At 36.7% G+C, this 104,905-nt stretch overlaps 3 protein-coding genes, 1 long non-coding RNA gene and 1 pseudogene across 7 annotated transcripts; 2 read left to right on the top strand and 3 right to left on the bottom strand.

Annotated features, from left to right (window-relative positions):
- Positions 1-14,133: 14,133 nt before the first annotated feature.
- LOC137739128 (uncharacterized) lies at positions 14,134-15,666 on the bottom strand. Its single transcript, XM_068478629.1, has one exon. It carries the CDS (start codon positions 15,337-15,339, stop codon positions 14,392-14,394), a length of 948 nt encoding a protein of 315 aa, XP_068334730.1. The 5' UTR covers positions 15,340-15,666; the 3' UTR covers positions 14,134-14,391.
- An 18,344-nt stretch (positions 15,667-34,010) lies between these two features.
- Positions 34,011-54,096, bottom strand: LOC137708252 (MADS-box protein AGL24-like). Of its 2 annotated transcripts, none has more exons than XM_068447293.1 (9): positions 53,946-54,096; positions 53,436-53,628; positions 43,318-43,396; positions 42,634-42,695; positions 42,435-42,534; positions 41,420-41,461; positions 41,207-41,248; positions 40,908-41,083; positions 34,011-34,277 (listed from the first exon to the last, which is right to left on the bottom strand). In XM_068447293.1, exons 1-9 carry the CDS (start codon positions 54,079-54,081, stop codon positions 34,268-34,270), a joined length of 840 nt encoding a protein of 279 aa, XP_068303394.1. In that variant the 5' UTR covers positions 54,082-54,096; the 3' UTR covers positions 34,011-34,267. The 2 variants fall into 2 exon arrangements, with proteins under 2 accessions (XP_068303394.1, XP_068303402.1); XM_068447301.1 differs by having other exon boundaries at positions 53,927-54,073.
- Positions 54,097-64,245: 10,149 nt separating this feature from the next.
- On the bottom strand, positions 64,246-85,816 carry LOC137707940 (MADS-box protein SVP-like). Of its 2 annotated transcripts, XM_068446888.1 has the most exons (6): positions 85,710-85,816; positions 85,511-85,610; positions 84,896-84,937; positions 84,687-84,728; positions 84,311-84,486; positions 64,246-64,429 (listed from the first exon to the last, which is right to left on the bottom strand). In XM_068446888.1, the coding sequence occupies exons 2-6, from the start codon at positions 85,604-85,606 to the stop codon at positions 64,420-64,422; spliced, it is 366 nt and encodes a 121-aa protein (XP_068302989.1). In that variant the 5' UTR covers positions 85,607-85,610; positions 85,710-85,816; the 3' UTR covers positions 64,246-64,419. The 2 variants fall into 2 exon arrangements, with proteins under 2 accessions (XP_068302989.1, XP_068302996.1); XM_068446895.1 differs by lacking the exon at positions 64,246-64,429 and having other exon boundaries at positions 84,307-84,486.
- LOC137730717 (L10-interacting MYB domain-containing protein-like) lies at positions 79,673-80,657 on the top strand (annotated as a pseudogene).
- LOC137718316 (uncharacterized) lies at positions 81,140-83,666 on the top strand. Of its 2 annotated transcripts, XR_011065867.1 has the most exons (5): positions 81,140-81,542; positions 81,972-82,088; positions 82,549-82,657; positions 82,989-83,203; positions 83,349-83,666. It is a non-coding gene; the product is annotated as an uncharacterized lncRNA (long non-coding RNA). The 2 variants fall into 2 exon arrangements; XR_011065866.1 differs by lacking the exon at positions 81,140-81,542 and having other exon boundaries at positions 81,727-82,088.
- Positions 85,817-104,905: the final 19,089 nt, after the last annotated feature.

Here is a 104,905-nt window from a genome sequence, read left to right on the forward strand (position 1 = left end):
AACAATGACACAAAGTATGAAGCCTTACTAGCAGGTTTTTGATTGGCAAAAGACCAAGTGGTGAAAAAGCTCGCAATTTATTCCAATTCCCAGCTGATCACCAACTAAACCTTAGGGGAGTACGCAGCAAAGTAACCAAACCTCAAAAAGGTACAAGAGCAGTTAGCGACGTTCCAGGCATACACACTTACTCAGGTTCCACGTAGATGCATTAGCAGGCTTAGCCTCTGTTTTAGACCATTAGCTCAAGCGCTCCATCCCAGTCGAGTATCTGGAAAAGCTGAGTATAGATGAGGAAACAGTAGTCGAGGTGATGCAGATCAACATAACTCTGAGTTGGCAAGATCCCATCAACGACTACATAATCAACGGAACGCTCCCCACAAACAAACTTGAGTCCAAAAAGCTACAAATGAAAGCAGTACGTTACTACATGTGGAACGGCATGCTTATTCGAAGATCATTTTCAAGACCACATCTTTACTACATATCATCTCCCGACGACCTGAAGATTTTTAGCTCCACCCACGAAGGCGTCTGTGGAAACCATTCTCGAGGTCGTTCCCTATCGCAAAAAAAAGCTCTTAACGCTGGCTACTATTGGCCAACCATGTATAAAGACGTTAAGAAGTATGTACAAAAGTGCGATAGCTTCCAGCGCTTCAAGCCCATTCCCGCACTACCTGTTAGCACACTCCACCCGCAAATAAGCCATTGGCCATTCATGCAATGGGCGATTGACTTGGTAAGACCAATGTCGTCTACCATTAAGGTCGGAGGCATAATGACTGTAACAACTGACTACTTTACAAAATGGGTCGAAGCTGAACCCATGATTACAACTACCCAAACGAATATAAAGTGCTTCATATGGAAGAACATCATATGTTGCTTAAGCATTGCGCACTTCATCGTCATTGACAATGGTCTGCAGTTCGTGGGCAAAGACTTAGCGAAGTTCTTCGAAAAATATTGCATCAAGCAACACATGTCCACGCCCAAGTATCTGTAGGGCAATGGGCAAGCCGAGGTGTCCAATAAAACCATTCTTAACTGCCTGAAGAAGTCTCTTTCAGACAAGAAGGCCAAGTGGCCAGACGAGCTATCCGATGTTCTATAGGCATATAACACCAGAATGTCCAAATGTGGATGGGTGGTACGACTACTCAGTTTCCCCTAAATGCAGAGACTACTTGAGCTGGATGACTCCCATAATTGGCCAAGATAGTCATTCCCCTGGAATAGACTTAGCCGACTGAAAGATTTAATTCTGCAGAATCCCGGGTTTCTAACCAGAAAAGACGCTAAGTGCAGGATACCTGCCCATGAAAGAGTTCGTGTGATAAGATGATCTGTCTTCGATGTGCAAGTCTTCATGAACATAGCTTGGTTTTAAAGTGTTGCAATACTAGTTAACCAACCTATGGAATCAAGTTACAACTCTAAAGAATATGACCTCTAAGGCACGATTCTGCCTATAACTCACGCCTAAAACGCCTTCGAGAGCCAAAGACGACGCCTGAAGTGGTCACGCGAGTTGTCTGTTTTTGTAAGTAAGATGCCCAGCCCACGACTCAATAATTGGTAGCCTAAGGTAATCTGTAAGCTGAGACTTAGCAACACTTTTGGTCGACAATCTACGATTTAAGTTTTGCATGGACAAAGATGAGGTACAACTATAGCAGCTATGCGTACCTTCTCTATTTTCTATAAGAAGTATGAGTTCGGCTAACAGCTCTGTAAGTTAAAATCTTCGCAATACACCTTGGGATGGCCAAAGCTTAAGAAGCCACAAAAGTTCAAGAAGCCATTCAAAGATGAAATACAACCATAGTAGCTACATGGACTCCTCTGCTTTCTACGAGAAGCACGTGTCCGACCGCTGGCTCTATAGGTTAAAAATTTCCAATACGCCCCGGGAGGGCTAAAGCTTGTGAAGCCATTCGAAGCCGAGATTCATAATAATAGTAGTTATGCGAACTTGCCTGCTTCCTATGGAGGCAACGAGTTCGGCCGCTGGCTCTGTAAGTTGAAATCTCACATTTTTTTCCTCTTGTAGGTAAAGTTCTTGAAGCCCCGAAGATGAAACTAAACCCTAAGTGATGATGTGAGATCAACTGCTTCATTGAGGCAGCTCACCCAGCCGACCGTCTTAGGATAAAATTTTGCAAAAAACATGGCTAAAGAGAAGGATGAAGCGAAACAAGGAAAACTATTTTTTAAATTTCTAGCAAATTGATAAACCAGCTCGAATGCCAACAAAGTTCAAATAAAGCAGAACAAAAAGGAAAAGAAAAAAATTCCTAAGTCTAAGCAAAAGACTACTCATCGGTAGCCTGCGCAACCGTTGGTTCCTCGATTATCATGCCTTCAGCAACCACATCACTCTTAACAACCAAAGCTTCCATCAGCTCATCCTTAGCTGCCCTTGGCTGGACTGCTTGACCCTCAGCCACTCCATTAAAGGCAGCCTTAAACGAGAAATCAAGCAGATCAACTAGAAAAATGGAAAAAGTCTCAAAGTTCTTAGAAAACTCATAATCCGACGGCTTACCCTAAAAATGGTCTACATAGCCAAGCTTGTTGAAATCGATCCGATAAGAAGCAACAGTTCGTGATCGACTTTCTTATTCTTCAGCTACACATTCTCCTCAACAAGCCCAGTGTGAGCACCTTGCAGTTTATCCAGTTCCTTTCTTAGGTTTTCACTAGTAGACAACGTACCTTGCAGAACTACTTCCTTGGACTTAAGCTTACTAAAAACCTTTTTGAGATGAGACACTTCAGCATGCATGAAGACAAGCTCCTCGTCCTTAGCACAGATCATAGCTCCGAATTAACACGCTCAAGGTCCTCGACCACCGGAGAAACACATCTGACTTCCTTCTCTATGGCCTTCAACATCGCCTGAGTTGCACTAAGCTTAGTCTTCAAATGGGCAACCTTTTGATGAACGATCTCTAGTTGCATAGAAGTGGGGGCAGAGACACCAGACTCTTTCTAAACGGCCAGTTCAGATTTAAGTTTCTCGATCTTTTCAGCAGTCGAGCGAAGTTGAACCACCAATGCCACTTCGGCCTCCTTAACACACTTGCCAACATCCTGATCAACGCGCATAGACTCAGCTGCTAGGATCAAGGTCTTTTGCATTATAGCAATCAGGGAGGACCTCATTGAGTAGGCATGACGCTTCACAAAAGAGTCTGAGCGGATGACAACCTTCCCAACACTGTCAACGAACTTGGCATATGCATCAACGTCCTCATTGGCTTTTTCTCGATCAAAGGCTCACAAGAAAGTGATGAAGATCTCTTCTTTCCACCCTTGTTGGGAGCAGGCTTTACAGTAGCAATTGGACGAGCAAGTGCCTCATCCTTTATCCGCTTTATCTCTTCCTTCGGAAACAACCCACCTTTCTTCGGATGAACAAGACTGAGCAGCCAGTGCCACTTATGGTACTCAGTAGAAATACCCAAGGTGATGTGCACTTTCTTCATATATATTAAAGATCAAAGAACCTGCTCAAGTTTAAGAATCCCACAATCGCACGAACTGCATTTGGGGAACATTGAGCAGGCGCGCATTTCATGGAGTAGATCACCTCCTAGAAAAGACTCGGCATGGGAAAAGTAAATCCCATCACAAAGTAGTACGAATGGAATTTGATAGCTCTCTTTCTAGCAGTGGCACCCTCATCACAAGGCTCATGGCTGATAGGATTAAAAACACACCACAAAGTAGCACACAAATGTCCTATTAATTTTCCTTATTAACAATAATATTTGTCAATTGTAGCATATGAAAATAAGGGTCTTTCCCGCAGAAGATTTTTTTATCTAACTACTTAAAATGTCACAAAAACTGGGCTGTTGTCCCTACTGACCAGCCACCAAAAAATAATTATTAGACCGACTTACACTTATCTAAAGTCGACGAAATTTTATATGCAGGTACTAGACACACAGAGCTACACTCACACAAATATTTGGGATTTTTGGAGTTGATTTGCTATTTAAATTAAATCAAATAAAAACAGAACAAAAACAGATTTTAAGTAGTTCGCAAATTAAGAAAAACGAGTTAGGGGAATTGCTATCCACCACCAAATAATCATGCAAACATGTTATGTTTCATTCAAATTCCTTCTATTTCCGGATGAAGATGCTCAAGTTGGCTCAATATTAGAACTCAACCTATTACTCTTTCTTATGTAGTATGTTAAGAGAATGGCGTTTTCAACTTAACTTAGTCCCTAACATGCAATCTAGAATGATGTGTTCATAGATTTAACAAGTAGAAATCATTAAGAACGAAAAGAGTTTGAGTCATCACAAGGCATCGTAAGTACTGGCGTTGTCTTACTTATCCTAGAAATTGGTTCACATGTTAATCGCAATTAACAAGTACTACTCTAGAACATATGTAGGTCCTCATTTGACAAGGGCAGGCACACACATATTCATAGCATTAGAATCCTAGATATGCTTACTAAGTATGCATCCGTAGAAAACACATAAAGAATTCATCAATGAGACAAGTAGTGAACCAATTTTCATCCATTATAAAAGTAATTCAAATGAAATGTCATAACAAACTTGCAATCATATTAGGGGTTTCAAAGCCCCTAACTACTAAAAATTTAGTTACACAATCCTAAAGTTAAAACAAAAGATAGACATGAGTTTGAGAAAATAGAACTGAAAGAAATTGCCTAAGGCTTTTTTTTCCTTCCTTCCCCAATGCTACTTTTAAACCAATTCTTGCTGCATCATTTTCTTCTCCTTAACTCACCCACTAATAGCCATTTAGTGATGACAATAAGTGAGAGGAAATGTAAAACAATTGTAACTCCTTGGTTAGCCTTTATGCCAATTACTCCCTCTTAATCCTCATCTTTAATTCCATTTCCTCTGATATTTGAATAGGTGTCAGCTGGTTTGTTCTTGATTGCATCAGTTTTGGCTACTAGATTTATTGGATTTATTGCTTTCAATGCTTTCTTGTCAGTTACAAACTGCTCAGCCTCTTGGGAACCTTTCAGTGTTGAAACAGCCATAACTTCTTCTAGAAAAATGATATTAACAATCCGTGAAATGCTCCAGAAAATAGACATCCGTAGCTTTCCAAGAATATAAGGCTCATTCTCTAATTCATTCTGAGCTGTCCGCAACTCGCTTCCAAAGTCAGCTGACCTGCACAGGCAGTTTTGACGAATTTGTTACTTAAAATTCCACTTGTGTTATTTTTCTTTTCTTTACTTGACAAATCCTACAAAACACAAAAACAAAGTAAATAACTCAAAAATATAAGGAACTAACTAAGAAAAGACAAGTGAATTTGATATAAAATTTATATAAATATGAACTTATCAATGGCCACTATCATCTTTCACCCGTTTGAAGCGAACCCTTGACGAAATCACGTGCTTGTACGCTTCAAGAAAATCCTAAAACAACTCATCGAAATTGACGTTGACATGCGCAGCCTTGAAGTAGCCCACCTTGCCGGAAGAGCAACCTTGATGGTACAAAGGTGGAGGATATTCGTCACTTTTTCTAGCCACGGTGCACAGTAGCCATGTGGCTCCCTTGCCATGTGTCACCCACATCCTCAACCCCAGCCGAGCCAATTTTTCAAGTCCCAAAACTACCAAAAAATTCAATAAGAAGAAAATTTAATTTTTTCCTTACCTTGGTGTGGCACGAAGAAGAAGAACAACAACTAGAGACGACTCTTTGCAAGGGCAAGAGAAGAAGAAAGCTAGGGGAGGGGGAAGAAAAATTTCCTCTGGCTTCTCTTTCTTGTTAGAATGATGATTGTTCTCCAAATATATTTAATCCCGCGCTTAAACCATTGTTCTAAAAATCTTCGTCTAGCACCGCCTAGGCCTTACTTAGGCACTCTGCCACCGTTCTGATTGCGTTTGAAAATTAAGAATTGGCGCCTAAATCTGCCTAGGCGCCCACCTCACCTACCTAGAGCCATCTAGGCACTCCGCCTTGGTCTTGACTCTCACTTAGACAGAAAATAGATAACTTTCATTTTGCATTTTGTTTTTTTTTAATAAATTGTAAGAAACTCGTTAAGTAGTTGGATGGACACTCATTATATGCTTATTTCCTATGTTTTCAAAATTTCTATTACTTTATAATCTATGTGTTATTTTATTTTACAATTTATGTATCTTGATATAATTATGTATTTCTTAAAGTATAAATAAACATTTATATTTATATACTATATCAAAATTAAAAATCCGTCTAGTCCGCTTAAACTCCCTATCTAAATGTCTAGGTGCGAAGCCTCAACCGACCTCCCCACTAACTTTTACCCTATTTTAGAATATTGCCTTAACCAAATTGGTCTAAAGCACCTCTGCAATTATTTTGTTTTGTCTAGGCCCTTTCTTACCCAAAGAACAAAACCCGACTGTCACCGCCACTTTGATGGTTCATCAATGGATCAAAATTACCAATTAATTAGTACTATTCTATGATGGGTGATTCCCTTTACATCTCATTTTTGCCTCTAAACACTTTTTTAATTATTAATATTAAAATGACCCTCACCCAAATATAAAAGGGAAATACCCCAAAATGATCAATTTAACAATTAGTGTTCTATAAACCTATCTAACTAGTTCATCACTGAAATCCTCCCCCAACCACTCAGGAGAAGAAAACTGCTTGATTTGTTGCGTCTTTGCTTAAAGAAATTATTACTGACACTTTAAAAATATGTGTGATACTCACTTGCAAATTGTTTTCTATGTTTTTATAGTAAAGAAGTTCATGATAACTAGGATTGTCATAACAACTCCTTTTGGTTAATTATTTATTAACGTTACGCATATGAGAAAGTATAATATTTTTCAGGTTAACTACATTGTACGCTCTCCAATGTTTGGGGTGATTTTCAAAAAGGTAATGCTAGAGAGATAAAATTTCTAAACCAAATTTTGCAAACCAAATTTTGTAAACCAAATGATGTAGATGTAGGTGATTAGATTATTGTGTAAGTCTTGATTAACATGTTTATTACCTACCACATCTTTTGGTTTACAAATTTGGTCTCCCTAACATTATCCTTTTTCAAAATGGACCACGAGGTTTCAATTTTCTGACATTACTAAGGTTGTGAAATTGTATCAATTTGCACCTTTTGTCTAAGAATTATTTGAATTTTCATTAAATGATAATTTGGTGCGCTTGAAACCCGCTATTGTGATGATATATAAGCCACACTTGCACTACATTGACTAAAAAAACTCATCAACTTAATTGATATTTAGACATTCAAATATCCAAAAGGTAAATTGATACAATTTCAAAACCTTAGGGGGCAATGTAAGAAAATTGAAACCTCGTGGTCTATTTTAAAAATAACCTCAAACCTTGAGGGTCTAAAATGTAGTTAACCCTTTTTCCTTCGTATTTTAAAAATCATCTCAAACCTTGAGAGTCTGAAATGTAGTTAACCCATTTTCTTTTGTACATAAAACTCCTTCAAGAGAGAAAAGTAACTCTTTTATGGCAAATTGACCCTGCATACATAAAAAGAAGCGAATCTGATTGTTGCAATCTTAGTTTCGTTTGGTACAAACTTCGATGTCAACATGCTATTATTAGCAGACATGCAGGAGCGGGGAGGTCTTTTTTAGTGTTGGGTTTGTTATCAAGGCAAGGGCAATGGGCTTTTGCAAGTGTCATAACACAAGTGGTTGAAATTTTTTATATTAACAACGTGGCAATCACACTCGGGACTTGATGCAAAGGATGAAATAAACTCTTAGCGCTTCAATTTCACACACTGGTTTCAAACTTGGTATGTACAAAAAAGAAACTTGAGCACAATCCACTAGATTTTTGCAACCACCCCACAAAACCCCCCAAAAACAAAAAGAGATCAAAAAACCAATTAGCCAAGAGCAATTAGGCTTACTTTGTCAGGCGGCCTTATGGCAGAAGCCTATGCATCAACAATGGAATTCTTACATCAAAAGCTAGCAGCTAGCATCTATCTGCCCCCAACGGGAAAAACAGGTTGAGTCCGAATGATTCATGTTCCGAATTTGAAGTCTCTTTATGGTACAATATTATCATACAGCTGCAAAGGACCAAGAAAAAAATCTTAGCATTTTTAACAGATAATGGACACCATGACAAGCAAAAACGTAATACCTCAAGCAAAAGACTCAAATTAGTCCATTTTTTGTGGAATGAAGATCCCAAAGGAGCAATCAGGCCAAGCTGTTGCATCACTCTCAATCTCCGAGAACTCACTTCTTTGGACATTGATAACACTTCTGCCCCACCTCGCTTGGAAGCTTTCCCATTTGCATTTTCAACCCTTCGTGCAACTAGATTCTTCTGCTCCACCATACTTTTGTAGTATCATGACATTTCGCTTTCTTGGAGATACCCTTACCTAACAGCAGATTTATATGGATAATGCCAAGAATTATGACAATGCAGTATCTGAAGATAAATATGTAACCATAGACCAGCTAAAGAAACTCCCAGAAAATTCCGTTCTCTGAGCATCGGCATTCTACAACCAACGGGGTTTGAACTCATGCCGTCTTGCAAAGGCTCAACACCTTCCCACCACTGTCAAGGCTGGTCCTGAGATTTTAGAGGCCATGTGCAAGACCTAAACAGGAGCCCTTACATGGTCTAAAATTTTGGTTGCTATATTTTCTGTAACATCCCACATCGACCGACGGAGAGGGGGTGATGTGCCATATATGTACATGGCCACCTCCCTATAGCACGAGACCTTTTGGGAACTCACTGGCTTCGGATTCATTGGAACTCCGAAGTTAAGCAAGTTCGGGTGAGAGCAATCCTAGGATGGGTGACCCATTAGGAAGTTCTCGTCTGAGTTCCCAGAAACAAAATCATGAGGGCGTGGCCAAGGCCGAAAGCGGACAATATCGTGCTACGGCGGAGTTGGTCTGGGATGTGACAGAATAGTATCAGAGCCATTCCGCTGTGTGGTGCGAGTGTGCCGACGAGGATGTCGGACCCCTAAGGGGGGTGGATTGTAACATCCCACATCGACCGACGGAGAGGGGGTGACGTGCCTTATATGTACATGCCCACCTCCCTATAGCACGAGGCCTTTTGGGAACTCACTGGCTTCGGATTCCATCGAAACTCTGAAGTTAAGCAAATTCGGGTAAGAGCAATCCTTGGATGGGTGACCCACTGGGAAGTTCTCGTCTAAGTTCCCAAAAACAAAACCGTAAGGGCGTGGCCAATGCCCAAAGTGGATAATATCGTGCTACGGCAGAGCTGGTCTGGGATGTGACATTTTCTTTTATATTTTTCATTTTTTATGTGTACAAATTGATATAACGCACAAGAAACTAAATAAAAATGAAACATTGTGTGTTGGGTTTGTGTATCTATCTGCATCCCTTATGTTTTTGGGTTCGAAACTCTTTGCTTTTTAATAGAAAAAGCATCGTATGGTGGATATGTACTTATCATATCACCGTTCAAATAGTATAATTAGAATCATTCTTGCTCTTTATTATCATCCATAGTTAATCTCAAGAAAAATTTATGTGTTAAACAAATCATTGATATATGGATGACAAAATGATTTTCAAATAAAATGAAAATTAGATGACCATCAAATAGTGACTAGAAAATAAATGGTTAAATGACATCATATAAGAAAAGAAAATGAGGCTTTTAAAGATTATATCTTCAAATTTTTAAAATTTTAATTTATTATTATATTCCTAATTATAGATTTATTAGCAAAAGTTAACTTTTATAATGAAAGAAAATGACTACATATATTTAAAACAAGCAAACAATAGTGTAGCTAAAAAAGCCCAAGGAAGATAATCTTGCGGCACACTCTGTGGCGTCTTTTGCATTCAAAAATGGAGGGAAGTATATTTGGGCCTGTATTGGTCCTCAATTCTTGTTTAATACTCCTACTGAGGATGTAAATGTATCCATTTGTATCTAATAATATCTATCTACCTTTGGAGAAAAAAAAAAAAAAAAAAAAAAAACTTCAAAACATGCCCAATATGAAATAAACGCAGTTGAAAAAAATTCATAATTAAAAATAAATGTATCCGTTCGTATTTAATAATACTTATCTAACTTTGGAGAAGAAAAAAATGCCCCATATGAAATAAACACAACTGAAAAAATTCCTCAAAACATGCCCAATATGAAATAAACACAATTGAAAAAAAAATTCATAATTAAAAATAAATATATTCATTCGTATTTAATAATACTTATCTAGCTTTGGAGGAAGAAAAAAAAAAAAAAAAACCCAGAAAATGGCCATTATGAAATAAACACAGCTGGAAAAATTCATAATTAAAAATATAGGCATGCACAGACTCAAACTCGCGCACAGGTAGATAGCAAAAGCAGTGCTTGCCAAATCAGCTACGGCAACTTTGTTTAACAAGCTCGCGTATAGTATATATGTAGTATATTACAAAGGTTATTAAATTTAGGGGCCTCGAAAAAAGGGGCTTTTGTGCAGTCGCACTTCTCACACCCCCTCTCAAGGCGGGCCCTGACCACTATAATAAAGGGCCATTTGCAGATCCTACAAGTTTGAAGAATCTGTTTGCTGTTTTTTCCTTGAGTGATTACAACTAGAGTTACGCCTAGTATCAACTGCTACATTTTCTGCCCGACACCATAAACATTTTGACCAGTATAAGAGTCTCAATTTGTAATAAACAATAGAGAGCTTTCCATATATTTTGATGTTTTTTCAAAGGCATTTAGAGCATCTTCAATCAAGCTCTTTAGTTAAAATAATTAAAAAATTATTTTAAAAGCTCTCTAAAAGAATTGTACTTCGATCATACTCTTTATTTTAGAGAGTTATAATGACTATGAGTCAATAAGAATTAATTATTTATTTAAAACAATTTTTAAACCGTTTGCATTAATTATAGAGAGCCGCTAGGGCTCCTTTCTCCCTCCCTATGTTAGGATTTAGGGGTTCCTAGGTATCGTTTGGTATGCAGACGGGACGGGACGGAACGGAATGGGACGGGACGGGACGGGACAGGATGGGACGAAACGGATCGGGAGCAAAAATGCCCTCGGATGGAAATAAGGAGGAAGAAGCAGGAGACGGAGAGGTTATACCTTTGTGTTCCACGGATGTGGAACAAGTCGTTCCAGGGGGGGGTAAGGTGGAACGAAAATTCACCCAAAACTCGTCCCGTGGAACAACTCGTTCCACCCGTTTTAGGCGCACTAAACGTGGGACGGAACGCCTTGTCCCACTCTGTTCCGTCCCATCTCACGTACCAAACAGTACCTGATGGATCCCTATCTTAGGATGTGGATGGGGAGCATAATTGAAGTCGAATATTTTAAATCCTCTTTCAATTGTAATTAGGAACTCATTTAGAGATATACACTTAAGACTTTTAAACCTCTAGTTTGGTTCAATTTGTAAGATTCTAAACATGGGGCAAAAATTCAATAAGGGGAGTTGAATACGGATAATTTTCAGGAGTTTATTTTCACACACCATTTTTTATCTCTCACACCCTTCTTTGCCATTGAAATTAAACGTAAACAACAAAAAAAAAAAAAAAAAAAAAAAAGGGTGTGCAGGAGAAAGAGAAAAATGCACGTTTATCATTTCTTATATTCTGAATCAGAGACGAGAGAGCAATTTACATTAACGGATTCACTACCATATACTATCTTGATCTATAAAATAAAAACAATTTTATTAGAATGAGAAGGTACGATAACGGTGAATTCATTCCATTTACGTCTTTACGTCTTTCTCTAAAGGCATTAAGATTTTTAACCTCTAGTTTGGTTAAATTTGTAAAATTCTTAGAACGGGCCTAAAATTCATTATGGAGACTTGGATATATCATATATGGCTAATTTTATAGGAAGTTTGATAAATCATTTCTCTCTTCCAAATATTCCCATGTGAGTTTCCAAAAGACAAAAAAAAAAAAAAAAAGAAAAAAAAAAAACAATATTCCCATGTGCGTATATGATTCATCATTCAAATCACATTCGAAATGAGATGAAAGAATCCGGTTGAAATTGGAAACCTGGATTTTTATCTGGAATTGGATAAGGGTAACTAAATTCAAATTCTTGGGCTTGACTAGCCAGTGGCCACTCCGTCTACGATTTGACTATGCATATTTCTTTTACCTTACGAAGGCTCAAGGCTGGAACAAGTCCTGATGGAAGAACCGAGTTCGAGGAGTGTATGTATGTACTTGGTAATAACTATTACATGCAACTGCGATGCTAAGGTGACAATATTCTCAACCAATCATGCAATGTCATGCAAGCAAGTTAAAGCATATGGGTGGCGGTGCCTGATAGGTTTGAGATATAGCCACCTTGGCTTAGAGGTGTCTCAATTAGCAGTTGCTGGAACCTCACACCTTCCTGCTTACCCAGTGACATACAAAAGGGCCAACAAATCCAGACCCCAAAAACGAAGAAGAAACCGAAAAGAAGAAGACAAGTCACACACTTATTCTAGCAAAACGTTCGAAGTTTTCCGTACTATGCATATAGAAATCTTATCAAACCATATGTGCGTACTTTTGGCAATGTTCTACTTTATAAAATCACAGGAATTGATCTGATAAGAAGAGAATTAATACGGATATGCACAACGCTCAGAATGGCAAAGAAATAACGACAATGATGTTACTATCAAAATACTGTCTCAATCTAGGAAAGGTGAAACCAGTAAAGTTTATGCAACTGTATGAGTTACGAATCACCGCAATGGCTTGTAGTCTTACCTGCACCAAGTAGATATTATTCCTTTAACCTTACACCTCCCTCTAGAGTCTGTAACCAACTAATATGTCTTCCACATTCAGTAGGATTTGTAGCGGTCAACCCTTTATAGCCTACGGGTTTCCGGTTAAACCTATTAGATGTTCAAAATCAAACTGAACTTACAAAATCACTTTACACAATATTACCACATACCAGTATGAAGCATAGCTAACTAGTATACTTCAGCAGCTGCAGCAAAATCAGTCGCTCAGCTCATTCATAACAGAGGATGCAGTAGCTGCTATCACGCAGCCGCTGCAACTATAGAAGTAATTATACAAGTATGAAATGAAGATTATTCATAGAAGTACATCAACACGGAAGATGTGGAAATGGAAATGGATAAATAATCACTCGGTTATTGACTGGTTGGACTGGTTAGAATTGTAAGCCTCACTGAAAGGGAATTTAAGCAGTACTTGCAATTCAACAGCTCTTCGCTACGCACTTTAGCCTCTATTCATTTATTTGGGTAGACACAATTTTGGTGACTGCGTTTTGAAACAAAATCACAACTGTCATTGTTTTAGTTTTCCAGTATCGGTCAAGGGGGTTCTCAGTTAGCAATTACGTCCAATTTGTAACTTCCATTAATTGAATAAACAGTTTAGGGGATTAGATATCATTTTACCTAATGGGTTGAATACTCATTGACATATGATCTGATGCGAAGCAACACTTGGAAATTCTCTATCTGTATCTTCAATTAAAAGTTATAATTCTAACTTTCTTTCCTTTCTAATCGAATGTTTTAATTTGGTAAATTCATATTCTAGGTTCAATTCAATTGACATAAGTGACATAAGTTCAATGGTGGACTTAAATTGCTACCGGAGTCAATTACCACGACAAAATTGGTAACAACAAAATGACAATGATCAAGCATGATTCCCAGTCATAACAATGTGACCAAAATTGTGTTTTACCCTATTTAATTTAAGTCTTCTTGTTTGTCTGTCAACTTCTACATTCTGTTACCTATTGAATATCACACAATAACTACCTTGGCAAAAGAACAATTACAAACATTATCGTCAACAGAAAATCATACAACTCAAAGTGTTAAAAAAACAAGGCCTCAGTTCTGTTGGTAGAAGTGAACCGAGAAACTCGTACAAACTACAACACCTAAGATGGTTCAGCTAATCAGCTAACTTGATCAGACATGTCCCAACAGAATGTACATGTGCATTCATTCAATACCACCGAACATGCCAACAATATATATCCGAACACGACAACAAGAACAAGAGGCTCAATAGACAGGTTGAAAACGCTTAATGAAACGACGTTGGGCTAAATACAGAATAAGGATATTACTGATTACACATCAACTACAAAATCTACAAATGCAGTCAGTTTCATAACTTAAGAAGAGAACATCCGAACATCTACAGCCAACAATTACATTCTAAAGAAAAATCAACAACAGCAAAAGTAAAGACTGTAAAGAGTTACCTTCCGAGTTTTCGAAACTCAGCAGCTTCAAAAAACCAACCTAAAAATTTCTCTCTGCCAGTCCTAAAGCATTCCATTACAACGAGTCTTCTTCTGCTTATGCATACTTCTTGGGTCGTCCTCTCTTCTTCGGAACCGGATTAGTCCCCAATTGCCGGGTCCCATCCGAAACATCCACCACTCCACCTGAATTCGGCACCACGGGCACCGCCGGGGGCACTGACGCTGCAGTCACCGAAGTTTTACTCTGCGGGGTTGTAAAGACAGGTGGCATCCAATTGGGAAAGGCCGCAGTGGCTGCGGCGGTGGACTTACCCTTCGCCCCGCTCCCGCCAACAAATCCCATCGGAAAAAACCCCCAACAGCAGTAGTAAGCCTCCTGTCCCTGCACCATTGGCGGCAAATTCGGCACAACCACCGCCTCAAAACCTCTCTTACAATTCTGACACCTCAAACAGCAGCTCTCGTAAACCCTAGGGTACTCGTACAGCACGTAACAGTACGGGCAAGTCGTCCAGAAAGTCGACAATCTCGACCTCGGCTGCTGCTGGCTGTCGTTTCCCACCCCGGCGTCGGTTCGGGCCCGGTTGTCCCGCCGCACCGGCAATTTGTTCGAAATCGAAGAGCCGAGATCGATCCGGCTGAACGGCCCCAGCTCGTTGTCGTAAATCTGCTTCTTGGCCGGATCGGACAGAACCGCCCATGCATCGGCTACGAGCTTGAACGCGTGCTCGGCGTAGGCGTACTTGTTCTTGTCCGGGTGGAGGAGTAACGCCAGCCGTCGGTAAGATTTCTTGATGTGATCGAGGTCGTCGGATCGGCGATCGGACAGGAGAACGGCGTACCAGTCGGGGTGGTTGTTGATGCGTTTGTCGGCGGCTAAGAGCACATCGACGACGGCCAAGATCTGATCTGAGCCCTCCAGCAGCGGCTCCGTCTCCTGAGCTAGAATTGCGAAGTCGCGGCAGCTGCTCAGATCCCGGCTGTGTAGAAGCTTCTCGGCGATTCCGAGCAATCGCTCGGCTTCTACCCTGTTTGGATCCATGGAATCCCTGGCTTCGGAATTCTGGGAAAGCAAATGCCAAATACCGAAATGGGGAAATTGGAAACGGAGGTGTTTCTACTTCCACTTGCAGAGTGTTATTGATTGGGTCTAGATTTTGCCTTCAATGGCAGGGAATTTTAGAGCTCGACCTGCTTTTTGTACGGGCTGTTTTCGTCATTTAATAAATAATAAAATATGGCATGATCGTCTCTCCCTTCGCTGACGCACTGTTTTCGAATCGGAATCGGGAGCATGGAAATGGTGGTGGCGTAAAACAAAGCGCGCACGGAAGCGTGAGAGTTGTCTAGTTCATGTGGTTTCACGGTATTTTTTCTATTTCATACGCTTCTATTTATTCTCACATTGTGATTATAAAAATTCAAAAATAAATAAATCATGCAAATTTATATTTTGAAGAATAATGTTAGAGAGATTAAATTTTTAAATCAAATTTTATAAACCAAATGATGTAGATGTTGATGCTGATGATTAGATTATTACTTAAGCATTGATTAATATGTATATTTCTTATTGGTGACACATCATCTGGTTTGCAAATTTGGTATAACAATTTGGTCTTCTTATCATTACCCTATTTTGAAATACCATGACCCAGTATCATTCCTCTATTTAATACTACTTTCTTTGGATCAAGAAATTGGGGACGTAACAACACCGCACTTCTTAAGGGACATAGTTTAGAACTAGTTTAAATCAACTCTCATCTAGGTTAGGCTTAAAAGGATGTAGCTTGATCATGCTTACAATGGATGACTTGGGGAACATGAATTTTCCTGAGTCGGAGTAAGACCGATCGGAATACAAGTGCATACTAACTCTAGTCATGGGCTACCTAGTTTCGATTGGGTTGGGCTGTACAAAAACGGTGAGATACAAGATCTATTTCGATTGACTAGTTTCTTATAATTTTGGATAATCTTATAGTCTAGGGTTTGACTTAAGACTCAAGTAATCACAATCCTACAAAAAAATAAATATTTATTACTAGATATCTGCTAGGATTCTTCCAGATTTATGAAGATTCACTATCCTAAAAGGTCTCTCTCAACTAGTATAAATATACCCTCAAATGTATCAACATGGTAACACATATTTTGCTTTCATATTCGCTCTATTGCCTACTGCTTAAGTTTTAAAACCTTTACCCAAACTTAACCGTTGAAGAACCTTTGGATAGTAACTCACCAGTGCCTAATGAATTCACGGTTTCTTTCTATTTCTTACACGAAGCATTTCTGATTTGGTCAAAGACGGTCTTTCGACTCTAGAGCAGCCCATGGCGATTTTAACCAAAGTTAAGCAAGTTGTTGACAACCTTCAGAAGACCTCCAAAGCAAGTCAGGCAGAAAGTCGCACCGACTTCATCGACATAGAGAGATAGACGATGGCCTTGGCTAATGCTTTCGGAGCTAACCCATAGATCTAAATTTCAATCTCGGAATTCAGGTTCTGAGTACATCAACTCTAGAAGGACACCCGCTTGAAACTTCTTCTCCAGTCTTAACGAAAAATCATGCTCTTGATTAGTGCCCAGAGCAGCATAAAGATCGAATTGTCACTCACACGACCAAGGACAGGGTTCGTATTCAACAGTACCTCGGACCTTCAGGCACTACAATAGCTTATCTTGTAGAGCACAGACACCCTAACTTTGATGAACTGGAGTCCTCTAAGGACCACGAGCTCGCAGACCTCTAAATCGCAATAACGTTAGGGACGCTCTGAGAGATGCTCAAAACCAAGTCTCTAGCAGGGTTTTTGCAAAGGTCAAAAGTCATATTTCCTCCGCCATAAAGGCCATTCTTCCTCGCAAAAAAATTCACTTTGCCCTAATTCAAGAGTTATCCTGGAAATTCTGATATGGACAATCACATCATGCATTATCGGATCGCTATGTATAGCAACATTGTGTGGATATGCAAGATTTTTCCTTCCTGTTGACGTTTTGATGTATAATTTTTTTTATATGAATAAAACAGTTACAAGATGCAGCATATATGGAAGAAGAAACAAGAAGAAGAGAGGAGGGAAGATGGTAGCTAATGCCAACATCATGATGACCTGCAATCCCTCTAAACTTAATCTATTATCCAGCTTTGGCTTTTATAGTAAGAAGAGCCGAAAGCAATGGATGAAAACAGTAGGTGAGAGGGAGGACCGAAGATAACAGCTAGCAATGACACAAGCTGAGCTGTTTCTCCATCACCACTAGACACCACTTATTATTCTTCTAATATTTAACCCTACTTTTAATAATGACACCCAATACTCCCCCTCAAGCTGGATCCAGTAGGTTGATGGATCCAAGCTTGGAGAGGAGTCTTTGAAACTGATGAGAAGCCAGAGGTTTGGTGAATATATCAGCCAGCTGATCGAAGCTTTTTACATAATGTGTATGAATCACCTGCGACTGTACTTGTTCACGGACATAGTGACAGTCGACTTCAATATGCTTCGTCGTGAAAGACGGGTTTGATGCTATGTGCATGGCAGCCTGGTTGTCACAAAATAAGGTCATTGGTTGAGCTGTGAACACACCTAAGTCACATAAAAGTCTTTTTAGCCATATCAGCTCACACGCGGTTGAGGCCATTGCACGATATTCAGCTTCGGCACTTGATCTTGCGATGACAGTTTGTTTCTTGCTCTTCCACGTGACCAAGTTTCCACCAACAAAGGTACAATAACCAGTGGTGGACTTGCGATCGATTGCGTTTCCTGCCCAATCAGCATCACAGTACCCCATGATTTGAGTGTTGTCATTATTTGCCATGAGGATGCCACGACCAACAGACCCTTTTAAGTAACGTAAGATTCTTTTGACAAGGTTCAGATGCTCGATGGTGGGAGAGTGCATGAACTGACTGGCAATACTTACTGAATGTGAGATGTCTGGTCTGGTGATCGTTGGGTAGATCAGCTTGCCGACAAGCCTTTGATATAAGCTGATATCCGAGAGTGGCGTGCCTCCCAAGTAAAGCTTGAGCTTGCTATCAAGAGAGGTAAGTGCAGGCTTGGCATCACTCATATTGGCATCTTTAAGTAGGTCCATGACGTACTTTCGTTGATTAAGAAATAGTCCCTTGTAAGAAGATGCCATTTCGATTCCAAGAAAATACTTCAACACCCCAAGATCTTTAACCGCAAATTGTTGTTGAAGTGACTGTTTGAGTGTGGTGATTTCAGCAGCATTATCACCTGTAATTATTAAGTCATCCACATATATCAACACAACTAATTTGCTTGCAGCTCTTGTGCGAACAAATAATGATGAATCTGCATTACTCCTTTTGAAACCAATGCTATGAAGAACTGTACTTAGTTTTGCATACCAAGCACGTGGTGATTGCTTCAGTCCATAAATTGACTTATGTAACTTACACACCAAATTAGGCTCTTGGCTTTGAGGGTGTCCTGGTGGCAATCTCATATAGACTTCTTCTTCAAGATCACCATGTAGAAAGGCGTTCTTCACGTCCATTTGATACATAGACCAACCATTATTGATGGCAACAGACAATAAAACCTTTACTGAGTTCATTTTTGCAACAGGAGCAAATGTTTCCTTGTAATCCACCTCAAATGTTTGAGTGAATCCTCGAGCCACCAGCCTGGCTTTATGCCTCTCAATCGAACCATCAGAATTAAACTTGATCTTATAGATCCACTTACAGCCCACTGCCTTTTTTTCTTGTGGAAGTTTGGTGATGCTCCAGGTTTTGTGTTGGTCTAATGCTTTGAGTTCATCTCTCATTGCTTCTTTCCACACAACTTGATTATTAGCCTCATAAAAGTTTTGAGGCTCACTGTGACTTGAAATGTTGTTAAGAAAGGCAGCATGAGATGAAGTTACCTTTTGATACGACACGCAATTTGAAATTGGATGCCTCGGTTTATATGTGACAAAATCTTGAAACCTTGTGGGAGGTTGTCTATCACGCCGAGGATTGTGTCGAGGTACTGGGAGGTTTGTCTCATCCTCGTTCAAATTGTCATCCACACCTTGAGGATTTTCTATGTTGCCGTTATCATCATCATGCACCGAGTCATCATCATGCACAGAATTATCAGGATGAGTACCTTCATTATTAACTTCAATGGGAAGTGTAGAAGTACAGATTCTTGGTAGAGGAATTAGGTCTAAGATGCACTCCCCCTGACTTGTGGCTTCATGTGATTTGCTGAAAAAAAAGGTTAGCTTCATGGAATCGTACATCTTTAGATACAATTATTTTTCTTAGTTGAGGATCATAGCACTTATATCCTTTTTGTGTTGATGAATAACCAAGAAAAATACATTTGAGAGCTCTAGGGTCCAACTTATCTCGATGGTGTGATTGTATATGAACAAAACAGACACAGCCAAAGACTCTAAGATGTGAAAGGTCGATTTTTCTTCCTTTCATGACTTCAAGTGGAGATTTGAACCCCAAGACTCGGCTAGGAAGTCTATTGATGATGTACATAGCCGTCATGACTCCTTGTGACCAAAATCTCTTTGGTACGTTCATTTGTAACATTAATGCTCTTGTTTTTTCCAGAATGTCACGATTTTTCCTTTCAGCTACACCATTTTGTTGAGGTGTTCCGACACAACTTGTTTGATGCATGATACCATCCTTGCTCAAATATAATGACATGATATGGGACATATATTCGGTGCCATTGTCAGATCTTAAGGTTTGAATTTGAGAGGAAAAATGGTTCTTAACAAGATTGTGAAAATCCTTAAAAACTTCAATCACTTCACTCTTAGACTTTAAAAGGTACAACCATGTGGCTCTAGAGAAATCCTCGACAAAAGTTACATAATACTTATAACCATCAAAAGATTCAAACGTTGGTCCCCATACATCTGAGTGAACTAGTTCGAAAACTTTACTAGTCCTAGATAAGGATGAGGTAAAAGACAATCTGGTGGCTTTAGACAAATGACATGTTTCACACGAAATTAAATCATTCCCTAAGTTTGGAAACAAGGAAGACAAAACAGGTTGGGAAGGATGAGCTAAACGTTGATGCCACAATTGACTATCTTGGGATGGACTGGACTTGGCTTGAAATCCTCTTGGACTGCTTTTTGATATGTAATAGAGGCCATCTAGGTAAAACCCTTCACCAATCGTCTTCTTGGTGAGGCAATCCTGAAAAATGACATTGTGAGGAGAGAAAATGGCCAAACAATTTAAGGTATTGGTGATTTTTCCCACAGATAGAAGTTGAAATGGAAAAGAAGGAACAAATAAGGCTACTGACTCAATTTTGTCCGATATTAAGTTTATATTTCCCTTCCCTAAAACCTTAGAACTCTCACCATTGGCAGTTGAGACTTGAGACGGTTTTGAAAATTTTTCAAACTTGTGAAACTTAGAAACATGGTTGGTCATATGATCTGTGGCACCCGAATCAACAATCCACAAATCATGCATCATATTTACATTAAGAGCAGTTTTAAAAGCAGTCATGATACCTTGCATGTCATCTTGGGCCATGTGTTGTGTTTCTGTCAGAAATCCAGCAAACTTGCCTAGCAAAGCTATTGAATTTCCATCTTCAAAGCCGACCGTTTGGTCACTCTTAATCCTTTCTTTCTTGCTTTGAAGATACACTGCAAACTCATTTATGAATGCAGCTGGATTTGCAGTGAAGCTCTTGAGTGCATCAGACCTATGAGAGGTTGAGGTAGTTGCATTGTTGGCTCTATGTGGTGCACGGTTCAGTCTTTGTGAGCCATTTTTTTCCTTCATGAACTTTGGCTTTAATTCTGGATGTAAAATCCAGCATGTCTCCTTAACGTGACCAGTATAGTTGCAGTGTTGGCCCTTTAAGTGTGGATTCTTCACTTTGTATTTTCTTTCGTTGGCTAGATAAGCCCTTGCTTCAGTTACACTGGTCTTTGTGCCAGTGTTCATGACTTTCCTTCGTACTTCTTTACGTTGGATTGTTGCACATACGCTGGTGAAGGAAGGTAGTTCAGGGTTCATGAGTATGTGGCTTCGTAGGTCTTCATATCCTGAATCGAGACTTGACAAGAGTTGGAATATCTTGTCTTCTTCTGCCCTTTTCAGTAGTAAAGACGCCTCAGTTGTGTGAGGCCGATACATTTCCAGCTCATTCCACATGCTCTTCATGCTGCCTAGAAGTTGAACAAAGGGCTTTCCTTCTTGTTGTATGTTGGAAATGTTCTTCTTCAATTGAAACACACGTGCAGCATTGTTCTGGCTGCCATACATCTCCTTGACTGTCTCTCATAGTTTGAATGATGATTCAGAATAACTGAATATTTCAGCTAGTTTACGTTCCATGGAATTTAGGAGCCATGACATAACTAGCTGATCCTTGCAAAGCCAGATTTCATAAGTTGGTGAAGAAACATCAGGAACTTCGATGCTTCCATTTATGAACCCTAGCTTGGACCTTCCACCTAGGGCAAGACTCACTGCTCTCGACCAAGGTAAGTAATTAAACTCATTTAACAAGACCAAGCTTAATCTTTGATTTGGATTGACATCCACCTCAGACACGGTTGAGGAGGAAGGTATCTGGGAATTTTCATCTCCAAACGAATAAGAATTCTCTTCCGCCATGTCGGAGATGGAATACGATCAGCTGGAAGAAATGCAGAAGCAGGTTATTTTTCCTGCTCTGATACCATGTTGACATTTTGATGTATAATTTTTTTTATATGAATAAAACAGTTACAAGATGCAGCATATATGGAAGAAGAAACAAGAAGAAGAGAGGAGGGAAGATGGCAGCTAATGCCAACATCATGATGACATGCAATCCCTCTAAACTTAATCTATTATCCAGCTTTGGCTTTTACAGCAAGAAGAACCGAAAGCAATGGATGAAAACAGTAGGTGAAAGGGAGGACCGAAGATAACAGTTAGGCAATGACACAAGCTGAGCTGTTTCTCCATCACCACTAGAAACCACCTGTTATTCTTCTAATATTTAACCCTACTTTTAATAATGACATCCAATACTTCCATTATTGAAGAATGCTACGAGGCTGTGTTTAGCATGAAGCCCCAATCTAAACACGAAAGTGTAAGAAACTAGCTTGAATGATTTTGAGCAAATTTAGCTGAAGTAGAAAGGCTCGGTGAGAACTTGTTGTCATGGCTTTCGAGCGAGGACTTTATGTCTACTCTCACTTGTGCCAGAAGCTTAAGAAGAAGTACAACTATGCAACGCTCGAGGAGTTTGACGATGAGACAAGCAGGGACATTGAGGCCCAAAATAAGGATCCAGTTTGACCAGGACAAGAAGTCTAAACGGCACAAAAATATGCGGGATACTCTGCCACCTCTTCCTCTCTGTCAGAATGACAGGAGAAGACAGAAATATAAGCCAACTTTGTCCAAACCTAAGCAATATACTACTTTGGAAACTTTAATTAACAATAGCCTTCATACCATCAAGGATAAGCTTAACCTAAAAAGCCAAAACCTTTTCTTAGTTACTTGGCGAATAGGAGTCCAAATGGTTATTTCTCCTTTCACTAAAGCACCTGACATACTAGTCGTATGCTCCAGGATCACATTGAAAGGCTGATTGACCAGGGTTACTGTTAGAACAAAATTTGCTCAGATCCGCAGATGGAGACGAGATCCATTCGGATTTGCTTATGATCTCAGAAAATGAGAGAATATGGTTGATTAGGGTAAGGGTATGGTTGAAAACATATTAGATTACCTACTTATCATTAAGAGACAGAATCAAACTATACGTGTAGTTTTAAGAAAGAATAGTGTGATGTGTAATACATCGTGAACCATCCTCGACGAATAGCCTATGGCATGCGGTAATGAGATGAGTTTTCCATGGGCGTGTTTATATGTAGATGGTGGCATGGATTTAAGATGAGTTCATGTTAGGTATAGAGAGAACATATGCGTAGTAGTCTTTTAGAGGAGATGATGAATCTAGAGAAAGTCCCTTCAGTTATGATTGATTGATTAATTGATCTCCTTCGATAAATGACCAAGCTAAGGTATTTATATAGATCTTTAGAGTCCTTGTAAGGAGAGTTATCTCAATGAAATTCGGAGCCTATCTATGAGAGATTCTAGGATAAAATATCAAATTCTCTTAGGATTACAATTACATTGCCTATTCTCTAAGATATCCTACTTTGACTTAAAGTAGGGTTTCCTTACTTGAGAGACAAGAAATGCATATTGCGGAATGGTTGTCTGACTACATCTTTGACTAATCAGCCCATTGGAATAGCTTACTTTGATTTTGACTAGAAAACCTGACTAGTCCGACTGTTTGAACTTCATGAGCTATGGGCATTCTAGTTTTTCTTGCCACCCAAGGTGCTATGTGTCATTGGCCCATAAAAACATGGTCCCACAATTGTGGGTGACATAGTCTCCCTTGACCTGGTTAACAATTAGGGTTGAGTTGTAGTAGATTAAAAATTCTTTCACTTGAAATTCCGCTTAAGGTTGAGTCGCAATGGATTGAAAGTTCTGTAGCATAGTCCTAGTGGATTCCATCCATTAACCACTGTACCACGTGGTTTACAAAATATGATTTAAGAAGATGGTCCATTTAACATCACCTAACATTTAATACTATTAGTGAATATTGAATGCTATTAGGATTCTATAAAATATGTAATCTAGGTTTTGTTTTTTGCCAAAATGAATGGCACTATGCCACGTATAAATAGTAAACCAAACTAAGAGGTAGTTCTCTAAAACGATTAGGTTTTTATGGTAAAAAGATACGGTTTCAATTTTTCACATTCTTCTCCTTTACAAGGTGGCTTTGCAAGACCAGGTTCTGCGAATATGAGCTTGACAAGTCACACTATAAATCAATGACATATTGCAAAAATCCATCAGAAAGTTCTTAGGACAAATTTATGATTCAAATCTTCAACACAAAAACACAACCCAATATCTAATACCAAGAGCTTGAGGCAGTTGAGTTCGACGTGATCCGAGAGCTGTCTTCAAAATCGAGACTAACGAGCTGCCTAGGCCTCTCAAGCAGCCGCCTAATCCCTTTGTAGATGTTTGTTCTTATTTTAGCTTAATCGTAATGACTGGTCACTGTCAAGGCTGATTTTTAAAACACTGGTCGTAAGTACTATATACATCAACATATATATTTCACAAAGGATTTTTGAATGTATGGAAGATGAAATTTCTCCGAACTATTTTCATGGATGATAGTTAGATAGAATAAGTTTTATTTATTTTTGTATATATTTTTATCACATAAACAATGTATTTTATCAGCCTGTGACATAGGTATCATATGCAACGAAGGCCTACTGACGCTCCGGTTAGAAGAGGCGACTACGGGACAGAAGTCTAGGGCTGAATGGGTAAAGGAAGACCTAGGAAGACTTTGGAAGAGACTCTAAGAAAAGACTTAGAGTACTTGGATCTAACGGAAGACATGATACAAAACCAAGTATAATGGTGTTCTAGGATTCATATAGCCGACCCAACTTAATGGGAAAAAGTTTTGTTGTTGTTGTTGTTGTGACATAAGTATCATGTAGAATGACATAAACTTTCTTAATTATTATCCATGGAAGTGGCTATATTTCATATTTAAATATGCAAGTTAAAAATACGAGCACAGATGCATAAATCAAGAAATTTAATTTAAAATTTTAATAAAATATAAAAATAGGAAAAATGTGCTAAATCCAATAACAGTTCAAATTTTTGAACCTAATCAAAGTCGCCCATTTGAAATCACACCAAAAAGTTGGGAGTTTTAGGTACTTAATGTTGTAGGCCTATTTGATTGAACGATCTAGGGTTTAGAGAGAGGGGGGCCGGCCACAATTAGAGAGAAGAGAGAGTGATTTAGTTGTGAGGTGTGTTTGATTCACCCCATTGTACCTTTATTTATAGTAATATGATAGATAAAACCTTACCCTTTAGGATTACAACATTTAATAAGTAATCTACTCCTAAGAGGAATATAAGATACATTACCAGATTCCCTAGGATTTACTCAATCACATTCCTATTCTAAATACGACTACAACACTCCCCCTTGAGTGTGTAAATACTCAACAAACCATCACATCAGATCTTCAACAGATAATGTTGAATAGTTGATGAAGTCATCGGCATAATGGGTGATCGCGAGTCTCAAATTTAAGGAAGTATGCAATTGTAGTAAAACTCACAAAACCTCGCTATGGTAAAACCCAAGGCATGGGGAAAACCCATAGACTAAGGAGAAAGGTGAGAAGTATGCATAATGTCTAAAATAAACGTCAAACAGGATGAAAGTAATGAACTTAACGGAGTATGATTATCCCAAGATGGGTGTCTTGTTAAAACCTTGTTAGGTAGCAAAAACCTAGTGAGAAAAATGCTCCTAATCGTAGGAAAAATAATACATTAAGATCATGTGAGTATGCTTCTAGATATTCTCCTTAAGTTAGACATAACTTCTGAATAAGAGAACTACGAGTGATTCAACTTAGATAATTTACACATACCGATTCCTTGGACGAGCTTCTGAAATGTAGACTTGGGCAATGACTTGGTGAAGAGATTAGCTAGGTTATCTTAGGAGCAAATTTGCTTGACTTCAATGTTATGATGTTGCTGCTGGTGTGAGTAAAAGAACTTTGGCGTTATGTGCCTAGTGTTCTCTCCCTTGATGTATCCTTTCTTTAATTGTTCGATACATGCTATATTTTCTTCAAAGATCGTCAAATGACCACTAGTGCTTTGAATATGTTCCATGACTTCTCTTTGCCAAAAGCACTTACACGATGCTTCATGCAGGGTGAAAATCTCAGCATGGTTTGACAAAGTCACAACTAGTGTTTGCTTAGTAAACTTCCAAGATATAGCGGTGTCTCCAACGATAAAGACATAACCCGTTTGAGAATGTGCCCTATGCAAGTTAGACAGATATCCAGCATCTGCATAACCAACAAGGCGAGAATCAATCCGAGTACCATAAGAGGTGGAAACACTCGAAAATTCGTGGTTATAAAACAAGCGCAAATCCGTAGTACCCTTGAGGTAGCAGAAAATGTCTTTAACACCATTCCAGTGCCTGTGTGTAGGCGCATTGCTATATCTTGCCAAAAGATTAACAACAAATGAGATGTTGGGTCTAGTGAATTGAGCCAAGTACAATAAAGCCCCAATTACACTTAAGTAAGGAACTTCAGGTTCCAAAATCTCTTACTCATCCTTCTTTGAACGGAAGGGATCTCGTTTAGCATCTAGAGTCCGAACGACCATAGGTGTACTCGAAGTCTTCGATTTATCCTCATTAAAACGATGCAACACATTTTGGGTGTAGTTCGATTGATGTACTAGGATTTCATTCGAACAATTCTCGATCTCCAAGCCGAGACAGTATTGAGTTTTCCCAAAATCTTTCATCTCAAATTTTGATTTCAAGTGTATTGCAATTTCCTCAAGCTGTGTGAGAGTTCCAATAAGGTTCATGTCATCGACATAAACTGCAACGATTGCAAATCTAGAATCTGACTTCTTTATGAATACGCATGGGCATAATTCATTGTTCACATAACCCTGACTTGTCAAATATTCACTCAGATGGTTATACCACATCCACCTGGATTGTTTTAATTCATAGAGTGACCTCCTCAACCTAATTGAGAAAGTATTCCGTGGTCTAGAACTATTTGATCCAGTCAATGAAGTCCGTTTGGAACTTTCATGTAAATTTCCATATCTAGATCCCTATAGAGATACGCGGTTACCACATCCATAAGCTGCATATTTAGTTTTTCAGAAACTACCAAACTGATTAGGTAGCAGAACGTTATAACGTCCATTACGGGGAATACGTCTCCTCGTAATCAATCCTAGGGCACTGAGAGAAACATTGCGCTATGAGGCGTGCTTTGTATTGCACTATTTCATTTTTCTCATTATGCTTCCTCACGAAAACCTATTTGTAGCCAACGGGCTTCACGCGTAGTGGTGTAAGAATGATAAGTCCAAACACTTTACGTTTTGCAAGAGAATTGAGTTCGACTTGGATTACTTGTTTCCAGTTTGACCAATCGGTTCTACGTAAGCATTCATCGATAAAACGTGGTTCAATGTCATCACTAAGCATGATGTCAGTAGCTACTGAGTACGCGAAGGTAGCGTCGATGATCACCTTATTCCTACTCCAAACCTCATCCAATACTACGTAGTGGACCGAAATCTCGCAATTCTCGGGACACCCGCATGTTTCGTCTGAAGCATCATTATAATCTAGAAAAACCACATGCGTTAGAATAAATGATTGAGCAATGGTCGAATTCAAACTAGGGTCACTGGTTGGTGGTATTTTCCTCTTCCAGGGTTGTGGATCCTTTGAACCAAGGGGACTGTCACGCTTCAGAGTCAAAGTAAGTGATTGGCTAGCCACCAATGTACCTTACCGCGTGCAGGGTGCGGTATCCCCACCTTCGGAGATGGTCCAACCTTCCCAGGTGAGTTGTTGACGTATACGAAGTACATTTATCCTTACAAGTGTGTTTGAAGCAGGTATATGTGATCTTGTTATCTTTGCTAGATCATTCAAAGCATTCGACATGCTTTAAGCAATGCTCTGAAGATCTATAATTCGACGTACCTTAATTTCAGACTAGGCAATGCAAGGATTTAAATGAGACATAGTGGGAGCATACGACGACTATTCACAGCATTCTACGGGAATGTTAGAATGTTTTTCTCCCCCAAATGACGGGAAGACTGTCTCATCAAAGTGACAATCCGCAAAACATGCGATAAAGAGATCTCCTATCAAGGGTTGTAAATAGCTAACAATTGATGGCGAATCATAACCGACATAGATTACCATTTTTCTCTGACGACCCATTTTGGTTCGTAATGGTGGTACTTTTTGCACATAAATGGCGCACCCAAACACCCATAACTGTGAGACGTCAGGCTCATATCCAATAAGTAATTGTAACGGTGAATGTGGTTGGGTAGCGGTGGAGCTCAGGCAGACCAACATAACAGCGTGCAATATTCCATAGCCCTAGGCAGATACTGGCAGTTTGGTTCTCATAACCAAAGTTCGAGTTATCAATTAAGGCACTTTATGAAAGCTTCTGCCAGGCCGTTTTAGGTGTGAATATGGGGTACAGGATGTTCCACATTAATCCCTAATAACATGCAATAATCATCAAAAGTCTGTGACGTAAACTTTCCAGCATTATCCAATCGAATCGACTTAATCGGATAATTAGGGTGGTGAGCCCTTAGCTTAATGATTTGAGCTAAGAGTTTAGCAAATGCAACATTGTGTATAGACAACAGGAAAACATGTGACCATCGTGTCGATGCATCAACCAACACCATAAAGTATTTAAATGGTCTGCAGGTTGGTTGGATAGGTCCACAAATGTCCCCTTGAATCCTCTGAAGAAATTTAGAGGGGTCATGAATAATCTTTGTATATAAGGATTGAGTATTCAACTTCCCTAAAGAACACACTTTGCATGACAGAACTCTAACTTAGGGATGTAACTTATACCCGTGTGAAGATTTGAGGATATGGCGCATCATGTCACGTCCAGGATGTCCCAAACGATCATGCCAAAGCAACAAAGTGTCCTGGAACTCAGGCATAGGGTCGGCCATACTGTGGGCATCTATGCCGTGAATGGTTGTCATGTACTACCCACTCGGCAAACGTTCCAACTTCTTGTGAATACGTTTCTGGCCATATTCGTACGAAGTGATATAAAGAAATCTAGAACCATTATCTTCAGTGGTTTCAATATGATATTGATTATCTCGAATATCTCTAAAACTCATCAACGTTTTTCCGGAACGTGGAGAATAAAATGCCTCCTTAATGGTTAAGATAGTACCGTTGGACAACATGATACGTGCCTTTCTGTATCCTTCAATCAGGTTAGATGGCCCTAAGAGAGTTGTCAAATGAACTTTCTTGAGTATTAAGTTAGTAAAATAACGTCGTTCACGCAAGAAGGTGTGCATGGCTGCACTATCTACCAGACAACTAACTTCCCCACTAGACATACATGTAAATAAATTGATTGAATTGGTCACATGCATAAATATAAGTCCGTCCATTCAATTAAGCAATTCGAGAAAATAATATCCATTCAAATAAGAATCCATAATTCAAAACAAACCAAAACCAAACAAATTATTCCAAATACTTACAAAAATTGTTCAAACTTAAACCATAAACTTAGAAAAATAGGGGGGGGTAGGGTCGGCCACTCCTAGTGGGTTCGGCCACTAAGGGTAAACACCCTAAATACATGTCTAATTTATTCATCCATAAGAGATGATGCCTCCTGAAAATCCGATATCTCCATTGATGTAGTTGATTCTTTTGGATGTTCCACATGTGCAAATTTAGACTCGCTACATGAATGATACTTAGCAATAGCCTTAGGGGAAGCTCGGCATATGCATGACCAGTGATCCTTTGATCCACAGCGATAGCACATGTCCAATTTAGTATAAGCGGGCCAAACGAGAGCTTTGCCCTTGTTCTTGAAGTTTGGGGCCTTAGGGGCGAGTGATGGACATTGCTGGGTCACATTTTTTCCTTTGGTGCGACACTTTGTTGACCTTGGTCCCATGGTGGGGCTTGCTGGCAATGATGATTCTTTTGTCATTTATGGCTACTAGAATTGGTCGCATACGCTTCAGGCACGGCGTTCAAGCTAGTGGGTCGAGATTAATGATTCTTCATCAAAAGTTAGTTCTGCTTTTCAGCGCGATTGATGATTCTTCATCAAAAGCCAATGGGTCAAGATTAATGATTCTTCATCAAATCTGAAAACTTGGTGAATTTCTGTGCCTTATATTGTTACTGCAGGACAATATTGGTGGCATGGAAGGTCGAATGGGTCTTCTCCAAGAAATCTGATTTGGTTAGTTCCAACTTTGCAGAATTTCAACAATGAAAAAATTCTACAAACTTTAGAGTTGTTCATTCATGCACTTAAAGTCCTGGAAGCGAAGATGTTGCCAGTCGTGTCTTGCTTGAGGCAAGTATATGTCATTTTGGTGATCGAAACAGTAAGCCAAAGCAAGCCAAATGGTGCGTGGGTCCTCCTCAATGAGATACTCAGTTTGCAGTGCATCATGGATGTGTCTTCGAATGAAGATCATTGAAGTAGCCTTCTGAGCTTGGTCGACGATAGGTGTCTTAATGGTGGCTCTAATACCCTTTGCAGTCAAATAGAGCTTCATGTCTTAAACCCACTTCCGATAGTTTCTTCTAGAGACTTCTAGAGCAGAGAAATCAAGCTTGTTCAAGTTTGACATGTCCCTAAAACAGAGGGAAAAACGTGATTAGTCATATGGTAAGCCATAGACATATATCGTAGAACATACAGGTTCTATAGGCATGTATAATTTATGCTTAAAAACTACAGGTTTCATGTGGTATGTTTTGAAAGAAAACTTCAGGTTTCATAGCTACAAGTTCAATTTAGTTTTATGAACAATTAGTTCATAAGGAGAGGTTCCTGCAAGAAACACATAATGCAATATATTGATTTTAAATATAGTGGATTTGAGGTTCTTCGGGAACTCAACTGTGAGAGCTTCGTTACTATGAAAGTATGTCAATGGGTCAAACTATAAAAATAAATTATTGAATCGTTAATGTCCAAAAGTGATCTTCATGTCAATAATCTTGGATTCATTATCAGATTAATGGACTACAGGTCACTTTTAATTAATTCAATAAATCGGGCCATACGTGGTCGATTGTAAAAGACAAAATAATATTAATATACGGGTTAAAATGATTTAGAATGCTAAAATAATAGCATTTAGGTCGAAAATATTGCCCCAAAAATAATTAGGCTCGGGTTGGGTGCCTTGAGTAAAAGGCAGGGCCCTAAATGGCCGCGAGAGTAGGCTGCATGCCATGGGGTGTGGGAGAAACCCTAGCCGCAGTTGGGTTTCAATTTTGGGCCGAAGGGGAGGGGGCACGGATTCAAGCTTAGCATGTTTGCTGGCTTGTGGGTTAGCATAGGAAGCCCAACCGTAAAGGGCTGGCTGTATATGATGTGGGTCGGGGCAAGAAAAAAAAAAAAAAAAACCCTAGCCAACTGGGCTGGTGGGATAAAGGTTGCGGGCCAGGGCAACAATAATACCCAGCAAGCACAAAAGGCTCGATGATAATTGGGCCATGATAGTGTGGTGGGCTCAGGGCTGCAGGCCTTGTTGAGATAGACCCTAGGCCGAGGTCTGGTTGCTGTGAAGGTTAGATGGGCTTTAGGCCAGCAACCTTGCCAACTGTAGTGCACAGTTGTGGTACGGTGAGTGTGCTGCACCATGTCTAATTTCCCTTTTTTTTTCTCTTTTTTTATTTTCAAAATCCCCTAGGGTTTAGGAAACCCTAAATATGCTTCTAATTTATTTTGTTATACATTGACTCACATATCCCACATAACAGTTTAATTGTGCAATGCATGAAACAAATATATATATATTGTGACAAATATATGAACATATACAATATGTATATCGTAAGGAAAATTTAGACATAAAGAGGTTCATGCATCATGGGAAATGTTTTCATGCTTCATGGACGTTTCAAATATCTTCTTTTAATTTAAGCGTACCTGATTAGCAGAAAACAAAAATAAGCCTTTGAATTTTGTGGATGATAGCCTCCTCCTACGATGCGCCAATTCCTCAGCTTATGGCAAAAGCGTGTTGATAACGTGTTGTAGGCCTATTTGAACATAGAGGGGTTCATGCATCATGGAGAAGATTTTCATGCTTCGTGGACGTTTCAAATATCTTATTTTATTTTAAGTGTACATGATTAGTAGAAAACAAAAATAAGCCTTTGAATTTTGTGGATGATAGCTTCCTCCTACGATGCGCCCATTCCTCAGTTTCTGGCAATAGCGTGTTGATAACGTGTTGTAGGCCTATTTGATTGAATAATCTAGGGTTTAGAGAGAGAGGGGGCCGGCCACAATTAGAGAGAAGAGAGAGTCATTTAATTGTGAGGTGTGTTTGATTCATCCTATTGTGTCTTTATTTATAGTTTAATAAGTAATCTACTTTTAATACGAATATAAGATACATTCCCAGATGCCCTAGTATTTGCATAATCACATTCATATTCTAAATATGACTACAACACTTAATTATTTTTATTTTAATTTAAAAAGAACAAATAATGTGAAGAAAACAGCATCCATGTTTACTCACTGTGGTCTCTCTATACATACAATACGAGTAAACATGCTATTTTGGAGAATCAAGAAATTGCAATCATTTGCAACCTTGATCAAACGTCTAATGGAAGAGCAACAAAGATTTTACGCACGTCTGCAAGCCAAAAAAAGGCATATACCTGGTAATGGGCTGTGTATTTTTTCTTTGGCTTTGTGTCCTTATTTATATACATACAAATTTTTATTCAACTCTACTTTAAGTTTATATATAAAAGGAAAATTAGAATTCCCTACAGTTTTTCTATATCATTTAAATAAAACATTTGTGTTTTTTTTAAATTTGATTAAAGTGTTTTGACCAATAATCATCTATATTTTTTAAAATTAAAATAATTTTTAAATTTATCATTTTATCTGCATGATGTATTTTTTCTTATTTAGTGGAGATATTAGTAATTAAACTATATTTTCTCTTCTTCCAAACAAGTTTTTTCGATCATAGATTTTTTTTTTTTTTTGTTATGTAAACATTTAATATTATTTCTTTTTCCAAATGTTTTTTTCTTTTTCAAATAGTTGGTGATCAACATAAAAGTTCCGTGTAAATTTTTCAATTTTTTTGTGATTTCTTTTTTTTTTTTTTTTTTTTTTTTTGCTGTTTTTTTAAGTATAGTTGTTGACAAATTATCATTAGGTACAATACATTACACATATATTATTTGCAGGTACGCTTGAATTTACAAAAATCATTAATTGGTACGTTTATTTGTAATTTTAGTACGTTTGATTTGATACATATTGTTAATATTGGTACATTATTTTTATTTTGGTACATTTTATTTTGTACACATTGTGTATTAGTATGTTTATATTATTCTCAATCCTATTTTCTTTTAACGTACTAAAAGAAAAACTTATTTCAATACACTTGATTTTGGGGGATTTAAAAATATTTAAAAATATTTTGGAAAGTAAATATCTTAAATCGTAGATAATTATTACTAAATTGTAGCATTATTGGGAAAATAAATTGAATCCAACCAACTTCTTTTTTTTTTTTTTTTTTTTTACACAATTATCTCTAACGGAGAAGAGTGTAATCAAAAGGTTAGATCAAAGGAAATTTGTTACAATATAATGTGCATATAGAACCAAAATTATGACAAAAAAAAAAAAGTTTAATGAAATTACTAAAAGGCATGGATGTGTAATCTAGAAAATTCAATTGTTTATAAAATCACATTCCTAAAATAATTCTATTCGCAAAATGGATGGCATGTACTCATTATTTCATGTGCGGCCATAATGATGTTGAAGAAAACAAGGCAAAATGAAACACAAATGTAAGTTTCGGAGGTTAAATATCAACTATTCAGGTGCACAAATGAGGCTCGAGTTTTGTTTTAGGGGACAAATGATTATTTACGCCTAATTAGAAAGATTCATAATTTAGCTTGTCATGCCCAACCCAAAACTGGACTAGTCTGAATTAGTAGGCATGCATTTAACACACAGATTTAGATACAATACAACTTAATATACAGCAATGTCTGGCTGCATGGAATACACAAATATAGTTTTACATAAAACACACAGTCACACTCACACAGAAATGCCTTCCGATTTGTTTTCGAGTTAAAACACACAAGTCAGTCAAATCTTACAATAACTCGACTTTATTTAGTAGTTATAAGGAAGTACAACTTTCCATCTGTCTCCACTTTTTAACCAGGGAAACTACGGAAGCCTGAAAATACAGAATACGAAACTGATTAGCAATTTCATTGAAGATGTTGAAGAATAAAAGCATACTAGCTGTACAATAATACTTACGAACATCATGAATTTGTGATCTCGTACGAAATCATGCAAGTGATTTTATGCCATATGCTTGAGAACTCGAGAATATGGAATGAATTTTATCGCATATTTTCGATTGAATAACGGTGATCGTCACTCTTTAACAACCTATTAGACTACTAGTTGACATGACATCATGCAGATGATTTACATAAGATAAAATAAATATTTGCAAGTGATGAAGAATTAGTTGTATAATCTTTTACAATATGATGAATTTTTAGACCATCATTAACGCAGTAGGTTGGACGATTCAGATAATAATACTTTCAGAAAAATAAACAATTCTAGTATCGATGGTAATACCACATAATCTGTGCTATCCCCTACCATTTCCCCTGGGTTTTCTCCAAATTTTTTTGCTTTTGGGCGAGGTAAGGAGCCAAACGGACCAAAGAAACATGAGGTGCAGAAAAAAAGGAAATAACAGCAAAAGCCCAGATGAGCACTAGAGCTAATCTATGCACTTACACACCAAAAAAACTGTGCTCATTTTTCCTTCAACGGGAGTATAGCATGATGAACCCCGAGTTACAGCAGCTCCGGATGAAAGGACAGTAAGGGATATTAAGAAAAAGGATTTTCCCGAGGACCAGACTTTGAAACTATTCTTAATTTGGTAAGGGCTTTGACTGACGCGGTAAAAAAACATATTCATGTAAAAATATAATATATAGAAAAAATTGGAATTCAATTATCAGTTTGCAACTAGTCGGTTTTTATTTATTTTGGTACAAACTAGTCAATCCTCCCAAATATTAATTTTCACTTATTAAGTAATCACGGGCTAAAACAAAACAAAAAATCTACAATATCAAATCTATTACGGTCTAGAAGTATTCATCTTCACTTGTAAGTGAGAGATTTTAGGTTCGATTCTCGCCAATGGAGAATTTGAATCATATTATCATGGCTCGCCCCTTATGAAGATTAACCTACTCTCCTATCCCTTTAGTGTAGATAATATCACTAGTTCAAAAAAAAAAAAAAAAAAAAAAAAAAAAAAAGGGCATCGCAATATCATTAGTATATATGAACACAAGCTTCCGCCACAAAGGAGATGGACTATGCTCGATTCAACATTTATTAAGACCTTCCCTAAATGGCTTTTTTTTTTTCTTTTTTTTTTTTCTCTTAAAAGAAAAGGAAATAAAGCTTAAAATTGGTGATGTATAAAATTCGGCCTGATCATGCTGTGAAATGAATCAAGCTTAAGAGAACAAACCATGATAAGTTAACAAACCCTTCGCACTACGGCAGCAAAATATATATATTTATCTCTTCCTAGATGTAAACACGAACTTCTTGCAATAAATGAAAAAAAAAATATACAAAGTAATAATTTATATTAATGTAAGTTTAGGTTACAATCTTTGATACAAAATTTTGATCCTCTAATTCGATCTCCCAAATGCAAATTATATGTGTAGGGTTGTTGATCCGAGGATCGTAGAGAATTGATCTCGAATCCAAGAATGTCATAAGGAGTTGCCTTGTGGCGATGGACAAACTGACACATGTAGTGTTGCTTGATAGTTCTTCACAAGTGTGGCGAAGACTGCAGGGAGCTTTCTGAATCTTTTAAGTGTGTAGAGTTTGTGAGAATTTGAGCATCTAAGTGTGAGGATGCATGTGTGAGAGACACTTTTTCTATCCTGGAGCCTCGTATTTATAGGCTCTCCAAGTCTTGATCTAGTCTTGATTGTGGACTTGATTAGTTGGCAAAAGAATCGAGACTTGATTTGGGTTTGGTTCGTGATTTGACTTCAACAAATAATCTTTGATTTGATCAATAAATCAATCACAATTCATCCTCAATTTGGCATTTTCAGTTGATCTAAATATAAATCAGTTAATTTGTTTGATTTAAATTTAAATTAATTAAAGAATTAATAAAGATAATTCCTTAATTACACTCCACCAAATGTCGACGCGTGACACCTTTGGTGACTCGTTCAGTTTTGATGAGTTCCTTCAAGTCATCAAAAGTTTTTTGCCCCTCGTCCTTGAATTGTGATGGAGCTTCTTTAATGTCTTCTTCGGATACTTCTTCCTTGTCAACGTCTTCGACCGTGACATGGTAGACATCCTATACCACTTCTTCTTCGTCATCCCTTTCGACTCGTTGGTTCGAAGATGGACCAGTATGTGATTGTTGATCATTTCACCTTCAGTTCACCATCTGAACTCAAATATAATGTCAAATGACGTTTCATGCGTGAAGGGATTGCACTACGAATTTCATCGTCTCTGGCTGCTCTTTCCTATAAGGTTATTTTACGACTTCAAGTCTATCCAAGGCTGACCTCCGTGGAGGATAACTAACCACACTTTCATATCAATGAGGGCTAGTCAACCTGTTAAGCACATAAGCTTGGTGGGGTCCAACACAAAAGCTCGAGACTTTGGACCGATCAAGCGATCAAATACCAAAGTTTGTGCAATGGACTTCAACTCTTTATTTTCTTTTCTTTTTATTTAATTGAGATTTTGACAAGTGTGACAAGTGTGAAGCCAAGACTTGCTTTTGTGGGCTTGACTCCGTAATGATGCTCTTTCAACTTCTTCTGGGTTTCGTTGAGGTCGTGTTTCCTTTCTCTAGTGATACTCGTGCTATTCTTTCCAAGTGTCGAAGATGAGGCAAAGTCATATTTAGCCCTTGGATGAGCTTATAAGCGTTGGGGTCGAATCCTTCCTCGGTTCTTGATTGGAAGAAATTTGTGATCCATAACATTTTGCATTGGTCAGACAAAATTCTGTAACTATGGCCTTGAAACACTTGAGTTGTCTAGCTTAGGTACATGTAGGACTGCATCTGCTTTCAAGATCTTTACGTCTTCTTTTTGCAGCTTTCTCGAACTTCCTTGTTTATCTCTTTCTCAGATGAGGATTGCCCATTCCTTCTTCGTGGCATTAGAATTTATCGAAGGATTGGTGCATTTGATCCCATTGAGAATCATCAGCTCTTCTCAGACATTGTGTGCTCTGGCTACTTGTTGCTAGTTTTCTTGAGATCAGACATTGCTTATTTTTCTACCCAGGCATGGCTTTGCCTGTTGATTGAATCTTCATGGGGATAGCCTCATATACCATTTCCCCATCCATGTAAACCTTGGCATCGGGAAAATGTGACTGCTTCGATGAATGACTTACTAAAAGCATGTATCTTCGTCGCTCCACTTCTATTGAACTTTAGACATTGATGCAGGGTTGACGGTACAACTTCATTCTTATGAATCCAAGGTTTCCCTAAGAGTAGATGAAAGATTGATCATGTGAAACAACGTATTCAACTTTAGTTATCCTATTACTATCTTAATCCTGATTATGCCTATTGCCCGCCTTGGTTAAACCTTAGATTGGAAAGCAACTTCAAGATAGTTCGTCCATTGTGATTCCCTGATTTGTTATCGTCGATTTTGGCAGGATGATTATAAATGAACCTCTGTTAATGAGCATGCGGCCTATGTTTTGTTCTCTTACGTACCCTAAAACGAAGAGTGGACAATTGTGTGGTCTCAACCCCCAACAATAGATATTTATCGGTGAAGTTGATGGCAGCACATATAGCTTAACATATATCGCACTCATGAGATCGAAGCTCTAGACGTCCAACCTTGCATGTCTTCAAAGATAAGTGCCGAGATTCATCAAAACTTCCAATAATTCCCTTCGTTCTGCTTCAGGGAGCTACAACACCTCTTCCACACTAAGGTGCAGAGATAAGTCTTCTATTTGTGCAGAAATTTGCTCTTGCTTGTTGGTGGAATGCCATTTGAATATATTTTTCTCCCTCGGTCATGTAACGAATGGTTGTGGTTGAGCTTTGTTGAAAGAACTTTTGGAAAAATATTCATCCAAGACTACGAGAGTTCGTGGCATCTAAACCTTTGGCTCTTCTATACAAGCTAGTTTTCTTGTCCTTGGTGCTACTCTAGTGCAGGTTTTCTCAGTGTTTCGGTGAGAACTTCCCTATCACCATTCTTTCTTTGGTTGAATAGCTTGTAGTTGCATTTTATGCACCTTCCTCACCTTTGGTGAGGTCCATGTCATTGAGATAAGTTGCTTTGTCCATGGTGCCTTTTTTTCATGCGTTAACCACTTTAAGACTTACCTTTGACGACTGCCGCTAGGGCTTGCTTAGCGATATGTAGAAAAGCATATAATCAAAGAACTCGAACACAATGCTTGTAGTGTTTGCCTTTGCCGCTTCCTTAATGTCTGGCTCAATCCCTTCTTCTTAGGTGAGCTTCAAGGATTAATTCCTTAAGGATAAAGCACTTGTTCACCAAATGACTGACGATGTGATGGTACTTAGAGTACTTCGGGTCATTCACTCTCAATTCATTTCTTCCGGTCGTTTATGCTTAGGCAATTCAATCACCTTTTTGTCGAGCAGATCATCCAGCATGGTGACCGACCATAGCTAGGAACAAGTATGTCTTTTCCTTCAGCTCCTTCAAAGTGCAGTTATGTCTCTGTTGGTCACGAAAAGTTTTACTCTGCTTTACTTTTTTTTTCTTGTCTCAAGTAGAGATTTTGAAAGAAATTATGTTGACCGTCATTGCTTCTTTGGTAGGTATCTTTCGAGATTTGTCTATTTTCTGCCCAAAGAATTTGGCTTTACTATAGTCAACGATTGAGTCTTTCCTTCCATGATTAGCGATGCTTAACTCCATGTCATAGGCACGGGAAGCTAGCTCTTGAAGCTCTTGAACATCTTGGGCTTGATGCCTTGGACAATGTAGCGTGATCCCCAATGCGTAACCTTGTACACACATCTTAGGTATCTCTAAAAGCTTGTCCCTGCAATTGAGACTTGGTGAGCACCATCGAATGATGTAATCAACAACCGGCTCTTCATTCCATTGCTTCATATTTGTAAGCTCCATCATGCTGATGAAGAGTGATGTAAAAACAATTCAATCATCTGATCCCAACTATTTATGGTTCAAGCTCTAGGTTTTTGTACCAATCAAATGCATTGCCCTTCAAGGAACAAACACATGTTTCATGTGGTAGTCACCTTCCGTCCCAACGTTGTTGCAAGTTTCGTCAAAATGACCAACGAATTACTTCAGGTTTTTCTTTTCGTCAAACTGCATAGACTTAGGAGGTTGGCAGCATATCGGCATTCACAAGCTATCAATTCGCTTGGTGTATGGTTTGGAATATATTAGTGTATCCCGAGAAGCACCTCCGTATTGTGCTCCGATGGTGTTTGCCATCATGTACTGAAATTGTTGGATGAAAATAGAGCCTATCGATGAAGCCTCGTCATCACGAAATGCCTCATTCTCGCTGGCTTCCTGGTCATGTTGATTCTTCTTTGGGTCAAGGTCAACTGCTTTATCATGCTGCAACTCCAACTTGTTCATGAGCGTAGCAATCTGCATATCCTTCTCTTCGATGGTCCTTGTCAGCTTTGTAATCGCCTCGTTCATCTGTGCAAGCTTTTCTTCACTAAAGGCTATGACGGTAGTCATAACTTGCATAGCCAAAGTATAAAGACTCTCATGCCGATGTCAAGGGTGTCAGCAAAGTCTCATGGCGATCATCGTTGCTTGGCAATCCATAGTACGATCTCGTGCTTGAGTCCGCATCTGAAATCATTGACAACGAACGCACACCTGAATTCTTCAACACCGAAGAACCCCATTCATCGCTTCGGGAAGTCATCTCGTGTGCAAGAGAAGTGAGTGTAGGGTTGTTGATCCGAGAGTCGCAGTGGCTTGATCTCAAACTAAGAATGTCATAAGAATTTGGCTTGTAGTGATGGAGGAACTGGCACATGTGGTAGTGTTTGATGATTCTTCACAAGTGTGGCGAAGACTGCAGAGAGCTTTCTAAATCTTCTAAATGTGTAGAGTATTTGGGAATTTGAGAATCTAAGTGCGAGGATGTATGTGTGAGAGAGATTTTTTTTTTTTTTTTTTCTTTTTGGCCTTGTAGCCCCTTATTTATAAGCTCTCCAAGTCTTTGATTTGGTGTTGATTTTGAACTTCATTAATTGACGAAAGACCGAGACTTGATCCAGATTTGATTCGTGATTTGACTTCATCAAATAGTCTTTTGATTTAATCAAACAATCTTTGATTTAAATCATATAAATCAATCACATTTCATCCTTAATTTGGTATTTTTTTTCTTTTTAAAAAAAATTTTAATTAATTAATTTTTTTTATTTAAATTAAAACTAATTAAAGAATTAATAAAGATAATTTTGTAATCACACTCCGACAAAGATCGATGCGTGACACTTTTGATGACTCATTTGGTTTTGATGAGTCATTTATCATGTGTACTATTTGTGCCACACATGGCGCAAGTCATGTAATCCTTGACATGTTGAAATCTTAATGTGTTTATGAGTATTTATTTCACCGATATAATGTCTACACTAGTATTTTACTAACTCTATTCTTCGCAATCGTATCAACAAATACGCAAAACGCAAAAGCCAAAAGCAGAAGCCAAAATCAAATAGCATATATATTAGCAAGTAAAAGGGCCTCACCCCAGTTTGAGAGACAAGGTGTCGGAGCAGTCATCTTCAAGCGAAAGAGAACCGTTGGAGAAGGTGGTGACATTTGTGGCTGATTCAGATGTCACGCTTTCTTCTCCAATATTATTCAGGTTTTCCAACTCCAGGATGGCCTCCGGTCCGCTATCTCCTCCGGGTAACATCACCATCTGCCATATGCGAAAACAACAAAGAAAACAATCGCCCAGATTTAATTTACTAATTAAGATATCGTTTTTCGTTAAATAAAAAAATATATTGGAGAAATATACTTCTTGGTGGTAGTTGCTTACCTTCTGGCTTAGCTGGTTGTTAGTTTCTATCAGCTCAGCTCCCTGCATATATATTCAATACATGGAAGAGGACAACAAATAAAAAATTCATTGATAATAATTAAATTTAATATATGTTTATTATTTTCTTTTCTGGAAATTCTTGACTATTGTATATATTTGTGATTATTCCATATATAGACACAGACCACAATCATCTATTTAACTACGAACCTTTTTCTCAAGTGCCATAACCTCACCCGTAATCTTTTCTTCCTGAAATGAATGGAAAATTTGGAATTAGATCGATGTTTCTGGATAGACATATATTCCAAAATATGTACGAAAAATAATTACGTTGAGTCCTTACAACCAAAAAAGAGAAAAGGTCAAGTCTTTATTCAAATTGACCAAAGTCTAAAGTTAAAGATATGCACGCAAAAGTAAAGTTCTAAAAAACGAGCTAGTCAGGCTATGTTGGGGGATGGTTAGGCGAGGTTTAGGTAGATTTAAGTATATTTATTATGTATCGTATAAATAAGTACCTATTTATACTTACAAAAACACATAATTATAAATTGCACAATAAAAAGACAGATGAAAATATTGTAACATATTGAAAATATAAAGAACAAGCATATAATGAGTATTTATCCAAATATTCAACAACTCCCTCACAATTTATTAAACAAAAAAAAAATCCAAAATGAAAGTTATTAATTTTCTATCTAAGTAAGAGTTGCGACCTAGACGGGCTAAGCAGGGGGCTTAGGGGGGACGCCTAAGAATTAATCAGGCAGTGGCCAACCGCTAGCGCCTAAGCGGAGATTTTAAGAATAGTGTGCAAAAGAATAGCCAAATTGGAAATTTGTTAACCTTTTGATTAAACACTGATTAAAACAGATATTTACGTGCACAATGTGTTGATCTATTTAAAACAGGTGTTCTCACTCATCGTTGTGAAAAAAAAGTAAATAAATAAATAAAATTTAGAGGAAGAACTGTAGTGTTACTTTTATAGAGTACCAATAACAAATTTCCTATTTAAACAGAATTAAGACATTTGTCTTAAATTCATTGCAACAACCATATTTGAACAAAGACTAATTAAAAAAAAGATCCTCCGAATTATTGCATAATAATACACATTAAACCTCACAATTTGCCCCTCTATCTGAGGGATACCTAGTTTTTAGAAGCCATGACCTGTATTCACTTGTAACAAAATAAATTTGTAGTTAGCACATACCTTAGTTTGAATCACACGGCCAAGGCTTGCTTCCACCAATTTTTCTAACTTCTGTAGTTCATCCAGATCCAAGTCTTCAAGGTCCACACCCTTCATCTGCCTGTTGCATGCCAAACCATTTCAGCACTCTCATCAAATGATCGTACCAGCTTAATTAACCACCATATATCTTACAAGCATATCAATAAATTATAATTACCTCAGCTTGCAACTCTTATCCTCGAGTTCCTTACTCAGCCTGATATTGTTTTCTTTCTCCAACTAATGAAATGGGAAACATATTTACACCGAACCGTCATTACATAATTTAATCTGTCACATGAAAAGCTTATAAACATCAGGCCCAAAAATAAAAAAGAGAAAGGAAAAAAATTGGATGTTTCCGGTTTCTTATGGCAAAAGATGTTTCCTTCATACATTTTCTGAATGTCAAAGTGGAGGAAAGAAAGAAAAAAGGGCGAAAGATGGATTACTGAAACATACTAGAGCATGGATTTACAATATGTAGCAATCTCCAGGTCATTACCAGGCAACCATATTTTGGGACGATTGATTCTTCAGCCAATATATATATGAAACTTTTTTCCGTGAGAAAACCTCAATGATTCGAATTAATACCAACTAATAACACAGCTTAGAACTTGGAAGTCATTACTCAACCCTGCTGCATGCATCTATACAAGTCTAACGCCTATTCATTTTTATTATGTTAAACCAATGATATCTTTCAGATGTCGTAAAAATACATTCCGAAGCTCCAAGTGCAGATAAAATATGTTACATAATTTACATTCACTTGACACAATTACTTGTTATACCATTAAAAATGGAAATTAAAGAGCAATTAGGATGGGAAAAAGAAAACCAATTTGAACTCAATTACCAGTAGCTGATGAAGCGTGGGTTGATCCGATTTTTCCCCACCGACATGTGAATTGTACCTTGCAATCACATCCTTGGTGCTTCACAACATAAAAGGATAAATATAATTAGCATGTTTCATTATTATTTATAAATTTTTAGACAGAGAAAACTCAATTCAACAAAAGAAAATAGACAAAAAGATAAATTAATACACGTGACTAAGCATAGATAAAATAACAATAGAAGAAGAAAAAAATGCAACACAATTTCCATATTTTCTGGTTTCCAATAAGCCCAATAAATTCGTACATGCATGCTATATTAGGCTTTGTACGAAATTGTTACTTAATCTGTTTTTTTCTGGTTTTTTTATTTTTTTTTCAAATAGAAAAAGTAATTTAAAAAATGATACTGAAATCAACCACTTTGAACATGCATGCAAACATAATAACTTCTAAAATAAAATACGGCAAAAATAACTTGTAAAATAAAATAGCCAAAACATCATGCACAGTGACATGCAGAACTAATTTATCACGCAGAAAACAAAAAAAATCAGAAGAACCAATTGTTGAGAATGAGTCTCACATTAATGAGAGGAAGGACCTTGTTTAGGCTTATAAGTAAGTTGGGCTACTTCTCATATAGTCAATTGGTTTAATGGTGGAATCTCAACTTTCTTCATGGTATCAAAGCAGGTTGTTCCACGTGTGAAGCCAAACGGCCACACGCGCTCTACACCACCCCATTGTGTTGTCCACATATTAGGCTTGAAAATTCACCGCATGTGAGGGGTGTGTTGAGAATGAGTCTTACATTGATGGGAGGAGGAACCTTGCATGGACTTATAAGTAAGTTAGGCTACTTCCTATATAGCCGATTGGTTTTATAGTGAATCCTCAACTTTGTTCACCAATTAATCCAAATTAGGAGTATCAAGATTAACCAGCCTCAACAACTATCACTTTGGAGATATTTGGTTCTAGTCTGTTGCAAACCAACCAGCCAAAAGGCCCAAAACATTAGCGCACCTTCAGTATAGGAAGACCTCCCTGGGCAATAGACAACTCAATCCCCTTAAATTAACAATAACTACCTGCAATGAACCACAATTGCACAAGTTCATCTTCATTCCTAAATTAAATAGCTCAAACAATTCGTATTAAAATATTAGTATTTTTATTTTATAAAATAATACAAATAACTTTATTGTTAATCTCAAATAATTATAAAAAATTAGTTGAATGTATTTGAAAATATTGAAATGTAGTGTAAAATGAAAGAAATGGTTACGTGTATTGTAATTTTATAAAAAAAAAATATATATATATATTTATATATAATTTTTTATATTTTTAAATAGTTTTTTTACAATTTTCAATCATTTTTATAATTTTTTAATAATTTAAATTATAGCTGACGTCAACCTTACGACACATAGGCAGGGCACTGGGCTAGGTGATTATTGCTTAACTTCTCCATCAGGCTCGCCTTGGGTTCAATTGCTTAAGTGGCTGAAGTGTTTTGGGAAGGCAAGGAGAGAGGATTGGGTTGTCAATCCCCAAGTTAATAAACAACAGTGGAGTTGCTCTTTAGAGCAAGTCCAATAAGGCATGGGACACCTAGGCATTTGGGTTGAATTGCTGTAACCCAAGAAATTCAATTCCACGAGTCCCCAAAGGGGAGGGCAATTAGACCGAGGCCTTTTCTTCGTTAAACTGCTTAGAATTGTCCGAAGCGCATCCTGAATAAGCTTGGGCATGTTTTTTGCCAACTCATACAAAAGAGAGGCGAAATAGCTACTGCCTTGCCCCTGAGGCTGCCTGAGGCACATTTTTAAAACACTAATTAAAATTAATTATGTTTGTTAAAATGCTATGCTTTTTCCTTGTATTTGAAATAAAGGGTTATTATACAAAATGGTCCCTAAAATTTGCATGAACAATAAAAATGGTCCCTGAGATTGTCCACCATCCATGATTTTGGTCTTTCCGTTAAAAACTCATTGGGCAATTTTCAAAGCTTTGTAACTTAATCAATTATTAACCAAATTTGACTCACAATATATCAAAATGAAAATAAGAAAGTGTAGAATACGATTATATCTATTTGGAAGCCCAATGATTGCCGGAGATGGCTGGAAAATAGCCTGAAAGGTGACTGGTCCGCGGGAAAACTGGAAAACTCGCCTGAAACTGGGTAGACTTTAAACGTTCATAACTTCTTCAATACTCAACGAAATCCAGTGATTCAAAAACAAAAATCATACTTCTCGACGAGACAAAGAGAATGGTATCTTTTTTTTTATTGCTAACTTGACGTGGTTTGCCTGGAAAACTGCTCGAAAGTGGCTAACTCGATAATGGTTAGCCACTTTTGAGCCGTTGTCCGACCAAACCACGTCAAGTTAGCCTTCGAAAAATGTACCATTCTCTTCATCTCGTCGAGAAGTATTATTTTTGTTCTTGAATCACTCGATTTCGTTGAGTATTGAATAAGTTATGAACGTTTAAAGTTTACCTAGTTTCCAGCGAGTTTTCCAGTTTTCCCGCGACCAGTCACCTTTCAAACTATTGTCCGGCCATCTCCGGCAACCATTGGGCTTCCAAATAGGTATAATTTTATTCTACACTTTCCTATCTTCATTTTGATATATTATGGGTCGAATTTGGTTAAGAAATAATTGAGTTACAAAGCTTTGAAAATTGCCCAAAATCGTTTTTAACAGAATGACTAAAACCATGGATGGTGGACAATCTCAGGAACCATTTCTATTGATTTTCAATCTCAAGGACCAGTTCTATTGATCATGCAAATCTCAGAGACCATTTTGTATAATAACTCGGAAATAAATTATTGGAATTAGACTTTATTTGAGAAATAATGAGGTATAGAGGATAAGGCCAATAAAACATAAAGAAAAAAAATACAAAATTACGCAAAGTCAATTACTATTTATGGTGGATAATTAAAGTAATTTCATTGCCCTTACTCGACCGTTGCCTTCCTAAAACGGGTGAACTAACTCTTATACCAAAAGTTTTTGGAGGCCCTTTTGCTTGGTCTGGATGCCCATTTCAAAATGTCACGTCGAAATATTATATATGAAATCATGAAAAGGCAAAACCAACGTTGGGGATAGAGGCAAATTATCTGCCCTCCTGTTTGGATGCCCTTCCTATCCCCTCCTATTTTGTGCGGTCACAGTTAAGCCACGTCAACATTTTATATTAATTTTTTTTATAGAAAGAATAAGACAAAAAGCAATAGGAATAAAAAATATTGACGTGGCTTAACCGTGACAACACAAATAGAAGGGGATGGGAAGGGTACCCAAACAAGAGGGCAGACAATCTGCCTCTATTGGGGACTATCAAGTTAAACAAAAAGTTGGCCTAAAAAGACTAGAAGTACCTAAGATCAACTTGGACATCGTTGCAAATATGCGTTAATTATTATATTTGCTATAGGCACTTTTTGGTGGGTTGCTTAGGCATCTTCAACCAAAGGATCCAGAGGGCCAGAGAGTCAAAAATAACCTTAAAATCATCTCCAACCGAGAGTTAGGCCAAAGGGCTCGTGGACCCTACTGGACAAAAAAGGGCCAAAGGGCCAACCAGACGGCCCCGGACCGGGCTAAAAAATTTAAATCTCAACGGCGAGCAAATCTTTTATTTATTTATTTATTTTTTTTACTTTTTTTTTTTTTGGGCCAAAAATTTAAAAATAATATTTAATTAAGGCCCAAAAATGTGATTGGTTCTATGTGGGGATGTTTTTATAAGCATGTTTGATTGCTCAAACCTTTCCCACAGCCGATGTGGGACAAATATAATGGGTGCCACATATGCAAGCTTTTGCTTGCTCAATTCTCTCTAGATGTGGGACAAATATAATGGGTGCCCTAAATATAAGCTTCCTATTAGAGATGGTAAATTTGCATTTAATTGAAGTTGTAGTTTCTAAATTTAAATAATATGAACCTATGACCTTTTGGCCCTCGGTTGAAGATAGTTTTTTGTGACAGGATTAAAACAAGTCCTATAGCCCTTTGGTCCTTAGTTGGAGATGGTAAGAAATATGACCTTGCATTATTCATTAAAATATTAATTTCTTGGAGAGCCAGAGGACTAAAATGAACCCTCTGGGCAACCTTCGGTTAGAGATGGCCTTAATTACCCATCTTTTTTTTTTTTTTTTTTTTTTTTTTTTTTTTTTTTTGAGGTGAAGTTTACCTATCTTGAATTTGTCAATGAAATGTACACCTTTTTTTTTTAATGGGAATTGTTATTAGCACTCCAAAAATCTCATTTGGCACTCCAAACTTTCTATAATTAGAAAGAAAAATAAACTTATGAGGAATATAGAAATATTTTTAGAGTGTTAATAAAAATTCCCTTTTAAAAAAAAAAAAAAAATTTCTGTATGTCTTAAATTACATGAATTTTTTAAAATTTTGAGATACAATACACTTACCGTGCATACTTTTAATATTTAGTACTCATTATCTACACATTTTTAATAATACATATAACATTCACATATCCTATACATATACAGAATAATTAATATTAAAAAAAATAACTAAATTTAAAGATTTAGAAAAATAGCCAAAGTTGTCAAAATATTTTTATGCTCGCAAATGGTTATGAAAAGATTAACGAAGATACACATTTGACATCAAAACTTAGGAACCTTGAACAATGTTTAAAACCTACACTTATAAACCTTTAATATTGTAATATTTTGTATTTAAATGAAAAAGAATGCAAGCCTCAATCGCTTAGTATTTCTTTTTTTTTTTTTTAGGTGAAGTAAATTTATGCTTATTATTGTTTTTTATCAAGGGTGCTTCTTATTTGGAGTATATAGTAGTTTCATAACTTTTTTATTTTGCTCTAACATAACAAGAGTTACAAGAGTGGATACAAAAATGGTGGAGAGTTGATAAGTAACCAACAACATTTAGGGAGGATTTTAGGCTATAGGTCACAAGTATTAGCCATATAAATGTTCTTATTTATCAAACTAAAAGCTTTAGAAACTTTTTCTTCTTTAAAACTTCATCTTTATGTTTTAGTATGAACAAGGAAAGTAGTCAAGCATAAAAAACCACTTAAACAATACCCCATGCATGATCAATGTGAGATAAGTTTCAAACAATTGCTTACTTTATCCACAGTTGTTTTTTGGTTGCAGTTCTTACACCAAATAAGGCAAGAAGTTTCATTTCACTAGGTAACATTCTTGTTTGACACTCTAAATTCTTATGAATATATTTGTTACAACAATAACAACAAAACCTTTTCCCCACTAAGTGGGGTCGGCTATGTGAATCCTAGAACGTCATTACTCTCGGTTATGTGTCGCGTCTTCCGTTAGATCCAAGTACTCTAAGTATTTTCTTAGAGTCTCTTTCAAAGTCCTTCTAGGTCTTCTTCTACCCCTTCGACCCTGAACCTCTGTCCCGTAATTGCATCTTCTAACAGGAGCGTCAATAAGCCTTCGTTTCACATGTCCAAACCACCAAAACCGATTTTCTCTCATCTTTCCTTCAATTTCGGCTACTCCTTTACCTCGGATATCCTCATTCCTAATATTATCATTTCTCGTGCGCCCATACATCCAACGAAGCATTCTCATCTCCGCTACACCTATTTTATGTACGTGTTGATGCTTCACCGCCCAACATTCCATGCCATAAAGCATTGCCGGTCTTATTGCCGTCCTATAAAAAATTTCCTTGAGCTTCAGTGGCATACGACGGTCACACAACACGCCGGATGCACTCTTCCACTTCATCCATCGAACTTGTATTCTATGTTTGAGGTCTCCATTCAATTCTCCGTTCTTTTGCAAGATAGATCCTAGGTAGCAAAAGTGGTCGCTCTTTGGTACTTCCTAATCTCCAATCTTCACCCCTAACTCATTTAAGCCTCCGTTTGCACTGAACTTGCACTCCATATACTATGTCTTTGGCCGACTTAGACGAAGACCTTTAGATTCCAACACTTCTCTCCAAAGGTTAAGCTTCGCATTTACTCATTCCTGAGTATCATCTATCAACACTATATTGTCTGTGAAAAGCATACATCAAGGAATATCATCTTGAATATGTCCAGTTAACTCATCCATTACCAATGCAAAAAAATTAAGGACTTAAAGATGAGCCTTGATGTAACCCTACAGTTATGAGGAAACTTTCGGTTTGTCCTTCATGAGTTCTTACGACAGTCCTTCCTCCATCATACATATCCTTTATAACTTGGATGTATGCTACTCGTACTCCCTTCTTCTCTAAAATCCTCCAAAGAATGTCTCTTAAGACCCTATCATACGGTTTTTTCCAAATCTATAAAGACTATGTGCAAATCTTTTTACATATCCTTATATCTTTCCATCAATCTTCGTAAGAAATAGATTGCTCCATGGTTGAGCGCCCCTGGCATGAACCTAAATTGGTTGTTTGAGACTCGTGTCTCTTACCTCAGTCTATGCTCAATTACTCTTTCCCATAACTTCATTGTATGACTCATTAACTTAATACCCCTATAGTTCAAGCAACTTTGTACGTGACCCTTATTCTTGTAGATAGGCACCAAAGTGCTATTTCGCCACTCATTTGGCATCTTCTTCGTTTTCAAAATCCTATTGAAAAGGTCTGTGAGCCATGTTATACCTGTCTTTCCCAAAACTTTCCATACTTCGATCAATATATCATCTGGGCCCACTGCTTTTCTATGCTTCATCTTTTTTCAAAGCTACAACCACTTCTTCCTCCCTAATTCGGCAGTAAAATGTCTAGTTTCTACATTCTTCTAATTTACTCAACTCCCCCAAAGAGGTACTATTTTCATGTCCTTCATTGAAAAGATTATGAAAACACCCTCTCCATCTATCTTTGATCGCGTTTTCTATAGCAAGAACCTTTCTATTCTTATCCTTGATGCACCTCACTTGGTTTAGGTCCCTTGTCTTCTTTTCCTTTACTCTAGCTAGTTTACAGATATCCAACTCTCCTTCTTTGGTATCTTGTTGCTTATACATATCGTCAAAAGCGGCTAGCTTAGCGTCTCTCACAGCTTTGTTCACCTCCTTCTTCGTTATTCTATACCTTTCACCGTTTTCTTCAGTCCTATCCTTGTATAAGGTTTTACAACATTCCTTCTTAGCCTTAACCTTTCCATGTACCTCCTCCTTCCACCACCAAGATTCCTTTTGGTGTGGAGAAAAGCCCTTGGACTCTCCTAATACCCTTTTTGCTACTTTTCGGATACTACTAGTCATGGAATCCCACATTTGGCTAGCTTATCCCTCTATATTCCAAACGTATTGGGTGATTACTTTCTCTTTGAAAATGGCTTGTTTTTCTCCTTTTAGATTCTACCATCTAGTCCTTGGGCACTTCAAGGTCTTGTTCTTTTTTCTCTCTTTGGATATGTACATTCATCACCAACAAGCGATGTTGATTGGCCAAGCTCCCTCCCAGTATAACTTTGCAATCCTTATAGGTTATATTTGATAAGTTTTACTAATTATTTTAATCATACTACATACAATCTTTTACTAAATCTCTTCCATAGATCTACTCAATGACTTGGAACTTCATATTAATTAGTTTCAAGCAATCATAAGGAGATAGGAAATAATTGTGATATATAAGATCATTCATATCAAGTAACAATACGAAGAAATGAAAAAATTGTCTACTAACAACAAAGTTGCCTAGTCACAATGATATGTCATAGTCACTTACCTTATTGATCTCAAACACTTCTTCACAAAGAAGACTAGAGAACTTCAAGCGCATAGAGAACTTCAAGATCTCATTGTTGAATACAATTCCTTAAAATAGAGGCTAATGGGCACCCTAATACCCCTAAAAGTTAAACAAGGAACATGCAACAAACAAGCCTCGACGAGATCTTAGAGGATGGGGTCGGAGCTTCGTACTCTAGCCAACCTGTGTCATTTCTCATTCAATCGTAGAAAAAGTTAAAATTGACCTTTAATCCACACAACAGACCACCATAGGCATGAAGTCCACAAATGTGGTAAGGGTGCGGATGAACAACAACAACAATCTGAGGCAAAGAGGAAGCATAAATTGAAAAATCTACAGATAAGGGGTGAAAGAAGAGAAAGAGACAAAATATATGGTGTTAGGGGGTGGGGTTAGAGAAGAAGATGGAGTGGGTGTTGCAAGGATGAAAGAAAGAAGTGGAGGAAGAACAGAAACAAGAACAAACCACAAAATGGGCATAGCACCCAAATCTAAGACACCAGCTCAAAACAACTGAGACAAAAACTTAGAAAACTAAGACAAGAGCTCATAAGGTTGTAGATCAAAGGGGTTGGGAGGAGCAAAAGCTTTGATGTCCCATTTCACAACTAATCAACAATGAGAACAACAGTAACTCAACTCAGGTTTACCAACGGTGACCCATCTTAGTCAAGTTAACGTGGATGATCAGCTTATCACTCCATATGGCATGGCTATCAACAAAAGGGAATGAGGCCAACTCATCTTGGTTCATAGGTGGTGATGACCACAGCCTAGTCAAGTTGATTGATTTCGATGATGTCCCCTTTTCCAATCGTTCATCACAGTTAACTAAGGCAATGAGGTCAGCTCGAATTGCCGATGGTGGACCCTTTGGTGGCGTAAAAAAGCCCTTTTATACGTGGGAGTATGTTGGCCCTAATACGTGACGACTCCTTATTGATGTATTCAATCGGAAAGTTATAGGTAAAGAATGCCAAGTAGTAAAAATAGGAAGATCTAGATGACAAAAAGCTTATTCACACTCTAGCAAATAGATGTATCAACTGCTTAGAAGCTAGCTTCAGAAGAATTTTCTTCTGATGCAATAGACAAGTTAATAGACACCACCCTACAATAAGAGCATCTTTTCTGTGCACGCTCACTGATTCCCTACAACAAGAGCCTCTTTTCTATGCACGCTCACATATTGATATACTAAAATCCTATTTAACACAGTCTAGGTTAAAGGAGCCACTTTGTAGAGACTTTTACTTTTTTAATTAAAACGAAGCACAACTTCATCTATATTCTTATTCCACAATTACATTTCTACATATTAATCTTTGCAAGTATAGTCAAGTTCGTCCATTATTTCATGCATGCATATGAAAAAACAGGTTATGGCCATAGCTGCACCATTCATGCCCTACTTGACGCATGCATACAGATTCCTTCTGAAAGGATCTTCAAGGCTTCTATATGATGAATTCCCAAAGTTTTCACCATATCACTTTACTCCTAGTAAGAAAAATCCAAAGCATATATAATTGATGTTCGTGGTTTAAGTCTTTCGCAAATTCACCGTATTCATTTACAGGTATTTTAATTTAGGTGGGGAGAATGGACAACTATTGGAACATAACCCAACATCAGGTGTTGAAGTTGGCATAGATACACCGTGTATCCAATTAAAAGACTATATCCTTCTTTTAATAAAGCCCAATAATATTTTAGATATTATTATCTACAACCAATTTGTGAGAGGTGACTCTTATATATACAGAGTTCACTAGATAAACTATGAAACTGTAAAATTTTAATAAGATTACATAATTCACTAGACAAGTTACTCTTAAGTTTACAGAGTTCTGCACGGCAGACCCGATTAATTGTTATTAGCATGAAAAGCAGAGCAGTCAGCATCACCAAGTAATTAACATATTGAAAGCACGTAAAACTAATAAATTGTTTCTCAAACTTGGACACCAAATTAGAAGTTGTCAAAATCAAAAGTACACCTCAGTTTCCTGAACTAGAATATTCTAGATAGCATTGCTTTTTCCTCTCCCTCTCTCTCTGTGAAATCTTTTGGTTTCTCTAGCCTTTCTTCTGTACCTCATCTAGCGTAATCTTTCCGTGCATCATTACTTGCACGGCTTATCTACACACGCGCGCGCACACATATATATGTATATATAATAATAAATATATATAATTTTTTGACCCAGATGACTGAATCTCTCTCTCTCTCTCTCTCTCTCACACACACAGAGAGAAAGAGAGACAAGTCAAGTTATGTACTTGGTTATATATTTGTTCAAGTTAGGAAAATTCGAAAGAACTGATAAGGCGGTGGGGTGTTTTATTGGTACCTGGAGCTTGAGAAATCAAAGAGCTTGCCAGTTTGAGAAAATATGATAACAGCAACTTCAGATTCACACAGAATCGACAGCTCTCCAGCTTTCTTGAAAATCCCCCTTCTCCTCTTTGAGAAGGTCACCTGCCTTGCCGGCAAGTAGTCGATCTTTCTGATCTTGATCTTCATCTTCTCTTTCTTCCTACCCCCTTCAGAAACAATAATTCAAATAAAATAAAATAAATCAATCACTTTAAATTTCCACATATACATATAAATGTTTCACAAACTACAGTATATTTTCTGGGTTTCTGATAATTTTAAGATTATTGACCTCAGACCCTAACATATCTCAGCTCTAAATAAGTAAAATAAAACACAGATCAACCCACCAACCACAATCAACTGCCAGACAAGCCTAGAGTTTTTAGTATTCACCATTAATAGAAGGAAAAAAAAAAAAAAAAAAAGAAGGAAAAACATAGATAAACTAAGTACTGGGTTCACCTCTGGTTCTCTTGTTTACCTTCGTTGAGGGGTTTTAGGTCTGAACTGGAAATTTTCGGAGCAATTTTGGAAAGAGGAGAAGACTGAGGAGAGAGAGAGAGAGTTGGAGCTGCAGGCTGTTCAAGAAAGGAAAGGTCCCTAAATGAATTTCCCATTTATGGAAGACCTTGGATAAATCTTTTATTAATATCCGCTGTTTGTTGCTTTTTCTATTTTTAGATATTTTGGATATTTTGTTGGGCAAATAAGGCAAGAAACATGGAACGTCAATCAACGGTGATCGATGCGGTTGGTGTGATGAATGCTATCCCACCGTTTATTGTCGGTTTAGCCTATTTCTTTTTACGTGTCCCACTTTTTTGAGAGATGCTAGCATCACTTGCTAGTTGCTAAAGCTGCTTCTTCCTCAGTCGATGCTTGTGCAGTTGACACGTAACAGGTGGCTGGTAGAAGGAAAAGAAATGGGGCGGTGGAGGGAATGGAGATATAGTATCGAACCGGAAAATAACTGATCGATTTGGTTTTTTTTTTTTTTTTCAGTTTACTTTGGTACGGTGCAAAACCGAACCGGTTTTCCAGTTATACGGTACGGTGTTTATCCGAGTTCACGTGGAGTCGGCCACACCTGATGGATTTGACTTCCACAGCCCCCCACCCACCCTCTCTTCAACCACTCGATCTCTCTCAGACTTACTATTCTCGGTCTGTCAAACCCTCTCCAATCTCTCTCAGACTCGATCTCTCGCTGCTGTCCATCTCCTCTCCAATCTCTCTCGATCGTCGTTCCTCCACCATCAACCATCAACCATCAACCATCAACCAACAACCAGCAACCAGTCCCCCATATTTCCAATTTCCCAATCTCTTTCTCAGTCTTTCACTCTCGAATGTCGGACGGACAAACAAACTGTCCTGTGCGTGTATGTGTGTGTGTGTGTGTGTGAAATTGGTTTGTGAGGCGTGGGAACTCTGGGTGTATGTATGTATACTGTGGGTGTGTGTGTGTGAACTTGGTATGTGAGGCGTGGGAACTCTGGGTGTATGTATGTATACTGTGGGTGTGTGTGTGTGTGTGTGCGTGAAATTGGTTTCCAATTTCCCAGTCTCTTTAATTGGTCTGTGAGGCGTGGGAACTCTGGGTGTATGTATGTATACTGTGGGTGTGTGTGTGTGCGCGTGTGTGTGTGTGAACTTGGTTTGTGAGGCGTGGGAACTCTGGGTGTATGTATGTATACTGTGGGTGTGTGTGTGTGTGTGCGTGAAATTGGTTTCCAATTTCCCAGTCTCTTTAATTGGTCTGTGAGGCGTGGGAACTCTGGGTGTATGTATGTATATTGTGGGTGTGTGTGTGTGCGCGTGTGTGTGTGTGAACTTGGTTTGTGAAGCGTGGGAACTCTGGGTGTATGTATGTATACTGTGGGTGTGTGTGTGTGTGTGCGTGAAATTGGTTTCCAATTTCCCAGTCTCTTTCTCAGCCTTTCACTCTCGAATGTCGGACGGACAGACAAACCGTCCTGTGCGTGTATGTGTGTGTGTGTGTGTGTGTGTGTGTGTGTGTGTGTGAAATTGGTTTGTGAGGCGTGGGAACTCTGGGTGTATGTATGTATACTGTGGGTGTGTGTATGTACGTATGTACTGTGTTTATGTACTGTGGGTGTATGTATGTATTCTCCAATCTCTCTAATCATTATCTATACTATATATTGAGATGAGGAGGATAAAATAGTAATTTTGTACTTATTGACAAAATGACAATCATATCTCTTTTTTTTCTATTTTACCCTCACTTTTGATACACAATATTTACATAAGGAAGGTAAAATAGTAATTTTGTATCAAAATATTTACATAAGATAAAAATATGCACTTATTAAGAGAAATTGTCTCACCATCATTTTTTCATACAGGTAAGTGAAATCATGATGTTTTTTGGATAGTTTGAATGAACTGAAGCGGTTGCACTTGAGGAGAATGTGGGAGGATGTGGGCGGTTGCGATTGCGCTGAGGAGAATGTGAAAGGAAGTGGACGGTTGTTCACACACACAAAATATGTGCTCTCTGCTAGTTACTCTTAATGAAATAGATGTCAAAAAATGTAGTGAGTTATGGTATTCATTGCAATATGACCAAGTAATCATTGAAGAAATATGCGTATCAGTGTCTGTTATATATGCAAAATATTATGTTATGTTAGTCACTTATATGTATGATCAGTTTATGTGTATATACAATACGTTTATTACTTTGGGATTGTTTGTTGCAGGCATAGTTGCCGGATACGGAGTATGGTTTAAATTCGCGGTTCGGTTCGGGTACGAGATTTGCTAGTACCTCATAGTATTATTTGTGAGAGAGTAGACATAGCCAGTACGGTATTCAGTTCGCTTTGTTCTAAATTCGTTAAAGAATGTAAATTGAAGAGACTTTGACCATCAAAGAGTTTGACCAGCACAACCCCTAATCTTTGGCTTACTTACGGTTGTTTGTTCTTTTACAAATGCTTGGATTTGTGCATCTCCACCTTCAACGGCAGTGCACAAATTTGGTTCCAAAAAGATTTTACACGTTTGCAAGCCGAAAAAACATGAAATTGGTCTCCTGTAATAATATATGATAATAGACTCTATAGTTTCTATTCCTCTGCAGAACCACCCAGACTGACTCTAATGCACAACAACAATTAGACTAACAGTTATTATGAACATGCTCTTGATTGAGTGACAAATGTTAACTGAATGGGATCTATTTTTGCATATAAAAGCTATTAAATTCAATCAACAATATAGATGGTGTATCAACGACGATATAAATATAAGTAATCAAAACATCACACAAAGGAAATGCTCAATTCCTAAACCATAAAATGAGTAGCTTGTAGCTCTTGTGCAACTTAAGATTCTTCAAGGAAATCAATGCAAGGTCTTCACAGCAATGGAAGCTCAAGTTTGAGCTTCTTCACTAGTGACACCAATGAAAGAATGAATGCAACTTAAATGATATGCAAATGAAGATTCAATAGCAGCACAAATCTCTCTTAATGGAACATTAACATAATAAGAGAGTTTGGAATAAATCTATACCTAAGGTTCTAAAGATGGGATCAACTTGCTCGAATGTTATATGAGTATGATTTCGGAGATACCCCTAGATAATTTCTCTAAACCATGAAAATGTGTTAAGTGTCTCTGACCTAGGGTCTTATGAAAGCTTCATCAGGACCACACAAAAATTTCAACTCAGAGTGTGGATATTTTGGTGAAAGTCGTTAGCTGTAGCCATCTCATAGTGATTGCACATGTCAACAGGTGATAGAACATGAATAAAATAATGTGTGGTGATGAGTTAATATTATATTATATATTTTATTTTATTCTTAGTATAATTTAGTAATTATTTTGGTAGAATTTTGGTACTTTACTTTATATTTTTAATGTAGGACATTTGACTTCCTCTAGAGAAAAATATGATCAAACGGACGAATTTTGGAGTGATTCAAATTGGAGGACATTCGTGTATCTCTTAGCGTGTTCGTGTCAAAATTTGAGATTTTTCTATCAAACCGTTATTTTCTGGCGATTTATTAAAGAAGTAGTGCATGTTGCTAGAAAGTGACGTTTTTGGGCTTTAATGCGTTTTTGGAGCCCAAGATGACCTCAAATGGGTTCATGGTCTACTGGATAAGTGTTCAAAATAATCCAAGCTTTAGACCCAACTATTTTGGGCCAGTTTTAGAGCTGATTTGGGTCCAAAACGCTGCTATGTAGATTTTTTGGCGAATTTACCAAGTTAATTTAAGATTATGTTTCCTATTTTATTTCAATTTATTAGGTTTCCTAGTTTTATTCTAAGGCCTTTTAGGGTTTTATTTTGTAGTAGTATAAATAAGGCTTTTTAGCCATTAAGTTAGGAGGAGAACAGAGGCATCAATTTGGAGAACTTAGCTAGGTTTTGACGTTTTGTATTTTAAGGTGTTTTCTATCATTTTTTTATTTCAATAAAATTCCTTTTGTTTTATGGTTGTTTGTAACTAATTTACGTTTGCTAGGGTGATGTCTTGAGTCTTAGCATGAATATGTAGTCTTTATTCAATTGCTTATGATATTATACATGCATGCTTTGAATTATTAATCACTATGTTTAAATTGTCTCTGTATCTTGATGCTTAGCTACCATTAAGATGTTTAGATAAGTAATCGGATGCAATTCGGTCAGAATGCCACCGGGGAATTGAGTATTGCTTCTTATGATTGATAGTTGTAATTTCACCTAGAGCGAATGTCATGGCTTAGGGGTTGCATGGTTTTTCAAAGGATTTTCAAAAACCGTAATGAGTCATGCATGTTTATATTTGATCTGAATGCTACAGACGGATTGCATGTTTGATATATGTTCTAGCTTGAATGCCACAAGTAGAACATGCATAAGAAAAACCTAACTTTCAAAGTTGCATGTGTAATTCATAAGTAATTGATAAAATTACATAAGATTCTTAAGGTGATGGCTGAACCCTAGTGTCCTTTTATCATTATTTTCTAAGATTGTTCCCTTTCAAATTGATTTCTTTAATTGTTTTTAATTAAATTCGTTTTTAATATTTTGGGTAATAAGATCAACATTTGCAAGTGGTAAAATCCCTACTAATCACGTGTGATTTTAAACATGCATGAGCATATGCTTGACTAGGCAGAAAAAACACTAGACAAAAATTTTGTCTTCATATTCTTTGTAGCGTCACTTGCATCTTTATGACTTAATCCTAACGTTGAGCTTGGTGTGATAATAGAAGTATGAAGATTACATGCTTGTACAAGGAAAGCCAAACCTATAGTAAGTTCTAGACTTAACAAGGTATATACCTAGTAATGGCCTAGGCTGTTTATGATATGCGTATTTTTCCTTGATCTTGTGTCTTTATCCATATTAATACAAGAAGAATTTCACTTCACCCTCAAGTGATACAAGTCATAATATGATAAGAACTTCTCGATTCTATTGAATTCTACTTTAGGTTTATGCATTCACATTCCTAGAATAATTCTATTTGCAACAGGAATGACATGGACCCACTATTTCATGTGCGCCCAAAAAGATGTTGAGGAAAACTGTTGATTTGAGTCTTAATTGTAAATATTCTTGGAGTCCTATTTTAGGTAGGATTAGGATTTGTAATCTTGGGGATTTAGTTTCCTTATTTTTATGATTATTTTCCTTATAGAATAAGGCCTATGTACCTATATATTGTAAACCCTAGAAGATGAATAATGTAACGAAGTAATTTTAATGTATTTCTACTTGTTTCAATCTATGAAACATCCTCCTAGAAAGAGCGTGGCAACTGCCACTAATACTACTGCTCCTGTTGTTGGAGCAAGAACAGTGTACTTACACCCCTTTTTCCCTTTACATAATTGTTTATTGGTTCTATCATTGTCATATCACTTATTGTCTGTACCATAAGTCACTGAACAATTGGATTAAGTCACTGAACAATTGGATTGTGTTGTAGTAATATATCCTTCATTTTACTTGCTTCAAGATATTTAAACAAAGGAAATCATTGGCGTGTCACTAAAAGAGATGGGCTATATTGTATGGATGACATAGTTCCAGGAAGAGTTAATTTGGTTCGTGCATCGCATAATAGTAGTCTACAAAATGTATTATGTTGCATCATCGTTTGGGGCATGCATCGTTTAGTTATTTGAAATATGTGTTACCTGATTTGTTTAGTGGTATTAAAGACTCAGAATTGAAGTGTGCGGTATATATTTTAGCCAAAAGTCATTGCGCTTTATTTCCTTCAAGTATGAATAGAAGGTCTTTTTCGTTTGCACTAGTACACTCTGATGTGTAAGGGTTTTCCCATGTTAGTACTACTTCGGGAATTAAGTAGTTTGTTACTTTCTTGGATGATTGCACTCATATTACGTGGTTATATGTGTTGAAAAATAAAAGTGAGGTTTGTAATGTATTTCGTCTGTTTCATTTGTTAAAACTCAATATTCCTCTAATATTAAAGTTCTGTGTTCTGACAATGGTGAAGAGTACAAAAATTATGAGTTATCCCGGTTTCTACAAAACCGCAGGATTGTTCATGAAACTACCTATCCACATACCCCACAACAAAATAAGGTGGTAAAAAGAAAGAATTGTCATATCCTGGAGACAGCTTGTGCTTTACTTATTGGTGCATCTACTCCCAAACGTTTCTGGCTTGAAGTAGTTGTATATGCAATTTATGTTATGAATCATATGCTTTCTCGAGTCTTGAATTATCGAACACCACTTCAGGAGCTTTCTCAAAATGTTCCAGTGGTTTCTACAAAAATACGTTGTCACCTCGGATTTTTTGTTGTGTGGTCTATGTTCACATTAGAAGCTCATCATAGTAAGCTTAATCCATGTACACTCCGTTGTGCCTTTCTTGGATTTTCTCCATATCAAAAGAGATTGAAATGTTATCATCCTGCTAGTCAACGTACGTTTATAACCATGGCTGTGACCTTCTCAGAGTCTGAATATTTTTATTCTTCATCAGTATCCAATTTAGATCACCAAGGGGAGATTATTGATATTGGTGATCTAAGTTGGTTAGAGTATACTTCGGTGGGGAAGAGGGGGAGAGAGAAATTGAAGTTATGGAAATAGGACCAGTTGTTATGTAGGGGTTTAACCAACCTAGTAACTCGGTTCAATACACTCTCACTGAACCAAGCAGCCTATTTCAACAGCCTGTAACCGAAGAAAATAGAGATGTTCGGCATAGCCTTACCAAAGATCCCAGCCCAGATCAGTAAAGTCTTACCAAAGAGTACCACATAGATGGGCAGTGCCCTAACGAACAGTACAGCTCAGTTCAGCATGAACATGCTGAATTGCCCAGTATGTCTATAGTACCCCCTCTCTCCAGTAGTGCTCGTTTCATCACCTCTTAATATATCAAAGAGGTAAGTATTGTAAATGATAATACAACTAATATATTGTAAATGATAATACAACTAATCCTGATATTGGTATAAGTACTTACAAATTGCAAGCAAAACATAATCATGATGTGCCACCTAACGGGTTTTCTCTGGAATGAAAGGTCAAATATCCAATTGCTAATTATGTATCATGTTAGCGATGTTCTCTAGAACGTAAGATGTTGGAAAATCATACGGAATCACTCAAAATTCCAACTCAGGTAGAAGAAGCCTTACAAGACCCTAAGTGGAAACAAGCGATGGATGAAGAGTCAACTTTGCAGAAAAATAAAACATGGGAAACAATGCAATTACCAAAAGAAAAGAAACATGTTGGTTGTCGTTAGGTGTTGACAATCAAGTACAAGGTTGATGGATCAGTGGATAGGTACAAAGTAAGGTTAATGGCTAAGGGGTACACTCAGACGTATGGTGCAAATTACCAAGAAACATTTTCACCCGTATCAAAGATGAATACAGTAAGTGTTTTGATTTCCTTAGCTGCAAATATAGATTTACTCAAGCAATCACCCCGTGCTTGGTTTAATAGATTTACTCAAGCAATGAAGAAATATAGGTATCACCACAGTCATTCAGATCACACTTTGTTTCTGAAGTGTAGTCATGGCAAATTGATTGCTTTAATTATTTATGTGGATGATATGATTATTACAGCAGATGATTCAGAAGAAATTTAGAAGTGACAAGTAAATCTTGCACTTGGATTTGAGATGAAAGATTTGGGAGAATTGAAGTACTTCCTTGGAGTTGAGGTCGCCCGTTCAACTAAAGGTATTTTCTTATTGCAGTGAAAATATGTGTTGGATTTGCTTAAAAAGACTGATATGTTAAGGTGTAAACCTGTGGATACTCCTATGGTAGAAAAGCATAACTTGGGTATTTATCTATATCAGGTTCATGTTATAGAGGTAGACATCAAAGACTTGTAGGGAGATTAATTTATTTACCTCATATTCGTCCTAACATTGCATATGATGTGAATGTTGTAAGTCAGTTTATGCACTCACCCAGTGAAGATCATATGGTGGTGGTAATGCGAATTTTGACATATCTGAAGTGTGCATATGGTAAAAGAATACTTTATGGAAAACATGGGCATCTAAAAGTTGAGGGGTTTACAGATACATATCGGGCTGGCAATGTTACTGACAAACGGTCTACATCTAAGTATTTTACTTTTGTTGGAGGTAATTTAGTTCCGTGGCTAGTAAGAAGCTACAATTTATGTCAATGTCATCTGCATAAGCTAAGTTTAGAGGTATGACGGACAGAATATGTGAACTTCTTTGGTTATGTAAACTTTTGAGATGTCTTGGTTTTGAACCAAAGAAGGTTATGGAGGTATAATGTGACAATAAATTTGTAAGGGGATAACTGATAATCCAGTACAACATGATTAAACAAAGCATGTAGAGGTTGATCGACATTTTGTCAAGGAAAATCTTGAAAGGACGATTATGTCTATACCATTTGTGAGTACAGAAGAGCAGTTGGCTGATGTTCTTACTCATGTAGTATCTAGTAAAGTTTTCCAAGATTCAATTATCAAGTTGGGCATGTATGATGCCTATGCACCAACTTGAGGAGGAGTTGATTTGAGTCTTAATTGTAAATATTCTTGGAGTCCTATTATAGGTAGGATTAGGATTTGTAATCATGGGAATTTAGTTTCTATTTTTTATAATTATATTCCTTATAGAATGACGCATATGTACCTATATATTGTAAAAGGCAAAATGAAACACAAATGTAAGTTTTGGAGGTTAAATACCAACTTTTTAGGTGCACAATGAAGCTCAAGGTTTGTTTTAGGGGACAAATGATTATTTAAGCATGTAGATACCGAATTTTGCATTATGTTCCCATATGTTTGGAGTCGTTAAATTAAAAGAAGATCAAAATAATTTTCAACCAAGTTGTTAGTAGGCTGTAATCTTGAGGGTCAACGAAACCTAATTAGAAAGCTTCATAACTTCGGCTTGTCATCCTCAGCCCAACTCAAATTGGACCAATGATCAATTTCTAGATTTCGTCGTAAACCTAATTGGTTACTTCCAATTACGTAGAACCCAACACAAAACTAAACTACAATCCGAATTAGTAGGCCTGCATTTAATATAAAGCTTTAGATACAATACGGGTGCATTTGTTGCACCAGACTATCTCAGCCTGAACTAATTTTAGGGATTAAGTTAGACTAGACTAAGTTGAACTGACTTAGTGAAGCGTTTGGTGTAGTGTTGGACTAGAGAATAGAATAATAAAAAAATATTATATTATATTAATTAATTAATTATTATTATTATTTAATTCTTACTTTTATCTTTTTTTTTTTTTTAGTAGGATTCTCTCCCCTCTTTTTTTCCCTCCCTTCCTATTTGAACGGTCACGGTTAAGCCATGTCAACATCTCATATTAATTTTTTATAGCAAGAGAAAGACAAAATAAGAGAATGTGAGAGTAGTGGATGGGATGAAAGGGGATGGAAAGAGGAGGAGAGAGAATCATAATCCCTTCTTTTTTTTTTTTTTTCCATTCTAGAAACCTCCCTAGTCCATTCCTTCTTCTTTTTGGTTCGTCTCCCTCATCCTTCATAATTTTGCTCTTTCCTTGCCCTTTTTTCTCTGTCCTAATCCCTTTTTTCCCTTGTCCCTCTCCCTCTCCATCTCCATCATTTTCTTCGTATTTTTGTCCGTTCATCTCCTTTTTTTCCTTGTTTTTTTTCTAATTTTTCTAGGAAACAATTGGCAAATTAGAACCCAAATGAGAGTTTGGGTTATCTGGGTATTCATCGACCTGCTTCTTCAGCATCAATGGCGAAGGTCTGGGATCAGGGAGTCTGGAGTGCATGTGTGATTAGAACGACTGTTGTGCATGTGTGATTGGACAATTGCTGTGCGTAATGAAATGCACAATGATTTTGTAATTTTCTTTTTGCTTTTTTTTTTTTTTAATTTTGGGTTTGGATCTGGTTATGAAAATGGAAAGACTGTACAATTCTTAGCCATTTTTGTTTCGATTTTTGTGTGGGATTTTGGTTTGTAAATGGTAGAGAGGGGAAAAGCAAGGCAGAGTTGCTAGAGGGGATCTCGGTTTCGAGATGGGCGAAGTAGGGAGTTGGTCTTAGCAATCCGGCCGATTTCAGGGGGCCTCACTAAGACCCTTTAGTGAAGCCCTTAGTCTTGTTTAGTCGGGGCGAGTCTCATTAAAGCTTGTCCTGGCGTGGAACAAACACAGGACTGCACTGCAACTTAGTCCAATCCAATGAATGCTAGTGAGTGCAAACAAACGCACCCTACAAGTTATTCTAAAGCAATGTCAGGCTGCTAGGAATATAAATACAGTTTTACATATAACACACAGTCACACTTCACCATAAATGTATTCCAGTTTGTTTTCGAGTTTAAAGACACACGGATCACTCGTATCTTACAATAACTCGACTTTATTTAGTAATTATAAGGAAGTGCAACTTTCCATCTGTCTCCACTTCTTAACCAGGGAAACTAAGGAAGCCTAAAAATACAGAATACAAAATTGATTAGCAATTTCTTTGAAGACGTTGAATAAAAGCATATATACTAGCAGTACAATTATATTTACGGAACATCAAGAATTTGCGATGTCGTACGAAATCATGCAAGTGATTTTATGCCGTATGATGTCATAGTATTGCGAATTCGAGTGTGGAGTGGATTTATCCCATATTTTTTTTATTGAATAACGGTGATCATCACTATAAAAAATCTGTTAGACCACTAGTTGACATGAAATCATGCAGATGATGTACATTAGATAAAACAAATACGTGCAGGTAATCTTTTGCAATATGATGACCTTTTAGACCATCATGCCTAACCCAGTAGGTTGGGCCATTCAGACAACAATATTTTTAGAAATATAAACAATTTTAGTTTCAACTTTCAATGATAAATACCACATAATCTGTGCTATCCTCTACTATTTCCCTTAGGTTTTCTCCAAATTTTTCTTTTGGTGAGGAAAGGAGCCAAACGGGCCAAAGAAACATGAGGCCCAAGAAAAAGGAAAACACAGCAAAGCCCAGATGAGCACTTGCGCTAATCAGGGAGGATACCTATGCGATCTAGAGCGCACAACTGAATACATAACGATGCCAATATTAAAAGTCAAAATCAAATAAATTGGACAACCATAGATTGAGAGATGAATATTTTCTGACACTCAAAACCCTACAATTGTACAAAAGATGTAAGCATTTGTGCATATTACACTTTGCTTAAATATTGAATTTATGAGTTTATTTGTTCATATGTTATTGTTTGTAATGAATGGCTAAGATTAAAACTAGTTCATAGGAATGACAACTGTTATGGCAACTGTATATCATAAGTTGTACACTTGTTGTGTACGTGAGTTATGTTGTACGCCTAAGTGGGGTGGTGACGGTCATCTTGCTCATTCTTATTTGTTGAGTAATCAAATCCAAGAGGAGCAGTGTACTCTATTGTCTCTTTTCAATTTATAAAATCAAAGCTTAATTCAAATACAAAACACTCACACTTTTTGGCAGCAACACGATTGCAAAAATCAAGATGACAAAGTTTTGAGTTTGGATGTTAATTTGATGATTCATAAAAAAAAATTTGGCGTTGAATTACTAATTGAGATGAAGAAAGAAAATTTTAAATTCAAATTTTTTTAGAAAGGAGGTACTGTTCATGTACTGATTTTCTTAAAAAGGAGAAAGACTGTTCATTTGCTAATATTTGTTTTTCGTTTTAATATATACATATGGACAAAATAATTGAGAAATAATTTGGTGCCTGTTAAAACAAAAAGGAAAAATGATCATGTGTGATAAATAATTTAAAAAATAAAGAAAGGAGGGACATTATAAAGGATTGAACACAAAAACCCATATATACTAAATGCAACAAATACTGTTGCTAAAAATACACTTTAACGATGAATCAAACTATTTACTATTTACTAGCCTCTCTGCACGCACTAACGTGCGTGCGAGAGGCATTTTTACATCACGGGCGCTACGCGCCCCTAAATGTGTATTGTGTTAGTTTTGTTCCATTGTGGTTGTCAATGTATATGCTTTAGAAAGTATGATACCAAGTTTGGAGGTGAGGTATAAAATCTAGAAGATGACTGCACCTAATTGGAAGCAATAAATTGAAGTTGTTGACGTGGATACTCTCTCACACGCAGCAATGCCTATTACGGTGTTCTCAAGCACGTGCGAAAGACACTTTTTAAATCACGGCACGCTACATGCAACTTACACATTTTAGATGTATTTATATGCGAGGATTGGTTCAAAGTATAGAAACATAAAATAAAGGCGATTATCATCTCTAATAATATAGGCGGAATCTAAAGTATTTTGTCTAGAATATGTAAAAAATAAAAAAGTAATAAATAACAGAGAAGATCCTTATAACTTAGTTGCAACTAAAAGTTAAATAAAAAGTATAAAAACAATCCGTGAAATTTAATTGACCTTGATGCACATGACACCAAAAAATATCATGAACTCATATCATTTCGTCCTGTTGAAAATTTAATGCGTTTGGTTAAAATCAAATATTAGCATTATTTGTAATTGAAGTGCATTAAAAGTTGAAAAAGGGAATTAAACATTAAAAGAAAGAATGTAACCTTATGTTGAATTCGAGGGAAGCAAAATATCTTTGTACACAACATTTCTTGTGAAGACTCATTCGTTACCGTGTAACTCTCCTTTCTTTACCAATACTTTTGTTGTAGACGCTGAAACTCCTCTTGATAAAGCCACGTACAATTGTCCATGACTGAATACGTGATCTGGTAGATAAATACCCACATTTGGTATTGTCTGCCCTTGTGATTTATTTATAGTTAGTGCAAAACTCAATTTCACTGGAAACTGTTTTCTCATCATTTCGAATGGGAGTCCTGCACTTTCTGTGGTCTTTAAAGAGATTCTTGGTAAAAACACTCTAGTTCCAGCAAATTGTCCAGATAAGATTTCGGCATCAATTAGATTATTGTAAGCTCCATGGCAAGCCAGTCTTGTACCATTGCACAACCCCATCTTCGGATCGATATTTCTCAAAAGCATTATCGGGGCACCTTTTTTCAAAGTTAACTGATGAGGGGGCATTCCACCAGGTGAGATTGAATTCAAGAATTCTTGTTGATACAAATTTCTCACATCGTCCTCAACTGAATCGAAAGAGTATAAGATATGTTCAATCCCCGAAAATTTATCGATGATCATTTTATTGATTTTGTCAGCATCCTCATTTTTTGGTGTTATAATTGCTCTTTCCACCAAGTATCTTGCATCACATACATGACATTCCAAATCGGGGAAAACTTCATTAACCAATTGGACAATGGATTCTTCACCATTCCATGGAATAACCATAGATGATGGTAATTGCATCATGTCGTCTATCATAGTTTCTTGTTCCCCATTACCAACATGAAGTAAGAAATCTGAAAAGTCTTGATCATTGATGGATCTCATGTTATGCCTAAGACAAATGATTTTCACATGTTCCCAAAATGAAGCATTAATCATACTTGCTTGCATCAATTCAGATCTTGCACCTTTTGGAACAACTGGAAGAATTTGTCGAAAATCTCCTCCAAAGATTATGCCCTTTCCTCCATATGGTAGGTCAACGCCTATTATATCTTTGAACGTTCGATCAAGAGCCTCAAATGCAAACCTGTGTGCCATTGGTGCTTCATCCCAAACAACAGCTGATGTTTTTCTTATCAATTCTGCCAAATCTGACTGGATACTAATAAAACATGTGGAAGATGCATCTGGACTGAGGGGAATTTTAAATCTAGAGTGTGTTGTCCTTCCACCTGGCAATATGGTTGCTGCAATTCCAAATGTTGTTGTTGCCAATATAATATGACCCTTACTCCTTAAGGTTGCTAACAAAGCACGATATAAGTATGTCTTTCCTGTCCCTCCGGGACCATCCACAAAAAATATGGCATTGTCTCGTTGTTCAATAGCAGACACAATCGAGTTATACGCTGCCATTTGGTCTTCATTTAGATTTTGTACCGCATTGAGGTCTGCTTCAGAGATGTCAAGTGAAACTTCATCTTGTATTATCCTTGGAATTGTGTTGTCTCTAACACAATCTTGTGTTATTTGTGGTAAATCGTAATCAGATACAGACTTACTATGTTGCACTAATAGTCCGTTCAAGTCTTGCAAAAGCTTGTTCAAGATAGAAGTATTATTTGTGGTACTTGAAACAGAATAATCTTCCACCATAAATGAATGAAATTCATCCCATAATCTTCTTACTCCATGTGGCTCACAATAAACTAAGATGGTAACAAACAACCTTCGCAAAGCTGACGGCATGTGAATGTTAGTGGCTTCACAGAGACACTGTCTGATGCTATCATCATCTTCTAGCAAACCTCGTAGTTCCACTGCCTTCTTAAATGTTGGTTGTACAATGTCATTGACTGTTCTTAAATTCTCAAATGATGTTGGTCCTCTAACATGATTAAGAAGGATGCGTAAGTAGAATTTTTCACCCTCATTCGGCGAGACTGCATATATCCGGCCAATAACTTTATGGTTATTCATCCTCTCACTCCAGAGTTTATCTCTTTGACTCCATTTGAACCGTTCAGGGAATTCCCGGTATAAGTATTGTCGGGCTTCCGGGCAAGTGGTATTCTTGGTAAAAAACTCTGTCAGCATAGTCATCGAGTTAGTGTCATCTGCCAAAATATCTGCTACTCTTTGGTGAGGGTAAAAAAGAATAGTTTGTCCTTCAGGAAGATGAATTTGTAATCGTTCCACCGATGGATAAAGTCGATTAGTTACAAATTTGAATATTCTCCATAAAGCTTCAGGTGCACAAACCCATCTTGCATCAACAAACTGCTTTATTTCATCTTGAATAGGTTCATGATGGACTTCAAAAGCTACTCGGTCGGGACCTTTGTAAACATATTTGTACAGATACTTAACACTTTTAATGCTGCAACAAATCTCAACATTAATATGACAATCATATCTGAGGAGTAGCCATGAGTTATACGGAATGACCCACCGATTATCCACCATTATACGTGCATTATGATCTAATGGGATTGGATCATGATTGTCTCTTCTACGATAGACTGGATAAGAATCATTTCCATGAACTGTAGTTGGTGCAAATGGCTTAGGATAATTTCATTTACAGCTACCACGTTTCATACAGGGTGACCGTGAATTGTGTATTCCACATGGACCATGTATCATATGCCTTAAGACGGCACCATACAATTCAGGCTCTTCATTTGGATTTGGTATTTCAGCCCGTACCACCTGATCATAATCATCTGGACTATTAAGCTTATCATTTTCTTCTAACATGAGAAGCATGTGAACATGGGGGAGACCGCGCTTTTGAAACTCAATGACATATACATATGCAAGAACTTTGCCTAAAACACCTTTTTTTATAACATCATTCTTCAACTCTTCAAATTTTGCACGAAAAACCCTTGTAAGCAAATCTGGTTGATCTTGTGGTGTTTGGCCAGGTAGTAGCTCATCACTTATTTCTTCCCAAGTTGGATTACATGTCATTGTTAGGAAAATATCTGGTCTTCCATATTTTTGAACCAAAGTCATTGCATCTTGATACCTTTGATACATGTCTCGGGGACTACCAACAAAAGATGATGGTAATATAGTCCTACGACGACCGACGACTCCTGTATTTGTTTTGTTATAGGTCGTTAATAAGTCTAAATATGTTTGTTTTGTTTCAACCCTTTAATAAGTCTCATTTAATATGACAGAACATGAACTTAAAGAATATATGTTTTATTATAAACTGATTAGCTTCATACCTGCATTATTTTGTCCTGCAATTAATGAGTCTTGCAGTCCTCGATAAAATTCAGATCGAATTGTGTGTTGATTATTACGCATCCATCTAAGCTTTTGTGATTCGATCTTGACGTAGTTATCAACTACATATTGTTGCAATAGGCGGCCACCACGAAGTAGAAGCGATTCGTCGTGTTGACGGATCTAAAATGATAAAATTCATTGTTCAACACAATATAAGTTTTAAAAATTAATATTGTATTCATAGAGATGAAGGTCTTAGGTTACCTGAAGAAGATACGAATAATAGTCACAACATGTCACTTTTCTGCTGTTGTTATTTCGAGTATTCACATCCCATCCATATGTTCCATAAGGTAACAACAATGGATATTGTAAAGGGTCATAGTAGCCGACACAGTCTTTGATACTGTTAAGTTGACCATCTGTAGTTTGCACAACAATATCTCGACCTCTAATGTTTTCTGATCCTTCACCACCTACTATGATTGCAGCAACCTGAGATGCAGACGGTAAACAATATTGTCGTTGATTCGCGGGCTGCTCTTTGATAATCAATCTACAACTTTGCAAATCTTGACGTTGCACAAGGTGGTGAAATGTTTGCACAAATGGATTATATTGATTCAAGATTTGTTGGATTTTTTCAACCACATCTCTGTTTAGTGCTTCACTTTCTCTCATTCGATTGTCTATTTCATGAGTTGTGTCATATATATACATTTGTAGGAATCTCGGTCTACTATCTCTAATAGGCAAAAGACTTCCAATCTTATGATATATGGAACCTTGAGCACGAAATGTGTAAATACCACGTCTTCCTGTTGCTAGGTTTTCGTAAACATGAACTCCCATTGAAGTGAAGGCAAAAATGTGGTTGTAAGCTCGTATATTCTGCCTAAAATGTCTTCCCTCGGCAGATTGGTTGCAAAAAAGCTCAGTCATTTCAGGAGGGGATGGTGCCAATGGTAGAGCAAGCTTTCCACGTAAGCAACACATTTCAGATGTTTCATGAGAGAACAAACGGGCATGACAATCTGGACATGTGGTTGGATTTGGCATGTGAAATCTTGGGATTTCCATGTTTTCATTAAAGTTTCTAGCACAATTATGAATTGGCCTTCTTCCCATAGTATGATGTCGATGTGGTACGTCCTCGTTAGGCTGGATCTCATTTTCATTAATGAGATTAAAAGCATCTGCTTAAAAAGGAAACATTAAAGGTGTTTCATGATTTAGAGAGCATAGTTGAAATTGTAGGTATTAATATTTAAAAAATGATACCTTCATTGATGATGGGCAGATAACAATGACTCATTGGAGTATTCGAACTGAACGATTGCGCTGTTGTATTTTCTGTTATAATCAAATGAAATGGAAGTAAGGTAATAAGTAGTGTTTACAGTAATGATGATATTGATGTTTATCTTTTTCAAAGTTGTACTATGGTAGTTTGTGTGATTACCATTATTAGTGAAACTTTGTATTAGTCCATCCCGAGGCAAGCGTGTCCTATTCGATCGGGCAATTTGCCTTATATGAGTTAAGCGCATTGTTCTTGGAACTTGATTGATGCTGCCTTCTCCAAACGGCACTATGTTTAGTCGTTCAACATGATTGCTACTGCCTTCATCGAATTGCACTATGTTAGGGTGTTGAACTTGATCGGCATCACCACCAAATAACATTATGTTTGAGCGTTGAATTTGTTGAACACAATAATTGGATTGTCGCCATGCTAAATATTCGTGTCTTTGGCTTGAACTCATTGAATTCCGCCTCATACGTTGTTGATCCCGCCATTGCTCTCGTTGGCTTTGTGTCTGATCAGTAACATATGCATTTCGTTGCTCTAAACCAAGAAACGTAATGGTGCACGAAAAATATTAGTAAGCATAGAATATTATTTAAGTACCTACATACGTATTTTTTTTCCTTTTGTTTTTGTAATTGAATCATTGGTATACATTACGTTTTTTTTTTCTTTTCGTTTGATTGAGACTGCCTAGGTCGCATAATAAGTGGCAGAGGAAGAAGAAAACAAAGAAAAAGTGAATGTTTTGTATTTTGAGTTATTTTCTCTTTAAAGTCTGTAGCTTTTAGTGATCAGAAAAGCAAAAACTGTGGATTGTTTTGGATGCCAGACCTTGGATGAATAGTAATGTTTATTTTAATTGATCACAGAAAAGAAAAACACATTTTTTTTGGATGAGAGTGGTTTTCTTCTTGCTGTTTTCGGATGAAAATGAATGCAACGCCAATATCTCTGAATCTAGGGTTTACTAAAATTTAGTGAATTTCATGCACTGAATCATTGATTTATGATTTCATTTCTCTGATTTGGGTTGTGCTTTTTGCTTCCTTTGATTTTGCATCTGTGTAATTATGTGCTGCATGTTTTTTTTTAACTTCACAATTTTTTCCATTTAGTATCGATGTACTATATCTTTATGTGATGTTATTTTTATATTTTTCTCTTGACTATTATACTTGAACTGTTATTCCAAGTTTACATAATATTCCTTTCCTTCTTTGTTTATTTTTATTTTTATTTTTTTATTTATTTTTCTTGTTTGGAGTACTTGTTAAAACGTTGGTCACTATGGTAAATATATACAATCCAAAATATTGAAATTATTATAGACATAACAGAATTATTAAATGGATGTTTGCATTGATAGTACAAAAAGGCAATGACAACTTAGAATCACTGATTTGTTCAATCTTAATATATTTGTCTTAATAATTTGTCTTAATAATTTGTACAAAAATGTTAATACAACGTACGAATTGAATAGAGACCAAAAAAAAAAAAAAATTATAGTTACCCGCAGATGTCGATCCTATGTTTTCTTGGTTTACTTCCGTTTGATTTTGGACTATATTGATTGAGTTCAAGCGGGTTTGATAATTGGCACGTCGTCGTATTGAAATTCGAGCCCGCTGTGATGAATTCATAGATTGTCGTCTTTGTCTTTGTTGATTGCTCCTATGATTTTGCCCTTGTTGATTACTCCTACGATACCTTTGGTCTGACTGTTGAAAATTGTGAATATTTGTTTGTCCAAAGTCAACTTCTTCATTGCCAACCTACATTGAGAAATTGCTAAACAGAATGAATTTTATTTTATTTTTGAAAAATAAGAAAAAATATATCATCTGTACAAAAGAGGAATAATGCAGATAAGGTAACAACCTCTGACATATCGCTTCTATCAATTCCCTCCATACTTGATATGTTGGAGTCCTCCAAAAATCTTAAAACTGAAATTTCAATTTGATGATTCTTAATAAAGGTAAATGAACAAAATTTACGTACAGAATATGGGCAAAATAGATTAAAATAAAAAATGCATAAGTAACTTAAAAACTGCACATAAACAGAAAACTTTAGCTGTGGCTGTTAGGTATTCCTCCCATTTGCAGATCCAATTGAGCTAATTTTCCGGAGCTTACCCTATGTGAATCATAGGCACCCAAGGGAAAGCAAATATTTGAGAGGCGCAAGCATATTTGCAGAGCACTTAGATTCCTTTCTATCAAACCCATTCTTCAGAAATCATTTAAAAAAAGGGAGGTTGGTAAATTTCAGTTCTTACATATCAAATCCCTTTTCATAACACACCAATCTCTGGAAATGGTAGAAATTTAAAAAATGCATAAGTAACTGCACATAAAAATAAAACTTTACCTGCTGCTGTTAGGTATTCCTCCCATTTGCAGATCCGATTGAGCTAATTTTCCTGAGCTTCAACCACGGACCCAATCATGAATCCCTAAATTTACCCAATCTTAACAACATGAAGCATTTGGTACAAATATTTAACCGAGCAGTAAACTTCAAAAGCAAAAAGAGTTACGAAAACAAATAGAAAACATAATGGTTAAACATACAACAAAACATGGAAGAGAAGCAAAAGAGAATAAGACCATTTTAAGTCAATATGTATGTTGTAAGTCTTTGCTTCTTAGTATCCTCTTAGCTACTGTGAACTCTGTTTCTGCAAAGTAATTTAGTAATCAAACTTCCAGCAATACAACTAAAGTTTAAAATTTAAAACAATTAAGTAATGTAATCATTAAACGAAACCTAACACTAATACTCTAAAAGTTTCGTGATATAGGCCCTAAATCAAAGAAAAAACGTTCTAAATTTATTAAAATGGCTAGCACACCTTAAAAACAAATAAAACCTAACCATTTGTTTTATACTGCTGCTTCAAAAAAAACTACAATTCTTGTCTTCGGTAAGCCTCACATATTCATCATCGGGGTGTTTTATTTTATTTTTTTGGGACATTTTAGCACCTAAATGCAATGACATTACCAAAGTCTATAACTGTAGAAATTAAGAAATAGCATAATTAACATTCTACAATACAATCGAATGTAATACTCGGATAAACAAAAGAGAGACCAACGTCCCTCCACCAACTACCCATTACAAAATATGCATAAAAAAATAGATGATGATCAAAGATCGAAGCAACAAATGAGAAATTTTTTGAGTAGTGCAACCATGTAAATGAAGAAGGAAAAAGATAAAAGTACCGAAAATGCAGACTAAATGAACAAAATTGATGTACAGAATATGGGCAAAAGAGATAAAAATAAAGAATGCATAAGTAACTTAAAAACTGCACATAAAAAGAAAACTTCACCTGCTGCTGTTAGGTATTCCTCCCATTTGCAGATCCAATTGAGGTAATTTTCCGGAGCTTACCCTATGTGAATCACCGGCACCCAAGAGAAAGCAAACAATGAGCAGGAAAATAAACTTATTGGCAGAAAGAACATAAAAATGAAAATCTCTAATCCGTCTATACATCTGATGACTTACCGATGCGCATATAAACGTTCATCGATCTGAAAATCTCTAATCCGTATATACATCCGATGACTTACCGATGCGCGTATAAACGTTCATCGATCTGGAAAAAGTAGCCTTGCCAAAACTGAAAGAATTTCAAAGCAGTTCTTTCTACCTGAAAGAATTTCAAACGCCCAAGATCAGATTTTACATTTCACAATAAAATAAGAACCCAAAAATTATCAAATTATAGAAAACCAGACCGAATTTAAAGAAAATGCGCGGGAGAGAGACTTACCGATTTGTGTACATTCTTAGCATGCAAATGGGTGAGAACTGAAACCTGTAGAGAAATAGTAGTGAAAGAAGGAAAGAATATGGAGTGGTAGGCTGCAGTTAGAAAACAGAATGAATAGAGTTGTACGTGGAATTGTGTGAGGAAGAAGTTTGATCAGAAAATGGGGGAATAGAAGATAGACGTGTGAGTTTGAAAATTGTATGGAAACTGCTATGCAGTTTGAAAATTAAACGTGCTAATCCTGAGGAATTTTATCCCCACGTTGGTTGTTCTCTCTCCTAAAATGGAGGAGTTATCTGTTTCTTTTTTTTTTTTTTTTCTGTTAATAAAACAAATTTTATATTTTTGTATTCTGACAAAAATGTCCATGAGTTTTTTAATGTATTATATTGTGTCGGTTTTTGTTTTTTTTTGTTTGAGGGTTATTTTAGTCTAGAAATTTTTGGTGAAGCCTTGAGACACCAAAGTTGATTGCTGACTTTCTAATATTAAAGATAAGAATATAACATAAATTCATCTAAATACCTTAACATATTTGGTGTTCCCGATTCTTATAGGCCCTGAATGGTCACCCTGCTCGCACTTGGCCAAGGCTGGCCTCGGAGCTAATCTATGTACTTACACACCAAAAAAACCTCAGTCTCTCTTATATAGGACCCACCCAATAATCCTCAACCCTAAAAATTTGAACCAACCTATATCGGACCCAATAATCCTAAACCCTTCTGTAACCGAAACTGAAACTTAAAGTAAATTTCGATATGGTATTTGGCTTCCATGAAGGGTTGGTTTGTTGGGTAAAATCGAACCAAAAATGTCTTTCTTAATTATTTATTAACGACTAAATATTAACCGTTGGATTTCGTTGAGATTGTATCTTCACTCCTCTCTCGATCCCAGCCACCACAAATCAGCCACCACCACCAAGATTCCTCCTTATCCCCACCACCACGCAATTTAGCCACTACCACCACTGCATTTCAGTCACCAACAATTATTCCCTCCTCCCATCTTAATATGTAAACATCCCATTGCATTCTCATCTACCTTGCAATTCTCATCAAACAACCCACTTGCAGGTAGAGTTCAAGCCACCGCCCCGGCCTCCATCTCCATCTCTCTCGCACCACGACCTCCAAGCCACCACAGCCCCATGATTTGCTTGTCGACATAGACCACGCCACCAATATGTCCATTGCCTTCAAAGGCCATCGGTTCTGTCGCCACCGACCAAACTGAAACGACGAAATTGGTATATCGAAAATCGGTAATCAACTTCGTTGGTATCGTTATCTGTTTTGAAAATAGCCATTCCAAAAACTTCGGTTCGGTAGTCGGTACATGTGTTTCTGTTCGAGTACCGAACCAAAAGCAATCCCTACTCTCACAGTAAATTACTTATTACCATATATTTATATTGCTGAAAGAGCAATATTAGGGAGAATAAATTTTTATATTGAAACTATTTTTAAATTGGAAAGGGCCTTGTTACTGAAGTGCATGGTAAAAAAAATTTATTCATGTAAAAATATAATATAGAAAAAATAGGAATTAAATCATCAGTTTTGCAATTAGTTAGTTTTTTTTTTTTTTTTTTTTTTTTATTTTTTTTTTATGTCTTGATACAAACTAGTCGATTTTTCTAACAAAAATAATATTCTTACCATCTAGTTGTACCATCATTTGCCAACAGAATCCTATTCGGATCTTTTGGTGAGGATCCTGAGGATTCGTAAATCGTGTCCGATCATCGTACATCGTACGGTCAGTTTTTTTCAGGTACTATTTGTGTTTAATTTTAAATAAAAATATTTAAAATGATTTCTGACCGCACGATGTACGATAAATGGACACGATTCACAGATCTTAAGGATCTTCACAAAGAGGATCCAATAGGATCCGGATTCCATCATTTGTACATCTATGTAATAGAGATGAGACCCAAATGCGTTGGCGGATCCTACCTCTATTAGAGATATAGTACAAATAGATGCTAAGTGTAGCACTACTCTTTTTCTAAACATTAATTTTCGATTCTTAAGTAATCACGGGCTAGAGCAAAACAAAAAACCTACACCAAAATTCAACGTCAAAGAAATCATGGCAATCCATTAGTATTAGGGCTGGTTTGGTATTGCTGTGCTTTGAAAAAAAGCTGCTTCTGCTGTGCTGTGAAATAAAGCAGCAGAGTGTTTGGTAAACTTTTTTGTAAAAGTGCTTTTGAAAAAAAAAAAAAAACAGTATTATAGTGTTTGGTAAACTTTTATGTAAAACAGATGTGAAAAAAAACCGATTTTTCAAAGCTGGGTTTTGCAGCTTCTTGTTTTTGGCTTTTTTCACCCAATTCTATGAAAAAAAGCTGAAGCTGAATGTGTACCAAACACAAAAACAGCTCCTAGCTTTTTTTTATACCAGTTTTTTTCAGAATCACCTCATTACCAAATCAGGCCTTAGGTATAGTTTGGGATTGAGGTGATTAAAAAAAAAAGCTAGGATGAAAAAAAGTTGGTAAGGATTTTGGTGTTTGGTAAACATCCCAAAACAACTTTATTTCAAAGTTTCACATGAATAAAAGCCAAAAAGTGGAAGCTGCATTTTGCAACTTCCAAGAAGCCGCTTATTTTTCCAAAATACGGAGCTACAGTACCCAATTAATGAATTTTTTCAATTTACCAAAATTGCCCCCTCCTTTCTCCTTTCTCCTTCTCCCGATCCTACACTCTGCACTCTCTCATTCTCTCTCGCAAAAAACTCCTACGCCCCTCTTCCCTCCCGCCGCTGCACCTCTTCCTCCTCCTCCTTTTCGTTTCTCTCTGTCACTCTCAACGCCACACCGTCGTCGCCTTCCAGGTACCAGTTACTCGACTTGCTTTCAATTTTTGCTATAATTAATTAATTTAATTTTTAGGTTAGGGTTTGGCTGCTATCTGATGATGAACCCATGTTTTAGGGTTTTCTGAAATAGGGTTTTGTGTGGCAACCAACAAACGAGCTCGATCTCATTGATTAGGTAAACATAACTCTTTCTGAAACAGAGTTTGGTGTTTGAATTAATGTTCTAATTTTCAGTTTTGGGGTTATGTTCGAATTTTCAATTTTGGGGTTTGAATTAATTCTCTAAATTTCAGTTTTGGGGTTTGAATTAAGGTTATTATCATGAGATCCATGAAGCAATTTTAGTTCTTAGGGTTTGATTGGCAACGATGGTGTTGCTTTGTTTGTTGGAGTTTTAACTTTGTTTGTTAGTTGTAACTTTGCGTTAGATTGATGTGAGTCTTTATACCGTGTTTTATAATGATTATTCACTAATATTTGGTTCTCATATTCCTAGTTTTTGTCTGAGTAGGACTCCAAACTGTAGTCTATGATAAAGATGTCTGTCGTGATGCAACTTCCATGTGAAAAAGATGAATGCAAGAATTACCTTGACAATCTTGGCACCAGTGTTATATGCAGACTGCAAGTAGCAAATTGGTTAAGGAAAAGTTGATCAGTCTTTGCAATGTCCATCACAATACCATGATATGTAAAATGCATTTAGATTTTCCGGTATAATTACAAGAGTAGAGATTTTAAAAATTAAAATAGGTCAAACAGGTTCAACTGTAAATCCATGAAGCTTCAGAGATTGAAGCGAGTTACAGTTTTAAGTATAAGAAATGGCTTTACCTCTGTTGGGGTCATAACACCAGGTATGTATAAAACTTCACTATACCGTAAATCATCCACAATATCCTGATGCAATTTTTTTGAGTTATTAAAAGCAATATGAGATAGATATTTGAAGACATGAACATACAATATAACTGATAACAAATGGAAATAGTTACAAGTTACATGAGACGATGATAAGGAAAGCAGAGCGATTGGAGAAAAACAGAGAAAATTGAAGGAGGCTTTTCTTGGCCAAGTACATCAGTATATGTATGCTATGCCAAAAGGAATGAACATGTCTACAAAGATAAGTTGGTAGTCTCACACAACAATAATTTACTCCTATGTACGTCTATGAGACAACTTCCAATAAGCCCTTGCAAGGCTTGTTAAGAATCCAATGTGGAACATTTATCTCCAAGAAGTAGATAAGCTCTAATGTGAAGATAAAAGGTTCTTCATTGAATCATTGTTATGGGTCCGGTTACCCTCATTCCAAATTAAAAGTTAGATTAGATGAAGATGAGGGAAGTTGAGAGATACACTTTGTGGTTAATAGCTATAAAGTTCAATATTAAGTAAAGAAAAAGCGTACAGAAACTTCTAAATGCTTACCTTCACCATAGCAGGACTCATAAGAAAGTTAGCTCCTGCTAGCATTGCCCTTTTCTAGTCAAGCACGCCACCCCAAGAATTAAATAAGTCATTTGAATTGTAGTGTGTGTGTATGCTAATGAATTTATTTTACTTCTAATATTTTAATAATTTATTATTTTATTTTAAAGAATAGTGGAAGGAAGCAAGAGAAGTTCTATATTGACCCGATGATGTGTCCGTCATACTATTATAATAAGTTCTACTTTTATATATGTATATATACAAATAAGAGAAGTTCACTGTGGTGTCTGCCCAATCATATGTTCCTATTACTGTGGTGTCTGTTAGGTTGAATACCTATTTTCTGCTTGCGAGTTGCTTCTGCTTATGTTAGGTTTACTACCTTTTTTTTGCTTGGTTATATTACAATATTATTTGTTCTTGTTTTAATATATATATGTATATATATATATATATATGTATATATATATATATATATATATATATATATACACAAATCACTAGCTGGTATCGATGGCAAATAAGGGAGCATCTTCATCAAATCCTACTGCTACATGGAATGTCCACAATATATCTATATTTTGTGATGTATGTATGCATCAAGGAGGTTGAGGCCAGACATCATCCGGGCACTCACTTTGACAAAGAAGGATATGCAAATATTAGAGCTAACTTCAAGGCAGAGACAGGGCATGATTATGAAAGAAAGCAACTGAAAAATAAGTGGGATGCACTTAAAAATGAGTGGAAGTTGTGGAAAGAGCTAGTTGGTAAAGAAACTGGCCTAGGGTGGAATTCGAACAAGGGTACCGTTGATGCCTCTGAGGAGTGGTGAAAAAATAAAATTCAGGTTTGTGTATTTATCTTTTAATATGTATTATGATATCATGCAATATGTATTAACTATATTCTTTCTTTACTTGTAGATAAACAAATAATATGGAAAATTGCGAAAAAGGGCATTAGTCCTGAGATGGAGGAAAAGTTAGATAGGATGTTCTCGAACACAGTTGCTACCGGTGAACATGCCTGAGCACCTTCATCTGGAGTACTACCACCAGAGACAAGAGAGGAATCCATAGGACAGATTGATTTAGATGATGAGGAAGAAAGTGAGACTATGCAGGATCTAAGGCAAGCTACTAGGAAGGGAAAAAAAAGAGCGGCTAACCAAGGAGAATTGCAAAAGAAGGTTGATAAGAAAGGAAAAAAAATTGGAGACACTGCAAAACTTTGTGGTCAAATTGACCGTCTTGTTGAAGTTTATGAAAGTAGGAGTTCTGCAAACTCATTGATGAGGCCGCTACATTTAGGCAGTAGTATTGCGGAAGTGATAGCGTCTATTGCAAAATTGCCTGGTTGTGAGCCACCTAGCGAGTTATGGTTGTTTACTACATGTTTATTTTGTAGTGCAGAGAAGCGAGAGATGTTTGCCACTATGAAAAATCCTGAAGTGCAGCTAACTTGGTTGAAATATATGTTCAACAAAGAACAATAACGAGCTAAAACTATGAATTAGGACTGTGTGGTTTCACTACAAAAAAACAGGGCTTTGGATACAAAATTAAGGGCACAAATATTTATTTTGTGGGTATAGAACAAATTTTACACACAAGAAATTGTATTTGTTTCCTTTTCTATAAGGGCACCAACTAATGTGCTCATTCTCTACAAAGTTGGCACAAATAATTTTCTCTCTCAACTTTTTCAAAACAATGGATTCAAATATATTTATTTGTGTCTGTGTATTACTTCAAAAGACACAATTAATTTTTTTTATTATTTTTTTCTAAGACTTATGACTCACACCTTACTTTCTCTCCCTCTCTTTAACCCACCAACACCCTTAACCAATCCACACCCCATTCTCTCTCTCTCTCTCTCTCTCTCTCTCTCTCTCTCTCTCTCCCTCTCCTTCCCTTAACCCACCCACCACACACTCTCTCTCCCCTCCTTAGCCCACCCACACTCACTTCTCTCTTCCATCCGTTTCTCTCTTTACCAAATGGAGTACTTTGGTCTCACACGTATATATTATATGTATTTAATTTTAAAATTATGTGGATCGTCAGATTGGTTGAGATTTAGATCTCAAATCGTTGTTTTATAATTAACCCTAGTAACCTCACTCTCATTGTCTCTCTCACCCGATTCGCCTCCTTCGCCCAAATCCAAATCGAGCTCTCCGTCTTCCTCTATCCTCCCACATCAGTGGGATCACCCAAATTCGTCGCTTGAATCGTGACTCCACCCACACCAATCCTTAATCCTCAGTCTTCACTTCGTGAATTCGTCCCCTGAATCGCGATTCCACCCACAGTCCACACCACCTTGCCCGAATCGAGCTCTCAGTCTTAGTCCTCACTCCTCCTCACTCCACAAGGTAAGAATATCATGCAATAAACTCACCCAAAGTTCATGGATATTGTTTTATTTTGAATTCGGTTAGTGATTTTGAATATGGGTTATGAATCAGGGCTTTTGAAAACGGTCTCTAAATTAGGGATTTTGGATTAGGGTCTCTCTATACCTCTCTCTCTCTCTCTCTCTCTCACACTCCTCTCATATCTGGGTTTTTCCTTTGTTTTTTTTTCTTTGAAAAACACCAACACCACCCATGCATCATATTTGAGTTCGTGTTTTTTCGTTTCGAGTTTATATCTTATGAGATCTGACATGTATATTTTGTATCTCGCCTCGTTGCTTATGGATTTGAGTTTTGAAATTATTTTACATTTTTTTTTCATACTTGCCCATTGCATGCAATTTTGGATATGAATATGATGGATTTTTGGTTAATTCATACTGTGAGGTTTCTCGGTGACTGGTTTGGTCGACCCGATCCAACTCATATTGGAGCGGTTTAGAGCCTTGTTCACTCTGTCTCTGCAACCTCAAAGGCCCTGGCCTTGTCACGCCCCCATTGCCGGTTCGTATTCTTTATTTGTATGGAAGAATTTCATATCTATTATTATATTTACGGAGCCATGTTGCTTAGAATTTTAGGATTTTGGATCTTCAATTTTTGGAAAAGTGTAAGTTTTTTTTATTGATTTATTAGGAGTTGTCTTGATTCCACCCCTCCCCCAATAATTATTTATTCGTTTTTGACTTTTCTTTTATGGTGTGGTAGCATTGAAAGAAGAGGATTTAGTAATTGGATCTAGGTAGAGATGAAATCAGAAGTGAAATACAAAAAAATGTATTCAAATGTGAAGTTCTTAAGGTGCTAATGTTTAATCATGTTAGTACAAGTTTCATCATGGAAAATGCAATATCGTTATACTGTCTATGCTAACTTAAACAAATATTTACCAGGTATGTGATTAAAATAAGCAACTCACTTTGACCATAAATAATATACATACTTATATATTTCTGTGATTCAGGTGAGTCAGGTGACCATGAGCTGAATGTATTATCTCCAACCCAAAAATTGCTTTTACAACCCGAAGTGAGGAATTTGAATCTTTGAGATGGCAGATCTGGAACTTGTAGGTATTGATTTTAATTAACTCTGTGTAGGTGTAATTTTGGACTGATTGTGTTTTGAATTCGACTATATTTGTGTTGGCTTCTGATGAATATAGTAGTCTATGTTAGCTGAGTGAGTCTTTTCTCACTGACATCAAGCTAGAGATTATGTCGGTCTTCAACAGTTTTTGGCCAAGGTCGCTATTAATAGCATTAATTCCATTTGGTCAATTTCTATGGTTTGTTACAAAATGTACCCTGGTCTTTGTGTTTGAATACTAGAATCAAAATGAAGATGATAATATTTCTGCACCAAATCTGAACCTTGAGCAATTAGCCATGTAATCTTATGCAGAGTGTGATGAGTCTGAACAATGTAGTAATGTACAGTCAGTTGTTATGGAGGGTGGACTTATTTTTAATACTTGTGAACTTATTTTTGATGAGGAATATTTGTATACTTTCCGCATCCATTGTTGGTTGTTCTGGAGGGTGGAGTTGTTATATAAGAATCATCTTAAAGCAAGTGGTGGAAAGACCCTTGAAGCAAATAAGAGTCCTCCCACAAAGGTATTCCCTTCTTACCTTCTTTATTCCCTTCATTTTCTTTGTCCTGTAAAGTGTGTGGTTTTTCTTTTTCTTTGCATTTGTTATTCATGACTTCTGTGAGAGTCCATATACTGCATGTCACCTGATTAATTCGTTTATGGAGCAGCAAAGATTTGATGAGGTGCAAGGCCTGCTGGGAAGATGCATCTGTCCAAAAATGTTTGCTTTCAAGTTTTTTTTTTTTTTTTTCCTTTGGGTATTAGAGAGAAAATATGTAACACAACAATATATGTTTGTGAGATTCAGAAAGTGAAAGTTGGTTTCATGGTTGTAGACATTCTTCATGAAAATTTAAATTTTTGCATTTCCTCAATTTAGATTCAATTTTTCAAATTTTGATTTTTTTTTATTAATTAATTCATGTTGGCACAATTACAATATAAGTGCCAACATAGCTGGAAAAGCTGATCTGAAAAGTTGTCAAGACGGGGCACAAATGGGCCATTATTTGTGCTGGCCTCTCTGGCACAAACACCCCTATTGTGCCCTTTTAGAAATGGTGACGCCCATAGAGGGCACTGACATAAAGATAGTAGCTGCACTGTTGCTATTGGTCTATGAGCACAATTGTTAGTGCTTTTTGGCCTCAAAGGACACAGATAATTTATTGTGTGCAATGCTCATTTTTCTTGTAGTGTTTGTTTTTATTGAATGTTGCTTGTACTTTGTGTTTATTGAATGTTGGATTATGATTTCTTATTAAACGTTGGATTATTCATGAATGTCGGATTATGATTTCTTAGTGATCGTTGGATTATGACTTGTGGAATGTTGAATTATGTGTTATGTTATAGGTGTATATTCAATAAAATTGGTAGTGTGTGAAAATCGACCTGATCATGCTGAAGTGAATTAGCTTGATAGAACAACACATGACAAGTAAGCAAAACCTTCGCATTGGGACAACAAAATATCCCTCCCTAGTATTTTACTAACTTTATTCTTCGCAGTCGTACCATCAAATAAGAAAAAAGAAAAAGCCAAAACTCAAAAGCAGAAGCCAAAAGTCGGAAGCAGAAGCCAAAAGCAAATAGCATATATATTAGCTGGCAAGTTAAAGCGCCTTACCCCAGTTTGAGAGACAAGATGTCGGAGCAGTCATCTTCAAGAGAAAGAGCATTTGTGGAGCAGGTGGTGGCATTTGTGGCCGATTCAGATGTCACGCCTTCTTCTCCAATATTATTCAGGTTTTCCAACTCCATGATGGCCGCAGGTCCGATATCTCCTCCGGATAACATCACCATCTGCCAAACACAACAAAGATAAAAAAACCCGAGATGCGATATAAATAAATAAATAAATAAATAAATAAATAACCCGAGATGTGATTTACTAATTTAGAGTTATTTTCTTTTCTAAATTAAAAAAAAAAAAAAAAAAAAAAAAAAAAAAAGAAGAAGAAGAAGAAGAAGAAATATACTCGTTGATGGTGGTAGTTGCTTACCCTCTGCCTTTGCTGGTTATTAGCTTCTATCAACTCAGCTCCCTGCATGTATAGTCAGTGCAAGGAAGAGGACAATAAATCAAAAATTCATTAATGATAATTAAATTTAATGTTTATTATTTTCTTTTTTGGAAATTCTTGACTATTGTTTATATTTGTGGTTATTTCATATATAGACACAGACAACAATCATCTATTTAAATACAAACCTTTTTCTCAAGTGCCATAATCTCATTCATAATCTTGTTTTTCTGAAATGAATAGAAAAAATTATATGTTGCTGTATAGACATGTAATCCAAAATTTGTCTATTGTAAAATAACCTAGTTAAAGTACAGAAAAATACTTACGTCAAGTCCTTACAACCGAAAAAAAAAAAAAAAAAAGGTCAAGCCTTCATTCAAATTGAACAAAGTATAAAATCAAAGATATGCCTGCAAAAGAATAGCCAAATTGGTAACTTCTTGACCTTTTGATTAAACACGGTGTTAAGTACGGTGTCTACGAGCACAATGTGTCGAGCTATTTATTTCCAGGCCGGTAGTTCACTCATGCATAGTGAAAAAAAAAATTAGAGGAAGTGCGGTATTACTTTTATGGAGTGCTAATAATAAATTTTCTATTTAAACCGAATTAAGACATGTCTTAAATTCATTGTAGAACGATATTTAAACAGACTAATTAAACAATAGATCTTCCGAATTGCAAAATAATACACATTAAGCCTCACAATGTGCTCCTCTATCTGAGGGGTACCTAGTTTTTAGAAGCCATGGGCACCTGTATTCACTTGTAACAGAATAAATTAGCTAGCTAGCACAGACCTTAGTTTGAATCACACGGCCAAGGCTTACTTTCACCAATTTTTCTAACTTCTGTAGTTCATCAAGATCCAAGTCTTCAAGGTCCTCGCCCTTCATCTGCCTGTTGAATGCCAAACCAATTTCAGCACTCTCGTAAACGATCATATCAGCTTAAATAACCACCATATATCTTACAAGCAAATCAATAAATTATAATTACCTCAGCTTGCGGCTCTTATCCTCGAGTTCCTTACTCAGCCTGATCTTGTTTTTTTTCTCCAACTAATTAAATGAGAAACATATTTATACCGAACTGTCATTTAGATAAATCTAATTTGTGAGCACATGTAAAAGCTTATAAACATCAGGCCAAAAATAAATAAGAAAGAAACAAAAACTTAGAACAAAACTGAAAGGAAAAAAATTGGATATTGCCTTTTTTTTTTTTTTTTTTTTTTTTTTGGCAAAAGCTGTTTCCTTCATACATTTTCTTCAAAGTGGAGGAAAGAGCGAAACAAGGGCAAAAGATGGATTACTGAAACATACTAGAGCATGCATGGATTTACAACATGTAGCAATCTCCAGGTCACTATTAAGCAACCATATTTTGGGATGATTGATTCTTCAGCCGAAATATGAAACTTCTTTCCGAGAGAAAACCTCAATGATTCTAATTAATACCAACTAATAATACAGCTTAGAACGTTCAATAAAAGTTAAAATTATAACTTGGAGTCATTACTCAACCCCAAGCACTTGCACATATTAAGCCCCAGAGGCCAACCCTGCCGCATGCATATATAGAAGTCTTAACATCTATTTATTTTTATTAATGTTAAAGTAATTAAACCTTTAAGATGGTGTAAAAATACATTCTGAAGCTCCTAGTGCAGATCACAGAATATGTTACATTCACTTGACACAATTACTTGTCATACGATTAAAATGGAAATTAAAGAGCAACTAGGATGGGAAAAAGAAAACCAATATTGAACTTAATTACCTGCATGGGTTGATCCGAGTTTTCCCTACCAGTATGTGAGTTGTACCTTGCAATCATATCCTTGGTACTTCACAACATAAAAGGATAAATATAATTAGCATTTTCATTATTATTTATAAATTTTTAGACAGAAAATTTAATCCAACAAAAAAAAAGACGCAGAAAGTTAAATTAATACATGTGACTAAGCATAGATAAAAAAAAATAATAATAGAAGGGCAATGTAACCTAATTTCCATACTTCTGGTTTGCGAATACTTTTGCAATAAGCACAATAACCAGTGGCTAAGCCAGGATTATATAACAATGAGGTCATGATAAGTAAGTGTAAAATTAAGCATATTTTTGTTTATAGTTTGTCCACGTAGTAATATCATATTTTTTTGTTTATATGTAAAGCGCTAACAAAAAGTAAAAGAAAACATCAAGCACCACACATGGCCATAAGCCACAAATCAAGAAGTCAATACATCCAGGAAATATGCAGTCAAGGACATGAGTGAAAATTAGAACACGAGTTTTTTTTTGTCAATTAATAAGAATTTAAGTTAAGTACAGTGTAAGAGACAGAGAAAATCTAAATTAAGAAGAAGATGCACCACAAAAGAAGAAGATAGAGGAAAGAAAGAAGAAAATTGAATCAGCAGAAGAGAGGAGACTGTTGAGAAACAAAAAGCTAACCTACAAACCATTTATTTCCTAAATTGATAGAGGTCAAGACGAAAAAACAAGGGGGAAAACATTGGGTTATTGAGGTCATGTGAGCTCAATGACCCCAATGTGACTCCACTGGTGACAACAACTATCACTGTCGAGATATTAGGTTCTAGTCTGTTGCAAACCAACCAGCCAAAAGGCGGGAAACATTAGGGCAAAGCTTTTTTGATGCCTTATTGTCTGGGTTGGTTACCCAGATCAAGATGTCACGTCGGAATATTATGAGATCATCAAGAAGGCAAAACCAACATTGGGAACTATCAAGTTAATTGAAGATTCTCTTCGGATTCTCTTTGTAAGGATTCTATTTTAATTATCTTTGTGAGGATTTTGAGGATCCCCAAATTGTGTCTATTCATCATATATTATGCGGTCAAAAATTATTTTAAATATTTTTATTTAAAATTAAACATGAACAATACTTAACGAAAACTGACCATACGATTTACAATAAACTACCAATTCGAAGATTCCCATAATTCTCACAAAAGTTGGCCTAAAAGTCCAAAAGTTCCTCTCACATCAACTCGGACGTCATTGCAAATATGCTTAAGTTATTATATTTGCCATGGCCACTTTTGGGGGGCTTTGACTGCATTGAATTTGTCAATGCTTATAGTTAGCAAAATGCGCTTAATACGTGTATTATTTATGTATGTTGTAAAATATTTTTGTTTTATGTACACATCATAATTAGTCTCTTTTTTTTTTAAATGAGGACAACTGGTGTCAAGTCACGATTATTCATTTCTTTCGGGGGCCGGAAATACTCACAAAGACATTTCAACCTCCTTCTGACCACAAATCTCACGAATTTCTTGAAACACCTCACGTATAACATACTTTACACATTTTTTTTTTTTTTTGAACGCCATACTTTACACATTTAATATGCATTACTTGCACATATTTTTAATAATACATATAAAATTCACATATTCTATACGTATACAAAATAATTAAATTATAAAAATGGCCAAAGTTTTAAAAATATTTTTTTATGCTCGCAAATTGTTAAGAAAAGACTAAAGAATCACCATTGCTAAACCGACCAAAACAACCTTGCAGTCTTGCAGAGCTCTAACTCCCCTATTCTAAGTAAACGTTGAACGTCTGACATCAACTCTTATAAACGTTGAACAATGTTAAAACCCTACATCTGTTCAGAAAATATTTCATTAGGTACGGACATCACATTTGCTTAACTCCCCTCCAAACTAGTGTTAATGAACTATCCATTATATAGCATATATATCTTAACACGCAATTACTTGGGTATTACAGAATATCCACTTAACCATGGATATACTTCATTGATGTATCATGTTCAACTCTTGCTACACAAGATTGTCGAATGAGAAATCTTCTTTCACATTCGTTAAAAGGGATGCAGCACAAAGCATTCGTGTTGAAATTTTATATTTATATTTGTTTCATAAGGTAATATATATTTGAATGAAAAATGTCGGTTAAGTCGATTGAGTTTTAAGAAGTTGGATTGTTCAAATCATGTCTATGTATTTTAAGACCAACGACATGCTATCAATGAAAAGTTGTGTGGTTTGCCGAGGACGCATCTGATATCATGATGCATGAGTTGCATCCTTACATAAAAACTTCACGCAAAAGAAACATTGGTTTAAAGGGGTGGCTTGAAGTTTATATAGAACAAAGAATTCACTCCCATAACAAATTATTGAGTTTATCCACAAAGCTCGTCTTGTTAATTGCCACAGTTCTTTCAAGTGTCGTGAGAGTACACATGTAGAATGTTTTGACACACTGTGTGCTTGATATTGATTGTTGTGTCATGAGAGATGGATGCCTATAGAGCCACAAGCATAATAGTAGGTGTGGAATTCATCGTAAGAAGATTGCATGCATCCAAGCCTCAATCACCACATCTTTCTTACTTTGTTTTTTTTTTGGAAACTACTTGCTTGGATGTTGGAACTTCTTATATCTTATTGATGAAAAAGGCACTGCAAATGGCTTACTTTCAATGGGTAAAAAGGGAACGAAATATGACCCATTGTGGGAAAGCCCCCAAAGTAGTTTTTTGTTTCTTAATTTACAAAAGGATTTTCAATTTGTTCCTTCAGTCATGTAGATAATGTTTCTAGACGGGTGTTTTGGGGAGGTTAACACAGAACTTTGGGTCAAAGTTAAAGAAAAGAATGGTAGTAGACCGAGCTGAGGTGAGCTTTAGCAGGCAGCACAAGGCGAAGAGATTTGAGTGGTTAACCTTAGATGGGCTACATCAATTTCGGGTTGTATTTAATCATCTGATATGTAAATTACTTACATGAAAATCTCTTATATTTAGGAGACTCTTACAAGAGGAATGGGAGAGGTGAGAGAAAGGGCGAGTAACTCCAGTGGAAGTGAGTCTAACCTGTTTGTTGGAGATGATTGTCTTAAGTACTCGTGGGAGAGGGCACAGATGGTTAACATGTGGCTCAATACAGGTGATGGAGAGTGCAAACACAAGGGGTCAACACACAGCTTTTTATTTTATTTTTATTTTTATGGAAAACGATAATTCATTATCAGAAATAAAGGCACACAAAAAGTCCAAATACAAGGTTAAGCACAAATATAAAATATGAACCAACAAGTAACAAAATAAAGGGTCCAATCCAAGAATGTAGGCCCAAAACTAAAGAACAAACCCTTACTCCTATACCAAACTGCTGCCGTCGCCATCAACAACCAAGGCAGAGGCCATTAACAAGCATCAACAAGAAATCTGTAGAGGATGTGTTGGGAGTTTCGTACTCGAGCCAATCTGCGTTATTCTCAATTGATCAGAAAAAGGGCCAAAATGACCTTCAATCCACCTAAACGACCAGCGTAGATATGAAGTCCACAAATAAGGGTGGGATGTGCACCAACATCAATCCAAGGCAAAGAGGAATAATAAACTGAAAAATCTAGGGCATGATATCTAAGGGGTTAAAGAAGGGAAAGAGGGAAAATACGTGGTGGGTTCAGAGAACAAGGAGATGGAGTGGGTGTGGCAAGGATGAAAGAAACAAGTGGAGGAAGAACATATACAAGAAAAAGCCACAAAAATGGTCATAGCACTCAAATCGAGACACTCACAGAACAATTGGGACAAAAACTCATAAAACTAAGACGAGCTCAAAAGGCAGATTGAAGGGGTTGCGGTCGACCCCAACCAAAGTTGGGGCCGACGAAAAAGGGAGCTTTGGTTTTGGGTTTCTTGTTAGGTGGAAGGGACCAGTAGGTGCTTGAGAAAAAAAAGTGGCTGGGTAAAACATAGCTTTGCACGTAGTTGGCACAGCCAATGGAGTACGGATACACCACCTCTAAACTACACATAGTTTTGCTAAACTTTTAGACACCAAATCTGATCCACTTTTGGCATCTCAAAATGTGCTGGGGTGTGAGGGTTTTTGTTGACGTTAGTTTTTATTGTAAATATTTTAGTAGTCCTATATTCTGTAGGATTACAAATTATAATTAATTCTAATCTTTTGTGATTCGTTTACTTATGGAACAAGGCATGTGTATCCTCTGTTGCGGCTGTATCCCTTTCCCATCACCGTAACCTTTGTTGTTGTCGTACCCTACTATCTCGTGTGTTAGTACAATAGCAAATACATATTGGATTTTAGAATTCGATGCAACGAATCATATGCACTATGATAAACACTTGTTTTATAGCGCTTTTACTAATCCAATATCAAATTGAGAGAAATTGAATTGAGGAAGAATTTCATTGAGGAGGAATTGAAATGAGGTGGAATTAGAATCAGATTCCTGTTGAAGTTGTTTACTAAAACTGTCCGGAATCGGAATACAGTTCCATAAAGCTGTTTACTAATTCAGCAGAATCGGAATATAAACCAATATGATTACTAAAATGCCCTTATCTCAAATCAAATATTTTATATACTTTTTTTGATAAAATTTGATACAGTATATACTAATCACTGATCTAATAGGATAAATAAATTGCATAACCCAAATTCAGAAGGTCATCAAACACACAAATCTCAAATGTCCCTAATCTAAGCATACGGTCAAACAAATCCAAACGACAAATAAAAAGAAAATTTTGCATCTTTGATTCTTTATGCACCTAACTATGAAAAAAACAAGGGAGTTTTAACGAAAAGCCCACGGTACTGTTCACTTTAACGAAAAACCATATTTTTACACTAAAAAATCAATCCTAGTACTATTCACTTTACCCTTTATTTTGTCATTATCATTAAAACTCAAAATTTTCAAACCTTTTTAATTAGTTTTCCTCAAAAACAAAGATCCATTTTGCAAATAAATAATTGTAAATCAACATTCAGCTCAATAAGTTCCCAACAACCAAATAATTCAAGTAAATTACATAAATGTAGAATATGCAACAGGACAACAGATGTTAATCTACTTCAATCCACTCTTTTCCCACATTTTCACAGGAACCAATCACTCCCCCCAATACAAGATACAAAACAAAAAACATCAAAACAAATCAATCCCAATTCACAAATCCAAAAACCAATAACCATGTTTCCAACTTTTATTGAAATTCAAAGTAATCTCTCTCTCTCTCTCTCTCTCTCTCAAAGAAGTGAAGTGAAGTGAAGTCAACTCAGGCTGTCCGAGAACATGCACAGACAACATTACCATTAATTTCAATTCTTTTTTTTTTTTCGCTTTTCTCCTCCAAAGTCCAAGTTTTTTGCACACCAAAAAAAAAAAAAAAAAGAGAGAGAAGAAAATCGGGAAAAAAATTGAACGAAATCCTGGAAAGAAAATCCATCACAGAGAAGAAAGAAACGCGCAAGAAACGAGCAGCGAAACGCTGATATTAATCGAGCTCTATGAGCACAGAGATAAAAACGCAGAAGAAGTAGGGATTTACCTATCCGTAATTGTGACGAGAGCTGCGAGTGAGAGAAGACAGAGGCATGCGGCTAAGAGAAGGTAGAAATGAGCTGGGTGAAAAGAAAAATAAGTCTAGGGTTAAAAGGATAATCTTGGAAATAATAAAAGTAAGTGAGGGTATAAAGGGAAAAAAATTATCATTTTGATTGCCAATCCAAAATCCAAATGCCTTGTATATGTTGCAAATCCAAATCCTCCAATTTTAGGAATTGGATTCCATTTTTTGTGTGGACCTCACGTACTTTTTATTCCTTCCAATTTTAGTAAACACAGGTATAATCCGTAATCGGAATTGGATTCCTTATTCTTATTCCGATTACGGGTTGGTAAATGCGCTATTAATCTATGACATATCCTCGTAGAAAGTGTGTGGCAATTGCCAATGATACTACTGCTCATGTTGAGTGGGAACCGTGTGCCTTACTCCCTGTCTTTCCTTGCACCGTTGTTTATTGCATCTGTAATTGTCCTAATATTAATTGTCTATGTACCACAAGTCAGTAAACAATTGGATTGCATTGTATTAATTTATCCTTTATTTTGCTTGCTTCAGGATATTCAAACAAAGGAGATCATTGGATGTGGCACTAAGAGAGAGGGACTATATTATGTGGATGGTGTGATTCTTGAAAGAGCTAATTTGGTTCATGCATTGTGTGATGGTAACCTACAAAATTTATGGTTATTGCATCATCGTTTACTGCATGCATCTTTTGGTTATTCGAAGCTTATGTTACCTAGTTTGTTTAATGGTATTAAAAACTTCGAATTGAAGTGTGAAGTATGTGTTTTAGCTAAAAGTCATTGTACTTCATTCTCTTCAAGTATGAATAAAAAAAATTTCCATTTGCGCTAATACACTCTAATGTTTAGGGCCTTCCCCTATTAGTAATACGTTTTGGAATCAAGTGGCTTGTTACTTTCATGATGATTGCACCCGTATGTATTGAAAAATAGAAGTGATGTTAGTGATGTGCTTTGTATGTTTCGCCAGATGGTTAAAACTCAGTATTCCTGTAATATTAAAATTTTGTTCTGACAATGGTAGGGACTACATAAATTCTAAGTTATCCTGATTCCTACAAGATCATGAGATTGTTCATAAAACTACTTGTCATCATACCCCACAACAAAATGGGGTGGCAAAAAAGAAGAATCGGCATATCCTGGAGACAACATGTTGTTTGCTTTGGTGCATCTACTCCTAAACGCTTTTGGCCTGCATTAGTTATATATGCAATTTATGTTATGAACCGTATGCCCTCTCAGGTCTTGAATTTTCAAACACCACTTCAAAAGCTTACTCAACATGCTCCAGTGGTTTCTACACATACTTTGTCACCTCAGATGTTTGGTTGTGTGGTTTATGTTCACATCCAAAAACTTCATCACAGAGAACTTGATCTGTGTACACTTCAATGTGTTTTTTTGGGTTTTGGAAGTCAGCAGCAAGGATTCATGTGTTCTCACCTCACCACTCAATGTACGTATGTTACAATGGATGTTACGTTTTTCGAGTTCAAATAGTTTATGCTTCTTCTTTATCCCACTCTAATCTCGAGGGAGAGTGATGATTTGGATGATCTACATTGGTTAGATTGTACTTCAGGGAGAGAAATGAAGAATGTAATAGTCCAACAGCTCAACAAATAGCACAACATGAATCCAGCAGAACACCGCGGTCCAGTTTGGCAGGACTGTACCAAACAACAATGCCTAGTTTAGTAGGATCCTACCGAAAATACTGCACTACTTCGGCGTGATTGTGCCAAGAATACTAGCGCAATGTGATACAACTCTATAGAAAGTACCAGCCTAGTTTAGCAGGACTGTACCGAAAATAACAACTAGTTCGACAGAATTCTACTGAAAATACCAACTCATTTTGACATGACTGTATCGAACAACCGTGCCAAATAGCCCATCATTTTCTAGCATAACAATCAGGCTACAACAGAGGCAAGCCCCGTTTCATCTTCAATAATAACCTCTCTCTATCTGATCCTTTAGTGCATGATCCATCTCCACTGAATATCCTAGAGGTAAGTGTTTTAAATGATAATTCAACTAAGCGTAATATTGTTGTGAGTACATATAAATTGCCTCCAAGACAAAATCGGGGTGTGCCACTTAATAGGTTCTCTCCATAAGGAAAAGTGAGGTATCTAATTGCAAATTATGTATCTTGTGAGCACATTTCACCTTAATGGAAAGTACCGGTAAATCCTATGGAGTCCCATTAAGATTCCAATCCAGGTGGAAGAAGCTCTACAAGACCTTAAGTGGATACACTATGGATGAAATGTACACGTTAAAAAAACCTGAGAGAGAGTATCGTTACCTCAAGGAAAGAAACATGTTGGCTGCCGGTGCGTGTTTACAATTAAATATAAGGCTGATGGATTTATTGATAAACACAAAGTAAAGTTGGCGGCTAAAGGGTATGCTCAAATAAATGGTGTAGATTACTAAGAAACTTTTTCTCCAGTAGCAAAAATGAATACAGTACATACTTTGATTTCTTTAGTTGCAAATATGGATTCACCTCTTAAATAGTTTGATGTGAAGAATGCATTCCTTCATGAGAGCCTGAAAGAGGATGTGTATATGGTGTTCCCACCAGGTTATGGTGTGAGTGATAATATGAATGCGCAAATTGCATCTGTCTTTGTACTTAAGTAATCATACATGGCGTGGTTTGACAGGTTTATTCAACCAATGAAGAAATATAAGTATGCCTGAGTCATCCATATCACACTTTGTTCCTAAAGCGTAGAGGTGGTAAAATGACCGCTTTAATTATTTATGTGGAGGGAATATAATTATTACCAATGATGATTCAAAAGAGATTCAGAGGTTAAAGAAAAATATTGTATTTGAATTTAAGATGAAAGATTTGGATGAGTTAAAGTACTTTCTCGGAGTTGAGGTTGCCAACTCTACTAAGGGTATATTCTTGCCTCAGCGAAAATATGTGTTGAATTTGCTGAAATAAACTAGCATGTTAGGACATAAATATGTGGATACTCTTATTGAATAATCACTTGGGTATTTATCTTGATCAGGTTCCTGTTGATAAGGGTACGTATCAAAGGCTTGTGGGGAGACTACTCTATCTAGCTCACACTCGTCCTAATATACATATGTTGTAAGTTGTGAGTAAGTAATTTTGGTGTATTTGAAGTTTACAATAGGTAAAAGAATATTATATGGCTGACATGGGCACGTAAGGGTTGAAGGTTTTACGGATGCAAAGTGGACTAGTAATATTACTAACAGACGCTCTACATCAAGGCATTATATATTTGTTGGAGGTAACTTGGTTACATGGCGTCACAAAAAAATAAAGTGGTGTCAAAGTCTTCTGAGCGGAATATAAAGGTATGGCACAAGGAATATGTGAGCTTGTTTAATTACGTAAACTGTTAGGATGTCTGGGTTTCAAACCAAAATAAGCTATGATATGAAATTCAATTGTGGCAATAAGTCTACAATGGAAATAATCGATAATCCGGTACAACATAATAGAAACATGTGTAGAAACCATCCCATGACACACTCTCTCTATCACTTCCCCTCTCTTTTCCCTCTACAACTCCAAGTTATGTGTCATATTTAGGGCTGGTTTGGTATTGTTGTACTTTGAAGAAAAAAAACTGCTTCTGCTATGTTGTGAGAATAAGCAGCTGTGAAATAAAGCAGCATAGTGTTTGGTAAACTTTTTTGTAAAAGTACTTTTGAAAAAGAAAAAAAAACAGTATGATAGTATTTGGTAAATTTTTATGCAAAATAGATGTGACGGTGTGAAATGACCAAAACCAAGCTTATCTATCATATTTCTTTTTCTTCGTTCCCCAAAACCAAGCTTATCCATGGGACCCCCAAAAAGATCAAGAAGAAGAAAACCCAGAAACCCGATTCCACTCCTCCCTCACTTTGCTCCAAGCACAAACACCTCCCCGCCACAATCTTGTTGTGGAGGATGATGCACGTCTTTGATTCTACGCCACAAGGTTGTAGGAAAGACCTCCCCGCCGCAATCTTCCTCTGTGAATTCGTGGTTTCTCATAACACGCAATCTTCCTCTGCTAATTCTGATTTAGTTTCAAGCACATTTGAGTATAACAGCTTTGGTTAATTTCTGATGATAGCAGTCTAGGGCTCTCCTCCTAGCGACCCTTGTGGGTCTCTGGTGGTGACGATTCAGATCTTCACGGGGAGGGACGAGGTAGATTCACAGTGGGGGCGACACAAATCTTCAAAGATCTTTGGTAGAGATGAAGCTGAGAGGAGCAAAAAGGGGATGATAGAGATGAAGGGAGGGTAGGATTGCCAAAAACTTTCATTAAAGGGTTACTATTCACCCGTGTTTTAGAGGTTTGTGCAAAAGCTGAAAACCCAGTTTTTCAAAGCTACCTTTTGCTGCTTCTATTTTTTGGCTTTTTTTTCAGCCAAAACTGTGGAAAAAAAAGTTGAAGTTGGAAGTTTACCAAACACAAAAATGCGCCCAGCTATTTTTAAAATCACCTCAACCCCAAACCATACCTTAATTAGAATTATGGGACCAAGTTATGTGCCACACCATCACTAACAGAATTTTTTATGGAACTATAGGTATCGTTTGGTATGCAGACGGGACGGGACTGGACGAAACGGAACGGAGCGGAAGCAAAGATGCCCTCGGATGAAAACAAGGAGGAAGAAGAAGGAGACGAAGAGATTATAATTTTGTGTTCCACGGATGTGGAACGAGTTGTTCTAGGGGGTGAGGTGGAACGAAAATTCACCCAAAACTCGTCCCGTGGAACTGCTCGTTCCATCCGTTTTAGGTGCACCAAACGTGGGATGGAACGCCTTGTCCCACTCTGTTCCGTCCCGTCCCACGTACCAAACGGTACCATAATGAAAAGAACCACATTGACTTGCAAGACTTATTTTTAAGGACTACATCGATCGATTTTTAATTTTAGGATCATCTTAATGGGGTGAGTCAATTTCAAAGACTATTTGTTATAAAAAGCCTAAAAAGTATATAAACAAGCGTCAGTGTTGTGTTAGTAAATTTGTTATTTTAGATTTTTATTTTTGAATTTTTAGCTTCATTTTTTTAAAACTAAAATTTGTTTGAAATACTATTAAATAAAATTGGAAATCAAGAAAACTGAAAGTTAAATTTTGAAAAAGCACAAAAAAAAAAAAAGAAAAAAAAAAGAAAGCTACCAAACAAGTTTTCATTTTTCATTTTTCCAATAGAAACACTAAAACTAGAAACAAAATTTTACCAAACAGCCTATAAATAAAATAAATATTTAATATAAACACCATACAAGAAACTTGTGTTTATTTTTTTTTGTGGTAGAATGATAGTGTTAGTTGGCTAAATAGTTAGTTGTTAACGAAGCAGGGAATAGGTAGGTATTGAAACCCGCACCAGAATGTATAGACATAATTGTTTTTCATCACCGCAATAAAGCACCTTGTGCAACTCATATTCTTTTTTATTTCCTTTTTTTTTTTAAGAACCCCATGAGTTCTCAAAAGTTGCATGTATTCCTTAGTAAATAAGTTTGAAGCCTTCTTTCCTTTAAAACAAATATGTTTTTTTTTTTTTTTTTTCTAAAATGCAAACTAGTATAGAAGAAGTGGAAACCAATTAGGGTTATGCCCAACTAGATTATGCCTAAATCTCATAATTAATCATCCGCAACCATAGGCAAAATCCAGTCATAATTACCCACGATCTCCGGGAAGGAGAATGAGGTTGATTGGGGGATGTGGTTAAATCTGGATTGGACTGTCTACATATCTCTTAGAAGGAGAATCAAACCACTGGTGTAGTTTTAAGAAATAATAGTTTGATGTGCAATACATCGTGAACCATTCTTGACGAATAGCCTATGTTCTCTATGGATGTTTCTACACGTAGACAACGACTTAGGAAGAGATGAGCCTATGGCAGGTTGAAGCCTAGCGCTTAAGCGGGTTAGCCGAATTTTAAGTAAATTTATGATATATGATATAAATAAATGTTTATTTACAATAAAAATAAATAAATAAATAAAACTAAGCCTGTATTGAAATTTAGATTTATTATTATGATTTAATTTATTATGGAATATGTTACATACAATAAATATTGGTTGAGTGATACATTACTTTATTAGTTAAAGTGCTAACTGCCACAAAGAGGGCTCCGCCTCGTGCATTTTCAAATCAAATGATCAGATTGAATAGCAGTTAAAAAGAAAAAATAAAAAATAAATAAATGAAGCAGTTGGTTACGTGAAAAAGGTCGATTATCCCCCTTACGACCTTATCATTTTCTCAAAACTACAGCAGATCTCGTTTCTCTCTTTTTCTCGCTGCAACATCCACCGACTGCCCTTATCTTTTTGTCAAAACTGCAACAATTCTCCTCTCTCTCTCTCTCTCTCTCTCGTTGTAACATCCACTGACTGCTCACATCGCACTTCATCTGCAACGGTCATCGAACCCCTTCTCAAACTGCCACCTCTTCTTTGCAACGGTCATCTAACGCCTCCTCAGACCGCTCAATCAGCCTCCTTTGTACCTGACTCATTGAAGCGACAGAGCCACCCAGCTGCCTATTAACCTGCCGAGAACCCACTTAGCCCGCCCAGCTGCCATCTAGCCCCTCCAATCGGCCGCCTAATAGCCTTGCCGATTTTTTAAATTATTCCGGTCCAATCGGCCGCCCAATAGCCTTGCCCATTTTTTAAATGATTCTGGGTTAGTCATGGCAGGGTCATGTCGTTGAGCGCCTAGGTGGCCGCTTAGGGCGCTTTTTAGAACATTGATTGTGATCAACTAAAGAATCCAGAGTTGAGTCGAGTCCCCTGATAAACACTAAAGCTAGAAGTATTTATAGAGGTCTGAAGAGTCTTTGTAGGGAAAGTAATCCCAATTCAATCAGGAGGCTACCTTGGAGATATCCAATTCTCCTAGGATTATAATTACATTTGCCTAATCCTCAAGATATCCTAATTTGATTTGAATTAGGGATTCCTTACTTGGAAGACAAATAATATCTTCAATAAGCCTAGCCTGCTGGACTATGATTTATAGGCTATAGGCATTCCTGCTATTCTTGCCACTCGAAGTACCACGTGTCACAAGCTAGAAAACCATTGTCCCACAAGTTAGAAAAAATTAATGTTGAGAATTAAACAGAAGCTGGCCGTTTGGAAAGCAAATACTTTATCTAAAGTAGGCAGGTACTCTTGTCAAGTTGAATCTTACTAGAATGCCTAACCATGTCATGTCTATTTAAGAGCCATGGTATATCAAATGGTAAATTGAACAAAGAATGTAGGAAGTTCTTCTAGAGTAGGGATAGTAAGGTGAACTCTGGTGCCTAAAATAATGTTTGTTCTCCCAATGATGCAAATGGCTGGAAAGTCCTGACAAGCCTAACAATTGGTGGGTACAAATTGTGAAGCAAAAATATCTTAGACAAGAGGATTTCCTTGGCTGTAAAGTGAAACAAAATCACTCACTGGCCTGTGTTGGGGTCAAAATTGCACACATCCATATAAAGACGTAATTTAGTCATAATTGCCCATGAACTCTACCGAGGGAAGAATGAGATTGATCAGGGGGTGTTGGAATCCATGATCAGACTGCTTGTATATCTCCAGAAAATGAGAATCAAATCACTAGTGTAGTTCTAAGAAATGAGTATGTCTGATGTGTGCTCATCGGAATACATCCTTGACGAATAGCCTAGGTGAGCCATGTAGGAGATACTTTTCTATGACTACGCATAGACAAACGATGTGTATGAGAGAATATGTGAGTCTATGTCAGGTGTAGAAAATGTATGTTGTATGTCCACCATGAGAGACTTAGAGAGATAAATATTCAGGAGGATATTTATAGAGATTTTGAGAAAGTAATCCCAACTAAATTGGGAGACTATCTAGGAGAGAATCTAGGTAAGATATCCAATCCTACTAGGATTATGATTACGTTGCCTAATCCTCAAGATATCCTAATTTGACTTGAATTAGGAGTTTCTCACTTGGGAGATGTGCAATAGAAGTAACAGACTAAGGCTAAGTCTGATCCGACTAAAATGTCTGACTAGTCCGATAGTATGAGAGTTATAGGCTATGGGAATTCCAGTCTTTCTTGCCACCTAAGGTGCCACATGTCAAGGGCACAAAATTCATGGTCCCATAAATGCACCTAACTATGCTTGTGGGAGTGTTTTCCGCTCAAAGGTGGATAGTTACCAACGAACCATGAGTGAATCATTCCAGAATGACCCTTTCGGCTACATACCATAATGACCTTGGGATTGCTTATTTGATTCAAAGCTATCTAAGTCGGGCTAGTCATGCTTGCTTGCCCAAAGATCTAATCTTTCGGAGTTCCAAACCATATTGTAAACCCCTGGTCGGAGTTTCAAATGCATAGTTGAAAAGCTAGATGCAAGACAAAATGCTCCTATTTTGCTTTATTCATGGAAGAACATAGATGTTGTAGGAGATATTTTGTTAAGTTTATTTCACTCAAGTCTTCAATCATGTTAGTGTAAAATACTTAGAAGTTTTCATCATTTACTTCCTTTTCGTGGAAGATAACTTAATCCAAAAAGATTTTTGTGGTAAACCAACTTGAAGTTAATGAGTAACGGAGTCAAACATGAATAAGTTTGTGGGGTTAAGTGACTTTAGACCACCTTGATAACATTGTAGAAAAAAATGTTATCCCCTAAACTTAGTGTTTATAAAGATTTCCACTGCACTATTCGAAGCACCACCTTACTATGACACCAGGTCTAAGACCCATGAAAAATCTCTTGCTGCGAAACTTGCTTTGATGCATTGATCATATTAAGGATTGGAATGTGATTAATCTAGTCCCGAATGACCACCAGCTCTTAATGTTAGTCTGACATGTTGTAATAGCCTTGTTGGCTGAGCAATAATGATTGTTAACGCTTGCAGAAGATTAATCTAAGTGTCGTATAAGAAGTTCAGCATGACTTTGAATCTATTTGTTCATTCACCTTGCCCCATTTCGAGTTTGAGGATTTTCATAATTGCAACGTGTAACCAAGAAAGGGCTTCCTTCCTAATCTGAATTGCTTGCCTGTCCCTCGTGAACCTTAAACAAAAAGTTCATTAAAGACTTTGGTAGCTTGCACGTGGGATCGGCAACACCTTTGAAATTCTTTTGAAAGACCCTATATGTGTCGAACCCGAGATCGAATAACACCTAACTAACTTTGCTAAGTTAATTCAATGCGAAAGAGCTACAGATTTAGGCACGAGATTGCGCTAAAATGAACTTGACTTAGTACGCTAGTTCAAGATAAAAGTAATCGTTCTTTAGGGCCAAAGTTCAGAGTCATCACTTGGCTGATTTTGGTTCACCTTTTTTATTATTCCCTCACATGGTAAGAGCCCAGGTTTGAGCGTATAACCCATAATTCTTAGGTTGCATAAACTTAGGAGGAAAGAGAAAGTTAAATTTTTGCTAAACAATACAAACTATAAATTGCGTTGTTTGTTTGTGAGTTCAAGAAAAAGGGCTACTTGGGTTGTTAAATTTAGAAAAAAATAATATTAAAATATTTAACTTAAGCTAAAATAGTTGGTATTGTTAGAAATGGTGGCTAGCCAAATTAATATTAGAAAAACTAATGAAAATGGTTTAAAAACTTTGAGTTTTAACGATAAGGACAAAATAAATGTAAAGTGAATAGTACTAGGATTGACTTTTTAGTGTAAAAATACGGTTTTTCGTTAAAATGAACAGTAACGGAAACTTTTCGTTAAAGTTCCCATTAATATTTGAGTCATTTATCTAATTAATAACAAAAATTTAGCTAGTATTGTTGGAGATTCTCGCTATCTCATAGTTGGTTAGAGTATTTTCTTAATGAATAAAGATGAGTTGTTTGTTGATATGGAGAGATCAAATCTAACACTCATGCTTAGTCTCCACTTTTATTGTTTTAATATTAGTTTTGTGGGACTAGGATTCTCTCCCCTCCTCTTTCCATCTCCTCCTCTCACATTGTTTATTTTGTCTTTCTCTTTCTATAAAAAAAATTAATATAAAATGTTGACGTGGCTTAACTGTGACCATTCAAATAAGAGGGGAGGGAAGGGGAGGAAAAAAGAGGGAAGAGAATCCTACTCCAATTTTGTGAGCTGTAAAATGGAGAGTTTAGCTATAAAAATAGACGTTTATACAATGTTGTACTTTTATGCACAAACGAAAGGGAATTCTAACAAAACCAAGTATCAACGTCATAGGCCAAAACTAAATCAAACAATCTCAAAATAACATAAGAGATTTACGTGGTTCGGCATAAAAGCCTACGTGCATGGGTGAAGCACGGCAAGCAATTTCACTAAACAAACGGAGATTATAAGAGAGTGTTTAACTCTCACAATCCTAGGGGTGGGCATGGTTTGGTTCAGTGTGGCTTTGAGTGAAACCACAACCAAAACCGAAACTTTTTACGGTGTGCTTCTGTGCGGTTTGAAGCCAAAACCGAAATAAAACTAAACCGTTTGGTTCGATTCGGTTTGGTTTTTGAAAAAAAAAAATTAAATTACATGCAATTTAAATTTACACATATCCGCACGTAAGACGCTCTCATTTTCCACATAATACATATTACACCTATCTTATGCAAGTGTTAATTTATCTGAGAATTAATAAAACAGGATCGTCTGCATGTTTTCACTTGGCCACGAAGGAGATTTGTATTTTACAACAGAGGCTGATTAGCTTCATAAAAGCCTATATGTCACCTATTTTTGCACCTTTATATGTTAATTGCTAACATGGTATAATACCAAAAAAATATGTATAATTTGCACAATAAAATTACATTTTAATCCTAATGCAAGTGTTAATTTGCACTCTCGACTGTTACGTTTATGGTTATCAAATCTAAGAACTTGGTTTGTTATGCAGAAGCTGGGGAGGATTTTGTTAATCTACTCTTCAGTTTCCTAAAGAAATGCAGGATCTTCCTCTTTGAAAGGCTATATTGATAAGTGATAATTGTCAAATAGAATAAGGATTGAAAGGGATGACATTTTAGTGTGGTTGAGTCCATATTAAATGTATGGACTCTAACAAACAACCATTAAAACATAACATTTAAATTTAAGGTGCGGTTTCGGTTTCAATGCAGTTTTCAAAAGCCAAAACCAAAACCAAACAGTTTCCTACTCTGTAGATCAGTTTCAAAATCGCAACCCAAATCCCACCCCTGCGCAACCCAAATCGGTGTGGTTCGATTTGATTCGTGTTTCTGTTTCGTTTTTCGATTTCAAGTACCCACCCCTACACAACCCAAATCCCACAAATTACAAACACTAAACCAAACGAGTAGAGAACTCGAACAAATGGAGGAAATTCCCAAATTGCTCTCTAACTCACAAACTCAGAAATTGATTTCAACAAATTGCCAAACTAATAATGAGCTATGAATTTGCCACACACTTATGACTCCAAACGGTGACCTCCACCCAAAACCAAGAGAGCAAACTCTCTATACTAATGGTGTTGGTACCCAAAATAAACTAACCCTAAGATCCTATTTATGGTGCATATGACTTAGGTTACAATGAGAATCCTAATCCTAATTGGAAGTAAATCCAAATCCTAATTAAATAGGTAAGGATAATGCTAGAGAGACTAAATTTTATAAACTAAATAACATGGAAGTTGAGGATTTGATTATTAAGCGTTGATTAACGTGTTTATTTCTCATTTGTGACACATTATTTAGTTTGTAAATTTAGTCTATAAATTTAGTCTAGCTAACATTACTCAATAGATAATTAACAAAATCTCTTCACCAAGTAAGGAATCCAACCAAAAAGTCAAATTCAAATCCAAATAGGACACCCAAATGAAATAAGTAACACAAATCTAATTTTAGCATCATCCTAATTTTGAGCTGCAAGACCTAACATACAATACTCACAAATTGACAATCAAAAAGTGTGTACATAGTACACTACAATATCTCGAGTAGGTACATTTCGTAAAGCGTATATGCACATTTGGTAACATAAACCCATAAAAAATAAATGGGACAATTTCTTTTAGGTTGCAAAATATTTTGAACAAAAAAACATTTTTTCTTTTTAGGATTGGGTATCGACCTTAATTGGAGAGAAACAATTGATTCTATTGACTTTACCAAAAGCTAAAGTTGTTTCAGTTTACCTAATTCTAGAAGATGAAATGATCATTCGCCTCAAAATATGAATTATATTATTGACCTAAACTAAAATTCTAAAAACGAAATATAGTTGCAAGTGATGAATTGTCTTGGTGATTAGAGCTCTCGGCATCAACCCACTACATCTCGGATTCAAACCTTCCCCATCCCTTCCCCCTTCTTCTTTTTGTTTTTGTAGCTCAAAATAGGAATATTGCTTGTAATTAAAAAAAAATTGAAATACCATCACTTAGTATTACTGTCCCATAAGATTCCTCTTCACTTGTAAGTGAGAGGTCTTAGGTTTGATTCTGACTAAAAGCAAATTTAAAACAGATTATTATGGCTAGCTTATTGTGTGGCTTAACTCACTTTTCCACCTCATATTATGGATTATATCGTATGTATTTAAAAAAATAAAGCAAAATACATAATTTACATCTGATCAAATGATTGCAACAATATTCACCTTTAGGGAAAAAATTTCTTGCAACCAATACACCATGTAATTGATTATGACTAAAGGCAAATTTAAAACAAATTATTATGGCTAGCCCATTGT

This window comes from Pyrus communis, chromosome 1, assembly GCF_963583255.1.
Source record: "Pyrus communis chromosome 1, drPyrComm1.1, whole genome shotgun sequence".
Classification (NCBI taxonomy): domain Eukaryota; kingdom Viridiplantae; phylum Streptophyta; class Magnoliopsida; order Rosales; family Rosaceae; genus Pyrus; species Pyrus communis.

What these genes read in the sequence shown, in the direction of transcription:
- LOC137707940 (XM_068446888.1), bottom strand. Translation starts at nt 85,606, where the DNA reads ATGAAGGGCGAGGACCTTGAAGACTTGGATCTTGATGAACTACAGAAG. An exon ending in TTATGGCACTTGAGAAAAAG is followed by an intron (nt 84,729 to 84,895) that starts GTTTGTATTTAA and finishes CTATACATGCAG; the next exon opens with GGAGCTGAGTTGATAGAAGC. An exon ending in ATAACCAGCAAAGGCAGAGG is followed by an intron (nt 84,487 to 84,686) that starts GTAAGCAACTAC and finishes TGTGTTTGGCAG; the next exon opens with ATGGTGATGTTATCCGGAGG.
- LOC137739128 (XM_068478629.1), bottom strand. Translation starts at nt 15,339, where the DNA reads ATGGATCCAAACAGGGTAGAAGCCGAGCGATTGCTCGGAATCGCCGAG.
- LOC137708252 (XM_068447293.1), bottom strand. Translation starts at nt 54,081, where the DNA reads ATGGGAAATTCATTTAGGGACCTTTCCTTTCTTGAACAGCCTGCAGCT. An exon ending in GATAAGAGTTGCAAGCTGAG is followed by an intron (nt 42,535 to 42,633) that starts GTAATTATAATT and finishes GGCATGCAACAG; the next exon opens with GCAGATGAAGGGTGTGGACC. An exon ending in TTATGGCACTTGAGAAAAAG is followed by an intron (nt 41,249 to 41,419) that starts GTTCGTAGTTAA and finishes ATATATATGCAG; the next exon opens with GGAGCTGAGCTGATAGAAAC.